This window comes from Quercus robur, chromosome 10, assembly GCF_932294415.1.
Source record: "Quercus robur chromosome 10, dhQueRobu3.1, whole genome shotgun sequence".
Classification (NCBI taxonomy): Eukaryota; Viridiplantae; Streptophyta; class Magnoliopsida; order Fagales; family Fagaceae; genus Quercus; species Quercus robur.
In genome coordinates this window covers 43,452,530-43,585,174 of record NC_065543.1, presented here as the reverse complement: position 1 = coordinate 43,585,174, position 132,645 = coordinate 43,452,530, and the positions used below count along the sequence as shown (strand labels likewise).

The 132,645-nt window shown below is 35.7% G+C and overlaps 8 protein-coding genes across 13 annotated transcripts; 3 read left to right on the top strand and 5 right to left on the bottom strand.

Moving 5' to 3' along the window:
- The first annotated feature begins 11,922 nt into the window (after positions 1 to 11,922).
- On the top strand, positions 11,923 to 30,931 carry LOC126702951 (germin-like protein subfamily T member 2). The gene is made up of 2 exons (XM_050401819.1): positions 11,923 to 12,710; positions 30,796 to 30,931. Exon 1 carries the CDS (start codon positions 12,022 to 12,024, stop codon positions 12,688 to 12,690), a length of 669 nt encoding a protein of 222 aa, XP_050257776.1. The 5' UTR covers positions 11,923 to 12,021; the 3' UTR covers positions 12,691 to 12,710; positions 30,796 to 30,931.
- On the top strand, positions 30,013 to 30,931 carry LOC126702950 (germin-like protein subfamily T member 2). Its single transcript, XM_050401818.1, has one exon. The coding sequence runs from the start codon at positions 30,107 to 30,109 to the stop codon at positions 30,773 to 30,775; it is 669 nt and encodes a 222-aa protein (XP_050257775.1). The 5' UTR covers positions 30,013 to 30,106; the 3' UTR covers positions 30,776 to 30,931.
- Positions 30,932 to 31,663: 732 nt separating this feature from the next.
- Positions 31,664 to 73,208, bottom strand: LOC126702948 (transcription factor bHLH79-like). Of its 2 annotated transcripts, XM_050401816.1 has the most exons (7): positions 72,561 to 73,206; positions 71,720 to 71,923; positions 71,449 to 71,514; positions 70,747 to 70,815; positions 70,583 to 70,660; positions 67,849 to 67,944; positions 67,440 to 67,745 (listed from the first exon to the last, which is right to left on the bottom strand). In XM_050401816.1, the coding sequence occupies exons 1-7, from the start codon at positions 72,870 to 72,872 to the stop codon at positions 67,710 to 67,712; spliced, it is 861 nt and encodes a 286-aa protein (XP_050257773.1). In that variant the 5' UTR covers positions 72,873 to 73,206; the 3' UTR covers positions 67,440 to 67,709. The 2 variants fall into 2 exon arrangements, with proteins under 2 accessions (XP_050257774.1, XP_050257773.1); XM_050401817.1 differs by lacking the exons at positions 67,440 to 67,745; positions 67,849 to 67,944 and adding an exon at positions 31,664 to 31,882 and having other exon boundaries at positions 72,561 to 73,208.
- On the top strand, positions 65,977 to 66,981 carry LOC126702952 (germin-like protein subfamily T member 2). Its single transcript, XM_050401820.1, has one exon. The coding sequence runs from the start codon at positions 66,071 to 66,073 to the stop codon at positions 66,737 to 66,739; it is 669 nt and encodes a 222-aa protein (XP_050257777.1). The 5' UTR covers positions 65,977 to 66,070; the 3' UTR covers positions 66,740 to 66,981.
- A 22,289-nt stretch (positions 73,209 to 95,497) lies between the features above and the next one.
- Positions 95,498 to 105,486, bottom strand: LOC126703105 ((+)-neomenthol dehydrogenase-like). 4 transcript variants are annotated; one of them, XM_050402021.1, is made up of 5 exons: positions 105,380 to 105,486; positions 104,901 to 105,144; positions 97,164 to 97,241; positions 96,821 to 97,003; positions 95,498 to 96,051 (listed from the first exon to the last, which is right to left on the bottom strand). In XM_050402021.1, the coding sequence occupies exons 1-5, from the start codon at positions 105,412 to 105,414 to the stop codon at positions 95,671 to 95,673; spliced, it is 921 nt and encodes a 306-aa protein (XP_050257978.1). In that variant the 5' UTR covers positions 105,415 to 105,486; the 3' UTR covers positions 95,498 to 95,670. The 4 variants fall into 4 exon arrangements, with proteins under 4 accessions (XP_050257978.1, XP_050257977.1, XP_050257976.1 ...); XM_050402020.1 differs by lacking the exons at positions 96,821 to 97,003; positions 97,164 to 97,241 and adding exons at positions 103,929 to 104,111; positions 104,272 to 104,349 and having other exon boundaries at positions 95,503 to 96,051; XM_050402019.1 differs by lacking the exon at positions 97,164 to 97,241 and adding an exon at positions 104,272 to 104,349 and having other exon boundaries at positions 95,507 to 96,051.
- A 4,901-nt stretch (positions 105,487 to 110,387) lies between these two features.
- Positions 110,388 to 111,911, bottom strand: LOC126702712 (uncharacterized). Its single transcript, XM_050401530.1, has 2 exons — positions 111,010 to 111,911; positions 110,388 to 110,868 (listed from the first exon to the last, which is right to left on the bottom strand). The coding sequence occupies exons 1-2, from the start codon at positions 111,796 to 111,798 to the stop codon at positions 110,713 to 110,715; spliced, it is 945 nt and encodes a 314-aa protein (XP_050257487.1). The 5' UTR covers positions 111,799 to 111,911; the 3' UTR covers positions 110,388 to 110,712.
- Positions 111,912 to 113,944: 2,033 nt separating this feature from the next.
- LOC126701892 (uncharacterized) lies at positions 113,945 to 117,517 on the bottom strand. Of its 2 annotated transcripts, XM_050400317.1 has the most exons (4): positions 116,885 to 117,509; positions 116,213 to 116,326; positions 115,743 to 116,027; positions 113,945 to 114,534 (listed from the first exon to the last, which is right to left on the bottom strand). In XM_050400317.1, exons 1-4 carry the CDS (start codon positions 117,356 to 117,358, stop codon positions 114,334 to 114,336), a joined length of 1,074 nt encoding a protein of 357 aa, XP_050256274.1. In that variant the 5' UTR covers positions 117,359 to 117,509; the 3' UTR covers positions 113,945 to 114,333. The 2 variants fall into 2 exon arrangements, with proteins under 2 accessions (XP_050256274.1, XP_050256275.1); XM_050400318.1 differs by lacking the exon at positions 116,213 to 116,326 and having other exon boundaries at positions 116,885 to 117,517.
- Positions 117,518 to 119,942: 2,425 nt separating this feature from the next.
- On the bottom strand, positions 119,943 to 122,174 carry LOC126702334 (transcription factor MYB35-like). Its single transcript, XM_050401008.1, has 3 exons — positions 121,941 to 122,174; positions 121,709 to 121,838; positions 119,943 to 120,828 (listed from the first exon to the last, which is right to left on the bottom strand). Exons 1-3 carry the CDS (start codon positions 122,071 to 122,073, stop codon positions 119,997 to 119,999), a joined length of 1,095 nt encoding a protein of 364 aa, XP_050256965.1. The 5' UTR covers positions 122,074 to 122,174; the 3' UTR covers positions 119,943 to 119,996.
- Positions 122,175 to 132,645: the final 10,471 nt, after the last annotated feature.

Genomic DNA, 132,645 nt, shown 5'->3' with positions numbered 1-132,645 from the left:
TGTTTGAAATTTGTTGTTATTATTTTGATGTTAATGCAAATATTTTTTTCTTTTGGTGTTTTGATTAGTGGGTGATTTTTGTTTGTTTGTTTGGAGAATCAATAGTGGGTGATATTTAGTTTTGTTATTTCGTATAACTTTTTTTCCAGTTGTAATCCAAATGTCTATTCATATTTGCTTGATTTTGGAATTTACTGTGTATATAAAAGTTTCTAATAGTTCTGTCAACATTTTTGCATCCAAAATTTGGGTTAGAATTTTTAAATTCATTCTTAAATTATATACAAACTTTTTCATTCATGTTTCCAATAACAAGATTTATTTTCGTTTTATGCAAGTGTGATCTCCTAAAAAATAGTTACATATTTTTTTACATATTCTAATTGAAACTCATAACTAACATAAACGATAAAATAATAATAATAATAATAATACCATACATTTAAAGGATTTTTTTTACTATAAAAATGTTTCATTTTTCTCATAATTATTATCTCATTATCAAAGAAATTGTGATTTTTTTTCTTCACGTTAAGATTGATAAAAATATTGTAATACTAAAATTTTATATATCGTAATATTATATAAAATAATATACATTATAGTTTAAAAAAAAAGTTTTTAATAACGCAAAAGTACAGTCTCAAATTTTATATAATACCTTTACGAGTGTTATATAAATAATTTAATATATAGAAATATTTTTGTGGACCTTGTATGTAATATTTTTCACTAAAATAATACAAATAAAATCTGGGTTTAGAAGCTATGGTTGTACCAAATGACTTTACTAAATTGAAATAGTTTTTTCTAAGTTGTGGTTGGCTAAGTGGCTTCACCAAATTACAGCGATATTTTGGATAAAAATAATTTTTTAGATAAAGACAATAACTTATTTATTCTTATTTTTCTTTAGATAAAATAATAATAATTGTTTTAACAAAACATGCAACATGCTTCTAAGTTTCAGTTGATAGAAACAATAACTTATTTGTTCTTATCAATTTTCTCAAATAAAGTAATAATAAGTTTTTTAAAAAAATATGCTTAAAGCTCATATTCGTGCTAAAACCCAAGAGCTTGTTTAGACCCCAAATTTTAAATTACAATTAGATTGGTTTTACTCTAACTTAGACTAAGTGCGGAATAAGAGTAAATGTGCGCAATAAACTGATATTACTTTAGTGCATAAACATTAACAACAAACAATAAATGTAAAGTACAAGAATAAGGGAAGAGAGATGTAAACACAAGATAACACCAAGACGTGTTATCGAAGAGGAAATCGAAGAACTTGGCGAAAAACCTCTTCGCGACTCTCCAAGTCGAAATCAATCAACTAAAGAATAAAGTTGGAGTACATGTATAACAAAAGACACTCCAAGCCTAGTCTACCCAATATTCTTGAGCCCTCCAAGCTCCTGCTACCAACAAACTTCTTGGAGTCATGTCTTCTCTAGCTTTTCGGATCCCGCAATACGCCCGATTGCATCCGTCAAGCCTCACCGACTTCTTTTGGCAAATCCCTAAAACTTCTCAAGCTCCAAAACACTCTTTACACTCTGAATATGTGTGGATTGTGTTTGGGTACAAATCTCCTCTCAAGGTATGACAATGGGAGAGGGAAGGAGAAGAGTCTACAATGATTTCTCACTAAAGATGAATAGCTCTCTCTTTAAAAGATGGGTGTGTTGTGTTGTAGAAAACATATCTAGGGTTTTTCTCTCTGAATACCCTCTTTTACTTTTATGGGTAATGAGAGTATATATAGTATGAGTGAAAGGTAAGAAAGTCACACTTAAAATCTTTTAAGTAGTATGTTTCGCGAGAACCTCGCGGGTTGGCCTTTCTCTCGAGATAGTCGCAAAATTGATAGCCTGACACGACTCTTCAGCTTCCAGTCATGTGCTTCTCACGTGCTCTTTTCGTGGGAACCCTTCTCGTGAACTTCTTGCAAGCTAGTCGCGAAATTGCTATGATTCTTCATTTCATGCTTGATTCTTCACAAACTTAATACTAAACTCAATACAATAAAATCCCACAAAATACAAGGAACAACATTGATGCAATTACAACACATTTTGTCATGGAATAAAACCAACATAAAACATAGTTGTAAATCACAACTTTACACATGCAAAATGCATTTTAGATAATATACAATAAGTTAAACAGAGACAACAACTTATTTGTTCTTATCAATTTCTTTAAAGTAATAATAAGTGTTTTAACAAAACATGCAACATGCATTTTAGATAAAATAACAATAAGTTTTATAACAAAACATGCAACATGCATCTAAGTTTCAATTGATAGAGACAACAACTTTTTTGTTCTTATCAATTTCTTTAAATAAAGTAACAATAAGTGTTTTAACAAAACATGCATGCAACATGCATCTAACTCTCAAAATTTTAAATCCTACTCCAACTAAAAATATATTATTAAAATTTCAAAACACACACACACACATATATATATATATATATATATATATGTATTCACCAATGGTCCTTCCATAGAATCTCACTTGCACCCCACCTTTTTTTTTTTCCGAGATGCAATTTACATATATGTATTTGTATTGGAAGAATATACATGTTGTATAGATTCATAGAAGTTGATGAATTTATATGATACTCTCTCTCTCTCTCTCTCTCTCTCTAGAACAATTTTTTTCCTAATAAACAACTACTCTCATTAATTATTAAATTATTTTTTTATTAATTGTTAGGATATATTTTCTCAAATTAAAGGATAAAATTTACAATAGTTTAATTTACGTAAAACTTTATCATTTAAATTTTAACAAATTTAAATTCTATTCAAATTAAAAGTCTATTATAATTTTTGTTAACTTCATTCCCTAGAATAAAATAAAATAAATAAATTTTAAATTGAAATCCGGAATCCCACACAATATCCCATGCTTTTTTCCCCTTAAGTTGCATCTTACGTTTTATTAATTATTTTTTAAAAATTATTTTATTAATTGTTAGGATATATTTCCTCTAATCAAGGGATACAATTTAATTATGATTTAATTTAGCTAAAACTTTTTATCCAATTTTCAGAAATTTAAATCCTACTCCAATTCTATTTCCTTTGCCTTGTCATAATGCTACAACTTCGTAGAAAACTTATTCGTGATAAGCCACACACACTAGTGATGTGCTGTTGTAGGAAATACCACTTGGATTGCTGCTCGGAGGGCTTGGCACTGATCTATTATGATAGCTTTCGGGTGAATTCCAGACATGCTAGGAAGCCACTGCTAGAGCCAATGGCGACTTCGGGAATTTTTTTCAAGGCGTTCCTTAAGAAGTATAAATTACACAATCTAATAATTTGTTATATTGTTGTTTCATTGATTATAAAATTATTAATTGTTGTTTAGCCCAACAAAATTTAATTTGTTTGTCTTTTATAATATATTGGTTAATTAAATTATTAATTATTGTTTATTAGTTGCTTCCCTTAATTAATTATTGGTTAATTAAATTATTGTTTATTAGTTGCACTAGCACATATCCTATGTGCATTTACTTCCCCTAATTCAAATATTCCACCAGCCCTATGTGCCCATCCACCCCCACCCCACTCAACAGACAAGCCTTAGGAGGCACCGAAGGTGATAAGGGATCGACCATGCCTCCAATAAAAAGTTTTCAATTTTAACTAAATAAGTTATTCTAAAATAAATTCTTAATAAACCATCAATAAAGATTGAACAAAAAAATAAATGCACATACAAGGAAAATAAAAAATAAAAAAAATCATTGTTGCACTATATACACAACACAACACTACAATTCACTAGCTTTATTATATCTCAACTCCCAATTAATTTCAAAGTTTCAAACAAACTCAATTTTTACTTTTAAAAAAGACACTAAAAGACAAACATAGCTATTTACCATTAAAAAATCTGCTTTTCATATAAGCAAAAAAGAAAAAAAAAAAGAAAAAAAAAAGAAAAGAAGAAGAAGAAAAAGTTCAACTCATAGAGCACAACACGTGGGAGGAAGGGAGGATATCAATCCACCACTAGACTCTAGACACTTCTACTATTTTCTTTAAGTCATTGTCAGTCTCTTAAAAAGAGAAAGAACTCTCTCACTCTCTGTCTTTTGTATCAGACAGTTAAGAGTTTTTTTTTTTTTTTTTTTTTTTTTTTTTTTTTTTTTTTGTGTGTGTGCTTGTTGCTCACTTGCTCATGAGAGAGAGAGAGAGAGAGAGAGAGAGAGAGAGAGAGAGAGAGAGAGAGATACCAGATCTGGTAAGTTTGGGCTACGGGCGGGGCTGGTGGCTCTGCTGCTACCTCTCCCTTCATTGCTTTACTTCAACCATCAGCCGCTGAGTCTCTTGGTTAGGCTTAGGGTTTTATTTGTTTGTTTGTGTTTTTTTTTTTTTTTTTTTTTTTTAATCTTTGATGAAATAACAGATTAGTTTTGTTTTAAATTTTTGAAAGGCCGGGCTATTTGTTTTTGATAAAATTTGGTTGATTGGGTTAAATTTTCTTTAGCTTTACTATTTTTGTGATTTATGTTGTTGTGCTAAATTGTTTGGGGTTGCTAAATTTTCTTTTATAGATTAGATCCATGAATTCTTTTTATGGCCTTTTAAAGTGCCAATAATATTGTTGGGCTTTTTGTGGGCTTGCTCTGTTACTATTTTTTTTTTTTTAGATTTTAGTTCAAAATTTTTTTAGGCTTTTTCTTTTTTTTCCTTGAAAGTAGAACAAATAAATTTTTTATTTTTTATTTAAGGGTGTTTCTAATTTTTCTTGAGGGTATTCCTAATTTTTTTAAAGCGTATAAACAAATAAAAAAAAATTAATTATTATTATATATATATATATATATATTTTTTTTTATCAGTTCAAGTGTTCCTAGGAACACCCTAAGCTTAACGTGGCGTCGCCATTGGCTAGAACAGCCACACAAAACACATTGTGCCGGTTTGGATCCAACTGAAAGTCAAGTCTGTGTTTTGCGTTGTTTTTTTATTTTATTTTATTATTATTATTATTTTTTTTTTCACCGTTTCTGCTTTAGGGGACAAGAATACTATTTACATACTGTTGAATACTGTTTATATACTATTTGACACGATTTACGGGTTAAAAAATCCCATGATACTATTCACACATTTAAAAATAATTTTACTACAGTGTTTTCATTTTTTAGTTTTCAGTTTCAGTAACAATAAGTTCAATCCAAACAAACTTATTGTATCTTCGCCAGATAACAGCCCACACCCTAGCAAGATCGATTGCGCATGATGATTTACGCCAATAAAAAGGGTGAATGGCATCTAATATCTGTTAGTTAAGTAAGTGGTGCCAAATGTCACCTCGGCATTAAAACTTTTGCACGACGACTTGCTTTTGGCATCTACCTGTAACACATTGCACAATCACCAGTTGTTGTCCACATCCATAACATGAAAGGGAGCGTTTGGTTCGTTGTGATGTTATATTACGCTGTAATATTACGTTATTATAATCTTACATTAATGTAATCTTAGTATAAGAATACAATATTACATTGTTTAGAAAGGTGATGGAATTAAGATAATGTAATATATTTTGTAATTTTAAATTATGATAATGTTAAAAAAATAACATAAACCAAAAATCTTGATGTCACATCATCATAATGTGCATCACATCAAGATCACATTATAGCGAACAAAACGTCCCACATCGTTGTAATATTCATTATATCAAGGTCACATCACAGCGAACTAAACACCCTTAATTAAGGCCTCGGCATCACCATCCGTGTGATTCATGTCGCTCTGCTGCACTTGAATAACATTCCAACAATTTCTGCCGGTGTATGTAACATTATTGTACCCTCCACCGTTAACTATTACTGACTTAATGTTTTGACTAACTAGAACACCAACCTAATCATTCAGCAGTAACTTCCTCCTCGTATTAATGTCCTTGTACTTATGTGCAAGAAAATATTTTGACTTAGTCGAGCTCAAAGCATGATTGTGATCAAGCACAACTTTCCCCAATTTCCATTTTTTAGATTGCACATTTAACGTAGCAGTGATTTGGGCCTTGTAGCCGCATTTCGTTGTCCTGTGCAGGGTAACACCATCATCCTCACATTGGTAAATCCCCCATTGTCTATTCTAGTAATGATGGATACCCTCACGAACTCTTCAACATAACAAACCGTCATATATTACAAGGGAGACAAAACAGACTATAATACGGAGAATGATCCTTGTAATAGTGTTGATGCAATTACAACACTTTTTGTTAAGGAGAATTATCTAATTAAATTAGAGGTATTTTTGACATTTTTTGAAATCATAACTAACTTTCTGAATCCTTTTAATATATAAAGATAACCAAAAATAGTATTTTAATTTTGTGGTGAGTCGGGGAGAGAGAGAAAGGAGAGATGCTTTTAGAATGGTACTGTAGTCAAGATGGTCAATACCATACCGTAACAGCCAGTATTTACCGTTCTAGTACATGCATCGAAATAAAAATGCAGCTATTTCACAATTTTTGTTTCATGACTTTTTGTCACAACTCTGATGTTATCAACTGTAATAATTGTCTATCACTTTCACATAAATGCCCCACTTTTTATCTATCAGTCACAGTCAACTACATTTGTGGCACAAACATTGTCCACAAATTTTCTCATAAATAAATAAATAAAACATTATTCAATGCGATCCATAGTCTGAAAGTACTATGGCATGTGATGAAATTGGACTACACATGATCATGTGAAGAAGCAACTGCCTTCTAGCATGAATTCTGATGCTATGGATGCTGCTACCAAACCTTGAAATATTTGGACCTTTGCGAGTCAAAATAAAAAAGGGATAATTGCACTGATTTGTTCAGATGAGCTACGCAGCTCCGTGGGGTATGGATTAAGACTAATAAATGGAAAACCGTAGTTGTTCAGGGAAAGTTGGTAACTTTCACAGATGACAGACCATGATGTATCTGCATGTACCAGCATAGAACTTCTTAGGAAACGCACAATCATGTAGTCAGGGACAAAACCAAAACTTAGAGTTAAAGGGGCCGGCTTTGCTATTAGTAGTATGCAGTGACTTCGGCCTTCGACTGCTTAGTCACTTAGCTGCTGGTTATTTAAAATTTTTTAAAGTGTTAGATTGTTTTTTTTAGTCAAAATTGGTTGCCTATCCTTAATTTTTTATTTTTTATTTATTTATTTATTTATTTATTTTATTTTTATTTTTAGTTTTACTATTGGTAATTTTTGTTGCTTGTATATTTCTTTTTTGGATTTTAGACTTATAAATTTTTTAATGGTCTTTAAAATGAGGAAAATGTTTGAACTACAAACTTTTTTACAAATTGTTGATAATGTAAGTGACCCAAATGCGAACCAAAAAGAGTTTGCTACCCTAACAGTTTGTAAAAATGTTATAGAAAAATTTATGACTATAACAACACTCTTAAAATAATCAATGATATTTTTATTGGGACAAAAGTGTAATTTATAAAACAAAATTACTAAAATTAGTACCCATATATATAATAATATTAAAAAAAAAATATTTGGGGAGCCATTGCCCCCCAAGTCCAACCATGGCTCTATCCATGCATGTACTTACTACTCATTAAAATAACTAGTCACGGGAAAATTTGATATAATTACTTTTTATTGGAATATTATTAAATTAATATAATATAGAATGTATATTTTTAGAAAGTCAATATTAGTTATTTGAAATTCTGTTTAAATTACAACATATGAAAAAATCCCAAAATATATTGCCCTTTAAATTCATAAATTACATGATTACTTGCATTATATGATAAAATAAGACCAACCCATCCAGCATGGCATTCTAAAGTCATCTAAATATAATCATATAAAACCACCGTTTTGTTGATCTTGTCTCATAAACCAAAAGTACCATCGATACAACTAATAAGATCTTTAAAAGGTAACATATGACAGAGAATTCTAGTAGACTACCCTCAACATTGAGATCAAGATATTTTTTTCCTAGAGAGTGTACATGTTCAACCAAGAGGAATTAATCAAGGAATATTTAATCACTGTCAATGATGTGAGTTTTCTCTTTTATTTTCTTGGTTTCTCACTTTTTAGAATGAAGATGACATTGGCATATACAAACTACAACGATTGTAGAGAAGTTATGCAAAACTATTTAATACATTATTGTTCAAAACTTTGTACAGATAAATTCAACCTCTTGTTCCATGTGTTGTAGATATGGAATCTTAAAGTTTATCCTCCACTTAGGCTTGCATTACAAATACCAATGACTTAATCATAGAAACCAACGCTATTGAGAAGCTTATGTGGTGCATTGCTTTAGTTGGTGCTAAATGTTGTAATAGAAGTTATGCAATTTCAAAACCTTGCAAAAAGACTAAAATGTGAAAACAAAATATTAATTAAAAAATGTTAAATGAAATAAGCATTGCATATATGAAATATTTAAGTAAATAATGGGGTACCACAAAGGATGTCATTATTGGTAGGTTGTCACTTGAAGTCTTGAACCCCCAAAAATTAATCCAAGGGGCTAGATATTATGATAATTGGAATAAGAATAAGTGCCAACCAAAATTCGTAAGTTTCAATAACTGATTAAGCTTGATTGTTTCCAACAACAAAACATTTATAAATTAGTTTGAAAGGAACATTGGTTGCTTCAAATAAGATTTTTTGGTTCTTTTGATGTTGGCAATTGTCCCCTGTGTTTTTTTTGCTTTTTACCTTCAATAAAATCTTGCAATTCATCAACAAAAAAAATTACTGTTATAGTTTGGCCATTTTTTCTTTGGTCATTTTTTTTTTATATATATAATTAGAAACTTTTATAGTTTTTTAGCTTTTCAAGTCATGTCTATAAAATTATACAAAAAGTGTAAAATATAGTTTTACAACTATCAAACGTTGCAAACCCACATACCCACATCGAACATCTTATTTATACTACTAACAAAGCATGTCTTTTTCCCCTTCAATCTTATTCTTGCAGTCACTAGCTATTATGTATTTAAAACAAAAGGAGACTTCCAGTTAAAAAAAATACTGAAAGTAAGCCAAACCTTGCAAAAAGAGAGTGCATATGCAAATGTGACCAATAGAAACAAAAGCAATAGAAACAAAAATATTAAAATCAAAACCATCACCATAAGGAGTTGTAATTCATGCAATATGTTGATGGCATTTATGGACATAAACTTAAGAAATTTCTCCCAACTATTGCATGCCACAAAAACATTTGAAGCTCAAAAGAGAATAGGGTGCCAAATTTAGAAATAGTGTTCAAAAGTATTCTCCCTATTGATTACTTGCTACCACACGTCTAAGAGAAATTTCATCAAGTATATGTAATGCAACAATAACAAAAAAAAAAAAAAAAAAAAAACAAATTATCGACATTCCACATGGGATAAAAAAACGAATGGTTGACAATTAAAACGTTTTTATTGTCAAAAAGGAGAAAAATAATTGAAAAAAAAATTAGGTCTAAAGACTGATCTCTTTTTCAATATGTCTCTTTTGCTTTTGCACTGTCTAGTTCTGTGGTTTTCTCAATAGATTAAATTAGATGGAGAAAGGAAGAACCGAGAGCATGAGACAGAAATTAGGAGAGACAAAATTGGTTACCTGTTTGATTGAAGAAGAGCAAAAAAGACTGTAGCATTACCAAGTCTGATGGTGTTTCGGTAGCTTCTGCAGTAGTGGAGAGGGGGCAATTATAATATATAAAGAAAATAAATCAGTAAGGAGAGAATAGGAGTTGAGATAAAGAATTGAACTAGTGCTAAATTGAAGTTAAAATGGATTTAATAAGGTGGTGGAAAAGTGGGGTGATGTTATCCCTTTGTTTGATGGAAAGAGAGACCAAGGAGGACGGTTACTTGAGAATTGGAATAGTTAGCTAGTTGTGTTTAATGGAGTAAACGGGGAAGATGAGTGGGTTGCACTCAGTCATTATGGAAAGGATTCTACATAATCTATCCCCAAAAAAAAAAAAGGAAAAAAAAAAAAAGAAAGAGGAAGTTGAAAAATAGGAAAACATTCAATGGATAGTTGGGTTTTTTTTTTTTTTTTTTTTTTTTTTTTTTTCAATAAGCTTTGTGTAATATGAGGAGAGCATAATTTAATGCTAAAAAGTCATGAGAATATGTAAAGTCATGATATATTGTAAAGTCATGAGAATATGTAGCAAAGCAAAAGAATTGAAGTAGTGCTGAATTGAGGTGAAAATGGATTTAATAAGATGGTGGAAAAGTGGGGTGATGTTATCCCTTTGTTTGATGGAGAGAGAGACCAATGAGGAAGATTAATTGAGAATTGGAATAATTAGCCGGTTGGGTTTAATGGAGTAAATGGGGAAGATGAGTGGGTCGCACTCAGTCATTATGGAAAGGATTCTACATAATCTATCCCAAAAAAAAAAAATTTTTTTGAGGAAGTTGAAGAACAGGAAAACATTCAATGGATAGTTGGGTTTTTTTTTTGTTTTTTTTTTATTTATTTTTTTATAAAAAGAAGCTTTGAGTAATAGGGGATTTTATTAAAAAATAACTATAAAACCCAAACTATATTATTAGTTAGGCAAGGTTTGAAACATATTTGGTTTCTAACAATTTGAGTTTTCTACACTCGATTTTGCCCAGTGAATTTGCACTTGGAAATCGAGTGTCTGACACTCGATTTCCATACTCATTTGGAAATCAAGTGTCTCACACTTGATTTTCTCAGAGCAAAATCAAGTCCTTTGGACTTGATTTGTTAGAAATGAAATTTGTTTCAAACATTTCTTAACTAATAATATAGTTTAGGTTTTATAGTTATTTTTTAATAAAATCCAGTAATAGGAGGAGAGCATAATTTAATGCAAAAAAGTCATGAGAATATGTAAAGTCATGATATATTGTAAAGTCATGAGAATATGTAGCAAAGCAAAATAATTAAGACTATTTAGAATGTGTAAAGTCATGAGAATATGTAAGTCATCATATATTTTGCATTCTTTTAAAAAAGTAATAAAATTAACAAAAAAGGAAAAATAAAAAAATAAAAAGATAACATGGATGATGACGTGGCTCAATTGGAGCATAGCAATAATAAATGTTACGCTTCAGCTTTTAGTAATATAATATATAGATCAATGATATTTTTAAGGGGACAAATGTGTAATTTTATAAAACAAAATTACTAAAATTAGTACCCATATATATAATAATATTTAAAAAAAAATATATTTGGGGGGCCATTGCCCCCAAGTCCAACCATGGCTCCATCCATGCATGTAGTTACTGCTTATTAAAATAATCAATAATATTTTTAAAAGGACAAAAGTGTAATTTTATAAAACAAAATTACTAAAATTAATACTCATATATATAATAATATCTTTTTAAAAAAAATATTTGGGGCACAAGTTCAACAATGGCTCCGTCCATGCATGTAGTTACTGCGCATTAAAAAGAAGCTCAAGGTTGAAGGAGTCAATGAATTGAAACTGCAAAAGAACCAGGGCCCCATTCACATTCATGTCAAAATAAAACCCTTTCCATTAAGTTATTGAATTGTTCCTATACAGCCATCTACTTCAAGATTAGTTCAGAAGACTATTTTAAATTATTGTTTTATTCATCTGACACTGTCAAAAATAGACATTTATTAAAAAGCTTTAGAAAATAACTAAGACATTCCATTTTGCTATCTCTATCAAAGCTAATTGATCCTTTGACAGTTTCAAAGAGGGACACGATTTGCTAATACAAAATTTAAAAGATAATTTGACCAAAACACGCCATCTTCAGTGGACTGTTGCTGCTTGTGTCACTACCTATGTCTCAGCATCAGCAAAACTAAGAAGTCATTGGGGTTTTCACATAGAAAGAGATTTATATATAGAACCACGATATTCATTCTTCAACCACAAAACCAGCCAAAAACTCATTTTTTTTACAATCTTGTACTCTCTAAAAAACAGGAGTCTCTAGCAGCCATGATGAAATCATCAAACTCACCCCTCTACCTGCTATCTTGCCTTCTAATGTTACTGCTTCTCCCGGTGCCTTCCCTATCAGCTGACCCCGATTCGTTACAGGACTTTTGTGTTGCAGATTTGAATGCATCCATATCAATCAATGGATTTCCTTGCATACCTGCCTCAAAAGTTAGTGCAAGTGATTTTTTCTTTGATCTGAGCAAAGAGGGTATCACTAACACATCAAACTTAAACTTCAGTCTCACTCCTGCAAATGTCCTTTCATTTCCTGCTGTCAACACTCTTGGGATTGCAATGAACCGTCTAGACTATGGCCCTGGAGGACTTAATCCACCACACTCTCACCCTCGTGCAACTGAGATGGGTTTGGTCATTAAAGGGAGGATACTTGTGGGGTTTGTGACAACTTCCAATGTGTATTACTCTAAGGTTTTAACTCCTGGAGAGATCTTTGTCATTCCTAGGGGACTTGTACACTTCCAAAAGAATGTTGGAAAAGGGAAAGGTATTGTCTTCACTTCTTTCAATAGTCACATGCCAGGGGCTGTGATTCTCTCAACAACTCTCTTTGGTTCACAACCCCCAATGCCTAATGAAGTGTTAACTCAGGCCTTCCGAGTAGATGATTCTGTTATCAATACCATAAAATCTAAATTTGGTTCTTAAGCCAAGGCCTTCCTGTTAAGGTCCCCATGATTTGAAGATTGTGTAATAAGATGTTTGAGATTGCCTACCCCCCATTTGTTGGGCTGTGTAATTCAGGTTATCAGTGTATGTTGTATTGATTATTGATTGATTTATTAAACTTTGTTATTTTTATTGATTGATTTTATGATACCTATGTTGTTATCTTTATAGATGAATTTTATGATAAATGTTTTCACCTGTGAGATGAAGTATTAAGTTCTAAATAACACAACTGAATCTCCCTCACTGTAAAAAAAATACCTTGAAGAATATACCTCTGCTCTGAATTCAGATACAATAATCTAAAAGTGTCCTGTATCAAACCCCACAAACAATAACGGCAAATTTCCATTTGGTTTCATTTTAAGTTGAGTAATTATTCAAATTGGCTTTAATGGCTTCTCTCAAAAAAATAAAAAATAAAAATAAATCGTCTCTTATGGCATTTGTCTATTGCTCATTCTGTACTTCAACATTAGTTCTATTTTAATGACTCCAAAATTTTGCATTATTTGAATTTATTTCATTACCATTATTGAAACATGTATTTGTACCAATTAGTAACATATTTAACAATGAAAAAGAAACTTTGGAAAGCAAAATTCTCTCATTACACAGTTTGGCATGAAATTGTATCAATTAGTAACTGTAACAATGAATTAGAATTTGTAACTAAGTTCCAGAAAGCAGAGTCCTTTGCTTACACGGCTTAAGAACTAATTCAACCTAGGAGATTCTATCTATGTACTAATACAATTAACTAAAATGTATCCATTAAGATGATACATAAAAGGATTAATGCATTTTCTACATATGATTTCATATTAAAATTTTAGGACATTAAAAGAGACTAGGAAACACACTTCAGCATCAAACGTGGAGAACCTACAGCACAGCTGCCCTTTGATTATAAATGATTTAAGTACCAATTCTTCTCTAATCTTCTTGCGCACTCAAGATTATGTTGCTCTTTCAAAACTACCACCAACCTGCATATGCAGCCATTTAGGTTGTGCGCTTTGAGCGTATTCCCTCATTGCTTGTGATCCAAACATCATTCCAGAAGCATCAAATGACAGTGCACCAAGCTGAAACAGCAGATCAATTAGTTAGAAAAGTCCTACAGCATATAATTCCAAAATTCTTCTTTTTGGATCTGTGATACAATTAAAAAAGTGATATTCTGTTCACAAGAGGATAACTTAATATTCAAAGCAGATTCCCAAGAGCCTATCCACAGAAAAACTAATGAGCAAGAAAAAACGGACAAGCGTGATTTGGCCCTTGGGAATAAAATACAAGCCGACATGACAAATTGAACCTAAAGATATAGAAGCGTGATTTGTCCATGTACTTAGAGTATTTGATTTAAAGCACTGAAAGGGATTAATGAATTTGGGGTGGAAGAGTGCACCGATGTCCAAGAGTGGCACCAAATGGTGAGAGGAGTTGGCATAATCATGCACACAGAAGCTCACATACATTTTGGAAGCTCTTGAAAGAACAAGTAAAGCAGAAAAAGAAGAATAATGTGAAGGGGAAAAATATATATTAAATAGGCCAAACAAACTATATTGGTCCTGAACCATGTGAGAACATTCAATTTCATCGTTAAACTACTGATTGTGTCAATTTAGTTGCTAAAGTTCTAATGAAGTTCAATGTTCCCACTTCTTGTCAACATTAACTACAGGAAGTTGTACTAATTTTTCCCCCTTCAAACTCTTTGTTCTTTTTATTAACAAGGATCAAAGCAAATTCACTCAATTTGAAAAGAATTTCACAGAAATCAATCAATTGCAAAATGTTGGAACTAAATTGAAACAATTAAAAGTTGATGGATGAAATTGAACTCTTAATATATCTAGGGACAAAAAAAGTAGCTTGCCAAAAAAGAGAAAGGGGGGGGGGGGGGGGGGGGGTTAAATCAGGGATGGCTTTATTGTAGATGTGAACGAATGTGTGTGTGCGGTTCTTTTAATCAACCCAGTTATTTAGAAATAGCCACACTCTAGATCAATATCAACATATCAGAAATTCATATATTCATTTTTCCTGTAACAAAGTATGAAGTAGTTAAGGTGCCACTATATGTTATTCAGAGAGCCAAACTAAGGCCATGACTTACACAGCAACAAAAAAAAAAATTCTGAAGGCATTAACAGTCCAATGGAATATATAAGGAAATAGGATATGAGAGTGGTGGCATAAATCTAAAAATTTAATAACATATTGAAGGGCAGCTTCAAGCTGCGCCATAAAAAACTTTGGTTAGAAATTCAATTTATCACTTTTTATAAAAATTTTGTGAAATAGAAACACCTATTGAAGTTGCAAAGAAACAATGACTGGCATAAGAAAGTAAAACAGACATATGACTATTTAGCAGGCAGATTAAGGTGTGAGGGTAAATTATGATTCAACAAAATTAATAGGTTACTATAGTTTCTCTCATTCTTAAAATCATATCTTTAACTTTTGGCAGAACAATAACTTTATCTTAGAATTATAGAAGCATTAAAAGAGATTTTCTGTTATTGAGTTGAAAATTGACTGGAGCAGAGACAAGTGAGATTCTTTTCACCCAATGCTTTCAAGAATTCACCTGCATAATTCATCACCATTATCGCAACATGCACTTTACCATCTAACAAGAAGCATCAACATTTGCTTTCCACCAATAGCAAGGAGATCTTTCCCACTAGACTTGTCTCGAAATTTGCATGCAAAGTTGGGGTTTAGGGGTCTTGGCTTCGAATCTCTGATAGTCCAAATGAATTTATTGATTCAAACCATCAAGATTGAGAGGCTTACTTGTTAGAATCACTTTATTTCTTAATTTCCAAATCATGTACATGGTCACAGCTACAATAAGAAGAGTTTGATCTTTGGAAAGCCCTCCTTGCAATGACTCACTATCTAGGATTCAAAAGCCTTAATCAGAACAAGACTTTAGTCTACACTAACCTTGTTTGTCTCTCAAAACTGATCTAAACCACACTAATCTTACCACATCACTTTTTTCTTTTTCTTTTTTTGGAGAAGAACATCACAACTTAAAAACAAGTGAACCTCAATTCTGCCTTTCTACCACATAGATACCATGTGCTGATGTGTATTCTTCCCTCCCAATCTTTTCACTAATCTTGCTTTTAGGGGTAAAAAGAAGCATCAACATTTTTAACCATTCATGGAATATGCTTTACCATAAAGATTTCCAAAAGGAGGTATGAGAATTATTGAATCTGTGCTCTTTATCAGCCCAATATTATGCGGACCTGACCAAAAAGAGTGGAGATCTCTCTCCGACCAAATCACGTTGTCTTGTGTAAGGGAAGTAGGAATAGGATTCCTGTAGCCACAGGATCCAAGGATCATCCCAAACGTTTATACAGAGGCCTTGCCCCAGAAGAAAGCATCTACCCCTAATAGAATTTCATGTACTAACCAACGCCACGAAAATGACATATTCAATACTCGAGGTTCTCACTTTTATGAGGCTCAAGAAAGGTGATTGGTAGACAGCCGTATCCTAAATTTTAGAAAAATCAATTCTCGTGCTAGAACCCACAACATATCAATTAGGCTAATAACACTTGCCATTGCACCAAAATCTGGCTCCTTTTATTACTAACTCACTGGAAATAAGAAATTCTATTTAGAAATTAAAATGTAAAAATGAATGAGCAAAGTATATTTTGATAATAATTTTACTTTATAGTGTGAAGGAAAAATGTATTGCATATTTGCATACATTGTAGAGATTATTTTTAACAAAATATTGTTTTCAGCTTTAAAATTGACATGAAGTTCAATTTTCTTCCTTAGACTATCATTAGATTTTCCACCCTAAACTATTAAAAACATTATCATTTATGTCATTAGCACATTCCGTTAATTTTTTTTATCCTATGTATCTAACAAAATGCTTGGGTGAAATTACTTAATTTGACATGCAACGCTATTAAATAAAGAATTTCTCTAGGATCACAAATTTTGTGCCATAATTTTTTTTCACAACTCTCATCAACTGTAAATAATTGTCTATCATTTTCACGTGGACCTCCCACTTTTATCTATCACTAGTTGCATACCCGCGCGTTGTGTGTAATAATTTTTTTAAGATAGTCTCATTAAATATTTTATTAATACTATAATTTTAGTTATTAACCATTAGTTTTTAAGTTAATAAAAACCTTAAATATACCTTTTTTTTTTACCTTTATACACACATATATATATAATGAATCTTTACACATACCTTTAAGAAAACTTTATATATTTCATTTTTTTGGGTGCATAAAATTGTAGACTATTACTCCATAATGATAGTGACTAATTAATTTTATATTTTTTTTTAGTGATCTCATTTGTAGCGCTTCTTACCATTATCATATATTTACTAACTGATGATTTGCATAACAAAGACAATAAATAAGAGGTAGCACTGTTCATTAGATTTTCAAAAGTAATAGTGTATGAAAATTATATATATATATATATATATATATTGTGGGGTCCAATAATCGACGGGCCAGGCCCGTTTGCTGATGAAGGGTCCAAAGGCCCAAGCCTAAAAAGGTCATGGCCAGAGTTCAAGAATAGTGTGGCCCAATTGGCCCGGAGAAGCAGCCGAGGACAGTGCAGTCCTCGGCTGACCCAAGAAAAAGGGCAGAAAGGTAAAGGGGCATGCTCGAAGGGGAAATCTAAAATATCTAGGAGAGGCTTCCTTTGCCACCTTCCCCATGCATATCTCTGCGCTTAACAGAGCCTTATCCATTAACTTTATCAACAACTCTCAACGACTTAGGTCTGAGACTGATGGGACAAGTATCAGTCTTGAAAGGGTCGACCCTACACGTGGACGAAGGAAATTGAACGCATGCGAGTATAAAAGAAAAAATATGTAACCTAAAAAGGGGCTCCTCCAGTCCCACCGAAAGGAAAAAGGGCTTCAGAGGCAAATACACTGGAACCATGCATAAATATCTTAACAAAACCACAGCCGAGGAAACATGACTTAGCCTTTCGATCCCACTCTCTACAAATGATATTGTATGGGCCCATTCACGTCCTGACCCAACTGCAATTTCGGTCGGTTCCGGACTGTGTCCCTACAATTGGCGCCGTCTGTGGGGAGGCTTGCGTGTTAGCTCGAGCGGTGGCGAAGTTGAGCTTCTATCGAACAAGGGACTATGAGGATGCCTGTATCACCGGCGACACATTGTTGCTATTCCAACATAGGCTCCCACTAGGGGCTACGTTCCACGGTGTCAACGACATGGGCAAGCCTAGGGGCTTCAAACATCAGGCCAGCTTCCCCCACCTTATTCGAGGAGCTAAACCTTCGGGAGATAAGCAAATAAGGAAGAATACAAGTTTTGGACAGAACCAAGGCCTTGCATGGTCCTCGGACCCAAGCCTCTGGGGAAACCAACTACTTAAAAAGAGAATACAAGTTTTGGACAGAACCAAGGCCTTGCATGGTCCTCGGACCCAAGCCTCTAGGGAAACCAACTATTTAAAAAGAGAATACAAGTTTTGGACAGAACCAAGGCCTTGCATGGTTCTCGGACCCAAGCCTCTGGGGAAACCAACTACTTAAAAAAGAAGCATACAAGTTTTGGACAGAACCAAGGCCTTGTATGGTCCTCGGACCTAAGCCTCTGGGGAAACCAACTACTTAAAAAGAAGCATACAAGTTTTGGACAGAACCAAGGCCTTGTATGGTCCTCGGACCCAAGCCTCTAGGGAAACCAACTACTTAAAAAGAAGCATACAAGTTTTGGACAGAACCAAGGCCTTGTATGGTCCTCGGACCCAAGCCTCTGGGGAAACGAACTACTTAAAAAAAGAAGCATACAAGTTTTGGACAGAACCAAGGCCTTGTATGGTCCTCGGACCCAAGCCTCTGGGGAAACCAACTACTTAAAAAAGAAGCATACAAGTTTTGGACAGAACCAAGGCCTTGTATGGTCCTCGGACCCAAGCCTCTGGGGAAACCAACTACTTAAAAAGAAGCATACAAGTTTTGGACAGAACCAAGGCCTTGCATAGTCCTCGGACCCAAGCCTCTGGGGAAACCAACTACTTAAAAAGAGAATACAAGTTTTGGACAGAACCAAGGCCTTGCATGGTCCTCGGACCCAAGCCTCTAGGGAAAGCAACTACTTAAAAAGAAGCATACAAGTTTTGGACAGAACCAAGGCCTTGCATGGTCCTCGGACCCAAGCCTCTGGGGAAACCAACTACTTAAAAAGAGAATACAAGTTTTGGACAGAACCAAGGCCTTGCATGGTCCTCGGACCCAAGCCTCTGGGGAAACCAACTACTTAAAAAAGGAAGCATACAAGTTTTGGACAGAACCAAGGCCTTGTATGGTCCTCGGACCCAAGCCTCTGGGGAAACCAACTACTTAAAAAAGAAGCATACAAGTTTTGGACAGAACCAAGGCCTTGTATGGTCCTCGGACCCAAGCCTCTGCGGAAACCAACTACTTAAAAAAGAAGCATACAAGTTTTGGACAGAACTAAGGCCTTGCATGGTCCTCGGACCTAAGCCTCAGGGGAAACCAACTACTTAAAAAGAAGCATACAAGTTTTGGACAGAACCAAGGCCTTGTATGGTCCTCGGACCCAAGCCTCTAGGGAAACCAACTACTTAAAAAAGAAGCATACAAGTTTTGGACAGAACCAAGGCCTTGCATGGTCCTCGGACCCAAGCCTCTGGGGAAACCAACTACTTAAAAAGAAGCATACAAGTTTTGGACAGAACCAAGGCCTTGTATGGTCCTCTGGGGAAACCAACTACTTAAAAAGAAGCATACAGGTTTTGGACAGAACCAAGGCCTTGTATGGTCCTCGGACCCAAGCCTCTAGGGAAACCAACTACTTAAAAAGAAGCATACAAGTTTTGGACAGAACCAAGGCCTTGCATGGTCCTCGGACCCAAGCCTCTGGGGAAACCAACTACTTAAAAAGAGAATACAAGTTTTGGACAGAACCAAGGCCTTGCATGGTCCTCGGACCCAAGCCTCTAGGGAAACCAACTACTTAAAAAGAAGCATACAAGTTTTGGACAGAACCAAGGCCTTGCATGGTCCTCGGACCCAAGCCTCTGGGGAAACCAACTACTTAAAAAGAGAATACAAGTTTTGGACAGAACTAAGGCCTTGCATGGTCCTCGGACCCAAGCCTATGGGGAAACCAACTACTTAAAAAAGGAAGCATACAAGTTTTGGACAGAACCAAGGCCTTGTATGGTCCTCGGACCCAAGCCTCTGGGGAAACCAACTACTTAAAAAAGAAGCATACAAGTTTTGGACAGAACCAAGGCCTTGTATGGTCCTCGGACCCAAGCCTCTGGGGAAACCAACTACTTAAAAAAGAAGCATACAAGTTTTGGACAGAACCAAGGCCTTGCATGGTCCTCGGACCCAAGCCTCTGGGGAAACCAACTACTTAAAAAGAAGCATACAAGTTTTGGACAGAACCAAGGCCTTGTATGGTCCTCGGACCCAAGCCTCTGGGGAAACCAACTACTTAAAAAAGAAGCATACAAGTTTTGGACAGAACCAAGACCTTGTATGGTCCTCGGACCCAAGCCTCTGAGGAAACCAACTACTTAAAAAAGAAGCATACAAGTTTTGGACAGAACCAAGGCCTTGTATGGTCCTCTGGGGAAACCAACTACTTAAAAAGAAGCATACAAGTTTTGGACAGAACCAAGGCCTTGTATGGTCCTCGGACCCAAGCCTCTAGGGAAACCAACTACTTAAAAAGAAGCATACAAGTTTTGGACAGAACCAAGGCCTTGCATGGTCCTCGGACCCAAGCCTCTGGGGAAACCAACTACTTAAAAAGAGAATACAAGTTTTGGACAGAACCAAGGCCTTGCATGGTCCTCGGACCCAAGCCTCTAGGGAAACCAACTACTTAAAAAGAAGCATACAAGTTTTGGACAGAACCAAGGCCTTGCATGGTCCTCGGACCCAAGCCTCTGGGGAAACCAACTACTTAAAAAGAGAATACAAGTTTTGGACAGAACTAAGGCCTTGCATGGTCCTCGGACCCAAGCCTATGGGGAAACCAACTACTTAAAAAAGGAAGCATACAAGTTTTGGACAGAACCAAGGCCTTGTATGGTCCTCGGACCCAAGCCTCTGGGGAAACCAACTACTTAAAAAAGAAGCATACAAGTTTTGGACAGAACCAAGGCCTTGTATGGTCCTCGGACCCAAGCCTCTGGGGAAACCAACTACTTAAAAAAGAAGCATACAAGTTTTGGACAGAACCAAGGCCTTGCATGGTCCTCGGACCCAAGCCTCTGGGGAAACCAACTACTTAAAAAGAAGCATACAAGTTTTGGACAGAACCAAGGCCTTGTATGGTCCTCGGACCCAAGCCTCTGGGGAAACCAACTACTTAAAAAAGAAGCATACAAGTTTTGGACAGAACTAAGGCCTTGTATGGTCCTCGGACCCAAGCCTCTGGGGAAACCAACTACTTAAAAAAGAAGCATACAAGTTTTGGACAGAACCAAGGCCTTGCATGGTCCTCGGACCCAAGCCTCTGGGGAAACCAACTACTTAAAAAGAAGCATACAAGTTTTGGACAGAACCAAGGCCTTGCATGGTCCTCGGACCCAAGTCTCTGGGGAAACCAACTACTTAAAAAGAAGCATACAAGTTTTGGACAGAACCAAGGCCTTGCATGGTCCTCGGACCCAAGCCTCTGGGGAAACCAACTACTTAAAAAGAGAATACAAGTTTTGGACAGAACCAAGGCCTTGCATGGTCCTCGGACCCAAGCCTCTGGAGAAACCAACTACTTAAAAAAGGAAGCATACAAGTTTTGGACAGAACCAAGGCCTTGTATGGTCCTCGGACCCAAGCCTCTGGGGAAACCAACTACTTAAAAAAGAAGCATACAAGTTTTGGACAGAATCAAGGCCTTGTATGGTCCTCAGACCCAAGCCTCTGGGGAAACCAACTACTTAAAAAAGAAGCATACAAGTTTTGGACAGAACCAAGGCCTTGTGTGGTCCTCGGACCCAAGCCTCTGGGGAAACCAACTACTTAAAAAAGAAGCATACAGGTTTTGGACAGAACCAAGGCCTTGCATGGTCCTCGGACCTAAGCCTCTGGGGAAACCAACTACTTAAAAAGAAGCATACAAGTTTTGGACAGAACCAAGGCCTTGCATGGTCCTCGGACCCAAGCCTCTGGGGAAACCAACTACTTAAAAAGGGAATACAAGTTTTGGACAGAACCAAGGCCTTGCATGGTCCTCGGACCCAAGCCTCTGGGGAAACCAACTACTTAAAAAAAGGAAGCATACAAGTTTTAGACAGAACCAAGGCCTTGTATGGTCCTCGGACCCAAGCCTCTGGGGAAACTAACTACTTATAAAGAAAAACAGTATTACGTGGATTTCCTAGTTTGTCCTTGAATCCTCAACGCTAAAGGGACCAGTATGGAATGGAGTAACATGTTTCCAAAAGCATAATCGAAGTCATGCAATGCTCGGTCGTGCCCTTGGATGAATTATTCAAAGTTTGTCGTCCTCAGACAATACTCCCGCGCTTATTACGGAACGTTCAACCGTCATCTCGGTTAGTTTCCTAAGTTTAACTTACTATGAGTTATTACTATGCCTGATAGTGTCGGTAGATTAGAATTAGTTGGGTTGTGTTTCAAAAGTTCTTGCTTTAAATACCTCCGAGGAAGAACACACACATAGAGTACACCCACTCACAGAGTAGTGTTATCAAAGGAACAGCATTCAAAACAAGTAGAGAAATTTCCATTTTTTACTAAAGCAAAGAAATAGTACAGCGTACAATAAAAGCTAGAATCAGTTTGTGCCAAAGATCACTACATAACCAAAAAGAAAGGAATATACAAGAGAATAAAGTAAAGCCGAGGAAGTAGATCAGAGGAGAGGTTGGCTACAGCTCCAAGATTTTGTTCTTCCTCAATGCTTTCACTTGCCCACAACTCAAACAACAAAAGAGACCCAACTTGAACCTGACACCGTTGAAGGAAAGGTGCAGGGAGTGGGAAGTTGAGGGGTTTTCTCTAAACATACGTCTGCCGCAAAGCAGAGGTGCCGATGGTGGAAAATCTTTCTTCTGTCGTACCAAAATTCTGGCGTGGGCAGAACCTGCTTCGGATTTGACTAAAAGAGGGAAAGATTCCCTTCCCCCTCGATCGAAATGAAGTATTCTTCTGAACTTAAGCTTCCTATGCCCATACCGTACTATTCTGAGTCTCATGAAGGCAGGGTGCATCTGCGGCGGAGAAAGTTCTTTCTTCCTAACCCTTGCCTTAAACATGTTATGCTAAGGGAGGAGAGTTCCGGATATGGAAGCTGTGATGTGGGAGAAAATCTGAAGGATTTGTGCATATATAAAGCAAATTTCTCTCCCTCCCATTTATTTGAAAAGACAAGGTGATAGCAGTCAACTCACGCGGCGTCCCAAGGAACGCTACAGACAAAACAGTTCTGGCTCAACTTCCAACATCAAACTGCGACCACAAGATTAAAGAGCCTCGTAAAGGCGCACCTCAGTCACTGTGACATCAGAGAGTACCACGTGGCCAGAAGTTGTAGAAATATCTCTTAATTCATGGGCTAAGTGGATTCGTGGCCCCGGGCCCGCTTTGCGTGAGGGCCCAGGTATTGTGGCCCACGCCGAGCAATGGCCGTGGCCGAGGACAACCCCTGTTCGGCGCCTTGGGAGATGCCTTATGAAAGGGAGAATCTGAACTCAAAGAGTCTTGGATAGAACCTAGGACTTGCATGGTCCTCGGACTCAAGCCTATGGGAAAACCAAGTACAAAAGAGATATCTTATAAGTCTTGGACAGAACCTAGGACTTGCATGGTCCTCGGACTCAAGCCTAGAGGGAAACCAAGAACACAAAAAAGATATCTTATAAGTCTTGGACAGAACCTAGGACTTGCAGAGCCCTCGGACTCAAGCCTATGGGGAAACCGAGCACCTAAAAGAAAAAGTATAAGTCCTAAACAAAACCCTGGCTGTGCGAAGTCCTCGGACTCAGACCTTTTGGGAAATCAACTACTCGGATGGAGAAGTTTCTCGGCTTAAATACTGGAAAAGGTTAGGCCAGTGTGTTAAGAATAGGGCGTAACGAACCGATGATCGTTAGGCTAAGGAAATTGCTCATTGAAAGGATGACATGTCCTCGGATAATTACTTTTTACACCTTATCAAGCACTTAGTCCCCATCGCGACTAATGTTAAGGTAAGTCTCGTTCCTCACTGGTCGGATTGTTATGTCGAATAATAATTTTGTTAAAGTTATCATGGCGTCTTTTTATTAGCAAGTATTTTGGCCTTAGTTATCATGGGTTCAAATGCTATATTACTGTGCCGAGCAGAACTTGCAAATTTATCAAAACGTATAAACAGAACATGCGAAATAGAATAACAGTAACTTTTATTAATATAAAAAATTATTATTACAACGTACAAGGAAGGGCTTACACAAGCCTATACAAAAATGAACTGCCGAAGCAGTAATAACATCCGTAATACAGATAAGTAGACCGCCAGGTGTCTTCTGAAAGCGCCTTCAAAATCTCTCTGAAATCTTTGTCTCAGTACTGCTCATATCGGGATAAGAACCTCTTACAGAAAAGAAGGAGAAGGAAGAAGAATTGGAACACATGGAAGCACTTCAGCAAACTCTTGTCGCTGAAGAAAGCAAGGGAAAAAGAAGATGGAGGACATGAGTAGGAAGGAGGAGAAGAAGAGGGAAGCAATGAAAAGAAAGTAAAAGAAGCAAAAGAGGGAGAAGGGGAGCCATATTAGGTATGCTCATGAGAGAGCGGATGGAGATGACAAGGGAGGTTTTCGACTCAGTCACACCGGAAGTGAGGTGTGACGAGTCCCTGCTTCGGATTTTGGCTAAAAGGATGGGGAGACAAATCTTGAGTCTCCACCATCCTTGCCCTGACCGAGCCATCTCAAGTTTTGTTAGGGCATGGCGTTTCTGGAAAAGGAATGATTCATTCATGGCCGACTACTACGGTGGATGTATTATTGGATAAGGAGTAACCAGACGGAAGAAGTGAACTAGAAGAAGGGCCTAGGGGATTCAGATATGAAAGAATCACCTCTGGTTTTCTCTCTTTATATAAGGGAGTAAGACAAGGGCACGTAACACGTTCTGATCCCCAAGGAAATCTGCGAATAAATGCGCATCCGTTTCGCTCCCCCACGTTATCAGTAACCGTAAGATTTGGGAGGTCTCGTAAAAGGAAGATATTAAAGGCGTGCCACGGATGACCAAACGGTATAAGCTCATCACGAGTAAACCGAGGGAAACATCTTGTGGACCGGCGCATTCCTCGGGGAGGTGAAGAGTCGCCAACGTTGATCAAGGGCCGAATTAAATAAGCAGTAATGAGAGCTCGGAGTTACCAAAACCCCCATTTCCAACCAAGAGGCCGGACAGCAGGATTTTGAGGGGCTATTGTGGGGTCCAATAATCGACGGGCCAGGCCCGTTTGCTGATGAAGGGTCCAAAGGCCCAAGCCTAAAAAGGTCATGGCCAGAGTTCAAGAATAGTGTGGCCCAATCGGCCCGGAGAAGCAGCCGAGGACAGTGCAGTCCTCGGCTGACCCAAGAAAAAGGGCAGAAAGGTAAAGGGGCATGCTCGAAGGGGAAATCTAAAATATCTAAGAGAGGCTTCCTTTGCCACCTTCCCCATGCATATCTCTGCGCCTAACAGAGCCTTATCCATTAACTTTATCAACAACTTTCAACGACTTAGGTCTGAGACTGATGGGACAAGTATTAGTCTTGAAAGGGTCGACCCTACACGTGGACGAAGGAAATTGAATGCATGCGAGTATAAAAGAAAAAATATGTAACCTAAAAAGGGGCTCCTCCAGTCCCACTGAAAGGAAAAAGGGCTTCAGAGGCAAATATACTGGAACCATGCATAAATATCTTAACAAAACCACAGCCGGGGAAACATGACTTAGCCTTTCGATCCCACTCTCTACAAATGATATTGTATGGGCCCATTCACGTCCTAACCCAACTGTAATTTCGGTCGGTTCCGGACTGTGTCCCTACATATATATATATATATATATATATATATATATAATAAATAAGGTTAAATGAAATGTCAAAAAATGGATTTTTAAATTTTCTAACTTTATTTCTTATGTAATTTCTACTACTATTAGTGAACATCTCTTTTTTAGTTATGATTAATATGGTTTCCATAGTTAGAGTTTGATTAGTTTTAAATTTAAATTTAGTACTATGATTGTATTTAATTGTTGATTGTTGATTTAATTTTTTAAGTGAATTTAATGGTTTATGTTACTTCACTGTAAAGTTTTTAATGTTTTCCACACGGTAATCTCTATTTTAGTTTTTATTTCTCCTTACAACCTCTTTGTTTTCCAATCAACGATTACTAATTGACTTTTGGTTTTTTTTCTTTATCTACTCTTTATTACTTTGTATTGGTTTTTTTCTATACCATCTCTCTCTCTCTCTCCATTGGCAACCTATCATTTTCCAAAATTTGATGATGATTCTATAACATTAAATATGAATTATTAGTTTTTTTTTTTAATTTAGTGTTTCTAACTTGATTTTTTTTTTTCCTTCCTTTGATGCATTGGGTGTGAGAATAAGTGTTTCCCTAGCATTACTCCACTTAATGTGGACAATTTTATTTATTTAATTTAGGCAAAATATTATTTTAAATTTTTTTTTAAATGAGTGGAAATATAAATAATTTAATGATATATATGGGGGATGTGGCTGAATTTAAATGTTAAATAAAATTATATGAGAAAAAAATAAAAATAAAATACATAAAAATAAACACTAACTTATCCAAATAATTCTATGTAATATAATAATAGTACATTCTTATATACTATTTTTAATTATTTATAATGCAATATGATAATATTTAATAATCAAAGTCATAAAAAAATAAAATAAAAACTTAAAACACAAAACTAAATCCCATCAACCAAAATAGAGTTCTAAAGAATACAAAACTTTATCAAGCTAAAATAGAGATGCAAGAAAAATAAAAATCCACCAAAAAATTGAGGGAGAAAGAGTGGAAAATAACCACTTTTTTGTGAGAGAAAATTATGTAAAGAATGGAAGAGTGAATGACAAATTTATACTAAGAGAATGATAATAAAAAGAAAAAAATAATAAAGGAAGATAAAAGGAAAGAGAAAGAGTGATATCAAGGTAGAATGTTTGGAGAGATGAAAAGGTAAAAAGAAGGAGAAAGGTTGGAGAAAGTGTAAATGTTAAAAAAAAAATTAGTACAATTTGATGAGCACAATTTTCTTTTATTTGAACTTAAGTAAAATATTACAGTTTCTATTTTTTAAAACAAAAAGAGAGAGAAAATATAAATAATTTAATGATAAAGAGGATGTGGTTGAATTTCAATATTGAGTAAAATAGAAGAGAAGAAACAAATAAGAAAAATTAAAATATATAACAATAAACACTAAATTATCCAAATTATGCTATGTAATGGAATACTATTTTATTTTTATCTGCTATCTTTAATTTTTTATTATGTAATCGGATAAAATTTAACAATCAAAGAGAAAAATAATAATAATAATAATAATAATAACATAAAATACAAAACTAAATCGTATCAACTTAAATTAGAATTCTTAAAAACACAAAAATTTATCAAACTAAAGTGAAGATGCAATAAAAAATAAAAATCCACCAAAACATTGAGAGAGAGAGAGAGAGAGAGAGAGAGAGAGAGAGAGAGAGAGAGAGAGAGAGAGAGAGAGAGAGAGAGAGAGAGAGAGAGAGAGAGAAAACCTTTTTGTGAGAGAAAACTATATAAAGAATGGAAAAGAGTAACAAATCTATAGTAAGAGGGAAGGGATAAGAAGAGACAAATAAAGGAAGATAAAGGGAAAGATGAATAGCAATATTAAAGTAAAGGGTAGTGGGGAGATGAAAAAGTGAGGGAAGAAGAAAAGTTGAAGAAAGTGTAAATATTTAAAAAAAAAAAGTGAATGTAAAAAAAATTATAGGAAAATTGGAAATAAAAAAGAAATATATATATCTTAAAACCAACAAAGATGAATATGTAAAGTTAATAATCTATTTATATTTATTTTTTTGTAAAAAAAAAAAAAAGAATAAATAATAATTATTTGGCAAATGACGTGGCGATAAAGTGGCGCAATAGGAATTTAATAGCAATAAATGCCACCTTTCAGCTTTTAGTAATATATAGATTTACCATCAATCACATCAAAGATATGACAAAAGTAAGCTGTGGCACAAAAATTGTCCACAAATTTTCTAATAAATAAATAAATAAAATATTCATCACTGCGATCTATAGTCTGAAAGTAAATAGGGCGTGTGATGAAATTGGATTACGCATGATTGAATTCATGACTCAGTCTTGTTGCTGATTTTTCTGCCATGAATTTTGCTGGATGCTGATACCGAACCTTGAATAATTTGGACCTTTACAAGTCAAAATAAACAATTGATAATTGCATTGATTTGTTCAAATGAGCTATGCAGCTCCATGGGGTATGGATTAAGATTAATAATTGGAAAACCGTAATTGTTCAAGGAAAGCTGGTAACTTTCACAGATGACAGACCATGATGTATCTGCAGTCATGTATCATCATAGAACTTCTTTGAAAACACAATCATGTAGTGATAGTGTGATACTGCTCATTGAAGAGAGGTCCCGGGACCACCATATGGAAATTTTGTTAACTTTTAAATTATGTAGCTAAACAGCCTCTTTTTTTTTTTTTTTAATTATCTAGTAAAATCCTACTCTTTTGAAACTCAACAATGTTGATGTTTAGTTTTAATTGGAACTTAAGTACTATATATATTTTTAAGTGGAACTATTGAGTTTTGCGCAAAACTTTCAAAGAAAATAATTAAGTAACAAAATATGCAGAAAACACGATATTCGAGTTAAAAAAAAAAAAAGAAAAAAAAAGGAGTTATTTTACTGTATAATTTGAAAAATTGGTTGTCTGACTACATTAATTAAAAATTAAGTATATTTGGTCATTTTTGCCTAAATATAGATATGGACTAGGTCTCTTCCCACATATCCGACCACTATAACGAGTAAAGACTCCTAAAAAAAAAAAAAAAAAAGACTACAGTTCTCCATAAAGAGCAAAAATTTCCAAGGTTGAAGGATTCAATGAATTGAAATTGCAATAAGTACCGGACCCAGTCAAATTCATGTCATAAAATGACAAAACCCTTTCCATTTAGTCATTGAATTATTAATTTACAGCCATTTACTCCAAGATTAGTCAAAAATCGTCTCTCTTTTAAATTATTGAATTGTCCATCTGACAAAGTGTCAAAAAAAAAAAAAAAACTAATGATCTAGAATATAATTAAAGATCCGTTTGGTAGGAGGGGTGAAAGAGTGAGAGAATAAAAAAAAATTATTTTCTCTCATTTTTGTTTGGTTGAGAGTGGAAAAGTGAAAGGATAAAAAAAATGAGTTTGAATAAATTTACTAATATAGGCCTGTTAAAAAATGATGTCAAATTATTAAAAAAAAAAAAGTGACAAATAACCACACAAAAAAGAGCAATAACCCAAAATTTTTTATAAAAATAAAAAACATGTTAAAAAAAAAAAATCACATCCAGTAAAAATATAAACTATCACGCCCAAGACCTAAAAAAAAGAAAAAAGAAAAAAGAAAGAGACAACCGGCAACGTGATTGCCAAAAAATAAATAAATAAATAAAAAATAAAGTGAGGATATTTGTGTAAATTACATCATTCAACATTTTTTCCTCCCAATTTTTCTCTTAAATTAGAAGGATAAAAAAATGTAGGCTCAGATAGATTATTTTCCTCCCTATTTTCTGTCTTTCTTATTTTCTCTCCTAAACCAAACAGTAAAAAAAGTCATTTTTCACCTTATTTTCCTCTACCTATTTTTCATCCATCCTGTTTTCACATAAACCAAACATCCATCCTGTTTTCACATAAACCAAACATACTCTCAGATTTTTCCATCTTGCTATCTTTATCAAAGACAACTGATCCTTCAACATTTTCCAAGCGGAACACCATATGCGAATACAAAATTAAATGATATTTTGAGGACTGCTCACCTTTTTCACTTGACTTTGTTAATTGCTACTTGTGTGACTTCCTATGTCTGCATCAGCAAAACTAGCAAGGAAGACTATTGGGGTTGTTTTCACATAGAAAGAGTGTTATATATAGAACCATTATCATCATTCTTCAACCACAAAACCAACCCAAGACTTTTATCTTTTACAATTTTGTATACTCTCTAATAAACAGGAGCTTGTAGCACTAGCAGCCATGATAAAATCATCAAACTCAGCCCTCTACTTGCTATCTTGCCTTACAGTGTTGCTGCTTCTCCCGGTGCCTTCCCTATCGGCTGACCCTGATCAATTACAGGACTTTTGTGTTGCAGATTTGAAAGCATCCATGTCGATCAATGGCTTCCCATGCAAACCAGCCTCAAAAGTCAGTGCAAGTGATTTTTTCTTTGATCTGAGCAAAGAGGGTGTCACTAACACATCAAATTTAAACTTCAGTATCACTTCTGCAAATGTCCTTACATTCCCTGCTGTCAACACTCTTGGGATCGCAATGAACCGTGTAGACTACGGCCCTGGAGGACTCAATCCACCACACTCTCACCCTCGTGCATCTGAGTCTGGTGTGATCATTAAAGGGAGAGTACTTGTGGGGTTTGTGACAACTCAGAATGAGTATTACTCCAAGGTTTTGAAACCTGGTGAGATTTTTGTCATTCCTAGGGGACTTGTACACTTCCAAAAGAATGTTGGAAAAGGGAAAGCTCTTGCATACACCTCTTTCAACAGTCACTTGCCAGGGGCTGTGACTCTCGCAACAACTCTCTTTGGTTCACAACCATCAATGCCTAATGAAGTGTTAACTCAGGCCTTCCGAGTAGAAGATTCTGTTATCAATACCATGAAATCTAAATTTGGTTCTTAAGCCAAGGCCTTCCTGTTAAGGTCCCTTTGATTTGAAGATTTTGTAATACGATGTTTGAGATTGCCTGCCTCCCATTTGTTGGGCTGTGTAATTCAGGTTATCAGTGTATGTTGTTTTAATTATTGATTGATTCTATAAAATTTGTTGCTTTGATTATGCCTTGTTATGTTTATTGATGAATTTTATGATAAATGTTTTCACCTGTGAGTACAAGTATTGAGTTCTAAATAAAACAACCGAAGCTCCCTCGCTGTTAAATAAGATACCTTGAAGAATGTACCTCTGAATTCTGATACAATAATCCAAGTGTCCTCTGTCAAACCCCCACATACAATGACAGCAAATTGTCACAAAGTACTTACAACTCAAATTAATTTTCATCTGGCTTCATTTTTAAGTAGAAAGTAATGATTTAAATTGTCTTTAATGGCTTCTCTTAAAAATAATAAAAAAAAAAAAATCTTCCATGGCATTTGTCAATTGTTCATTCTGCACTTCAACATTAGTTGCAGTTTAATGACTCCAAAATTTTGCATTTTATTTGAATTTATTTCATTACCATTATTGAAACATGAATTTGTACCAATTAGTAACATATTTAACAATGAAAATGAAACTTTGGAAAGCGCAATTCTCTCATTACACAGTTTGGCATGAATTGTATCAATTAGTAACATACTGTAACAATGAATAAGAATTTGTAACTAGTTCCAGAAAGCAGAGTGTAAGCACTTAAGAACTAAATCAACCTAAGAGATTCTGTCTGCGTACTAATACAATTGACGAAAGTGTATCCAGTAAGATGATCCATAAAAAGATTAATACATTTCTGCATATGATTTCATATTATGATTTTAGGACAATAAAAGAGACTAGGAAACACACTTCAGCATTAGACATGGAGAAACCTACAACACAGCTGCCCTTTGATTAGAAATGATTAAGTACTAATTCTTCTCTAATCTGCTTACATGCACGAGACTATGTCGCTCTTTCAAAACTACCACCAACCTGCATGTGCAGCCATTCAGGTTGTGAGCTTTGAGCATATTCCCCCATTTGTGATCCAAATATCATTCCAGAAGCATCAAATGGCTGTGCACCAAGCTGAAACACCACATTAATTCGTTAGAAAAGTCCTACAGCATCTAATTCCAAAAGTCTTCTTTTTGGATCTGTGATACAATTAAAAAAATGATATTCTCTTCACAAGAGGATAACTTAATATTCAAAGCAAATTCCTAAGAGCCTATCCACCAAAAAACTAGTGAGTAAGAAAAAACTGAAAAGTATGATTTAGCCCTTGGGAATAAAGTACAAGCCAGCATTACAAATTGAACCTAAAGATATAGATATTATAGATGTCCATGTACTAAGGGTATTTGATTTAAAGTACTGAAAGGGATAAATGAATTTAGGTGGAAGAGTGGACCGATGTCCAAGGGTGACACCAAATGGAGAGAGGAGTTGGCATAATCGTGCTCAACAAAAGCCAATGATTGCACACACAAGCTCACATATATGTTGGAATCTATTGAAAGAACAAGTAGAGCAGAAAAAGAAGAATAAAGTGAAGGAAAAAAAAAAAGCCAAACAACTATATTGGTCCTGAACCACGTGAGAACGTTCAATTTCATTGTTAAACTACTGGTTGTGTCAATTTAGTTGCTTAAGTTCTAATGATAGTTCAATGTTTACCTTGTTCCCACTGAATATTAACCACAGGAAGTAGTACAAATTTTGCCTCTTTCAAAATCTTTGTTCCTCGTAATAGTAAGGATCAAAGTAAACTCACTCAATTTGAAAAGAAATTCACAAAAATGAATCAATTTCTAAAAGGGAAGTGGGTGCAAGTGTAACATACAACCATTTCCATAGTATTGGAATTAAATTGACACAATTAAAAGTTAATGGACGAAATTGAACTCTAACATACCAATATAATCTAGGGACAAAAATAGCAGCTTGCCCAAATAAAATAGGTAAATCAGAGGATGGCCTCATCGTAGATGTGAGCTAATATATATAGAGTTCTTGTAGTCAGCCCAATTATTTGGTAATAGCCATACTTGAGATCCACATCAATTATCAACATCATATCAGAAATATTCACATATTCACTCTTTCTCTGACAAAGTTTGAAGCAGTTAAGGTGTTGGCCAATGGTCCATAAATTCATAGCTTAAACACAACAGTTTCCATTGCCACTAAATGTTCTTCAGAGCACCCAATAAGGCCATGACTTACAGAGCAAAAAAAAAATCTGAAGGCATTAACAGACCAATGGAATGTAAAAAGAAATAGGATATGGGAGTGGTGGCATAAATCTAAGAAGGTAGTGACACAGTGAAGGGCAGCTTCAAGCTGAGCCGTACAAAACTTTGGTTAGAAAGTCAATTTTTCACTTTTAATGAAAATTTTGCAAATGTATTAGAAACACCTACTGAATTTGCAATGAAACAATTACAGGCATAACGCATAAGAAAGTAAAACATACATGGCTATTTAGCGGGCAAATTAAGTTGTGTGTAAATTATGATTCATCAAAATATAATAGGTTACTATAGCTTTTCTCATTCTTAAAATCATTACTTCGACTTTTGGCAGACCAAGAACTTCATCTTAGAATTAGAGAAGCATTGCAAGAGATTTCTGTTATTCAGTTGAATGTTGATATATAGTAATGTTCTCTTGACTCCTTGAATTGTTGATACATTGCAATATACACAAAAAACAAAAACAAAAAACAAAAATAAAATAAAATTGTACCAGACTTCAGAGATGATTTCAGCATAAGACCTCAAACAGAAAATAATCAAGATTAAAAGTCAATTACTTGAGATTTTGTCTTATCTTATCCTAGACTTTACAACCGAAGAAAAAAAAAAGAGAAAGAAAGAAGAAGAATGATGAAATGAAATGCCTTTTTTAACTTTAAAACATTGTAAATTCACTCATGCTGGTGTTAAGTCTAGAGACAATAAGTATGTATATCTGGTAATACAACAACAGGCCACTTAAACCATTTCTAAACCCTGATTATCATTGTCTTCTCACTCCCTTGAAGAAAAATCTTGACAAATTACTGATTGGAATATCCGTAGGAGCCAGTTATATATCTGATGAACTAATTGACAAATCTTTCCAAACAAGCCAGGTACTGCATTGAATACTAAAATAGCCGTGTAGCAAAGAAGTTGATAAATTTGTTTGCACAAACACAGAACCCCTACGATCAGTATTAACCATAAATTTACGATGAATAGCCAACGGGGAGGAATGATTGTTGAGACAAGTAGCTCAATAGCAATGATTCCAAAACTAGACAGATGAACCTGAATATGGCACGGTACTCAGAGTCTGGAGGATGTAGTGTTATCAACACATATGCAATGCTGTAGACGATTGTAGCCACAATGAAAACCAAGATGGTAGCAAAATGTGTTTCAAGTGGAGAGATGTGAAAGGGTTGAAAACGTAAAGTAATTAAGCCACCCAGAACTGGGAAGAGGAAGACAAGAACTGTATGAAATGCTTCGAAGAAACCGAGAGCTGCATCACTGGCACATACACAAACAAGAAATCCTTCAGCTTTAATATTACTTTTTCTTGCAAACATAAGAAAATCAAAATGCCACAAAATCCACTTAAATTTAAAAATAAAATAAAATAAAAATTAAAAAAAAAAATTAAAGGAAATCACCTCAGCTTTATTAGGTTTCTCTTTCAAACCTACCAAAATGATTGCAATACAACTTGAAGAGATGAACAAACCACTAACAATAGTATTTCATTCACCCTTACTCGAAGAAATAATATCTGAAAATTTATCTTATCAAGAATTCTAAAAATTCACTCTTTATATGTGCGTGACTGCAATGCTGAGTCTGTAATAATTAAAGTCATTCAATAAGCTACAGGTCTGATATAAGACTTATTGTTCCTCAGTCATGCAGAAGTATTGATCATGCATCCAACTTGAGGAGATACAGGAGGTAGTACTCTCAAGATGGGAGTAATAAGTTTCTCTGGTGCTACAGGAACACGCTTCCTAGAGCTCAGTAGAAGTCATGTCCCTTCTTTTGGAAGGAGTTGTGTGTTTCCTTGGAATAACAAGTTTTTCCAAGGCTAGTGGGTTTTGTTTTTTCCGGGGTTTGGGAAACAGATATCAATTAGAGCTTCGCTTTTTGTTCCTTCAAGAAAAGCAGTGCTTTCCGTTCAAAGTTTTTACAAGACGAAGTTGGGAGTATCTTCGAAGTCAGGTGTTCATGAAGATGGGAGTAGGACTGAATCGGTGAAGGTGAACCACAAAGCTCAGGTAACGGCGCACCTCAACACTGTGAATCCGAAGGACACTATGAGTGAGCAATTAATGGATGAAGCCGTTAATTTGGATGCTCCAGAAGTAATGCATACAGTAGGGAAACGTACAAAGGGTGTAATCAAGGTCTCATTATCAACCCCACAATTTTCGGGTAATCATAATATCGAGAATCAAGGGGCAGTTTTTTCAGCCAAAGAATTTGATGCCAGAATAAATGAGATTGATTCAGAGATGGGAAAATTTGATCACATTAACTGCATGACCCAACCAAGCAATATTTCCCAAGATATCTTAAGTGAGGCACGTGAGAAGCATGTGTTAGCCAAACCACAATCCCTACGGCAAGTGTTTAATATGGTCAATATTCCGGACAAGGAAAAAAGCGCAACAACAACAATGAAGGGTAATGAGCCAGATCAATCCAATCAACCTCCACATCGTGCCATTTGGAAACCACCTCCATGGCCGATCCTGAAGGTGAACTCTGATGATGCAATTTTCTGGGAACAAAATTCTGTGGATGTAGTTTTGGATATAGGAGGTGGATTAGTGTTGCTTTGGAGATCGACTATTGATGTAATTGTGGAGGGTTCGGGCACAAATTATATCAATACAATGTTTCAAGAAGAAGATAGGGCAAGGATTGGAGTGATCATTCAAGAATGCCAAGGAAAAGGCTTGGCACACATGGTCGGAATCATCCCTCTCCCCCTAACTATTATAGAGCTTGAAACTTTGGCTATATTGAAGACTTTACAGTTTGATGCGCTGATCTGAGTTTGGAAGATGTCACCCCAGAGGGAGTTTCAGAGATTGCAATGAACGCTTTGAATGCAAATTCCCAGTCTTTAGAATCCTTTGGTTTACTTAGTCGTGATGTTAAATGTTTTGCAAGTTTATTTCAATGTATTAGGTTTTCACATGTTTGTAGAAAAGGATTGTTGTATTCTCACATTAAGAGAAACGACAATGGGGTTGTTCATAGTCTGGCTAAAAATGCATTATGCATACCAGATTTTCAAGTATGGATGGAAGATGTCCCATCTTATATTGGTTCGATTTTACAATTAGATGTAGTTGTTTTTTATTAATAAAATCCATCAGTTTCTTTCTAAAAAAAAAAAGAAGTATTGATGTTGAAATGTAAACAACTACAACAATCAAGCCTTAGTCCCAGAACTTATGAAGTGGCTTGGGATCCTCAATAGACTAATGAAAGTTGGCCACATATTTTCTTTTCCGCCATTCTGTCATATCCGAAATCATACTCTTTGGTCAATTCTATCTCAAAGTCATCTTGGGAGTTTAATGTAGCCAATGAAGGACTAAGCTCAAGCATAGTATTCATTACAGTTTTGCCTTTGAATACAAAATTGTCCATAACATGTGAATTAAAACCCATATTGAAACCATTTTAACCTAAGGACACATATAACTAAACCTTCAAAAACAAAAATTTTTTTTTATTGAATTTCACACACAAATCCTTAGAAGAATTTTGAAGTGGTAACAAATTAATCTTCAATGGTTGCATCAAACCCTTAAAAAAAAAAAAAAAAAAAAAAAAAATTATGCAGCCATGAATCTTGAGTCCTTCACAAAATATTTTACTAATAATGGTAGCAATTGCTTGATCTTGAATGAATTGTTGAATTGTTTGATTTTATTATTTATATGTATATATATATATAATGTCCAATTTATATGTGCCCCAAAATTACTTGGGCCAGCCTCAGCCCTGATTATACGGTGATGCAAATTAATTAAGGTTAGAAATTTAGACAGTAATCTTACCTCAAAACGACAAACTTTGTTTGTGGGGCTGACATTGGGTAATGGCATTATATAAGTTGATTTATACTCCTTCATTATGAATGTGAATAGAAGTAATTTTTTCTTTGCAAATATTAGATAAATTTTTTATAATCTAAAGAAATACTGTAATTTCAAATTCGCAAAAAGAAAAACTGCAAAAAGGCATACTCAATGGATATTCCAAAATAAACTAGCCAAACACAGTATCAAAGATTAATGGAAAATTATGTAAAAAACTGCAACCAAGAATGCCAAATTTGTGCTTGAAGGATTCCAAAACATTGTGCTTGAAGGTGATGCTTTGGGCTTGATTCAGGCGTTGAAGTTACAAGAACAGAATCTACCTCTGTGGGGTCTGCTGATAGAAGACGTGAAAGTGTATGGAACTAAGTTTAGAAGATTATTATATTCTCACGTCAAGAGAAATGGCAATAGTGTAACACATAATTTGGCGAAACATACTATACGCATACCAGATTTTCAAATATGGATGGAGGATGTTCCATCTCATATTGTTCTGTTTTTACATTTGGATGTAAGTCATTTACGTTAATAAAATTACATGAGTTCATTCTCAAAAAAAAAAAAAAAAAAAAAAAAAAAAAAAAACCAAATTTTTATTCAACAAAAAAGGGGGAAAAAAAAAGAATTTCTACATAGAAACCCTTCAAGAACACCATTCTTGGTTTGATTTCAACAATAACAATAATCATCATAACAAACAGGGTCCTATTATATTACAGGCACTGATTTTCACTAAATTTCATTATATGCCAAACTCCCACCTTTGCAATGATTAAGAGTCTATTTGAAATCCGTTTATTTTGCTGAAATTAAAAACTTTTTACTAAAAGTACTATAAATAAAGGTAAAAGTTAGCTAAAATAATACAGTTGACCCATAAATAGTACCAAAAAATGCAGTGACACCCATAAATAGCAGTAAAAAAAAAAAAAAAAAAAAAAAAAAACTGAAAAGTAAAATAAGTTGACTTTTTAATTTTTTCCAAATACATGCTAAATAGATTATTAATTAGTAAATGTCAATGATGGGGACCCATTTGGAATTCTCTATATACACGATCTCTTTGAAGAAGTTGATGGTTAAAGAGCTCGGGTAAAGACATTACTTTACCCATTGCTTTCTTTATTTAACATTCGTTTCAATCAAGAAAAAAAAAATATAGACTAGGTCTTCCCACTTGTGCACAAAAACACTATATATATATATATATATATATATATATATATTGTGGGGGCCGGCCCAAAAATGATGGGCTATTCCAAACTCAGGCCCGTCCGAGGAGCGTATTATCCGAGGAAGAGCCTCGTATGCAGCATTACCCAATCCCAGCAGCTCCAAGGAAACCCGTCCGAGAAGCAATTCGTCCTCGGACATCATGAAGCCAAACGAGAAACTCTGCTCAGCCATTTCAGCTCACCTTCCCCAACATATAAAACGAATTAAATTCAAAATATCTCACGGAAGGCTACCACCACATTAATTGTGCCCCAACCACCCTCTTGGCCGCATTAATGAGGAAAAGACCCCTGAACAGTACCGCCTTGGCCTCTGCAACTCACAAAGGGTCTGATGAGGGCGTCTGATGGGACAGGTGCTCGAGTGGATGCTTGGATGACTAACAGGTGTAAGGCTGGGATGAAAAGAAGAAAAATATATAATGTAGTGAAGTCCCTCAAAGAAGGGACGGCAGAATTGTAAGAGGAACAAAAGAAATAAAATCAGACTTGAGGAATCCTTCTCTGCGTTCTTATTTCCTTTCTGCAAGCAGTACACTACATGCATTAGACCTGCTAGTTTCATTGAGGCCAAGCTCTTTAACCCATTCTCTACAAGTATTTATTGTGGGTTGTGCTTTGGGCCAAGGCCTGATCAACAGAAGTTGGGCCGGGAAAATCGTGCAACCACAATTGGCGCCGTCTGTGGGGAGAGCTAGGGCATCAGCTAGTGCAACAGTCCAGCATGGAAGAACTAGACCCACACCAGGAGGATCCTCACCAAGCTAACTCCCAACGAACACAACCCGCCGAGTCCCAGAGGCAAAATAACCCAACCAACCAGGGCGGCAGGGGGAATCGTGAGGGGAGTGCGCATACCACCCGGACGAGTCAAAGTTACACAGAGATAGGAAGTCACGTGTCTCAGAGGCGAAATAGTCACCAGGCCATGCAGCGAGAGATAGATGACCTAAAAAGGAAGCTACGACGTGTACAGCGAAGACGATCTCCCTCTGACTCAGGCGAGTCTTCTAAGGCGGAGGACATGAGTTACTGACGAAGGTCAAGGACCCCCCCAAGCGAGACCTTTTCTTACGTAAAGGAACCACGCTCAGTACGGAAGTATGAGATCCCATCCAGCAGAGGTTCGGGGAGCGACGCCATGAAGAAGGCATTGGATCAGGTTTCAAGATCACCCTTCACGAATAGAATCGAAGGGGCTAAGCTGCCAAGACGCTTCAACCAACCGGTGTTCGTCATCTATACCGGCAGAACGGACCCGGTAGAGCACGTGAGTCAATTCAACCAGAAAATGGCGATCTATTCGCAAAACGAAGCCCTAATGTGCAAGATCTTCCCGTCCAGCTTGGGATCGATGGCAATGAGGTGGTTCAACAGCCTGAGGACAAACTCCGTAGGCTCCTACAAGCAGCTCACTCAAGCCTTTTGCTCCCGTTTTATTACAAATACCAGAGTCCCTCGACCGCTCAGTTCGCTACTGTCCTTGTCCATGCACGAAGGAGAAACTCTGAAAGCATACTCGGATAGGTATTGGGAAGTGTATAACGGTTTAGACGACAACCATGATAACGTTGCTATCAGCACGTTCAAAAGCGGCCTCCCTTCCTGGCATGGCTTGAGGAAATCCCTGACCGGAAAGCCAGTTACTGACGTCCAACAGCTAATGGACAGGATCGACAAGTACAAAAGGGTGGAGGAGGATCAGCTGCAAGGGAAGGGGAAGGAGAAGGTTGTCCCCCCTAAAGCAAATGATTTCAGGACAGAACGTCACAATCCTGGTCAGCCGAGGAGAGATTTTCCGCGACAGACTGGGCAGAGCAACCCGCAAACAGTGAATGCCGTATTCAGGGAGCCGGTACAACAAGTACTGGAGAAAGTAAGGGATGAACCCTATTTCAGATGGCCGGGGAAGATGGCTGGAAACCCTGCCAATCGTAATCAGGACTTGTATTGCCAATATCATCAGGACCACGGGCATACTACTGAGGATTGCAGGAATTTGTGGAATCACCTGGATCAATTGGTCCGAGAAGGAAGGCTACGTCACCTGCTGCACCCATCGAGCAGCCATCCCGGCCAAGCGACACAAGAACCTCGAAGGGACGTGTCTTTAAGACCCCCCACCGAGACGATACATGTAGGGGTGTACACGGTTCGGTTCGGTCGGTTTTGGAGAAACTTTTTGCACCACACCTGTGGGGTGCGGTTTCACCAAATGCTTAACCGCACCTCACTTTTGAAAGATAAAAACCGGTCTACACAAAGTGCGGTTAATCTTAGCGGTTCGGTGCGGTTCGTTCGGTTATATGGGCTGGATTTTTAAAGATTCCTATTCCAAGCTTTGGGCTTTCAAGCCTTAAAAAAATAGTATTCTGAGCCCATTATAATTTCTTTTTAACTTTTAACTAAGTCTTTCTTTATCAAGTTTCAACTTTTAACAAGAAAGACTACTCCAAACCTGCCACCAAACTCCTATCATTCCAAATCAAATACACAATGTATCAAGTCTCAACTATAATTTAACTTAAATTCAACCTGTCAAACTAAACATGTAATTATTAAAAACATTAACACATTAATAAAACTAAACCTGTCACAACATTCCAAATCAAACACAATTATAAAATATCAAGACACAAGTACACAACATTCCAACATGGCAACAACATTAACATTAATATTTCTATTATAGTAATCACATCAAATATAAACAGTAGCACAGCCCCAAGGAGGAGTAGTAGTGCAGCACTACAAAATAGTCAAGTAATGCTTGAGAAGCACAATACAAATATACATAATGAATGCTGGACCTGAATATACACTGGTATACTACACAACTACATATTTTTCACAAAAAATGGAGGCAGTCTAGTCTACTAAGACTAATAGTGTTTCATTCAGTGCTTGTGTTGTCATGTGTGCAACTAGTAAACAAAAATAAAGCAGAAAGCAGCAAAGAAGCATCAAGCCAGCAGCCAGCAACCAGCAGCAGCCCAAGCAACCAGCAGCAACCAGCAGCAGCCAGCCAGCCTCCAAGTCATCATATACAAAAAACTCCATTCCTACAATGTCAATCCCCAAAAAATAATGATAAGTAGAAAGTAGACAGCAATACATGACAATTAGCACAATTACAAACAGCAACCAACAAACATAAGCAAATTACATTAAATTTTTAAGTTACCTTAGGTAGTTAAGTCCAAAAAACAACCCCACCTTCCAAATCAGTCTAGAACAAAATCTGTACCCACAATGGGTTTTGGTGCAAGCTCTAAAAGGGGAAAAAAAACAAAACAAATTGTATATAAATAATAACTCACAAATAAATAAATAACATAAATACAAGAGAATTTATAAATAATAAAAGCAGAAAAAGATTAGAAAAGAACATAAACACATTACCCGATTCAAGTTCATGGTTTTCCACTTCATCCATTGCCTCTCGTAGGTTAATTGGTTCAGTTGAATCCTTAGACCTCAACCAATTTTGTGTACAAATCAAAGCTTCAACAGTATTGGGAGACAATGAGCTACGGAAAGGATCCAAGACACGACCCCCTGTACTAAATGCAGATTCTGATGCAACAGTAGAGACGGGAATTGCCAAAACATCACGAGCAACTTGAGAAAGAATCCTATATCTTGAAGAATTCACCCTCCACCAATCAAGAATATCAAAGCCTTCCGTCTCCGGATCTACACTAGCTTCTAACAAGTATCGGTCCAATTCAGATTTGCATTCTACACTATCCTCATCTGCTAAGTGCTGTTTATAAATATTATTGTACCTCTTCATCCTTTCTTCTGCACTACCAAAGCCACTTAACACGGAGGACATGGTAGCAACATCACCACTACCAAACTCATTAGTCCCACTAGCACTAGCACCATATGGGGTCCCCATTGCTCCACTATAGTGCTTAAACAATCTATTTAATGCTTCCCTAACTCTCAATCCTAACTCATCAGCCTTCTCCTTGTCATACCATTGCTTAAACCAAAACCTCACATATTTCAATTTATATCTAGGATCAACCACAACAGCCAGAAACAACATCAGATTTATCCTATCAACACTTCCCCAATACTTATCATACTTCAATTTCATTCTTTGTGCCATACCCTTTAACAAAGGATCACCCCTACCATTACACAATTGATTTAACTGGTCTTGAAGACTAACAAGCTCATGGAAATATACATTAGTAGTCACAAACAAGGAACCAGAAAATCTCAAAGTTGCCTCATAGAACATACCAAGAAACTTTGTAAAAAGTCTTACATTTTCCCAATCTAAAAACCGAGGGGGACCACTAGATGGATCCTCAAAATAACGAAGGAAATGCCCATCATCTTCCTCCATCCTTTCAAATGCAGCCACAAACTTTAGTGCACTTTCTAACATCAAGTAAGTTGAATTCCACCTAGTAGACACATCAAGGCACAACAAACTTTTGTTTTGAATTTTTTCTTTTTCAACACATGCCTTAAACTTCTCAAATCTATTAGGAGAAGATTTCACATACCTCACTACATTTCGAACCTTAACAATTGACTCATTAAGGTCCTTTAGCCCATCTTGCACAATTAAATTTAAAATATGGGCACAACAACGCATATGAAGGAACTCACAACCCAAGAGGCTACCCACCCTATCCTTTGTTTTCCTCCTAAGATATTCTATGGCCACATCATTTGAACTTGCATTATCAACAGTAATTGTAAAAATATGATCAATCCCCCATTGAAGCAAACAAGACTCAACCACCCTACCAATGGTCTCACCTTTATGATCAGGTACTAGGCAGAAATTCAAAATCTTTTTATGATAAACCCAATCAACATCAATATAATGTGCAGTCAAACAAAGGTAATTAAGGTTTTGGATTGAAGTCCAAGTATCAGTTGTCAAACACACCCTTTGACCAGCCATTAAAACTTTTCTCAAACTCTCCTTCTCCCTAATGTAAACTCTAAGACAATCCCTTGCAACAGTAACCCGAGAGGGAACTTCAAACCTAGGCTCTACCTCTGCCATAAAATCAATGAACCCACTATGCTCAACAAACCTAAAAGGTAGTTCATCAACAATTATCATCCTAGCCAAGGCCATCCTTAACCTTTCAACACTAAACTTTCTCAACACCAGCTCATTACCCCCCTCTCCCTCCCCCTTTTTCTTACTTTGGTAACTCAAAGTGGTTTGGCCTTTATCACGCCTATAGGGGTACTTCTTACAACTAAATTTTATATGAGACCACATGGTAGAGGTTCCATTTCTTTTTGGATGACAATTATAACTCTTTTTACAATAGTTGCACTGGGACTTAGGGTTAAGGGGGTCACAACCATCTATTCTAGAGAAATGGTCCCATATCTTAGAAGGCTCTTTACCACCATTAATAGTAGCTTGTTGAGTTTCTGTTTGTGTTTGAGGGGGTACAGCACCTGATGGTGTAATAGGAGATTGTGTATTCGGTTGATTAGCCTCAGCACATGAATTAAGAGTAGGCTCAGCAGAGGGGGTGGAAGAAGAAGCACAAGCAGCCATGATCTAATTACATCAATATAAATAACAATCACATATACATAGTTATTAAGGAATCAACAACAAATAAATCATGCAAGCAACCTTTAACTTAAACACACAGTCATTCTCATACACTAATTTCAATAAAATATTAGTAAACAAAAACTATACAAGCAGCTTACTTAGTGCTAAAATCACAACAAGATAATCAACTAAAATCACAACATATTAACATGATATAATAAACTAAATCACAACAGTATAATTAATCAATAGGATGATCAACAAATAAATTTACAGTTTTTGAACCCTAGAAACAAAATCATACAACAAACAACATGAGTGAACCTTAAAAAGAAATATTATATATGTATATAAATAAAATCAGAACAGTATGATTAATCAATAGGATGATCAAAAAATAAATTTACAGGTCTTTGAACCCTAGAAACAAAACCATACAGCAAACAACATGAGTGAACCTTTAAAAATAAAAAACATTAAAACTAAAAGCAAAATCAAACACAAACATGAAAATTTGACACAACATGGTGAACTAAAATAAAAATAAAAATAAATTCTTAAAAGAAAATCAAACAAAAAAGAAAAAAAATTATGAACTCAAAACAAGATATAAATAGTATGAGAAAATACCCAGGAACTATTTAAGCCTTCGAGATTTATAAGCTGAATCTTTTAAATTAACCCTGAAATTACAAGAAAATAACCACAAACAAAAAAAAAAAAACAAATTAGAAATTTAGAATCATCAAGAAACATTTAGTGACTATAAAATAAAACTAAAACAAAATAGGGGTTAGGGTTACCAAAGACAGAACTACATAGTGGCAGAGCCGCCACGGTGGAGAACGGAGATGAAAGGAGATTGACTGTCTCAGGTACTAGGAATTTCTTGAGAACTTGAAAGGAAAGCCTTTCTTTCTGACAGAGTGAGACTGAGAATCAGAGATAAGTCTTGACAGTGAGAGTGAGAGCTTGTGTTCTTAAATAGGGGAAGGTTAGGTCGGAGCTTAAGACTAAGAATTTGAGAGGGAAAAACTACTATTTGTTCGGCGGGATTAGGGTATGGAAAAAAAATTATGTGCCTGAGTGCAAAAGAGAAGAGAAAAATTATGTGCCTGAAAATCTGAGATTGAGAGGGAAATATTACTAATTTTTCGGCGGGATTAGGGTTTGGAAGAAACATTATGTGGCTGACTGAGAGCAAAAAAAGAAGATAAAAATGGTTAGGTGAGAGTGAGAGCCTGAGATTGAGAGGGAAAAACTATTCTTTGTTCGGCGGGATTAGGGTTTGGAAGAAAAATGGAGGTAGCTGTCTAGCACTCTAGCTGATGAGTGATGACTGAGTTTTGAGTTCTGTCTGAGAAGCAAGAGTGTAGGACTTGAGAAACGCAGAAATCTAAAGAGTAAAGTGGAGAAATGAGAGCAGGAGTAGGAGAGGAGAAGAAAAGACGTGTGTGGCTGAGCTCAAAACAGAAAATAAAAAATATCTTGTATAGTGAGCTTCATCAGTCACTCAAACAGTAACAGGTATTTTTTAATTTATTTTTTAATATATTTTTTTTCAAAAAACTGACGGTAATACAATAACTCACACAGTCACAGCATTTTTTTTTATTTTTTTAATTTTTTTTTTCAAAAAACTGACAGTAACACGTTAACCTATACAGCCACATCATTTTTTTAATTTTTTAATATATTTTTTAAAAAAAACTGACGGTAACACATTAATTCATACTGCCACAACCTTTTTTTTTTTTTTTTTTTTAATATATTTTTTTCAAACAATGCAAGTGGGAGACTGAGTTAGACAAGACCACTCAAAGTCTGATACTGTTCCTCGTTCCTGGCGTTCCTTTTTTTTTTTTTTTTTTAATTCTGACACTAAAACGACGCCGTTTTGAACCTGATAGCAAAATTTTAAAACGGTTCCAAAACGGCGTCGTTTTGAATCAGATTAAAAAAAAAAAAAAAAAAAAAAAAAAAAAAAAAAAAAAAAAAAAGAAAGAAATGAGACGGCGTCGTTCACTCATTCTAACTAACTTCCTTCTTCTTCCTTGGGATGTCTCAGTTTCACACCAAACTGGAAGTCTCTCCGTCTCCCTCTCAATTTCTTTTATTTTAAAACTGATGAATGATTATATATATATTAATATATTATATATATGTATAAGTTAAATATATATATATATATATCGATTCGGTGCGGTTTCTCTTCGGTTTGCAGATCTTGCTGCCGACCACCGCACCGGCCGACTTCGGTAACGGAAAAAGCCTACCGATCATCGCGCCGGGAACCTTCGGTGGAGCTTTCGGCGGTCGGATCGGCGCGGTTTCGGGCGGTTTTGTCGGCGTCGGTGAATTGTTGAACAGGCCTAGATACATGTCATCCTCGCTGCACCAGGAAGAACTGGGCCACCCATCCCCAGGGTATTGGCCGTGGACCACCTCCCCTCCGAGGGCAGACAAAGGGAACCCAAAAGGATAAAAAAGGGAAGCTCTTTGATACTGGGATTCTCGGATGAGGATAAGGAAGGAACAATTCAACCTCACGATGACGCCTTGGTGGTGGAGATAATGTACCCCGACCTGTACAAGGGGCTGAATCTGAAACCAGAAGACTTGACAGCTTATGACTCCCCCCTCCTCAGCTTCGAGGGGAAGCTTGTAACGCCAAAGGGGCAAATCCGACTGCCCATACAGACTGGGGCGGAAGTGGTGGAGGTGAATTTCATCGTGGTCGACGCTTATTCACCCTACACCGCGATAGTCGCAAGGCCATGGATCCACAGCCTAGAGGCCGTGACCTCCACACTTCACCAGAAAGTGAAATACCCATCCAGAGGACGAGTGGAAGAGATCCGAGGAGATCAGGCTGTGTCCAGGAAGTGTGTGGTGGCCGCCATTTTACATCGGCCCTTGGTCGAATCCTCGGCCCCAAAGAGCTTATAGCAACCAACCTCCTCGGCAAAGCAAGACGAGGGGCTGGCCGAGGAGATAAGGTGTGAAGGTTTAGATAAGGTTGCTGTCAGCAATGACCCGGAGAAGTTCTTTCAGGTCGGCTTTGAATTGCCCTTTCAGGAAAAGGAGGAACTGGTCAGATTTCTCCGAGAAAATGTTGACGTATTCGCTTGGGACGCCTACGATGCCCCTGGAGTTGATCCCAGCCTCATCTGCCACCACCTGAACGTCAACCCCTCCTCCACTCCGAGGAAGCAACCACCCCGACGCCCTTCAAAGGAGCACGCTGGTGCCGTAAGAGACGAAGTGGCCAAGTTGAAAAGAGCAGGGGCTATCAAAGAGGTCTTTTATCCTGAATGGTTGGCGAACACAGTGGTGGTGAAGAAAAAGACGGGGAAGTGGAGGGTCTGCGTGGACTTCACGGACCTGAACAAGGCATGCCCCAAGGACCCATTCCCCCTACCTAAAATTGATCGATTGGTAGACGCAACCGTGGGACACCCTCGAATGAGCTTCCTGGACGCCTTCCAGGGCTATCATCAGATACCCCTTGCACTAGAGGACCAAGAAAAAACGGCTTTCATGACGCCCATCGGAAATTACCATTATAAGGTGATGCCATTCGGGCTAAAGAACGCGGGCTCAACCTACCAGAGGATGATGACTCGGATGTTCGAGCCGCAACTGGGCAAGATTATTGAGGTGTATATAGACGATATGGTTGTGAAGAGCAAAAGGGGGTCGGAGCACGTACAAGACCTTGGAACTGTCTTCGCTATCTTAAGGGAGCACCGGTTGCGGCTGAATGCCTCCAAATGTTCATTCGGGGTCGGGTCGGGGAAATTCCTAGGGTACATGGTCACCCATAGAGGGATAGAAGTAAGCCCTGACCAAATCAAAGCCATTAACAGTCTACAGACTCCTCGGAACCCGAAGGAAGTACAGAAGCTCACTGGCATGATTGCGGCATTAAGCCGGTTCATATCACGATCGGCGGATCGATGTCGACCTTTTTATCTCCTGATAAACAAGTGGAAAGAGTTTAAGTGGTCGGAGGATTGCGTTCAGGCTTTCCAGCAGCTTAAGGACTACCTGTCCCGACCACCCATCATGTCCAGTCCGGAGGCAGACGAGGTGCTGTTTGCCTACATCGCCGTAGCTCCCCACGCTATAAGCCTGGTATTAATACGGGATGATAATGGAGTGCAGCAACCGGTGTACTATGTGAGCAAGTCACTACATGAAGCCGAGGTGCGATACCTACCCTTAGAGAAGGCAATTTTGGCGATAGTGCATGCAACCCGAAAGCTTCCTCATTACTTTCAGGCGCACACGGTCATCGTCCTGACTCAGCTTCCACTTCGAGCCGTGCTTCGAAGTGCTGACTACACAGGAAGGATCGCCATGTGGAGTGCTCTTCTAGGGGCTTTCGATATTAAATATATGCCCAGACCCTCCGTCAAAGGACAGGTCCTCGCGGATTTGGTAGCAGAGTTTGCTGAGCCCTCTATAGAAACGCTGACCGAGAAGAAAGACCTGGGCGGAAAACTGGTTGGCGCGATTTCGGCCGGGGGAACCATGCATTGGAAGGTCTACGTGGATGGCGCGGCCAACCAGAGAGGATCAGGAGTTGGGATAGTTTTAATATCGCCAGACGGCGCTGTCATTGAAAAGTCATTAAGACTCGGATTCTCGGCTACGAACAATGAAGCCGAATACAAAGCCTTACTTCAAGGAATGGCAATGGTTCAAAGGTTGGGTGGAAGAGTAATTGAAGCCTTCTCGGACTCCAGATTAGTGGTCGGACAAGTGATGGGAGAGCTGGAAGCTCGAGATACTAGGATGCAAGAGTATCTGGGACAAGTCAAACGGCTACAGGAGAGCTTTGAATCCTTCAATTTAACGCACATTTCCAGGAGCGTAAACACTCATGCAGACTCGCTGGCCACTCTTGCCACGTCCTCGGCACGCAATTTGCCACGAGTAATCCTAGTCGAAGATCTAGTTAAGGCCATTCCCATCAGTGGAAACCCGACCCAAGTCCATCAGATAAGACAGAGCCCCAGTTGGATGGACCCCCTAAGGAATTTCCTCCAAGATGAGATCCTACCAGAAGAAAGACTAGAAGCCGAGAAGATACGTAGAAATGCTCCTCGTTTTTGGCTATCAGAGGACCGCAAACTTTATCGGCGCTCCTACTCTGGACCGTACCTGCTCTGCGTACATCCAGAGGAGTCCGAGTCTCTTCTTGAAGAGTTGCATGAGGGAATTTGTGAAAGTCACACCGGAGGAAGATCGCTGGCGCACAGGGTACTCACCCAAGGATACTGGTGGCCGAACATGCAGAGACAAGCCCAGGAATAAGCTAAGAAGTGCGATCAGTGCCAAAGATTCGCCCCAAATATCCACCAACCCGGAGGGGTTCTCAACCCACTCTCCAGTCCATGGCCATTCGCGCAGTGGGGTCTTGATATTGTCGGACCTTTCCCCAAAGCTGCGGGGAACAAGCGATACATAATAGTCGGAACCGATTACTTCACTAAATGGGTGGAGGCTGAGCCTTTGGCCAACATCAGGGACGTGGACGCCCAGAAATTCATCTGGAAGAACATTATCACCCGCTTCGGAACTCCGAGAACACTCATTTCCGACAATGGTCTTCAGTTTGACAGCAAGAATTTTAGGGAGTATTGCCGTGAGTTTGGGATCATTAATCGATATTCCACCCCCGCATACCCCCAAGGAAATGGGCAAGTCGAGGCCGTAAACAAGGTCATAGTGAACGGATTGAAGAAAAGACTGGATGAGTCAAAGGGGAGATGGGTAGAAGAACTACCGCACGTCTTATGGACCTATCGGACAACGCCGCGGCGTTCCACCGGAGAGACCCCCTTCTCAATGACTTACGGGGCTGAGGCTGTGCTCCCGATCGAGAACAATTTCCCCACGCTGAGGTCTAGCTCGTTTACGTCAAGCGATAACGATGAGTTGCTAGGAAGAAGTCTGGACCTAGCCGAGGAAAGGAGGGAGAAGGCCACGATTCACATGGCCTATTATCACCAGAAGCTAAGACAAGGGTATGATGCTAACGTCAAACTGCGGCCTCTGGGTCCGGGTGATCTCGTGATGAGGAAGATTCTTGGCAGCGCAAGGAACCCCTCTTGGGGCAAGTTGGGGCCCAATTGGGAGGGACCATACCGTGTCACATCCGTGGCCGGGATAGGCGCCTACTACCTAGAAGATTTGGATGAAAAAGCTATACCTCGACCATGGAATGTAAATAACCTCAGGAGGTATTATTATTAATAAGAATGGCTTAGCATACGTTCTCTTTCATGACTATTTGCCGCTTGTCAGTCTACATTGCAATTATTTATAAGTTTTAAACAGAACCCAAGTCCTGCATGGCTCCTCGGACCACAGACTTAGGGGAAATTGTTACTTAAGCCAACTATTTATAAGTTTTAAACAAAACCAAAGTCCTGCATGGCTCCTCGGACCACAGACTTTTGGGGAAGTTATTACTCATGACAGCTCATAGTTTTAAACAGAACCTAAGTCCTGCATGGCTCCTCGGACCACAGACTCTAGGGGAAATTATTACTCATGACAGGTCATAGTTTTAAGCAGAACCTAAGTCCTGCCTGGCTCCTCGGACCACAGACTTTTGGGGAGATTATTACTTGTGATAGATTGGGAGATCATTACTTAAAGGAAATCACTTTTAATACATGCGCACAGTCTAGCACCATCGCGACCCTCAAATGAGCAACTCAAAAACCCATTTTCATTTTGACCGTTTGCCTGTATCTACCTCGTTGCAAATGTTAAAAAAAAAAAAAAAAAAAAAACGCTATTGACATACATTCTTAGTAAGCATAACGAACATTTTTACTAATATTCCGAGTACATTAAAAAGAGAGGTCCTTACAAAAGAATGAAAAAACAAGACAACTCTCATTACCAAAAAAAAAAAAAAAAAAAAACTATTCACAGAGGTTAAAAACCTAGAAGGCTAGGCTTCAGCGGGAGGATCTTCTTTTTGCTCGGGCTGAGGAGGAGGAACCTCAATGGTAGAGTCTGTGGCAGGATCCTTAGCCACATCAGGCACAAGGACGGCATCAGGCACCGCCAAGTCTTGCTCCGAAGCGACTTGGGCTTCATCAGGGCTAACTCGGATCTCCGGAGGATAGAAGATGCTCTCGGGCAATCTTAGTGCCGAATCCGCAGGAACTCCTGCAGCGTCGAGAGCATGAGCCCATGAAATGTCACAGTACTCCCTGCACACCTCAGGGATCTCCTCGGACAGCCTGGCCTCAGTCTCTTCGGCCCCAAGCTGGCGAGCAGCATTCTTCTCAGCCTCTGTGGCCTCTCGGATCAGCTGGGCCTCCTCCCTTGCCAGCCTCAGTTCATCCTCCACCTTTTGCAGGGCAGTCCTGAGATCCTGCACTGCCTGCCTCTCGGTGTTAAGGTTAAGCTGAGCCGTGTGCAGTTGTTTGCGTTGGTCCTCCGCCTGATCCTCGGCTGTCTTTAGGCCAGCCTCTGCACTTTTATGTCGGTTCTCCGAATCCTTGAGCTCAGCCGTGAGTTTAGTGTGATCATGCCTGAGGGACCCCAAGGCTTTCTCCACCTCTGTCCGAGCCTGGGTCTCAGCCTCAGCCAGATTGCGGCTATTACGGCAAAACTCCTCAGCCACAAAGACTTGCTGAGTAATCTGCGGACAAAACAAGAGCGTCCTTAAAAGAAGAGTATATAATCTAACAGAAGCAGGTAAATGGACAAAGCAGCAAAAGGATTACTTACCAGCGCAAGATCCCTTTTAAGGGATAGGAAGAGCTCGGACTGAGTGCACCGCCTGTAGGCCTCCATGTCCCGAGGAAGAAGTAGGGGCTGCTCTAAGGCCTCCGCCACGTACCCTGCCCGGCCGCGATTATACTCTCGGACCGAAGCAGTGTAAGGAATGGCAAGCCCATCCAGCTCCAACTTTGGGTCCCATGGGCGAGGGGCAGTGCGCACTTCAGCAAGGTTCCCCTCATCCCTACTGTCCGAGGAGGTGCCCCTTCTGCTCCTTGGCGCCCGTGTGGTTTTCTGCTGCTTGGCCGGCTGGACAGCCACCTCGCCTTCCTCAGGCGTGTCCACCGGCCTCTTCTTCTTCAGGTCCGGATTAACCTTAAGGCCAGGGTCCGAGACACCCTGGGGGACCACCGGGGGAAGGGTCTTGGCCTGAGATGGAGTTGGCCCCTTCGAAGATTGACCCTTTGGTGACTGACCTTTCCCCCTGAATTGGAAGACTCCCCTAAAGGATTTTGCTGAATTTCCTCCTCGAAGTAAAACTCATCTATTTCTGCCTCAAGAGAAAGACGGGAAGATTCAGTTTCTTCTTCAATCCGAGCAGCCGCGCCAGGCTCATTTACCGGAGGAAGCTGCTCCGCTAAGTAAGGATCCCTGACCCCAGGCAGCACTACTGGTGGTAAATCGTGTGGAGCTAGGAACCCGTTTCGGGACACGTCAATCCTAGCCAACCTCGGACTGCCCGCCCTTATAGCGTGACCGATTGCCTGGAAAGCACTGCTCAGAGGTTGATAGCCCAAAACCAGATGGGCCGCACGCAACTGTCTGTCCCCGGTAACGTAAATCTCCGACCTGAGAAGATAATTCAGCGCTGGCACATTCGTAAGGTCTATCCGAGGAGCGACGTGAATTTTGTCTGCAAACAACTAAGAAAAGTGAGGTCAGATCATGAAATTTTCCAATTACAAAGAAAGCCAGAAAAAATAACCCCTCAACACTAAATCCTTTCCCCAAAAAGGATCAATCCTAAAAGCGCCGCACCTGGGTTTCCCGCCCGAGTTGGACAGTGAATACCGTCGAACCACTCCCCAGAAGCAATGAGGAAGTCATCCTTCACGGTCTTATTGGAAACTGGAAGACAAGAGATCAACCTAACGACCTCGTTCCGGGATTTAAGATAATACCCATCATCCCCGAGGCGGTGGCATTCGTACAAATAAGCCACATCATGCCAAGTGAGGCCTAGATTCATCCGCTCGTTTAAGACATCTACACAGCCTAGTATCTTGAACATATTTGGGGCACACTGATACGGCGTCAACCTATGGTTGAACAGGTACTCCCTTGTGATCCTGCGCATGGGAAGTGTCATCCCTCCCTCTATGAAAGCAATCATGGGGATAACGACTTCTCCCTCAACTCTATCGGTCAATATTCCTTCAAGAGGACAGTGTCGCAGCCCAACCCTCGGGGGAATGTGGTATTTAGCCCTAAAGGCGTCCATAGCGGCAGGAGTTTTTACTAATTTTTCGAATCTACCCATCTGAACTGAACCGAGGAAATGAAAGTAAAGACTGAAAAGAAAAGTAGAGTCCGAGGAAGGAATTGAAACGGAGAGAAAGGCAAAATGTACTGGTACCTTCACAAAACGCTCAAGGGGACGCCTGGGAATCTCTCTTGGACGAAGCGCTTCACAAGAACGGCTACGGCGGCGTAACGGACGCAAGTGTTCGTATATCTCTGGGATTCGATGGAGTTCTCTGGAGCCTTTTGGGGTTTGAGAAATGCAGATAAAAAAAAAAAGAAACTGAACCCCGCTGATGTCTTATATAGCAGGGAGGAGAGAGAAAAGATCATCCCCGCCTAGAAATACGGGAAGGAACGATGGCCGTTCGATCCACGCCAAGCCGTTGGATGAAGGGAACATAACGCCTCCAGAAGTTAATGGCCACGTCTCGTAAATTGTAGCGCGTCAAAAGTAACGGTCCGCACGCGCGCCCCACGATCTTCTTATTTCCCTCCACTCACAAATATCAAAACCCCGCTTTTCTCCTCGGAGTGAGGTTAAAACCGCAGTTTTGAGGGGCTATTGTGGGGGCCGGCCCAAAAATGATGGGCTATTCCAAACTCAGGCCCGTCCGAGGAGCGTATTATCCGAGGAAGAGCCTCGTATGCAGCATTACCCAATCCCAGCAGCTCCAAGGAAACCCGTCCGAGAAGCAATTCGTCCTCGGACATCATGAAGCCAGACGAGAAACTCTGCTCAGCCATTTCAGCTCACCTTCCCCAACATATAAAACGAATTAAATTCAAAATATCTCACGGAAGGCTACCACCACATTAATTGTGCCCCAACCACCCTCTTGGTCGCATTAATGAGGAAAAGACCCCTGAACAGTACCGCCTTGGCCTCTGCAACTCACAAAGGGTCTGATGAGGGCGTCTGATGGGACAGGTGCTCGAGTGGATGCTTGGATGACTAACAGGTGTAAGGCTGGGATGAAAAGAAGAAAAATATATAATGTAGTGAAGTCCCTCAAAGAAGGGACGGCAGAATTGTAAGAGGAACAAAAGAAATAAAATCAGACTTGAGGAATCCTTCTCTGCGTTCTTATTTCCTTTCTGCAAGCAGTACACTACATGCATTAGACCTGCTAGTTTCATTGAGGCCAAGCTCTTTAACCCATTCTCTACAAGTATTTATTGTGGGTTGTGCTTTGGGCCAAGGCCTGATCAACAGAAGTTGGGCCGGGAAAATCGTGCAACCACATATATATATATATATATCTAAAAGCTAAAATGTAGTATTTATTGTTACTACGATTCAGTTAAGCCACATCAGCGTCTACGTCATTATCATTTTTTTTCCCAATTTTCCTATATTTTCTTTTTTTACATTTACTTTTTTTTTTTTAATATTTAAACTTTCTCCAACTTTTCTCTATCCCTTACCTTTTCATCTCCCCACTACCCTCTACCTTAATACCATTTTTCATCTTTCTCTTCATTTTCCTTTTTCTTTTTTCTTTTTGTCCTTTTTTATTCACAACCTCTTACTATAAATTTGTCATTCTCTCTTCCATTTTTTACGTACTTTTTCCTCACAAAAAAAGGTTTTCTCTCTCTCTCTCTCTCTCTCTCTCTCTCTCTCTCTCTCTCTCTCTCTCTCAATTTTTTGGTGGATTATGTTTATTTTTCTTTTATCTTTGCTTTAGGTTGATAAATTTTTGTATTCTTTAGAACTTTATATTGAGCTGATGCAATTTAGTTTTGTGATTTAAGTTTTTTTTTTTCTTTCTTTAATTGTTAATTTTATTACACGTGTTTTTCATTAAATTTTTAGTTTGGGTTGCTTTGAATTCACCTATTTAGTTGTTCTATATATGTTATTTTTGTACAACATGACATTTGTTCTATGAAATTCCTTTTAGACTTGATATGTTATCTTTTCATTTGATTTTTTTTTTCTCTCTCCTCATATGCAGTGATTGACTTCTAACAAAAATGATTCTATTTATTTATTTAGGAATCTATTTCTTCTTAATTCCAATAGTTTAAATTTTGTATGAGCCATAAGGAACAAAGGGGTCCGTAATGCATTTGTGTTCTCCTTATATCGTGATATATCCGAGTAGTTGAATAGTGTGATTTAATTTACCACTATTACATATTTTTTCCTAAAAGCAACATACCATCGATCGTAAGACCAAATGGATATTTCAAAGTTCATTTGCATGATTACTTTGCTATGTGGTGAGTTGAAACATTGTTGGGTAATGATGTACGTTAGATTGTTTGTGTAGCCTCTTGACTTGCAAAGGGTAAGTATTGATTTATGCTAAATTTTTAATTTTTGTTTTTGGTATTCTTTAGAGCTATAATGGTTGATAGGTCTAATGAGGCTCCATTAATTTATGCAAGGCTTCAATGTCACCCAAATGACAAGCAATAAAACAAGACAATTCATGTTCAGCTTTTCGGTTTATTCTTTCAAAAAAAAAAAAATGCTTAGCTTTCTAGTAATCACCAATTCATTTTGTTAACTCAACATCATAAAGCAACTTTAATTTAGTTATATGGATAGGGTTTATCATTTTTCATGTTGCAAAAAAAAAAATATATATATATATATATATATTCAAGCTAAAATCAATAGCACTACAACAATTGACCATTTAAATTCAGTCATATCCTCCATATCATTAAATTTTTAATATTTTCTCTCTTTTATTTTTTAATTTTTAAAAATTAAACATATAATTTTTTAATTAAAAACATGTGGGGCCCGGCCCAAAATAATGGGCTAGTTAAATACAGGCCCGTCCGAAAAGCATCATGTCCGAGGAGAAATCATAGCCAAAACATTATTCAAGCCCAACTGCGGTAAAAGAAACTTGTCCGAGGAGTAACACCTCCTCGGACACCACGAAGTCCAGACCAAAAAGCTCGCCCCAACCACTGCAGCTCATCCTCTAAGCATATAAAAAAGAATAAAACCCAAAATATCTCATGGAAAGCTGCTACCACCACATTAAATGTGTCACAACCACCCTCTTGGCCGCATTAATGAGGAAAAGACCCCTGAACAGTACTACCTTGGCCACTGCAACTCACAAGGGAGTGATAAAGGTGTCTGATAGGACAGGTGCTCAAGTGGGGGCTTAGATGATCAACAAGTGTAAGGTTCAGATAAGAATGAGAGAGCTATATAATGTAATGGAATCCCTCAAAGAAGGGGACAGAAAAAATGTATTCAGCACTCAGGAAATAGAATCTTCTGTAGAGTATCCATTCTGGTGTTTTTATTCCTGTAACAACATTTTCCATACCTCAGGCCGACTAAGCTCACTGAGGCTAAGTTCTTTGACCCACCCTCTACAAGTATTTATTGTGTGTTGCACCTTGGGCCAGGGCCTGATCAATAGGATTTGGGCCAGGAAAATCGTGCAACTACAATTGGCGCCGTCTGTGGGAAGAACTAGAGCATCAGCTAGCACAACGGTCGAGTATGGCAAAACTAGGCCCACACCAGGAGAATCCTCACCAGGCAAACTCCCAACAGACACAACCCGTCGAGTCCTAGAGGCAAAATAACCCCACCAGCCCAAGCGGTAGGGGGAATCGTGAGGGAAGTGTGCATACTATCCGGACGAGCCAGAGTCACACTTAGACAGGTAGTCACGTGTCCCAGAGGCGAAATAGTCATCAGGCCATGCAGCGGGAGATAGATGACCTGAAAAGGGAGTTACGACGTGTGCGGCGAAAACGATCCCCCTCTGACTCAGACGAGTCTTCTAATGCGGAGGATGCGAGTTACCGACGGAGGTCAAGGACCCCCCCAAGTGAAACCTTTTCCTACGAAAGGGAACCACGCCCTGTACGGAAATATGAGAACCCATCCAGCAAGGGTTCAGGGAACAATGTTATGAAGAAGGCGCTGGACCAGGTTTCAAGATCACCCTTCACGTATAGAATTAAAGGGGCTAAGCTGCCTCGACGCTTCAACCAACCGGCATTCGCCATCTATAATGGCCGAGCAAACCCGATAGAGCATGTGAGCCAGTTTAACCAGAAAATGGCAATCTACTCGCAAAATGAAGCTCTAATGTGCAAAATCTTCCCATCCAGCTTGGGATCAATGGCGATGAGGTGGTTTAACAGCTTGAAGACAAATTCCATAGGCTCCTACAAGCAGCTCATTCAGGCTTTCTGCTCCCGTTTTATCACAAACACCAGAGTCCCTCGACCCCTTAGTTCATTATTGTCCTTATCCATGCACGAAGGCGAAACCCTGAAAGCATACTCGAATAGATATTGGGAGGTGTATAACAACTTAGATGACAACCATGATGATGTTGCTATCAGCACGTTCAAAAGCGGCCTCCCCACCGAGCATGGCTTAAGGAAATCCCTCACTGGTAAGCTAGTTGCCGACGTTCATCAGTTGATGGATAGGATTGACAAGTACAAAAGGGTGGAGGAAGATCAGCTGCAAGGAAGGGGAAAGGAGAAGGTCATTCCCTCCAAAGCAAATGACTTTAGGTCGGAACAGTATAACCCTAGCCAGCCGAGGAGAGATTTCTCGCGACAGGCTGGACAAAGCCACCCACAAACAGTGAATGCCGTGTTCAGGGAGCCAGTACAACAAGTGCTGGAGAAAGTAAGGAACGAGCCCTATTTTAGATGGCCAGGAAAGATGGCCGGAGACCCTTCCAAACGTAACCAGGACCTATACTGTCACTACCATCAGGACCATGGGCATACCACTGAGGATTGCAGGAATCTATGGAATCACCTAGACCAGTTGATCCGAGAAGGGAAGTTACGTCACCTTCTGCACCCCTCGAGCGGACATCCCGGTCAAGCAATACCAGAGTCTCGAAAGGATGTATCCTTAAGACCCCCTACTGGAACAATACATGTCATCCTCGCTGCACCAGGAAGAACTGGGCCACCCATCCCCAGGGTACTGGCTGTTGATCGGCTCCACTCCGAGGACAGGCATAGGGAACCCAAAAGGTCGAAAAAGCGAAGCTTTTTTATACTGGGATTCTCGGACGAGGATAAGAGGGGAACTATTCAACCTCACGACGATGCCTTGGTGGTTACGTTAAGAATTTGAGGCTTCGATGTGAGAAGGGTGTTAGTAGACTCAGGAAGTGCGGTAGAGATAATGTACCCTGATCTATACAAGGGGCTGAACCTGAAGCCGGAAGATTTGGCAACTTATGATTCCCCCCTTCTCAGCTTCGAAGGGAGGATTGTTACACCAAAAGGGCAGATCCGGCTACCCGTGCAGACTGGGTCGGAGGTGGTGGAGGTAAATTTTATCGTGGTCGACGCTTACTCCCCCTACACCGCAATAGTCGCCAGGCCATGGATCCACGCCTTAGAAGCCGTATCCTCCACACTCCACCAAAAAGTAAAATACCCATCCAGAGGACAAGTAGAAGAGATTCGAGGAAATCAGGTCGTAGCGAGGAAGTGTATGGTTGCCGCCATCTTACATCGGCCCATTGCCGAGTCCTCGGCCCCACAGAGCTCATAGCAACCAGCCTCCTCGGCCGGGCAAGGGGACGGGCTAGCCGAGGAGATAAGGTGTGAAAGTTTAGATAAGATCGCTGTCAACAACGACCCGGACAAGTTTTTTCAGGTCGGCTCTGAGTTGCCTTCTCAAGAAAAAGAGGAACTAGTCAGATTTCTCAGAGGAAATGTCGACGTGTTTGCATGAGACGCCTACGACGCCCCGGAAGTTGATCCTAGCCTTATTTGTCACCACCTAAACGTCAACCCCTCTTCCACTCCGAAAAAACAGCCACCCCGACGCCCTTCAAAGGAACATGCTAGTGCCGTAAGAGACGAGATGGCAAAACAACACCTCGTAACTAAAAAGGAGATGTTCTCTGATAGTTAGAAAATTTAAAAATCCATTTTTTGACATTTCATTTAACCTTATTTATAATATATATATAATTTTCATACACTCTTACTTTCAAAAATCTAATGAACAATGCTACCTCTCATTTATCGTCTTTTTATGCAAATCATCAGTTAGTAAATATATGATAATGGTAAGAAGCGTTACAAATGAGATCACTAAAATATATAAATATAAATATATATATATATAATTAATTAGCCACTATCATTATGGAGTAGTAGTTTATAATTTTACGTGTCCAAAAAAGTGAAATATATAAAGTTTTCTTAAAGGTATGTGTAAAGATTCACTATATATATATATATATATATATATGTAAGGACTCAATTTGTAACGATCCCGAAGGAGTATTGGGTTCGAACGTTAAAGGCCCAAACAATAAAATTTGTAGAGAGTGGGCTAAAAGGCTAGGCCTTGGTGAACGGACAGCCGTTAGTCATAGTGTTCAAGATGATCGTACAGAAGTGAACTGTGCTTGCCCAAGAAGACTTTCTCCTCGGCACAGCTTGGGTGGCTTTGGTTCTTGGCCCCTTCTCCCAGCCTCCTCTTTTGGATTGCCTCCTTCTCCTTTTATACTAGCCTTTCCCCTCCCTCCAACGTCCACGTGTAAGTTCAGCTTTCTAGGGCTGATATTTGTCCTATCAGCCCATACCCAAAGTGGTTGGGGGTGGTTGTAAAAGCTGAAGAGTATTGCTCTGTCAAGCGCAGAGTACTTAATTGCAATAATGGCAGTCTTTCCCTTGTCCTTTGTCACCACACTGTTCAGGGGTCCTTTCCCCATCAATGCGGAGGTGTTTAGCTTTTCCTTGAACCGCTCCTATACTGTACTCGCCCTTTCTTCTAGGAGTGCTTTGGGATGCCGAGGACAGAATCGTCCCCGGTTATATCTCTAGGCCATTTGAACTTCCATTGCATGTCCTCGGCAACGCCTCTCCTCGATGCGGGCCTTGGGCCCTAATGTAAAGTGGGTCGGGATCACAAATTCTCTGGCCCCACAATAGCCCCTCAAAATCCTGCTGTCCAGCCCCTTAGACGGAGAGGAGGGTTTTGGTGACGTCGGGCCTATGTCACGGCTTGCCAAGTCTTGTCCTTCATCAATGCCGGAGCTTCTTCGTTTGCCTAGGACATGCTCCTAATTATGAGACATTCTTTTAGTTTTACCCACGCCGCGTTCCTGCCGTTTCGGTGCACGAGGCACGTCTTTAATAAGGTCTCTTTACGAGGCGACGCAAATCCAACGGCTGAAGACGGCTTTGGGAATTGAGTAGGACTTATCTCATTTGTAGTTTTTCTTGGAGATTTGTACAGATTAAATGTCGTCAGGCTTGCCCTCCATATAAGAAGCACGGTGGGAGGTCTTTTCCTTTATGTACAGACCCTTTAAGCTTTTCAAATCCCTAACCCCCCAGTTGTGCTCAAAGTCTCCACTACCAGTGTGACTGAGCCCTAGGGAATGATATGGTCAAGGCCAGGATGAGGGTGAAGTGACCACACCCTCTACAGAAGCCTTGGGTTTCTTCGAGACTCAAGATGGCCCGATCAGGGCAAGGGAGACAAAGACTCAAAACACTTCTTCCTCTTAATAAGGCAAGAAAGGAGCCTCTTGTTCCTTCAGCCAAAATCCGAAGCAGGTGGAGGTCGCATTAGATTTTTGGTGTGACAACACTAAGATTTCTCATCGCCAGTACCATCCGTTCTCGCTCGATTGTTGCTAACATGATACTTGCTCGATTGCAGTCAAAGCTGGTACGGGGATTAGGCATCCCCGCTTCTTCCTCTCTTCCATCACTGGTGCCACCTAGGTGCCTCCACTTCTTCTTCTCTTCCATCACTGGTGCCACCCAGGTGCCTCTGCTTCTTCTTCTCTTCCATCACTGGTGCCATCCGGACGTACTTAGTCGCTGCTAGAGCAAAATTGAAGGATTTATCGTTCTCATGTATCTTCTCTTTTTTTTCTTTTTGCTTCTGTAGTTAGCTTCTGGTATAGGCTTGTTTAAGCCCCTTATTGTACGTTGTACTACTTCTTTGTCTAATAAAAGATGACTTTATCCCATTTTGCGTGTTCTTTCTTTTCTGCAATAGTTATTTTGTGGATGGATGTGCTGATGTCCTTTTCTTTTGAACAATACTTAGGGCCGAAACCCTTGTTAACAAAGAGCTATCACTTTGAACTTATTAAAACTGACGGGCACAATAATGCTGACTTGAAGTAGGTTAACCATATGAGACTAACCGGGATAATAGCTGAATGCTCTGTATTGCATATGGGGTGATCACCCGAGGATGGGTAACCTAAAATGAACTATCCGAGAGGGTCGCCGGGCACTAGGGTGCTTTGCCACGTTCCTGACAACATTCATAACCTTAACTTGTTTTTGGCATCCGGTCCGAGGACTGAGGTATGACTGTACCGAGTTTGAACACTCGGTTGTGTTAGTTTCCTTAGAGCCGGGGGTCCGAGAACCGCGCGGGATTTCCATTCTGTCTAGGACTTAAGCCATTTTCTAGAGACTAGTTTCCCCATAGGTTTGAGTCCGAGGACCATGCAAGACCTTGGTTCTGTCCGAAATTTATATTTTCTTAAAGTAGTTGGTTTCCCTATAGGTTTGAGTCCGAAGACCATGCAAGACCTTAGTTCTGTCCAAAACTTATATTTTCTTAAAGTAGTTGGTTTCCCCATAGGTTTGAGTCTGAGGACCATACAAGACCTTGGTTCTATCCAAAATTTATATTTTCTTAAAGTAATTGGTTTTCCCATAGGTTTGAGTTCGAGGACCATGCAAGACCTTGGTTCTGTCCAAAACTTATATTTTCCTAAAGTAGTTGGTTTTCCCATAGGTTTGAGTCCGAGGACCATGCAAGACCTTGGTTCTGTCTAAAACTTATATTTTCTTAAAGTAGTTGGTTTCCCCACAGGTTTGAGTCCGAGGACTATGCAAGACCTTGGTTCTGTCCAAAACTTATATTTTCTTAAAGTAGTTGGTTTCTCCACAAGTTTGAGTCCGAGGATCATGCAAGACCTTGGTTCTGTCCAAAATTTATATTTTCTTAAAGTAGTTGGTTTCCTCATAGGTTTGAGTTCGAGGACCATGCAAGACCTTGGTTCTGTCCAAAATTTATATTTTCTTAAAGTAGTTGGTTTCCCCATAGGTTTAAGTCCGAGGACCATGCAAGTACTTGGTTCTGTCCAAAACTTATATTTTCTGGTCCTTTGGGGATTAGCCCCTTGGCATATGTGTGGGGCATAAACTTTATGTTAGAAGCCCTTAGAACTGCCCATGCCACTGACACTTCGAAGTGTAGCCCCGAGTGGAAGTTGTGTTAGGGCAACAACCGCGTGCTGCTGGAAATGATAGAGGGGCTTTCGCATAGCTTGCACCACTGCCAAAGTTATTTCTCTCAAGGGGCCCTCATTGACAGGGGCTTGATCCTTCCATGACTAACCGCCGTATGCGCCAACGCACAAGTCTTCCCATAAACGGCGCCAATTGTAAGGACTCAATTTGTAATGATCCCCAAGGAGTATTGGGTTCGAACGTTAAAGGCCCAAACAATAAAATTTATAGAGAGTGGGCTAAAAGGTTAGGCCTTGGTGAACGGATAGCCGTTAGTCATAGTGTTCAGGATGATCGTACAGAGGTGAACTGTGCTTGCCCAAGAAGACTTTCTCCTCGGCACGACCTGGGTGGCTCTGGTTCTTGGCCCCTTCTCCCAGCCCCCTCTTCTGGATTGCTTCCTTCTCCTTTTATACTAGCATTCCCCCCCCCCCCCTCCAACGTCCACATGTAGGTTCAGCTTTCTAGGGCTGATACTTGTCCTATCAGCCCTCACCCAAAGTGGTTAGGGGTGGTTGTAAAAGCTGAAAAGTATTGCTCTGTCAAGCGTAGAGTACTTAATTGTAGTAATGGCAGTCTTTCCCTTGTCCTTTGTCACCACACTGTTCAGGGGTCCTTTCCCCATCAATGCGGAAGTGTTTAGCTTTTCCTTGAACCACTCCTATACTGTACTCGCCCTTTCTTCTAGGAGGGCTTTGGGATGCCGAGGACAGAATCGTCCCCGGTTATATCTCTAGGCCATTTGAACTTCCGTTGCATATCCTCGGCAACGCCTCTCTTCGGTACGGGCTTTGGGCCTTAATGTAAAGTAGGCCGAGATCACAAATTCTCTGGCCCCACAATATGTATGTGTGTTTGTGTGTGTATATGAAAATTATTAGATATTCACAGAGTATCATAAATGCGTACTCCCCCCTCTCACATTAATTGTGGATCCCACCATGAATTTAATTAGTGGGACCCACCATTCATGTGAAAAGAGGGAGTACACATTTATGGTACTCTGGGAATACATAATAATTTCTCGTGTGTATAAAGGTAAAAAAAAATGTATATCTAAGGTTTTTATTAACTTAAAAACTAATGAAAAACCAATGGTTAATAACTAAAATTATAGTATTAATAAAATATTTAATGAGACCATTTTAAAAATTTATCACGCGCAACGCGCTGGTATGCGACTAGTTCCATTTAAAAATTAAGTCTATTTGGCCAAATCAATCATTATATATATATATATATATATATATATATAAGCAGAAACCTCATGCAAGAGAGAATGAGGTTTTGCCATGTGGCACACTCTATGAAGAAAATTGAAATACCCTTAAGCCATATTAGAAATAAGAACAAATTTAAAAGTGGAGACCCTTTATTTTCTTTCGTTTAATGTTTCAAGACTATTTTTTGTTACATTTTTTATTCAATGTTTTAAGACTACTATTTATTTCATTTGATTCAATGTTTCAAGACTTTTCATCTCTCATACATACAAAAAACTCTTTGCATTTCCATTCATCCTTTTCACTTTTACTCCTTCATATACACATGTCCATAGCCTTTCATACCATCCCATCTCAAATAAACTTAGACAAAAAATGATGTCATTTACTTTCAATCTTTCAATGACTCCTACATAACTCCAACGTTGCAGTATTATTTTATTGCAACATGTATAAGTAGGCCATGACTAAGGAAGAGGGCTTGCATTTTTTATTTAGTGACGGTAGCTTATGGTTTTGATGTTGAAGTTAGACATTGTAGATTTTGTGAAAGTTATGATTTGCTTGAAGTCTTTGGTTGTTTGAGATTTTAGTTTGGGAAAGTTATATATGTATTTTATTTTAGAACTAAAGAAAAAGAAAAAGAAACATTCTAATTGATCATTTATCTTTCTTTTTTTTTGGTTAGAATTCATAATTTGTAGGTTTCTTTGTAAGTACTTTTACTATTATTTTGTGCGATATAAGCCATAGTGGTAAAAACAAAAATCGATGGTGACTTAGAAGAAATTTTAGCTTTTTTTTTTAAAGGATACGGAAGCCCAACTAGAGACAATTGAATTTTGATAAATGAATGTGTTTTTAGCAATTTCTCTTTGTTTAATCACGTTCTATTTAAGTTGATACTTACAAATGATTTTCCTTAATTTCATTAAGATAATTAGTTGGGTGTTTGTGATCAATGTCTCCATATTTTGTTGTAAGAATAGAGTGATTGAGAAAGTGTTTGGTAGGTTGCTTAAATTTATGTAACTTTAGGATATAAAAGTATTTTATATTTTAAATTCTTATTTGTAGATTTCAAAATCATTTAATCAATTTGAAAAGTAAAATCTACTATTAACGGTAAATATTATAATATATTATTGTAAGAATCAAGTATGAGACTTCTGGGCCTTAAATTGCTTGGGCTCACAATTTATTTGTAGTGGGTTTGAGAATTTCCTACTTTGGGTTGTTCTCGGCAGAGAGACTCAAAGCAACACTCAGTTTATTCTTTCTCACTTTACTGTTTTCTCTCAGTTTTTCTGAACCCCTTCTTCTCCCAAATTTTTTCTATTTATAGCCAAGGTTAGTGGGGAGATTATGATTACAGCCACCATTAGTGCTACTGAAGGTCCAATATTATCTGGTTAAAGTGGATGCTTAGGTGAGATGGTGGTGTAGCATTTATGACCTTAGAACTTGGTTCCAGCTTGATCGATTATGTTCGGCAACTTAGTTTCCCGTGCATATCATGATTTTCCCGGACATGGCTCATTTGCTTGCTCTGGAAAGTTTAACCGATCACCTCTTGGAACTCAAAACCCAAAACTTGTTTTTACATTAAGGCAGTTGCGTAGGGTAACTGGACCTTTCCGCTGGGCCTGCACCAAAGGCCGGTATGGGCCTGGGCCCAGGGCCTGTATGGGCTTGGGCTCAAGGCCGGCATGGGCTTTGGGGTCTCGGTGCCGTACAATTATAATCTTACAATGTTATACAATTTTTTAAAATAAATTATGAATTAAAAAAAATCAAGTTTTAAAGTATTTAACAATATTGTGGGCAAAAATAAATATTATACAATAAAATAAGTATTAAGTATTATATGTAGATTTTAATATACATAAAAATGATTTCAAATGAAATTGTAAAGTAGTTTACGCGCAATGCGCGAGATATCATCTAGTTAAGCCTAAATATAGATATAGACTAGGTCTTCCCACTTATCCAACCACTATAACGAGTAAAGACTAAAGTTCTCTCCTTAAAAAAAGAGACTAAAGTTCTTCATAAAGAGCCACAATGTCCAAGGTTGAAGGAGTCAATGAATTGAAATTGCAAGTACCAGACCCCATTCACATTCATGTCATAAAATGATAAAACCCTTTCCATTAAGTCATTGAATTATTAATTTACAGCCATTTACTCCAAGATCAGTTAAAATCCTCTCTCTTTTAAATTATTTAATTTACAGCCACTTACTCCAAGACAAACGTTCTAGAAAATAACTAAGATTTTTCATCTTGCTATCTTTATCAAATACAACTAATCCTTCAACAGTTTCCAAGCTGGAGTGCTGGACACCAATTGCGAATACAAAATTAAAAGATATTTTGACGACTGCCCTCCTTCAGTTGATTTCGTTGCTACTTGCGTGACTTGTCTGCATCAGCAAAACTAGCAAGGAAAGACTATTGGGGTTGTTTTCACATAGAAAGAGTGTTATATATAGAACCATTATCTTCATTCTTCAACCACAAAACCAGCCCAAAACTTTATCTTTTACAATCTTGTATACTCTCTAATAAACAGGAGCTTGTAGCACTAGCAGCCATGATAAAATCATCAAACTCAGCCCTCTACTTGCTATCTTGCCTTACAGTGTTGCTGCTTCTCCAGGTGCCTTCCCTATCGGCTGACCCCGATCAATTGCAGGACTTTTGTGTTGCAGATTTGAAAGCATCCATGTCGATCAATGGCTTCCCTTGCAAACCAGCCTCAAAAGTTAGTGCAAGCGATTTTTTCTTTGATCTGAGCAAAGAGGGTGTCACTAACACATCAAACTTAAACTTCAGTATCACTTCTGCAAATGTCCTTACATTCCCTGCTGTCAACACTCTTGGGATCGCAATGAACCGTGTAGACTACGGCCCTGGAGGACTCAATCCACCGCACTCTCACCCTCGTGCATCTGAGTCTGGTGTGATCATTAAAGGGAGAGTACTTGTGGGGTTTGTGACAACTCAGAATGTGTATTACTCCAAGGTTTTGAAACCTGGTGAGATTTTTGTTATTCCTAGGGGACTTGTACACTTCCAAAAGAATGTTGGAAAAGGGAAAGCTCTTGCATACACCTCTTTCAACAGTCACTTGCCAGGGGCTGTGATTCTCGCAACAACTCTCTTTGGTTCACAACCATCAATGCCTAATGAAGTGTTAACCCAGGCCTTCCGAGTAGAAGATTCTGTTATCAATACCATGAAATCTAAATTTGGTTCTTAAGACAAGGCCTTCCTGTTAAAGTCCCTTTGATTTGAAGATTTTGTAATACAATGTTTGAGATTGCCTGCCTCCCATTTGTTGGGCTGTGTAATTCAGGTTATCAGTGTATGTTGTTTTAATAATTGATTGATTCTATAAAATTTGTTGCTTTGATTATGCCTATGTTGTTATGTTTATTGATGAATTTTATGATATGTTGTTTTAATTATTGATTGATTCTATAAAATTTGTTGCTTTGATTATGCCTATGTTGTTATGTTTATTGATGAATTTTATGATAAATGTTTTCACCTGTGAGTTCAAGTATTGAGTTCTAAATAAAACAACCGAATCTCCCTCGCTGTTAAATAAGATACCTTGAAGAACATACCTCTGAATTCTGATACAATAATCCAAGCGTCCCCTGTCAAACCCCCACATACAATGACAGCAAATTGTCACGAAGTACTTATAACTCAAATTAATTTTCATCTGGCTTGATTTTTAAGCAGAAAGCAATGATTTAAATTGTCCTTAATGGCTTCTCTCAAAAATAATAAAAATAAAAAATCTTCCATGGCACTTGTCAATTGTTCACTCTGCACTTCAACATTAGTTGCAGTTTAATGACTCCAAAATTTTGCATTTTATTTGAATTTATTTCATTACCATTATTGAAACATGAATTTGTACCAATTAGTAACATATTTAACAATGAAAATGAAACTTTGGAAAGCGCAATTCTCTCATTACACAGTTTGGCATGAAATTGTATCAATTAGTAACATACTGTAACAATGAATAAGAATTTGTAACTAGTTCCAGAAAGCAAAGTCCTTTGCTTACACGGCTTAAGAACTAAATCAACCTAGGAGATTTTGTCTGCGTACTAATACAATTGACTAAAGTTTATCTAGTAAGATGATACATAAAAAGATTAATGCATTTCTACATATGATTTCATATTACGATTTTAGGACATTAAAAGAGACTAGGAAACACACTTCAGCATTAGACGTGGAGAAACCTACAACACAGCTGCCCTTTGATTAGAAATGATTAAGTACTAATTCTTCTCTAATCTGCTTACATGCACGAGACTATGTCGCTCTTTCAAAACTACCACCAACCTGCATGTGCAGCCATTCAGGTTGTGAGCTTTGAGCATATTCCCTCATTTGTGATCCAAATATCATTCCAGAAGCATCAAATGACTGTGCACCAAGCTGAAACACCACATTAATTCGTTAGAAAAGTCCTACAGCATCTAATTCCAAAAGTCTTCTTTTTGGATCTGTGATACAATTAAAAAAATGATATTCTCTTCACAAGAGGATAACTTAATATTCAAAGCAAATTCCTAAGAGCCTATCCACCAAAAAGCTAGTGAGTAAGAAAAAACTGAAAAGTATGATTTGGCCCTTGGGAATAAAGTACAAGCCAGCATTACAAATTGAACCTAAAGATATAGATATTATAGATGTCCATGTACTAAGGTTATTTGATTTAAAGTACTGAAAGGGATAAATGAATTTAGGTGGAGGAGTGGACCAATGTCCAAGGGTGACACCAAATGGAGACAGGAGTTGGCATAATCGTGCACAACAAAAGCCAATGATTGCACACAGAAGCTCACATATATGTTGGAAGCTATTGAAAGAACAAGTAGATCAGAAAAAGAAGAATAAAGTGAAGGAAAAAAAGGAAAAAAAAAAAAAAAAGCCAAACAACTATATTGGTCCTGAACCACGTGAGAACGTTCAATTTCATCTATAAACTACTGGTTGTGTCAATTTAGTTGCTTAAGTTCTAATGATAGTTCAATGTTTACCTTGTTCCCACTGAATATTAACCAGAGGAAGTAGTACAAATTTTGCCTCTTTCAAAATCTTTGATCCTCGTAATAGTAAGGATCAAAGTAAACTCACTCAATTTGAAAAGAATTTCACAGAAACGAATCAATTTCTAAAAGGGAAGTGGGAGCAAGTGTAACATGCAACCATTTCCATAATATTGGAACTAAATTGACACAATTAAAAGTTAATGGACGAAATTGAACTCTAACATACCAATATAATCTAGGGACAAAAATAGTAGCTTGCCCAAATAAAATAGGTAAATTAGAGGATGGCTTCCTTGTAGATGTGAACTAATATATATAGAGTTCTTGTAGTCAGCCCAATTATTTGGTAATAGCCATACTTGAGATCCACATCAAGTATCAACATATCAGAAATATTCACATATTCGCTCTTTATCTGACAAAGTTTGAAGCAGTTAAGGTGTTGTCCAATGGTCCATGAATTCATAGCTTAAACACAACAGTTTCCATTGCCACTAAATGTTCTTCAGAGCACCCAATAAGGCCATGACTTACAGAGCAAAAAAAAAATCTGAAGGCATTAACAGACCAATGGAATGTATAAAGAAATAGGATATGGGAGTGGTGGCATAAATCTAAGAAGGTAATGACACAGTGAAGGGCAGCTTCAAGCTGAGCCGTACAAAACTTTGGTTAGAAAGTCAATTTGTCACTTTTAATGAAAATTTCGCGAATGTATTAGAAACACCTATTGAATTTGCAATGAAACAATTACAGGCATAACGCTTAAGAAAGTAAAACATACATGGCTATTTAGCAGGCAAATTAAGTTGTGTAAATTATGATTCAACAAAATATAATAGTTTACTATAGCTTTTCTCATTCTTAAAATCATTACTTCGACTTTTGGCAGACCGAGAACTTCATCTTAGAATTAGAGAAGCATTACAAGAGATTTTCTGTTATTCAGTTGAATGTTGATATATAGTAATGTTCTTTTGACTCCTTGAATTGTCGATACATTGAAATATACACTAAATAAATAAATAATAAAAATAAAAAATTGTACCAGAATCCAGAGATGATTTCAGCATAAGACCTCAAACAGAAAATAATCAAGATTAAAAGTCAATAACATGAGATTTTGTCTTATCTCATCCTTATACTTTACAACCGAAGAAAAAAAAAAAGAGAAAGAAAGAAGAAGAATGATGAAATGAAATGCCTTTTTTAACTTTAAAACATTGTAAATTCACTCATGCTGGTGTTGAGAGTATAGAGACAATATGTATATATCAATTTCACGCAACTGTGAAAAACTAAACCACTTTAACATGAAGCATCTGGTCGTAATTATCCATTTTCCTTTGAAGTTCCTTCAATTTAATACAGGGTGATCAGATGATCATCTACGTGTACTTTTAATCGAATGAAACATTTGGTCCTAATTTTCCATTATAGAAAAAGGACAGAGTTTTCCTCCAAACACATTTAGAGAAAGGTTCCTCCAATCCAATACATGGCAATGAGAGGATCATCAACATTTGTTTGACTCATATTATTAAGCATGTGTGCAAAAGGTCATCTGATTACCATGTAATGGGTTGGAAAAGGTTCCTCAAAACCTATTTGGAGAAAAACATTGTGCCAAAAACACATATGGCACAACTTTTTTTTATGCCTAGAAACAGAACTGTGCTCACTAATGGAACAGATTAGAGCTTAAAGTTGTCCATAATTTTTTTTTTTTAAACTGCACTCTGGATTTGACTTCAGGTGCTACCCAAGTTTGATAAGAATCTAGTATTCAGGTGACTGAAAACTCTGTTTCAGCAAGACTGATGATGACCATGTCAAAATTATTGTTGCTCAATAAGCAGCGCACTGTAAATTAACAGATCATAAATGTATTCCTAAGATGATTTTTTTTTTTTTTTTTTAAGTGTATTCCTAAGATGATGTATCAGGAAAAATAATTATTTGGGACAGTCCCTTTGTGATGACAGATATGTCAGGCAATCAATCAATGTATTTAAGCTTACATCTTTTGGAGGAAAGCCATCCATGACAGGGTTCATGCCCATCCTTGAATTAACTGCTTCAAGCTTCATTGACAGGAACTGTGAAGTTGAGTAAATATTGCAAAAGTTCAGGTTCAGCAGTCTAAAGGAAATTAAAGTCATACAGTGGCAAAGGAGATATGTACCTCAACCTGGCGTTGCAGTGACTGGATGTAATTAATTATCTCATCAAGGACAAGTGCTTTTCCAATGACCTGTTCCAAGGGAAGTACACTAAGTCAAAGCTGACTTTGGACTCAAACCTTCGGATTTTCACAGAGATCAAAATAGGATTAAGCTACTCATGAGGTAAGAAACCATGAAACATTAAATTAAAAAGACACAAAATCAGCGGGAACCCCGCCTTCTTCCAACAAATGCTTGCCACTCAGCTGGGCAACTTCTTTATTTCAACCAGGTGGCAAATCCTTATTCCTACTTTCAACAGGCTCCATCATTAATTTTTTATATGCTAAATTATATAGCACTTAGCCAGCACAATCTATAGTAATAGACTAATAGTACCATAGGAACCACAGACACTTCAAAACCCCTGGCGTGTCCATGTCCTAGTCAGACTCGCCAAGGGACACCTCTGCATGTGTCCTCATAATGTTGGGAGAAAAAAATTTTAATTTTAGATATGTTTTTAAAGATTTTGATAGTTGTTATTTATTTTAAAAACTTATAAATAAACCTAAAATATGCCTATAAATAAATAAAATTAGTATCTCACTATCTCTACTGTGTTGTGTCCTAATTTTTCAAGAATTTTCATGTCTCGTGTCATGTCCGTGTCCATGCTTCATAGACCCATATTAAGCAACCAACTAGAGAACAAAATATACCTTGTTACATCCAGGGACCAAATCTTGGAGAATCTTCATCCTCTCACTGATCTTCTCTCTCCTTGCCTGCCAGTATGGGCATGGTAAGTAACACATTTCCAGAGTAATATATTACCATACATATCTAATCCAACAGCAACAAGTGTACTGTACTAAAGATTGAAAAAATTCCATATCAGAAACTAGAGCTTCCATGAAATTTTAGTTCATTATTTTCAGAAATTATCCAATGATTGGAAATGGCAAGTTCACAGAGACTGAAGGGAATTACTCTCTCTGCTAGACTATGGCTATCAGTAGCTTGGCCCCTTCTTGCTCTCACATGGATATAGTCTTGCTTAGGTGGCTCAGAAGGTTGAGTGCTTTCTTCGGCTGGTTTGTTATCAGCTGCTGAACTAGCTTCCACTTCTGCCTTTGAACCATCATTGTCATCACAAGATCCAGCTACTTTCATCCGTTTACCATTTGACTCACTCTGCTCCAAATGAATAAAAACTGTCACACTAAAGCCTTAAAAATCAGCATAAAAATTAAGCACATTCACAAACTAAATTAGTTTCCCAAATCATATCCCATTTCATCCTAATCACATAGTTCTTAAATCCACACAATTCAAAATTCCAATCCATCCCCTAGTTGGATATTCACATCTAAATTTTCAGCCTAAAGGAGAATAATACAACAAGAAATCATAGATATAAAGTTTCCAAAAGCAAAAAGTCCTAACCACTTACAAATTACACAGACCAAAAAACAGTTAAGTGCCAAGAAAATGTTGTAAAAGAAACCACTCAAGTCCAAACATTTCCATTCTGCTTCATCCTTAGTTTAACACTAAAACCATTCATCATAACTTTATTTTCTCTCCAGTTCCTTCAATTCCCAGATACCAAACACAGAAAAACATGAACCAAAAACTTCAAAAACTTGTTTCATTACTTTAGACCCAGTACTCAATTAAGCTTAAACCTACCCAAAAAGACTCAAAAATCTTTCCTTTTTTCTCATATCATTGCTTTCACTTTCCTCCCTTTTCTCAGCAACCAAACAAAGATAACATAACACAACATAACAAAACAAAAAATCAAGAAAAACGAATGCGAGAGACGAACCAACAAGTCATTGGCGCTACTAGTGGAAACCATTTTCGAAGACTCATCCTCGGAGCTCACTTCTTTTCTCTTCTTCCTACCACCGCCACCACCGCCACTCTGCTCCGTCACCGTCGATTCCTCGGCCGACCCATCACGGTTCCCGGAGCTCTCAGCAAACCCATTTGGGTTCGGACCCAAGTTACCCATCCCGAGCCCCAGTGACCCGGTTCCAGGCTCCGAACCACCACAAAATGGCCATAGCTCAGCCAAGCTGTAAGCTGCAGGGTTGGCTGCTGAAAATGAGGACTCGCTTACAAGTGGAGGATCCATTTCCAGTGACCCGAACTCATTCAGCGTAGTGTGACCCAAAAGAGTTCAGAGTTTGAGCTGAGCTTGAACTTTCAGCTCCCAATAATTAAAAAAAAAAAAAGACTCAAACTTTGAATATATATGTATAAGACAAAAGCTTCAAACTTTTTGTGAGTTTTGAACAATATTGTAACTGAGAGAGAAACAGAAGGCTTTTATAGAATGGGTTTTGTGTTATTAATATACAACAAGAAGTGGTTTAGCAATGATAGAGAGAGAAAGTGTACCTGTGTTTTTATTAGTATGAGTGAGAGTGAGAGTGAGAGAGAGAGAGAGGCAAAGCAAGATGTGATCCTTTTGCGAGCGAGAGAGAGCTTTCTTTATTTTTTAGGGGTGGGTGCGTAATGCGCACACTGTGCTTTTTAGGTTCTGAACTGTGTGAACAGTGAGACTCTGTGTGAGAGAGAGAAACAGAGATCTGCTAAAGGCAATAGTACGAGATTACTGTTTGGTGTCCAATGTGTGGGGCTTAAATCAAAGGAAAGGTTTCTGTCTATCTTTCAAATTATTTGGAATTTTTTTTTTTTTGAGGTAATTTTTGAAAATTTTGTTGCCAATGTAATTTTTTATTCTATTAAAAAAATTTGTTTTTTATGAAAAATTTTAGATCATAAAAATATGATTAATGACATAACATGCAACAATTGCATGTTTAATATGTTCATTACCTGTCAAATTTAGTTCAAATTGAGTATTGTTTACTATTTGATCAAAAAACTTATTTTTTATGTAAAATCTTAGATTATAAAAATTTGAAATTTAAAAATTGAATTGATGACATAGCAATTTATTTTTTATGTTCTTGAAATTTTGCAAATATAAAGATAAATAAAAAGATTTAATCAAACGATTAGATTTTTAAAATTTACACCTAGATTAACCATCCATTTTGAAAAAGTTTTAATGGAGAATTGAAAAAACTATTAAAACAATTAATCACTTTTTCTTTTTTTAATAAAAAATTTTCTAAAATAGTTTACTAATATACATCCTAAGACCTAAAAATATATAACATGGAAACCCTAATAAAATAGGGTTCAATTAATGTGTGCCCTTAAATTATTCATTTTTAAAAATATTTTCTCAAAATTTGAAAAAGTTAACCATACTTTTTCAATTTTCAAAAAAAAAATTCAAAAAGAAAAATTAGTGTATGGTCCACGTTAACAAAATCCAATAAAATATACGAATTTCTCTCCAGAGTAACTTTTTCTAGATCGAAAGTAGTAAGTGCATAATATATGGTAAATACTATACTGTGGTCTGTGGAGCTGTTCTGTTATAGTAAATATTTGAGGGTATCATGCTACTGTGTTTGGCCTCTGGGTCTAGGGGGTTCTTATCAACACTACTGTTACTTTGATTTCTGGAATTTCGTGCTGAAGTTGACAATTCGCCTTTGCTCTGTTATAACTCCAAGATATTTATTAGTTACTACTTTACTCTCAAGTCTTGGCTGATAGTAAATACTATTTTAGTTTTTTCCTATCAAAACAGAAATTTGTCTTGGCTGAAACAAATATAGATTGTGAGACAGTGAGAGAGACTTAAGAGTTTTTGGGTTCAGGTAATTAATTTTTTTTGTAAAAAGTGAGATAAAGAAATTTATTTATTTTTAAAAAAATTAGTTTATTTGGTTAAAAGTAACATAAAAGTGGATTTAAGTAAAATGTTGGATGCAATTTTTGTTTAAAATTTATTTATTTATTAAAAGTTAGTTAAAATATAATTATGTTTCGAAAATAAGGTTTTAAAAAATTATATATAAATAAATAAATAAATAAAATTATTAACAAAAATTATTAGTTATTTCTTCTTGTACTTTATAAATAAGGAGCGGTTTGGATTGCTTTTCGTGCATTTGCGTTTTCAATTTTTTTTTAGCCGATTTTGTTGACTTTTCAGCATGAATAGTACACAAGTGTACTGTTTATAGAACCCACAAACATTATTTTTCAACAATTTTTTCATTAAAAATGGGTCCTATTGTATTATTTAAACATTTAAAAATTATTTTATTACAATATTTTCAATTTTCAATTGTATCCAAACAGACCTAAGTTACTCTTTTTTAAAAGATCACATAATTTAAATTAAGAGCTATTGGAGCCTGGGAGTGTCCTATTTCTTTTTGAATTCAGATCAGTGGATACAAGAGCTATTGGAGCTTAGTGTATCTTTTACTATGGTTTTTTCTGATGCTACAACAAAATGATTTTGATTATAGTATCAAGTGAATGTTATATATTTAATACTTTTACTCTTTCTAAGTAGTTTTATATCTAAAACAAACAAAGATAAATACACCAACAAAAAATGAAATATAAGGACCCAAAAAGAAAAGCTCAAGCCTATCTAGAACAATGGTTCCCAATCCTTCAATCTAGGCCCAATACAATGAATTTTTAGAGAAAGTGAGCTTCTGAGTCAATTGCAATGTAAAGAAAGTTACAAGCCTAAGACTAATAGAATAAAAATAGCTAAAAAGCATGAAGAGAGTGACAATTTAATGTAAATTCTTCCTCGGGCGGCTCCGAGGATAGATCTCTTATTAATAACAAGGTTGATCTCTTTCTTACAAGCAAGGGCGGAGCCAAGGGGGGAGAGGGGGCAAATGCCCCCTATCTTTCCCCCAAACTCCTTTAATATAACAGTGTAACGCTTATTCCCCTCCCCCCTCCCCCCCCCCCTGGCTAGATTCTTTAGATTAGTTTACTCTTTTTAACAAAGAGTCAAGAGATAAGTATTACAATTTATTTTGCTAAAAAAAAGATAAGTTTTACATATTATGGACTCATGATAGTTTTTTTTTTTTTTTTTCTAATAATTATTAGAAGTCTTATGGCACTTTTGGTGTTTTACAATAATTGAAAATCAATATTTTTTAGGGAATCTCAATTAACTAATCCATGGGTTTTATGGGTCAACAAGTTGTTATTGCTACAAAGTTTCAAAATTTGGGAAATACAATGGATTTGGTTCTTTAGTTCTCCTCGGGTAGGTGTAATCCTCAATGTCTGATTGCGTTTATTTGCTTGGGTGGGGTACCCTGGTCCTTGGCCCTCTCACATATACTCATGTATATTTTGTTTTTGTTTTTGGTCTTCCCATTAAGTATTGTTTAATCAAATCCTAAGCCTCCTTGAATAGTTAATATAACGTATAGAGATACACTTAATATATCTAAATTCAATGAGTATGAGCTCAGCTATGTTATATTAACCACTCATTATTCTTCTCATTATTCAATGTAGAACTTCACGCACACGTGTATACTCAATAGGTGGTGGTATAAAGAGGAAAATGGTAGTGATATAAGAATTTTAGTTCTAGTACCATTTATATTATGATATATTCTCTCTGGGGAACTTGATTTACGGTTTGGATGCTTAAAAATTATAAGATAAAAAATGCCACAAAAAATTTTTAACAAATTTTTTGTTAACCAAACAGGAGAAATAAAAAATAGAAATTCCAAAATTATAACCTTAAATAAAATTCTATTATAAAAACCTTCATCTAACAAACATTTGAATGGTGGCAACAGATGAGTATGGTGCTGATGTAGCACCTCAGCCAATCACTACAAGGAACCCACTCGACCAATCTAAGCATGCCTCAACAAGAAAGCAACATGGCTACCTAATCTCTAAATAAAGGAATGCATTTAACCTCAGTTGATTACCAAAATTCTTGAGATACAATTTCAACCTCGAACTAAAATCACAAAGGAAATCTCTCCCATAAATGGAATAAATGAAAGACACTTGACAAAGAAAGTGTATGAAAAACACAAACCTCAACGTATGAATATATGTTTTCAATAAGAATTATGTGATAAATCATTGCTAACTTAGGCATCCAAGAGTCCTTTAGGGCTCACCTAATGTTTTTCTTCCTTTTTTAGGTTTTCATTGACCAAGGTCACCCTTGTGATCCAATCAACCAAAAAAAAAAAAAAAGGTCACCCTTGTGATGAACTGCATCATCAGCAACTAGTCTACTTTTCTTCACATGGCTACACAATTTAAATTACGATGTTCAATTTTAAGGATGATTACACTTAGCCCTACCCTGGATAAGAATGAGTTGTTTCTCTTGCCTTGCGATTAAGATTCTTCGTAATAGCTTATATAGTCAAGTCCAAAATAACTAGTCAAATAACAATTAGAACTCTTTGTAATTGCTTATATATACAAGATTTATTTTGTAAACACTTGATGTAAGACTCAACTTACACTCACATAACACATTTATACAATTTAATCCAACCAAATCCACATACTATGGGGTATCACAATTTTCTCCACTAAAAACCCTTACATCTTTGTCAGGGAACATTTATGTCTAATTAAATCAAGACTTATACTTAATAGTTTGTTCACAAATACTATGAGTCTATTTGGATACCGCTTATTTTGCTGAAAACTAAAAACTTATTGCTGAAAACATGTTAGCAAAATAATTTTTAAAAGTATAAATAGTACTATGGGACCTAGAAATGCATGGTTATGTGTGTTTTTGCCTTTTTGGCTGAGTCGTGAACAGTGCCATAGGACCCAGCTAAAACGCAAAATAATTTGCATGCAAATGCACGCCATGTTTTATTTTTCTCACTTTGTAGAATTTTTTGTTTGGTTGCCAATAAAGTTAAGGGTATATGTTGGAAAAAGAAAATATTTGGACATCACAAATGAGTTTTGAACATCATTATAATATGAGAATATGATTTTTTTTTTTTTTTTTTTTTTTTTTTTGTTGGAATGAGGAGGACAATACAAGAGCAAGAGTTCCAAAATCACCAGGGGCAAGGATAAGAACCATAATGTGAAGAATTATTGTTAAAGACAAGGAGCAATGTAGGGTTCTTTGAGCAAGGAGAGGTTGGAATATAAAGTTAAAATGGAAAAAAGGTATCGTTCCATCCTTATTTCAATTGGGGTGCTTTTTATTTTTATTCTTAATGAAATATTAATATAATGATTATATTTCAGCGTATAATTAACTATCAAATTATCAAGTGACACCTTTTAATGTTTTTAATAGAGGATAAAATTCGTCGTCTCCATTATAAGTGTAACTATTGAACTATCGAAGAAAAGAGAAAACTATCACATGTTGTTATGCTATTATACATAAGTTTGAAATTAAGATGATGTAAGTGATTATATATATGTCGAATGCTTTTACTTCATCTAACTAGTTTTATATGATTTTTTTTTTTTTTAAAAGTTTTATATGAGTGTAGATAAAGAAAATTACTAATTTCAAAATAAAAAAGGAAAACAAGGAGGCTCATAAATGAACTCATTGGAAGTGGCTTTGGTACATTCAAGCCAACACTATGTTTGGCAAAAAAAGTGACAAGGGGAGAAGAAAAAAAAAGAGAGAAGTAAAGAGGAAAGGGAAGAAATTTTCTTTTTAGTTGTTTGGTTTACAAAGAGAAAAGAGAAAGAAAATAACGTACTAGTAGTAGTGGGTCTCACCTTTAAATTTTTACCTCTGGCTTTTTCTCCCAACTTGGTAGAAAAGAAAATGGTCAATTAAGATAGGAAAATAAATTTCTCTTTTTCTCATTTCCTTTACATAAATTTCTCTCAACCAAACGAGGAAAATCCCTTCTTTTCCTTCGCTTTTCACTAATCTTTTTTCCTTTTTCTTTTCTCTTGTCCCAAACCAAACACAGTGTTAGTTTATAATTTGACAAAGAGAAAGGGAAAGAAAGTGACCAATCGAAAAGGGGACCATACGTATTCTTGAATGTGTAGGCTATGCCCTAGCCTTTAGTCTTTAATTTACTTGCAAGTTCCCCAGTGGATAGAGACATGAGCTGGCGCAAAGTGAGACTCAGAGGGCTTTCACTTCCCAAAAAAAAAAAAAAAAAAAGAGATTGAAAGGGCTTCTTCCATGCACTTATTTAATGGGAAAAGTTAATAAATACCCTAAATGCATTAATTTAGAAAATATTTTTTAAAATTTGTTATGAGAAAATGAAAAAAATAACTAATTTTTTTTTAGTTTTTTATATTTTCAATAAAATTGGTATCAAAACTTCCTTAAAATAGTTTATTAACAAACACTTTAATTTTCTCCAAAAAAAAAAAAAAAAAAAAAAAAAAACCACTTTAAAGGAACTCATTAATCGAACACTATTTAATTTAAATCATGAACATATTTGCGGGCATATTACATGTACCTTAATAATCTTGATTTTGCTCTTCTTTTCTTTTCTTTTTTTTGTTTCTTTTTGTTTGTAAGCTCACATAAAATAACATCCAATTCGGACTAAATTGGCAAAGTTTGAAATCATCATTTCCAATCTATTATTATATGACAAATTATAAAATTATTTAGGTGAATTATCTAAACAATTTACATGAGTTATTAAAAACATTTTCCTTCATCAAATTACATTCAATTCAGACCGAAATCATCACATGGCATAGGGGAGAGTATATATAATTATATATGTTTTACCACACTCTTGTATGTTCTAAAAAGAGTTTTGCTATGGGATCATGCGCCTCGCAAATGTTCATTGTACAAAGAACCAAAATATGGGGTCAATGACTCAAACATGTACCAATATTCTCTGCACCAGCCAGAAGTTTTAAATAAATAAATAAATAAATAAAACCTGCAAAGACTGATTTTTGAGGTAAAAAAAAATCCATAGATACATGCACTCTGGGATCAGGGTTTATTTTTTATTTATTTATTTTATATAAATTAAGGAATATAGTACATAGCAAACCTCGTACAATTTATAATTAGCTTTGAGAAAAAAAGTTATCCTTTTAAATTGGATGTTAATGGCATTTATCTATTGTTCACATTCCTTTTATCATTTTTTTATCTATTTGAAAATTTAAATGATATGATAGCACATGAAAACACTCTTGCATAGCAGCAATTAAAAATTTATCTATTTAAATGATTTTATAATTATATAAAGAATATTTTTATTTGAGAGAGAATATTAAATGATAGGTGATGTGATTAGGATTTTTGTTATTTGATGTTGTTAACATATTCTAGTAATTAAAATAAGGGTTCAGTTAAAGAGTGTCATAACTCAAAATGACACAATTAAGAAATAATAAATATTCAATTATAAGTTGATGGTGTGTTTTTCTTGATGGCTTTTGTTGACAGGTGCTGCTTGGCACTAAGATGCGTTTTTTACATGACTCTTTAACGGTGCTGGCTGAATGATAGAGTAAAAAATACGGTCGTTTAAGGCCCCAAGTAAAAAAAATTACCTTAAATTTTAACCAATAGAGTTATTTATAATCAATAAATAAAATAATATTTTTTTATCAGATAAAAAACAAATAAAAGAGAGAGAAAAATGCAATGTCCACAATATTTTTCACAACACTTTTACAACTAATATTAAGTAGTAAGTTGTTATTGATGACAAAAAAAAATAATTATAGTGATATTTTCAAATAGAAAACAAAAAGCAACTTAAAACCTAGGATTTGTTGTAAAAAATATTGCGAATGTTGCACTTCTAAAAAAAAAAAAAAAGAATAATAATAAGAGTTGAGTTTGCAAACTTTTACTAGTTTTCATCTAAGTCTATCACTAACACTGCTTTTTTACTTACCACTATCAATCTGCCACAACAAGTATGAAAAATTTTGTCAAACTTTTTCTATCTATAAAATTTCTAAAAAGAAAAAAAAAATTTACGTAGTTCATATTAATTAGTAGAAATTTTGCATTTAAAATAAGATAATCAATTTTTACCTTAGGCCCTCAAATGCATCAAACCGTCCCTGCTTTTTAAGAGAGCACAGAGAAATTTTATGGGGATTAAGCGAAACATACGTGAAACAAAGTATAGTTTTTTTGCTAATCAAGTAATCGTAGAACAAAACTGATACATTAAATGGAGTTCTTCCTAAATGGGTGTTGCACGACACTCAATAATCGGACACTTGCTTGATATTTGTATACAAATTGCAATTTGTATACAAATAAAGTCAATTGACTTTATTTTTTAAAAATGTTTTTTACCATTTAATAGAATATTAAATACGTTTTAACATGTCTCATAGGAATGATAGTGGTTTTTAAAAATTTTAAATTGTATATAGTATTTCAAACAATCAAAAACATTAACTTTTTTTTATATATAAATATGATAAGATTTAAATTTATGTGGTCCACATTATTATTATTTTTTATCCGATTAAAATATTAATTAGTTTTTTTTGAAAAATTTTTTTACGTAAAGATGACATACAAAAGGAAAGCCTTTGTTCAATGGTAAGACATTCTATCACTTGAGCAACCGAAGGGTCAAAAAATTATTCAATAATAATTTATCCCTAGGACCCTAGCTGATCATAACATCTATTTGAGGCTCAATAAATAGAAATCTAGTAGTAGTTTGTATAGGTATGCCACGGAAGATAGCAATATGGCAAACTGGTTTAACTACAAGATTCCTAGTTGTAGCAGAATCCAAACCCCACACATTTGCCCTACTTTCTACTGATGTGAAAGACAGTTTCCCATCTTATTCTTGAGAGAGAGAGAGTAATAAAGCACAACCTAAAGATGCGTCAAAGAACAGCCATTGTGTGGACACAGGACAAAGGGTTGGTGCAAGTGATAAATACACAACTTGCCTGCTCTTTTTGTCAAAGAATTCAAAGTTGAGAGAAGCTTATAGCTTTCAGAAACACTATTATCTCTCTCTCTCTCTCTCTCTGCCTAACCACTTCTCCTTCTTAATCACAAAATAAAAATAAACCCACAGACACCAAGTCACTCGCTTTGCCTAACTTGTTTAGCAAAAAACTGATACTCAGCTAACCAAATATAATTAAACCACAAAAAGTCTCTTTGTGCTATGCCTTAGATAGATGGTTTCCAATTCATGTGGCTCTAGTTTTTCCATTGCAAATTAACTTAGCTACTTTGTCACACTCACAGATAGGTACGTGAGAAGGACTAACTCCCTCTTTTTTAAGTGTTCTAGATTTGGGTTCTTTGAAAGCGTGCTCCAAAACTTGGACTTGGAATAATGCTGTAACTTGTAAGATTGCTAAGAATTTCATTGTCATGGTCATGTGTCATGTCCTTCTCATCCAATTGCACATGCTAAAACATCAAAATGGGATGTGTTCCATCGCAATTTTCACCATTACATCAAATGTTGGTATCATAGTACAGCTTGACAGGTAGTGAGAAAGAACATACAGAAAAGAAAAGAAGGTAGAAGATGACGAAATAAAGTTTTCCATTCTTAAACATCCAATGGTGATACTGATTACGTTGTAAAGCTAAAATATGAAGTTGAGACGTGTCAAGAATTTGTTGGTTTAGATTGAATATGTGAAGCTGAACTCTTCCTTTATAGGAATATTCCAAATGCCAACGTGAAATATTGCTAATCATTTAGCAATAATAACAGATTATCGACTTGTAAAGGACAGATGTGACAGATACAAATTGTCCATCTACTTTCAGAATTCATTGACAAATGACAGTTAAGGTCAATTTTATGATAATAAAGTTAGTGTTTAAGATAAAAATGGTCCCCCCAAAAAAAAAAAGAGTTAGTTTTCAAGATTATCTTAGCTTTCTTCATTGTAAAAATTTGAATAATTCCACTAAGCAAACACTTCTAAAAGTTTACTGGTTTCTTACTTATTAAGATTGAGATTTAAATTAAGAGTTTTATATATAGTTTAACTGACATCTTTTGATATTTTCAAAAAAGAAATTTAGAATTCAAATCTCCCCTAACCCTTTATAACTATCAAATTAACAAAAAAGATTAAGCAAGGTTTAAAGTTTAAAACTTAACATATATATGTGTGCGCACGAGAGAGTTAAACTTAATAATAAGTAATTAAATCGTTAATTCATTACTTAGCATAAAATATAATATTAAACATGATTGTAATGATTAGTCTCTTAAGTTGAATATATGCCTTTTTTTTTCTTTTAAGTTAATGTCAATCTACAAATGACAGAAGGGGGAGGATAAGGCTCATAAGCAAATTGCAAAATTCACTCTAAACGAGAAATTTAACCTACAAAAGTGTTTAAGCAATAGAATGGTCCCCAAAAAAAGAGAGTTTGTTTTCAAGATTATCTTTGCTTTCTTCGTTGTAAAAATTTGAATAATTTCACTAAGAAAACACTTTTTAGTGTTTTCTCTTATGTATTAAGATTGGGATTTAAGTTAAGATTTTTGTAGTTTAATTTGCATCACCGGGTATTTTCAACAAAAAAGTTCTTAGTTCACATCTTCCCTATCCCATTATAAATTTATAATTATCAAATTATTTATATATATGTGTGTGTGAGAGAGAGAGAGAATCTAAAAATGAGAAAAGGGGGAGGATAAGGCTCATAAGCAAACTTTAAAATTCACTCAAATTTCAAAATTCACTCTAAAAGAGAAATTTAACTAACAAAAGTGTTTAAGCGGCATATCATTAGGTCAAAAGGCCACTAGCAAACATATGTAGTGGGAGTGATTGGAATTACTTCTAGTACTTAGTCCATAGTTAATGATTGATCAACAAAAAGTAGAAGACAATAGATGTGCCCCCTACATAAAGGGCCCCGACCCATAATTTAAAGTGTCTTTTAAGTTCTAAGAGGACCAAGTTCCTTTAAGATAAACTTACCAAAACAAGGAGGAGATAGTGTAATGCCTAGTAAAAGTTGTCTCACATAAACTAATAATAAGGTTGCCTACCCATTTTGTGTAGAAAGTTTTGTTGAGTTGTAAAATTGCAATGGTTAGTTCTTTGATGAATTATTTAGACATGTGTTGCTGTCATGCCTTGAGAAAAGTATTAGCCACATATGTAATATATCCAAGAATGGCTAATCAAATTATAATTAAGGTTCATTATAACCATTTAGTATTTTTATATTCTTGATTATTCTAAACACATTTAATATATGAATAAGTATATGTACACACAATGCATTCACAACCCAAATCTTCAAACAAAGCCAAATTTGAGGTATAACAGAATTATTACGATGTAGGCCTTTAGGAATTTTATGATAAGAACTTTTGTTAAATGTTGTAACAAATGCTCCATCGGAATCTTTATCCACATTTGATTTGCTTCATCTACCATTCTCCAATTCTACATCAAGCCTGAAACAAGAAGCACATCAATAAATGTTAAGGACATCACATGGTGTCAATTTTTGATATTTTTAAACATTAAGTAATATTTCCTTATTTTATATGGTTTTTATGGTCACATTCAAGTCCAATTAGAATATTATGCGCAGATTCTCAAAAAAAATATATATATATATATATATTGTAGGGACACGATTATTCACGACTCAAGAATGACATTGGGCTCGTATGTAAAGGGTCCGAACAATATAATTTGTAGAGTGTGGACTTGAAAGGCAGACCTTGGTCACTGGACAGCGGTCTAGTCGTGGTTTTTATGGAAGCTTATATGAGGGTGGACTTGGCTTGACTAGCTAAGCCTTCCGTCGGTGCGGCTTGTAGGGTTTAAGTTCTCGGACCACGTCCGAGGAGCGTAGTATCCTTCCCCTTCTCCCTTTTGTAGGATTTCTCCTTTTTTTGGGGGTCCCCTTCCCCCTTGGCTATCTTTCCCTTTTATACTAGTGTTTACTTCCAGTTCAGTGTCCATGTGTAAGTTTCACTTTTTGGGGTATAGACCCATCCTATCAATCCATACATAGAGTGGTTAGAGGTGGTTGGAAAAGTTAAATAGCATGGTCTGGAGTATGGGCCTGTCAGATACAGGGTTCCATACTACAGTGTTGGCAGCTTTCTCCCTTGTACTGCCCCTGTATTGAGTTTATCCTTTTCTTCAGGCGTTTTGTGAGGTGCCGAGTATAAGATCGTCCTCGGCCATATATTTGGGCCTTTTTTGGATCTTTATTTCGCGTCCTTGGAAATCATTCTCCTTGGCTTGGATCTTGGGCCCTATTATGAAGTGGGCCGGGACCACAAATTCTTGAGCCCCACATATATATTATGCGCAATTTAGGAATGTTATACATGCTGGTTGAGTCTTCTATGCCACATAAATATGCAATAAAGTAGGGACTCAGTAAAATTTGACAATAATTTCACATTCATTCAAATATTAACATATCACCTCAAACATGGGTCTACTATAATATAGTCTACTATAATATGCAATTTGGAATTTCTTTTAAATTTTAATAATCCACATGTGCAATGGTAGACTAATTTGAGAATGTTGGAATTTTTGTTTTATCCTAGAAGAGCTCATAAATATTCCTAAATGTAAAATGAAAATATATAATCCTTCTATTGATAAAAGTTTATTTTTTAGGCTTTGAAAAACTTTTATGAAGTTAGGGGTTTAGCCTAAGTTATAATAAGATGTAGTTTGAATCAAGGTGATAGATACCGTACCAATATCGACCGTACGGGTATTGAAACGTCAATGTTTCGTACCGGTTTAAATACCGACCATACCGGCTGATTTCAAGCAATACCAGCCAGTACCAGGTGTACCAACTGATACAGAAAAAAGAAAAGAAAAAAAAAGCTTTTTTTTTTTCAGTTTTGTAATTTTTGAATTTTGTAAGAGCAGAATGGCAACTTATTTGCATTAACTTATTAGTATTATTTGTTTTCTTACTATGCAATGAACAATTAAGTTTTCTATTTTTTATATTGTGTTTTTTTTCTTTTAATTGATACTAAAGTCTAAAATCATGAATAATTTGTTTTGAATTGAGGTAATGTTTTATGATAAACTTTTATATTTATTATAACACACACACACACACACACACAAACACACACACACACACACACACACACACATATATATATATATATATATATATTTATAAATATAAATAAAAAATAACGATAAACCTGAAACAATACACCGGTATTGACCGGTACCGAAATATATCGTTCCACAAGTCAAACCAGTATAGCCACCGGTACAAGATTGACTCCCTTGATTTGAATAATCTTATTAAAAAATGACTAGTTATAATAAAATCTATTTTTTAGACATTTTTCTTCTTGCATCAAATAGAAACACATAGTTATGTCACAATTTGAATTCTTCCCCTCATGTAAAATATCTCATGTTAATAAATTGAAACTTTTTTTTTTTTTTGGGTTAATTACTGATACAGAACCTGGTTGTAAAACTATTGTCATCAAGAAGTGAATGTTAGAATTCTAAGGATTTTTGATTCATGTGTTCCATTGTTTGGAACGCAGAAAACCTTCAATAGTAAATTAATAGCCAAAAATATACTATCTACTATATAATCGGATATTGTTCTTATTTCATTCAACTCCAAAAATCCATTCCTGATTTTGAAAAAATAAAATGAAATAAACAAAATTGCGTCTTTGCAGGAAAAGATGAGAACAAATAATGTCATATGTGGTGTGGAACACAAGAATTTTGATTCTATTGTGATTATATTTAGGTAAGCAAAGTTTGATCCTCCATCTTTCATTCACAAATGCTCTATCCAACCTTTCTTTTATATTTGCTGATCCCTCTCTTCCATTGGACCAGGTATAAGGATTGCCCGAAAATTTGATATCAATGAACCCATTCTTATCAATCACATCATTCGGGCCTCCACTAGATGAGCTAGCCACTGGTTTGCCCCCTTTTTTATCAGCCTAGGAGAAAACATGATTGAAATCTCCAATACATAACCAACCTCCACCAAAAACCTCACCAACCTTTTTCTACTGCTTCCTAAAAGGGACCTCTATTATTGCGGTTTGGAGGACCATACACAAAAGTAATAAGCCATGGCTCATTCAAAGGGTCTAAGAAAATCAAACCATTGATCATATTGCTGCATTTGTAAGTAATTTCTATATCAACTCCATTCTTCCAACCCACCACTGGCCCACCTTTCTTTCCTCTAGGATCAACAGAATCTAAATTATAGAAACCTAGAGACATCAAAAACCTGCTACACTTCCTAATGGGAATTTTTGTTTCAGATAGGAAAATCACATCTGGTCCAATATCCCTTATTAAGGCTCAGAGAGTTCTTTTTGCCGTGGCCCAAGCCAAGCCACAGCAATTCCAGGAAAGAGTAATCATGGTTGCTGTGGGGGCATGTATTGGCCCGCCTCCTCAGCCATTTTGGATTTAAGGGATTCATCATCAATCAAAGTAACAGGGTCAAAAGAAATTACCTCTTGAGAAGGATTACAGGGCACAAGAGCTGCATGTTCTCTGGCAAGTTCCTTATTCTTCTTCTTTCTGTTTACCTTGGACCTTCCCATGGTTTTGTTTTGACTTGGATGACTATAAGAATTGGACTGTGACTCTAACTTAAGAAGACCAAAGCCCACTTTGGTTAGTTCAAGGGCTCTTAAATTAGCTGGGCTCTCCACTTCCTCAAATTTCCTTTTACCATGATTAAAAACCTCAGTTTGATTTATGGGCAGTTTACTTTGGGCCTTAGATGAAACTTGTGCTGGTTGCTCACCTCCATTATAATATGCTATCCATGATAGCACATTATTTTGGGCCTTGGAAAGCCCAATAAGAAGAGATGGATCACTAAGACTTGAGTTAGACAAGGTTGATATTCATTGGATTGAGGGGGGGGGGGGGTTCTTGTTGTAGTCTAGAACCTTCAATAGTTGTACTTGACTTTGATTGGGTTGATAGGAATGGTTTAGTTGCAACTAGACAATCTGTTTCCATGGGGGTAAGAGAGGTTAGAGTTGTGGGTTCAGAGACTTCTGGTTGGATAACTGGTTGGGATTGGGTGGGAAGGTTTGAGAATTTGCTTAGAGAGATGTGTTTTGAAGTGACATAATCAGCTGGATTTTCAAGCCTTGTCAGATTATTCCTCGATCCAACTGCTTGGGTTTCCCTAGTTCCTGCATCTTGCAGCGCATGTATTCTATGCTCTTCTTACTCCTGGGCTACTGCCTCCTTCCTTCCCTCATCTTCCTCATCACTAGATTGATTACTATCAGCAATGAATTCCACCCACTGTGAAGTTTTTTTACTAGATGCTTCTGCCTTTAACCATGGCCCAAATCCAAACGGTTCCTTGTAGTTTGATTGCACTTATGCATCTGCCCAAAGGCATCTTGCTTTTAAATGACCCAACCTACCACATTTGAAACAAAACTCTGCAATTCTCTCATATTTAAACCGAATCCAAAGATTTGGTTGTGTGTTTCTGTCCAGAAAAAATCCACTCATCAGTGGGTCTTCAACCTTTAGTTCAACCTTTACTCTTAAGAATTTGCTCATACAAACTCCCCCACTACCAGTAAAGTCCACCTCTAACACTTCTCCCACTAGAGCACCAATCTCCTCTGCATTTTCCTTTGACATATATTCAATGGGGAGTCTGTGTATTTGAACCCATAAAGGGATACTTGAAAAATCCATATCCTCAACTGACATATTCTAGTGCCATTGTTTAAGGATAAGAGGAAACCCTTCAATATTCCACGGCCCCAACTCTAGGATCCTCTTTTTATCTCCTTCACAAGCAAACTTGAACAGAAAAATATTTTCCTTTAGATCTACAATCTGCACACCTTTGGAGGTCCTCCATACTTTTAGAATAATAGCCCTTACTACATTTTTGTTAATGTTTTTGTCTAATAGAAGCTTTCCTACCAGACCTGTATTGATCAGTTCTTCAACAACCTTTTCACTAGCTTTTAACTTTACTGCCTTACTTGTGCATCTGAGTTTCTTTGTTTCATTAGTTAAAGCTTCCACCAGCATTGATTGGTTTTCCATAGGAATAATAAAGTGGTTAAGGGGTGGAGCCCCTTGCCCATTAGCACAATTGGCTCTAATCAAGAAAAAGGGTTATAAATTTAGGATGGGGTATGGGTTTGGCCGAGCAGGTAAAAGAAATAAAGATGGTCAAAAGATATTTAGGAAGGTATATCCAACAAGGGAAATTTCGATAGTCAAAGTAGTAGGTGGAAATGGAAAAAAGGGGATTTTTGGGGTTAGGTTGTAATAAAGATGGAAAGATAATACTATGAGAAGGTGAAGGGAGATGGCAACAGATGAAGAACAAAGAGCAGAAAGACCTCGAGCCTAAACTCAAGTCAAGAAGCCTTGACCCTACTCAAGGAAAAAGCAGTTGCCTTAGCAACTAGTCTATTTGTCTCTCCATGACAATGCCTAAGGACCTTGATTTGGAGGAAAAAAAAAATATATGGAGAAAGTTTATGATCGGTTGGAGTGGTGCTTCCTTGAGAAAGTCCTATATGGTTTTGGTTTTCCAAATATTTGGATTCAGTGGGTGATGCAATGTGTGACTACAACCTCATTTTCAAACTTAATTAATGGCAGCCCTTATAGCTTCTTCAAGCCCAAGAGAGGCTTGAGACAAGGTGATCCTCTCTCTCCCTTTCTATTTATCCTTATGGCTGAAGTTCTTGCTAGACTCATAGAGAGAGAAGCAGCAAATAACAAAATTATTGGATATAAACTAGCCCCTGACTTGATGCCAATCACCTACCTTCAATTTGCAGATGACTTGTTCATCTTTGCTCAAGCAGATAGGGAGAGCATGGGGAGTATCAAAGCATGTTTAGACACTTACTCTAATTGGTCTGGTCAAAAGGTAAACTTCTTGAAATCAGTGATACTTTTCAGCAAAAATGTGAACCAAGGAGTAAGATCTTAGTTGGCAAACTATATTGGAATTCAGAGGTCCAATAGAAAAGAAAAATACTTGTGCATTCCTATGGCTTCAAGTAGAGACAAGAAAGCTGCTTCTGAGGAGATCATTGAAAAAGTAAGGCAAAGGTTGCAAGGTTGGAAGATGAAGACTCTTTCTCAGGTAGGTAGAACTACTCTAATTTCTTCTATGGCTTCCTCTATTCCATCCTATCAAGCTTCATCTCTGCTCCTTCCAAAAAAAGTTTGTAATAAATTGGATGCCATGATCAAAAATTTTTGGTGGGGTTCTAAAGAGGAAAACAAAATGGGTAGTTGCCTTAAGAGCTGGGATTCAATATGTACCCCTAAAAGTGTTGGTGGGATAGGCATCAAGAAAACAGAAGATATGAACAAAGCCTTGGTGGCTAAAATGACTTGGAAGGTTGCAAGTAATGTTGATAAGATGTGGGTTAGAGTGTTCAAAAAGAAATATGTGAGAAGCAAAAAGTTTATGAGAATGTTTGTGCCAAAAGCAGCATCATGGTCTTCTCAAAGTATTTTTGGTGGTAGAGAAGTGATAAAAAAAGGATTATGCCACAAGATAGGCAATGGATTGAACACTTGGATATGTGAAGACCCATGGATTCCAAATGAGCCTAATCTAATCCCTCAAGTTAAAAGTGAAGCTACCTGTGAAGCTTATTTAGTGGATGACTTGATTGATCAGGACTCAAGACAATGGGATAAAGGTTTACCTTCAGATCTTTTTAAGCTAACTACAGTCAATAAAATCCTCAACATTCACCTCTCTCAACAATCAGTCAATGATCAAGTTTTTTGGTGCTTGAATCCCTCAGGTGAATTTTCTGTGAAATCGGCTTATAATGCTATTAAAAGTCCCATCTCAACCTCTCATCCTATGATGCAAAGCAAGGATTGGAAGCAATTGTGGAAAATGAAAATTCATGCTAGGCTCAAAAACTTGTTGTGGAAATTGGCTTGGGAAATCCTCCCTATAGCTTCTATTCTAAATAGAAGGTTTACCCTCCCATCAAATGAGTGCCACTTATGTGGCAAGGCTCCAAAAACTTTGGAGCATTTATTTTTGCAATGTGACTGGGCTGCTCAAGTTTGGCTTCTAGGCCTATGGCCGTTGAGGTTGAATACTTTGGATTCTATATCCATAGTAGATTGGGTGAAGATGATTATCAACCCAAAATCATTTTTGGCACTAGACAATGAAGCTACAAAAGAGTTCCAATTATTTGCAACTATTATGTGTGACCAAGTATGGATGAGTAGAAACAAAGCTTATGTGGATGGTATCAAAATAGCCCTGGTTGATCTTACAAGGCAAGTGTATAAATCCTTTGAGGAACACAGGCAAACTTGGAAGATTCATAGTAAAAATTCCTCTATGGACAAAACATGGGTCCCACCTCCACCAAGTTGGATAAAACTGAATTTTGATGCTGCAATTAGAGAAGGAAAAACATTTGTGGCAGTAATAGGAAGAGACCAGGAAGGTAACCTTGTTGCTGCATGGGCAGAGCAGTTGTGTCCAGGTAGCCCATTATCTAGTGAGGCAAATGCAGCCTTGTTGGCCATTCAAAGAGTCGTAGATGCAGGTTTTAAGAATGTTGTGATTGAAGAAGATGCATGGAATGTTATTGAGCCCCTGAAAAATCAAAGGTCTGCCCCTCATTGGAGTATTAAGTATGTGGTGGAGGATACTCTGTATTTTGCTAAAGGTTTTGATAATGTAAATTTTTCTTTTATTTTTAGGGAAGGTAATGAAGCAGCTCATCTTTTAGTTAGATGGGCTGCCTTTTTGAACTGGAATGGGCCAATACTCATCTCTATTCTGTCCCCTTTGATTATTCAGACTTTGGATAAAGATAGTCACAGGTTTATTCTGGATTGTATATCTTTGTTTTTTAGTAAATAAAGTATTTATTCAAAAAAAAAAAAAAAAAAACCCTTTTTTTAAATATCTTCGGGCCAACTTAATTCACACACTGAAATTGGTGTCTATAAGTCTATAACAGGCCCCAAGAAAAAGTCAAAAACAGCCATAAATGGCCTAGCTAGACAAAATAGACTAACGGGCTTATCTATGTAGTTTGGGCTTCTATTGTGTCAATGTCTTCAGGCCTACACTGACTAAATTTTGGGTATGGTTTTCACTTTCCAGTCCTAGGTCTAGCTACAACTACAGGGCCATTAATGAGAGATGGATTTCTCTATCAACAGTGGCCCTAGTCCTAACTCCTAGGGTCCTTTGACCATCAATTATTGGTTTCCTGCAATTCTCACGTACAAATGTTGCGTTAGGTATTAATTTAAAAAGTAAAATTTTTTATTATTTAATTTATTTTTGTTATTATTTGTGGATTTTATTATATTTGTTGATATTATTTATAGGTTTTACTGTACTATTTCAGTTATTTTTTAATTTTATTTACAATATTTTCAGTAAAAAATTTTTAATTTTAGTTAAATAAATTGTTCCCAAACGGACTTAAAGAATAAAAATTTAGGTATATAGTTCTTAAATTCAACAATGTAATTGTATTGATAGGACGAATCACATAGTAAAATTTAATTGTTCTTAAAAATGATAGCATTGTAGTGATCAATACAACCTTGCTTGAATTTAAGTTTGGCCCCAAAAACAAAATGACAAATTTGTGGAAAGCTTTTTTTTTTTTTTTTTTTTTTTTTTTTTTTTTTTTTTTGAGAAGAAGCATTTGTTGCAAGCTGTAAGTATATGATCTGGGTTTTTTTTTACAGGTTACTTTTCCTTTTCATTGAGCCAATTCTTATTTCTTTGGAATGCCTTGTTAAACTGACAGAGCAAATTTCATGCTTGTAGATCCATTTAATGCTTCTCCAGTTAGACTGGAGGCTATGCTTAAAAGTTAAAACTATTTTCCTCCTCATACTAGGAAATGTGTGAAAGCATTAACAAACCCTAGCCTTAGCTTATCTATTTTTTTTTTTTTTTACTAAAATTACTGTAAAGAAAATGTAAAATTATATATTCAACTATTTCACAACTTTTAAAATTTTTAATCAATATATATATATATATATATATAATCGAAACCTCTGAAGCTCCCATAATTTTCCACGTCATCACTATTTTCTTTTTCTTTTTATTTCAGATTATTTTTCCACGTCAGCATTATTTTAAAAATAAAAAAACAAAAATTCTGATTTTATATGATAGATATTAGAAGATCATATATAGATACGTATAGTAAGATTAATGCCACTTAGCCGGTTGCCATGAATTAAGAGTTCCATTAGGAATTTGATTTTATTGGAGTGGCGTGGAAGTCTCTAAACCATGTTTGTATGCAATGCAAACTCCTTCACAGTAAAGGAGGTGCCAACTTACTCTCCTATATATGTATAAACATAAATTCTGATTTTATATGATAGATATTAGAAGATCATATATAGATATGTATAGTAAAATTAATGCCACTTAGCCGGTTGCCATGAATTAAAAGTCCCATTAGGAATTGGATTTTATTAGAGTGGTGTGGAAGTCTCTAAATCATATTTGTATGCAATGCAAACTCCTTCATAGTGAAGGAGGTGTCGACTTACTCTCCTATATATGTATAAATCTATGTGTGTTGCCGCAAACTATTCTTTTGTTACAAACACTTCTTTCTCAAGGTATGAAAATTTCTCTTCATAGCTTTCTTTCTTTAGTTTTTGTATTCTTTCTTTAATAGTAGTTTGTGTATGGTCTGTGTTTGTGTTTGATTTTCCTTTAATAGTATGTGTGAATATATTTCTTGGTAGTCATGCAAAATCTTTAAAGATACCTTCATATTCTATGTTTCCTTTTCGTTTGCTATTTCTTGGCTTATATTATAGATTGTAATGTATATATTCATCAAACAATTTAGTTAATTGGTTTTTACATCCTTAAACATCGCCCGTTCATGAATGGAGATTCCGTGCAATATACCACTAGGTTATTGTAGAGTGAAATTCTCTCACAACAATTTTGACATTTTGACTTCTTTTTTTCCAACTTTTTTTTATTCAAGGGTTTTAGATTCAAAGTTACAGAAGCAACTTTCAATCCAAACCTTTCAAAAAAATTTCATAAAGTCATTTTTTTTTATTCTTAAGTAGAAAGGATAAGATTAAAAAAAATGCAAAACTATTTTACAAGCATGCTAATTACATGGAAACCTAATTCAATTAGGAGAGAAGTTCAATGAGAATTAGGAGAAGAAGCTACAGGTCAAATGGAAACCTAATTCAATTAGAATTAGGAGACATAAGTTACCACATAGAATAGAAACCTAAATTCAATTAAAATTAGTAGAGATAGAAGTTACCAAATAGAATAGAAATCTAATTCAATTGGAATTAGCAGAGATAGCTAAGAACCTTGAATAATATAAAATCTATAATAGTGTTCCGTATTATATTTTAATATATTTATATTTGGTTTTGAAATTTGCTATTATTTTTTTAAAATGTTCCAGATTCAAAAGATACGCTTTAACCCTCTATTCCAAATGTTAGTTTTATTACTTTTATAGTTTTACTTAAACTAAGTGACATTTGAACATCGGTGGAATTTTCATAGTAAGGTTGTGTTTGAAATTGTAACTTTTAAATCAGTATGCTAGATTATGATACTTTTTCGATTACTAATATTGTTTGGTTACTTAGCATAATAGTTAGAACTTAGAAGCTATATGGGCGTGGTCATAAGAATATGTTTTTTCTATTCTCTGCCCTGTACAACACTTCAATATATAACATTGGTTACACATTTTTGGATTGAATATTCACTTTAGGATTTTGATTATAATGAGAAGAATTTTGTGTAACAAGTCGCCTTCTTTGAACTCTTCCATTGGGCCCAAATATTGGAAAAAATATTTTTTATAGGACCTTTAATCCTTCCTTAACAATTGTAGTTGCTCTTGCTTGTGCTGAATTTTCCGACTTTTTAAATCAAATTGTTTTCTTCTAAAAGCCTGTGTTATTACCCTATCCATTAAATATCATTATCTTTGTTTTCATACTAAAAGTTTGTGTTCTGGTAAATTTATATCTTTGTGATGGGAAGTTTAATGAAAAGTTTTTAAAATCTCATATTCAATAGCTTTTCCATGCATCGCATGGGTTAGCGACTAGTTTCAATTATTTCACAACTTCATAATTGCTATCTAAATCTTTTTTCTTTTCTTTTCTTTTTTTTATTAATGTAATGTCGCTTTCATTTGCACTACCACTAAAGACCATTTTTATTAAGTGCTAATTACAATATATTATATTATGACCTCAATAACTATGTTTTTTTATTTTTTATTTTTTTTTATCATTAGAGATATTGAATTCCGCTTTAGGTACAAATTGTAGTAACTATATTGTATGACTCCAATAATTTCACCCTATTTTTCCTGGCAAGACTAACTCCACGAAAATTGTCCTTGTGCACGATTCATCAGAATTTTATTTTATTAAAATTAAGTACAAAAGAAACACAATTGCAAGAGAAAGTAGTTCATACATGTAACTCAACTGGTAAAAAAATCAGTTAGCTACCACCGCACACCATTGGTGCGATGGTCACTCCATAAGTATAAGTGCTTGTGGGTGTGGGGGATAAGGGCCAGGATTCAAGTCTCCAAGAAGGAGCTTCACACATATATACTTAGATTAAGCTAAAGTAAAATTTCTATCTTCTATAAAAATAAAATAAAATAAAACCAGTTAGCTCAACTAATAAGATCTCTAATAATTGAATAAAAGATCTGACATTCAATCCCCGCCTACACCAAAAACCATTGGTGTCTTGGTCTGATGATAAAAGAGCTACTATAAAAAACAGACGTCATAGTTTACCTTCCACACACACATTAGTACACATACCTAACATGTCTATAACTATTGCATAATATTTTGAAGTCGAAACGTTGAAACTTCTGTATTATCAAAGAAAAGTCCAGAAGGCTTAGAATCAGGCATCAAAGCCAACATCAAATAAAATAAAACAACAACAACAACAATCTTTAGCCTTATTATGTCTCTGCCTTCCACGCACACATTAGTACATGCAGTCAAAACGATGAAACTTCTGTATTATCAAAGAAAAGTCCAAAAGGCTTGGAATCAGGCATCAAAGCCAACATCGCAGGGCCTTTTGCAGCTTCTTCAGTAGTCAAGACCCCAGCGTTGTAATTCAAATCCGTTTTGGTAAATCCAGGACTAACTGCGTTAATGGCAACTGTGGGATACTTCTTTGCTAGAACCCTTGTGTACGCATTCAAAACTGTCTTGGAGACAGAATACGCTGAAAAATTATTACTAGGCCAACCTTTATCTTCTATCAAATTCTCCTTCACATCTTCTAAGAACTCTTCAACCACCTCATCCACTTTCTCTTCTGTGAGACCATCCACATCTCCTAGCTTCTTCTTTGCATTCTCATTTGAAATAAACTGAAATACAAACACAAATTTTCAATTTAAATATTTTTTCTTTTTTTCATCTTGGTCCAGAAAATTCTAGCACCATTCGTTTAATGCATGTCAAATACAGTTTCAAAGCACAAATAAAAACATGTTTATATCATCTAATTATCAAGAACAACCATAAAGTTTTCAAGTTATTGGGGAATTTACACACTAATTAGTGTATACTCTGTACACATTATATCTAGAATTTCGTGCATAATTTTCACAATTTTTTTCCAAATATTTATAATAAAATGTGAACGATGACAGTGTGTACGGATCATATACTCTAGTGAATGTTTGATGATCATGACTTAAAATACTAAATCTACAACCAGTTTTTTTCCAAAATATTCATAATCTAATATTATAATAAATGTGAATAGTAAAACATCAACAATATCATAAATAAATAAAAATTATTATCCTTTTATCTTGTATTTAAAAAGTGACATTTCAGTTTGCTTGCAAGATTTAAATAATAAAATTGTGATATTCCTAACTAGTATTACTCTTTAAATTGTCACGTAATAATTTTATTAACCATGTGATTACAAAGGAATTGTGCCTCTTTTAAAAGTATCCTACGTATATGGTGTATACATCCAACCTCTTACAGCCTATAGGACTACAAACTGTGACAGATGTAATGTATATACCCGATACAAAAGATACATTCTCTTTCTTCAGTGGTAGCATGTCTACTATGACATAACTAGAGGTAACTAGCTTCTTTGGATTAATAATATTTTACCTCAAGCTGTCCCAAGGTGGAGGAGATGTTTACTATTCTTGCTGATTTTGATAACTGAAGAAGTGGAATAAGTTCTTTGCTCAAATGCTTGATCCCATAATAATTTGTTTTGAAAGAGTTCACCGCAGATTCATAAGTTTGCTGTACAAATTTCTTAAAGGCTCCGGCATTTGGACCTGCAACCTGTTATCGCATACAGTGGTAAACGATCTTTCATACATGTCTAAGTTAAATTATTTGATTACTACTTTTAATTATTCATCTTGCCATGTTACTAAATTTTGGATTATGTCCTCAAATTTTGAAATACTGAAAAGATTATATATTACACTGAGAGACTCACATCATTAGGACCAAATTTTAAGTCTTTTGGATCCACTGAACCAACTGTGGTTAATCCATTAACTGCTGCGTTATTTACCTGCATAATAAGAACAAAATTTCATCTAGTTAAATTGGGTTTCAATTTCGCCAAGCTAGCAAAAAATAGATGGGAAAAAGAGAAAAATAATACATGGTTTATCTTTATTTAAAACTCTATATAGAAAAATAATTTAACTATAGTTTTCTTTTTCAAATCTCATAAATTATTATTTGTCTCAAAAGTTTAAATTGTTAAAAAATTATTGATTTAATCATTTAATCTAAGCTGCCGTATGTGTGATAATTTTTTTTTAATTTTATTTAAATAATAGAAGATGTGGAGACAAAAATAGCTTAACTAGAAATTCCTACTATGATGACAGTGATAAATTTTGAAACAATTAGCAATGTATTAGAATCAAAACACCATAATATAATGTATTATCTTTGTTAAAATCAAAATTTTGCTAATCCCAAATTCTAGGAAAATGGTTGCAACAAGTTAAAGAAGCAATTAAACAAAATCTACACGATCACATGCAAGTAGTAGTGAAGATTTTCTTAATGGATTGTAAAGCACAATCTCAGTGTTAGAGAGTAATCTTGACTAAGATTAATATCTGTTTGTGTGAAGAGAAAATATTCAGAGAAAGACGTAACAGAAAAAGAGAGAGAGAGAGAGAGAGAGAGAGAGAGAGAGAGAGATTTTCTTCCTTGATTAATAATCTGAGAGTACAATCATATATATAATGTAATCTGCCTAAGGTATTGAGTAACAGAATTGATCCTGATCATACAGATCAATCTCCGTGAATTTAGGAAAGCTAACTAACTCCAAACTGACAGAGGTTTCGCGCCATTATATTTGAAAGGCTGTTGCATCCCTTAAACGACACCGTTCTAGCTTCTGAAGCTTAAATAACAAACACATACAAAACGGTGCGTTGTGCTTATATTACATTAGTGAAACGGTGCGTTGCAGCTGGATGTAAACCAATGGTCATCCCCAAATTCAGTCATCTTCAACCTTGTGCCTATGATGCAATCAATCCAGAACTGAACACAGATCAGCTATTTGTAATTTCCTTTAGCTTCTCTGAAGTGGAATTACCACGATCACTAACAAGTAGTATATATAGAGTCAAGTTCAGAAGATGGGTAGAGAGTTGGATTAGCTAGGTACCAATATGTCAAGCTTCCCAAATTCGGTTTTGATGAAATTCACGAAAGCAAAAATGCTAACTGGGTCTGAGACATCAAGTTAATGAAAACTCAAATCGGAGTATCCAATAGCCTTGAGTATTTCAACAGCTTCAGTGCCCCTCTTCACATCTCTGGCAGTTAATATCACCTTGACTCCATTTGAAGCTAGCTAGCTGTTTGGATATTTCAAATCCTATCCCTTTGTTGGCTCCTGTTACGACTGCAACTCTGGGAAAGAGTTTGAAATAAATGCAAAAAAGAAGAAGGAAAGAATAATGAGGATCAAGGATGTCACTAGAATCTCTGGCTTATATTCAATTAAGAGATTTGAGATTTAATCTTCGCCTACATCAGAAATTGATTGATGTTTTAATCCGATAATAATAACTATTATCAAACGCGGATATCATAAACTGAAACTCTCTAAAAAACTAAAAATATTATAATTAAAGATCAAATTACCTTTTCGTTTCAGGATTCTTGGTTGTTTCAGCCATTTGTTATGAGCTTAGAGTATGTACCACCAATTAATGCAGAAGATGCCTTAATTAAATTTGTGGTTTGAAGTTGGTTTAAAAAAATGTTAAAGCTAATTGGTACTTATAATTTTGGCTCATTGAATTGTCTCTTTCTCAGTCTTGCTAAACGTTTGCATACGTAAGCCATGACATTTTTTTCCATCTAATCCATTCTATTTCTACACGAACGCCATGATGACATCTCTGATCTATATAATACTTAACTTTTCTTGACAATGAATTAATATTGACTAATACATCTTTTTGCTCCTCCCGATTGGAACAACATTAAACTTTAGTCTCAAATATATTATATATAGTTTCTCAAAAAATATATTTTTTATATATTGAACTCAGTCAAAGGAACATTTCTACATCATTTTTTTTTTTTTTTTTGGGAAATAAAGATTGCAAAAAGGCTAACAGACAAGAACGGAAGAAAACTATAAAGAACAAAGATAGTGCTTAACAATAAAAGTTTCTTAAATATATATGTAAATAACCAAGAACTTGGTAGTTCAATTGGATGACACTTTTTGGTGTTTTAAAGAAGAAATTCAGGATTTAAATCTTAAATCCCCCAATTATCAAATTAGCAAAAACAAACTATAAGGTTAGTATATCACTATATTGTATTACAAATTTTATGAATACTTCAAATTTTATTATATAAAACTTACAAATTGATGTGTAGTCAATTACAAAAATAAATAATTCAAACATTCATTATAACTATTTATACATTCTTGATTATTCTATAGACAATTAATATGATTCAGTACATGTTCACACAATGCATTCACAACCCAAATCTTCACACAAAACCAAATTTAAGGTATTACAGAATTATTACGGTGTAGGCATTTAGGGATTTTATGATAAAGAACTTTTGCTAAATGTTGTAACAAATGCACCATCGGAAGCTTTATCCACACTTGATTTGCTTCATCTACCATTCTCCAATTCTACATCAAGCTTGAAACAACAAGCACATCAATAAATGTTAAGGACATCACAATGGTGTCAATTTTTGATATTTTTAAACATTAAGTAATATTTCCTTATTTTATATGGTTTTTACGGTCACATTCAAGTCCAATTAGAATATTATGCGCAATTTAGGAATGTTATACATGCTGGTTGAGTCTTTAATGCCATATAAATATGCAATAAAATAGGGACACAGTAAAATTTGACAATAATTTCACATTCAAAAATTAACATATCACCTCAAACATGAGTCTCATCTAATATGCAATTTGGAATTTCTTTTAATAGCCCACATGTGCAGTGATAGGCTAATTTGAAAATGTTGTGAATTTTTGTTTTATCCTAGAACTCATAAATATGCCTAAATGTAAAATTAAAATATATAATTCTTCTATTGATAAAATTTTATTTTTTTTAGGCTTCAAAAAACTTTTATGAAGTTAGGGGTTCAGCCAAGTTATAATAAGATGTAGTTTGAATAACCTCATTAAAAAAAAGGCCTAATTAGAATAAAATCTAATTTTTTGACATTTTTCTTTTTTGTGTCAAATAGAAACACATTGTTATGTCCTCAGTACCACATTGGTGCAATTTGAGTTCTTCCCCTCATGTGCAATATCTCATGTTAAGGAATTTAAACCGTTTTTTATTTATTTGTTAATTACTACTAATAGTTGTTATTGATCAAAATTCTTGTCCCCCCACCCCCACTCCTCCCTGTTTTTCTTAGGCTAAATGGAAACAAAACCTGGTTGTAAAACTATTGTCATCAAGAAGTGAATGTTTGAATTCTTAGGATTCATGCTTTCCGTTGTTTGAAAGGCAGAAAACCTTCAACAATAAATTAATAGCCAAAAATCCATTCCTGATTTTGAAGAAATAAAATAAAATAAACTAAGTAACTTCTTTGCAAGAAAAGATGAGAACAAATAATGTCATATGTGGTGTGGAACACAAGGATTTTGATTCCCTTGTGATTATAATTAGGTAAGCAAAATTTGATCCTAATACCTTTTTTCACTTTTGGGCCGATTTAATTCTCTCTTTCACACACACACACACACACAAATTGGTGTCGATAAGTCTATAACAGGCCCTAAAAAAAAGTCTAAAACATGCATAATGGCCTAGCTAGACAAATTAGGCTGACGGGTTTATCTTTGTAGTTTGGGTATAGTTTCCAGTCATAGGCCGAGCTACAACAACTACAAGGCCAATAATGAGAGATGGACTTCTCTATCAGCGGTGGCCCTAGTCCCAACTCCTAGGGTCCTTTGAGCCTTTGACCATCCATCAATGATATTGGATTCCATGCGTGTCTCACGGACAAAAGAATTAAAATTTAGGCATATAGTTGTTAATTTTCTCGATTAAATTCAACAATGTAACAATGTGATTGCATTGATCAATTAATCACATAGTTAAATTCTCTATTGTTTCTCAAAAAAAAAAAAAAATTCTCTGTTGATAATCAGATAGCAGCCTTGCCTTGCTTGAATTTAAGTTTAATTGGCCCCAAAAAACAAAATGTCACATTTGTTGAAAGCTGTAAGCATATGATCTGGGTTTTTTGTTTTTTTTTTTTTTTTTTTACGTGTTACTTTTCCTATTCATTGAGCCAATTCTTATTTCTTTGGAATGCCTTGTTAAACTGACTAAAGCACAAAATTTATGCTAGAGCAAATTTCATGCTTGTAGATCCATTTAATACTTCTCCAGTTAGACTGGAGGCTATGCTTATAAGTTAAAACTGTTTTCCTGCCTCATACTAGGAAATGTGTGAAAGCATTAACAAACCCTAGCCTTAGCTTATCTTCTTCTTCTTCTTCTTCTTCTTCTTTTTAATGAAATTACTGTAAAGAAAATGTAAAATTATATATTCAACTATTTCACAACTTTTAAAATTTTTAATTTCAATTATTTCACAACTTCATAATTGCTATCTAAATCTTTTTTCTTTTCTTTTCTTTTTTTATTAATGTAATGTTGCTTTCATTTGCACAACCACTAAAGACCATTTTTATTAAGTGCTAATTACAATATATTATATTATGACCTCAAATAATTACAATATATTATATTATGACCTCAATAACTACGATTTTTTTTTTTATATCATTAGAGATATTGAATTCCGCTTTAGGTACAAATTGTAGTAACTATATTGTATGACTCCAATAATTTCACCCTATTTTTCCTGGCAAGACTAACTCCATGAAAATTGTCCTTGTGCACGATTCATCATAAATTTATTTTATTAAAATTAAGTACAAAAGAAACACAATTGCAAGAGAAAGTAGTTCATACATTTAACTTAACTGATAAAAAAACCAGTTAGCTACCACCACACACCCGTGATGCGATGGTCACTCCACAAGTATAAGTGCTTGTGGGGTGTAGGGGGTAAGAGTCGGGATTCAAGTTTCCAGGAGAGAGCTTTACACACATATACACTTAGATTAAGCTAGAATAGAATTTCTATCTTGCATAAAAAATTTTTTTAAAAAATTAAAAAAAAAAAAAAAAAACCAATTAGCTCAACTGATAAGATCTCTAATAATTGAATAAGATATATGGGGTTCGATCACCGCCTACCCCAAAAACCGATTGGTGTCTTAATCTAATAATAAAAGAGCTACTATAAAAAACAGACGCCATAGTTTACCTTCCACGCACACATGAGTACACATACCTAACATGTCTATAACTATTGCATAATATTTTACAGTCAAAACGTTGAAACTTCTATATTATCAAAGAAAAGTCCAGAAGGCTTAGAATCAGGCATCAAAGCCAACATCAAATAAAATAAAACAACAACAACAACAATCTTTAGCCTTATTCTGTCTCTGCCTTCCACGCACACATTAGTACATGCAGTCAAAACGTTGAAACTTCTGTATTATCAAAGAAAAGTCCAGAAGGCTTAGAATCAAGCATCAAAGCCAACATCATAGGGCCTTTTGCAGCTTCTTCAGTAGTCAAGACCCCAGCGTTGTAATTCAAATCCGTTTTGGTAAATCCAGGACTAACTGCGTTAATGGCAACTGTGGGATACTTCTTTGCTAGAACCCTTGTGTACGCATTCAGAACTGTCTTGGAGACAGAATACGCTGAAAAATTATTACTAGGCCAACCTTTATCTTCTATCAAATTCTCCTTCACATCTTCTAAGAACTCTTCAACCACCTCATCCACTTTCTCTTCTGTGAGACCATCCACATCTCCTAGCTTCTTCTTTGCATTCTCATTTGAAATAAACTGAAATACAAACACAAATTTTCAATTTAAATATTTTTCTTTTTTTCATCTTGGTCCAGAAAATTCTAGCACCATTCGTTTAATGCATGTCAAATACAGTTTCAAAGCACAAATAAAAACATGTTCATATCATCTAATTATCAGGAACAACCATAAAGTTTTCAAGTTATTGGGGAATTTACACACTAATTAGTGTATACTCCGTACACATCATATCTAGAATTTCGTGCATAATTTTCACAATTTTTTTCCTAGATATTTATAATAAAATGTGAACGATAACAGTGTGTACAGATCATGTACTCTAGTAAATGTTTGATGATCATGACTCAAAATACTAAATCTACAACTAGTTTTACTCCAAAATATTCATATATAATCTAATATTATAATAAATGTGAATAGTAAAACATCAACAATATCATAAATAAAATTTTTTTATTATCCTTTTATCTTGTATTTAAAAAGTGACATTTCTATTTGCTTGCAATATTTAAATAATAAAATTGTGATATTCCTAACTAGTATTACTCTTTAAATTGTCACATAATAATTTTATTAACCATGTGATTATGAAGGAATTGTGCCTCTTTTAAAAGTATCCTACGTATATGGTGTATACATCCAACCTCTTACAGCCTATAGGGCCACAAACAGTGACGGATGTAATGTATATACCCGATACATAAGATACATTCTCTTTCTTCGGTGGTAGCATGTCTACTATGACATAACTAGAGGTAACTAGCTTCTTTGGATTAATAATATTTTACCTCAAGCTGTCCCGAGGTGGAGGAGATGTTTACTATTCTTGCTGATTTTGATAACTGAAGAAGTGGAATAAGTTCTTTGCTCAAATGCTTGATCCCATAATAATTTGTTTTGAAAGAGTTCACCGCAGATTCATAAGTTTGCTGTACAAATTTCGTAAAGGCTCCGGCATTTGGACCTACAAACTGTTATCGTAGACAGTGGTAAGCCATCTTTCATACATGTCTAAGTTAAATTATTTGATTACTCCTTTTAATTATTCATCTTGCCATGTTACTAAATTTTGGATTATGTCCTCAAATTTTGAAATACTGAAAAGATTATATATTACACTGAGAGACTCACATCATCAGGACCAAATTTTAAGTCTTTTGGATCCACTGTACCAACTGTGGTTAATCCATTAACCGCTGCGTTATTTACCTGCATAATAAGAACAAAATTTCATCTAGTTAAATTGGGTTTCAATTTCGCCAAGCTAGCAAAAAATAGATGGAAAAAAGAGAAAAATAATACATGGTTTATCTTTATTTAAAACTCTATATAGAAAAATAATTTAACCATAGTTGTCTTTTTCAAATCTCATAAATTATTATTTGTCTCAAAAGTTTAAATTGTTAAAAAATTATTGATTTAATCGGTTAATCTAAGCTGCCATATGTGAGAATTTGTTTTTTTTTTTTTAATTTTATTTAAATAAGAGGAGATGTGGAGACAAAAATAGCTTAACTAGAAATTCCTACTATGATGACAGTGATAAATTTTGAAACAATTAGCAATGTATTAGAATCAAAACACCATAATATAATGTATTATCTTTGTTAAAATCAAAATTTTGCTCATCCCAAATTCTAGGAAAATGGTTGCAACAAGTTAATGAAGCAATTAAACACAATCTACACGATCACATGCAAGTAGTAGTATATATAGAGTCAAGTTCAGAAGATGGCTAGAGAGTTGGATTAGCTAGGTACCAATATGTCAAGCTTCCCAAATTCGGTTTTGATGAAATTCACGAAAGCAAAAATGCTAACTGGGTCCGAGACATCAAGTTGATGAAAACTCAAATCGGAGTATCCAGCAGCCTTGAGTATTTCAACAGCTTCAGTGCCCCTCTTCACATCTCTAGCAGTTAATATCACCTTGACTCCATTTGAAGCTAGCTGTTTGGATATTTCAAATCCTATCCCTTTGTTGGCTCCTGTTACGACTGCAACTCTGGGAAAGAGTTTGAAATAAATGCAAAAAAGGAGGAAAGAATAATGAGGATCAAGGATGTCACTAGAATCTCTGGCTTATGTTCAATTAAGATATTTGAGATTTAATTTCCGCCTACATTAGAAACTGATTGATGTCTGGGTCTGATAATAATGACTATCATCAGAAGCAGACATCATAAGTTGAAACTCACTTAAAAAAAAACTAAAAACATTATAATTAAAGATCAAATTACCTCTTCGTTTCAGGATTGTTGGTTGTTTCAGCCATTTGTTATGAGCTTAAAGTATGTACCACCAATTAATGCAGAAGATACCTTAATTAAATTTGTGGTTTGAAGTTGGTTTAAAAAAATGTTAAAGCTGATTGGTATTTATAATTTTGGCTCATTGAATTGTCTCTTTCTCAGTCTTGCTAAACGTTTGCATACGTAAGCCATGACATTTTTTTCCATCTAATCCATTCTATTTCTACACGAACGCCATGATGACATCTATGATCTATATAATATTCAACAGTTGAATATTATTTATGAATATTATTTATTAGAATAATATGAATAAATAATCTTCAACTGTTCTTGACAATGAATTAATATTGACTAATACATCTTTTTGCTCCTCCCGATTGGAACAACATTAAACTTTAGTCTCAAATATATTATATATAGTTTCTCAAAAAATATATTTTTTATATATTGAACTCAGTCAAAGGAACATTTCTACATCATTATGTTTTGTTTTTGTTTGTTTTTTTTTTTTTTTTTTTTTTCGGAAATAAAGATTGCAAAAAGGCAAACAGACAAGAACGGAAGAAAACTATAAAGAACAAAGATAGTGCTTAACAATAAAAGTTTCTTAAATATATGTAAATAACCAAGAACTTGGTAGTTCAATTGGATGACACTTTTTGGTGTTTTAAAAAAGACATTCAGGATTTAAATCCTAAATCCCCCAATTATCAAATTAGCAAAAACAAACTATAAGGTTTGTATATCACTATATTGTATTACAAATTTTATGAATACTTCGAATTTTATTATATAAAACTTACAAATTGATGTGTAGTCAATTACAAAAATAAATAATTCAAACATTCATTATAACTATTTATACATTCTTGATTATTCTAAAGACAATAAAAATGATTCAGTACATGTCCACACAACGCATTCACAACCCAAATCTTCACACAAAACCAAATTTAAGGTATTACAGAATTATTACGGTGTAGGCATTTAGGGATTTTATGATAAAGAACTTTTGCTAAATGTTGTAACAAATGCACCATCGGAAGCTTTATCCACACTTGATTTGCTTCATCTACCATTCTCCAATTCTACATCAAGCTTGAAACAACGAGCACATCAATAAATGTTAAGAAGGACATCACAATGGTGTCAATTTTTGATATTTTTAAACATTAAGTAATATTTCCTTATTTTATATGGTTTTTACGGTCACATTCAAGTCCAATTAGAATACTATGCGCAATTTAGGAATGTTATACATGCTGGTTGAGTCTTTAATGCCATATAAATATGCAATAAAATAGGGACACAGTAAAATTTGACAATAATTTCACATTCAAAAATTAACATATCACCTCAAACATGAGTCTCATCTAATATGCAATTTGGAATTTCTTTTAATAGCCCACATGTGCAGTGATAGGCTAATTTGAAAATGTTGTGAATTTTTGTTTTATCCTAGAACTCATAAATATGCCTAAATGTAAAATTAAAATATATAATTCTTCTATTGATAAATTTTTTTATTTTTTAGGCTTCAAAAAACTTTTATGAAGTTAGGGGTTCAGTCTAAGTTATAATAAGATGTAGTTTGAATAACCTCATAAAAAAAAGGCCTAATTAGAATAAAATCTAATTTTTTGACATTTTTCTTTTTGTGTCAAATAGAAACACATAGTTATGTCCTCAGTACCACATTGGTGCAATTTGAGTTCTTCCCCTTATTTACTGATCAAAATTCTTGCCCCCCCTCTCCTCCCTATTTTTCTTAAGCTAAATGGAAACAGAACCTGGTTGTAAAACTATTGTCATGAAGAAGTGAATGTTTGAATTCTTAGGATTCATGCTTTCCGTTGTTTGAAAGGCAGAAAACCTTCAACTATAAATTAATAGCCAAAAATTCATTCCTGATTTTGAAGAAATAAAATAAAATAAACTAAGTAACTTCTTTGCAGGAAAAGATGAGAACAAATAATGTCATATGTGGTGTGGAACACAAGGATTTTGATTCCCTTGTGATTATACTTAGGTAAGCAAAATTTGATCCTAATACCTTTTTTCGCTTTTGGGCCAATTCAATTCTCACACACACACAGAAATTGGTGTCTATAAGTCTATAACAGGCCCTAAAAAAAAAGTCTAAAACAGGCATAAATGGCCTAGCTAAACAAATAGACTAACGGGTTTATCTATGTAGTTTAGGTGTCGATGGTGTCAATAACTTGAGGCCTACACTGACTAAATTTTGGGTATGGTTTCCAGTCCTAGGCCGAGCTACCACAACTACTATTCCATTAATGACTGATGGACTTCTCTATCAACAGTAGCACTAGTCCCAACTCTTAGGGTCCTTTGAGCCTTTGACTATCCATCAATTATATTGGATTCCATGCATGTCTCACAGACAAAAGAATAAAAATTTAGGCATATAGTTGTTAATTTTCTCAATTAAATTCAACAATGTAACAATGTGATTACATTGATCAATGAATCACATAGTTAAATTCTATTGATCTTAAAAATGATAACAACATGACACATTTGTTGAAAGCTTTTGTTTTTAGAAGAAACATTTGTTGAAAGCTGCAAGCATATGATCTGGGTTTTTTTTAAGACTTTTCCTAATCATTGAGCCAATTCTTATTTCTTTGGAGTGCCTTGTTAAACTGACAAAAGCACAAAATTTATGCTAGAGCAAATTTCATGCCTATAGATCCATTTAATGCTTCTCCAGTTAGACTAGAGACTGCTTAAAACTGTTTTCCTGCCTCATACTAGGAAGTGTGTGAAGCATTAAACAAACCCCTAGCCTTAGCTTATCAGTTCTTTATCAAAATTACTGTAGATAAAAGGTAAAAATTAAATAAAATAAGTAAAAAATTCACATAAGACCCAAAAAAAACAAGAAAAATAAAAAATAAATTTTTTTAGAAGAAATATAAGCAATAAATTTGCTTATAATCAAGATCCAATAGAATTAGTATCAAGTCAAAGGAGGTCAAAAGAAAGAATGTGCATCCAAATATGTTTTATTGCTGTGGTCCTAGCACCACAATTTTCACCTCCTTAAAATAAATGCTTCTGCAGATAGGACATGATCGGCCTCAGATATGATCAGGACACTTGAAACTGTCAATTGTCAATGAATGAGTGAGTGAGTGAGAAGGGTATCGTTTTTGTGCTTTTTATTTGTTAATTTTAAAAATAAAGTCTTAGTTTACCCAAAAATTTTACACATTTTTCAAGCATGATTTCTTGTGATTTAGCGAGAGATTCAACTTAAAATGATTTTAATTCTCAAAAAAAAAAAAGTTAAAATGATTTTGTTTTAATTACAACAAATTATAGCAACAATAGTGAAAGAAAAATATTGTATCCTTTTTTTTTTGGGCTGCCTTTGGTCAGTAAAAAACACAGCATGGCACATTCACAGTACGCTTCGATGGTGAAACCAAAGTAACACATTTATTTACAACAAGAAGAATCTTTAATTAAACAGGCCCTCAAAGATACCATTCCCTCTTGATGTAAAATTCCTGCTATGTGCTGAAATGCAGGTGATGCTACAACCACTTACGTGAGGTGAAATTATTGGGTACAACCAGACTTCTAAAGCATTAAATGCAACTAATAGTAGAGGATAATGAAATTATTGGATACAGTAATCAACTTTCACTTGATTACTGTTTTCAATTTTATTCACATTGAATTTAACATAAGAAGAAATTTAACAATTTTTGAGTGCTTTACAAGGTTAAATCATCACTGCATAGGAGTGGTTAGGAGAGAAGTTAGAACTTAGAAGACCATTTGATGGAAAGATTATTTTAAATTTGACAAATATTAATAAAAACTGTAGGATGTTATTTACAATTTTGAATAAGATAATGAGATTGATTGCTCAACTTTTAACTTTAAAACATCTTGAGTCTTTTGGGTTAATATTGCAAAATCTGAACTTAATTTGCGTTATAGGTACTGTTTGAACTGGGTTAATATTGCAAAATCTGAACTTAATTTGCGTTATAGGTACTGTTTGAACTTAATTGGGGAATTGAGGAAAGAGAAAGAATTTCGGCAATAGTGTTGCCGAAATTCAACAAAAGTAGGAGAGAGAAAGAGAAAAAGTTGGAGAGAGAAAGAAGAGGAATTTCGGCAATGCTGTTACCGAAATTCCTACCCGGTCCTGTGTAAAAAAGCAATTGCGGTAATGTCATTGTCGAAATAGGGAAAAAAAAAAAAAGAAATTTTTTTTTTTGGTAATTGTGGCAATGGCATTGCCGAAAATGGGGAAAAAATTGAATGGAATTATGGCAATGTCATTGCCGAAAATGAGAGGAAAAAAAAAATGTTGTTGTCGAAATCTGGGAAGAAATTTTAAAAAAAGTGTTACGTTCACAATATTTTTATAATACTTTCACAACAAATCACAGGTGATTAGTTATTATTAGTTCAAATTTGATTTTAACACTGAGATTACTTTTTTAATCTAATAATAACAACCTGCTACTTAAAATTTGTTGTAAAAAATATTGTAAAAATTGTGTGTACCTATCATTTCTTAAAAAAATAAATAAATAAATAATAGAATTGTGGCAATGGGATTGCCGAAATAGGTGTAGAAAATTTTCACCTATTTCAGCAATCCCATTGCCGAAAATGTGAGGAAAAAAAAAAAAAAAAAGAGAAGAATTGTGGCAATGGGATTGCCGAAATTCCCATTGCCGCAATTGCTTTTTTACACAGGACCGGGCAGGAATTTGGGCAGAGGAATTTCGGTAACAGCGTTGCCGAAATTCCTCTTCTTTCTCTCTCCAACTTTTTCTCTTTCTCTCTCCTACTTTTGTTGAATTTCGACAACACTGTTGCCGAAATTCTTTCTCTTTCCTCAATTCCCCAATTAAGTTCAAACAGTACCTATAACGCAAATTAAATTTAGATTTTGCAATATTAACCCAAAAGACTCGATATTTTATGGTGTTAAAGCAAATCAGGAAGAAGAAAAATACCAATTATGAAATATATGAAGCAGAACATAATAACAACAAAGCATGTACTACAGTAAAAAGGGGCTATCTATTTTTGAACCCCAACATTTACATGAAAGTAAAAGTCCTAGACCACTTAAAAAATGCCCTTTGAACAAAAAAGAAAGAAAAGAAAATCTTCCATCATATCTGTCCATCATATTTTCATCTTTTCCTGAACAAAACCCATGTACAAGCAGCTAAGGAGATATCTACTTTTAGTTTTATAGCCTTCCAAAACTTCCTATTCTAAAAATATATTCTTACTTCCAACTGTCCCTAATCATCGCCTCAATCTGCTCTTTGTACAGTGGTCTTGAATAAGAGGATGTACAGCTTTTGATCCATTGAGAAATACATGAACCCACCTACTGAATGAGTAACAAAAGACCCAAAACTTGTCCCCACAATACAGTGCCATGCTGGCCCATACACCCCATCAAATTCCTGCAAAATCACAACCACCCCACAAAAATCTTTTACCACATCAATCGACTCACATAACATCAACAAAAAAATCTCAAGTAGATAATAGATTCATGATCAAAATATGAACTAATTACATTGCAATTAACAACAATTGATTACCTTTTTGAGAGTCAAAGCAAGGGTCTTGGAAGTGAACTTTTCCATACTATCATAAGCCTTTCTAGCACAATCCACAACATGGATCTGCATAAATGGTGGCATATCAGCTGAAACCACTTTCACACCATTGCTTGCAAGGATATCTGCTAAGTCAACCTGTGAGTCAGAGAAAGACCTCCTTCTGCCTCCTCTCACAGCTAATGAAACTGAAACTCTCTTACTTTCACGACAATCTTGAAGATCCTTCATTTCTACATCCTTCAATTTCTCTGACAATCTCTTAACATCAAGCTCTTCACGGGTTTCTTTCTTTTTTTCATTCACTTTCACCTCATGAAACTTTTTCTTATCCAACTCTTTCTTGAGTTTCTCTTTAGAGACCTCCTTTCTTGCTTTGGTGCTGTCTTTTTCAAGCTTTGGAGCAATAGTTGTTCTGGTGAGGTGGTTTGATTTGGTTAAGGAAAACATGGAGGAATCAACAGAAACAGTCAAGGCTTTGGCTTGTAAATGGGTGTCCATAACACATGGGGTTGGATGTGGATTGGTGGGGTTTTGGGGTTTATGTGCTTTTCTGTGATATGGGTTTAATCTAGAGAAGTTGTGGGACATGAAAGAGGAGGGTTTAGAGTGTAAAGGGGGATCTGGGTTTGGTCTTATGTGGTGGTGAGAAGTGGTGGTGGTGGTGGGTTTGGGGTGCTTTTTGATGAGAGTGGGATCCATGGATGGTTTGAGTTTGGGTTCTTCTTCTGGTTTTGCTAAGATGCGCCTTTGGGTGGTGTGGTGAGCCATGTTGGTGGGGAATGGGAAAAATTAGGAATTGGTTCAAGGGAAAATGGAGGGGAATATAAGGTGGTTGGGTATTGGGACTTGGGGGAGGAGAGAGTATATGAGTTTGGGGTACATGGAAAATGGTCAGTGGTGGGGTTCCATTGAGATAGGGACTTGTGTGGTGACGAGTGTGAGATCTATCGCTGTTTTGTTCTAACATGCGCCGGGGGCGGAGGACATGGGAGGTTTGTGCTTGGGTTTGACTGTTGACTTGATTAGTTTTAGGTATTAATTATAAAAATATCCATGTGTTTGTTAAAGATGCATTAACGTCAGCATAATACATACCATCGCATTCAAGAAAGAAAATTAATCTTGATTTTACTTGACTTGAAAGTGAGAGGATCCTATAATTGAAAACTTTCTTTACAAACCTTCTATGGATTATTTAATCACTTCCCTCTGAATGGCCCATAGATTTCATCTCACATGTGTGATTTTTATATGAAAGAATTCAAAAAAGATAATAATTCTTAAACAAGAGTACTTCTTAGATATTATCCAAAAATGATAAATGATGCTTCTTACTCTCATATTCATGATAGAATTTACTTATTGAATTCATTGTGAAGTTCACCGTAAAAGAAGAGAACATCATTTTGTTATATTATGAAAATACCTAAAAAATTTCTCTTAGAACAAAATTGTTACCGGAACTCAAATTACTTCTTGGACTGTGGGAAGTGTAATACTTTAATTGCCTCAAAAAGGTAATTTAATTTATCTGATTACAATTTCTTTGCTCGCTGAGCAGAAGTTACTACAAGTTTGGTGATACAGTTGCGGCGGTTATGTATTATCGAACTTTTTAAATTGTAATGTAGATCATGCATCGAATCATGAAAAATAAGAATTAGGAGAGAGAAATACCATAATGGCATCTACTTTTTGGTAGAAGCTGACTAGGATTACCCAAAATTTGTAATAGATTTCGTCGTGATGGGCAATAAAAATAGGGCAAATGACCATAACCAACGACAGTGTCTTCTACAGAAGCATTGAAGCACATGGCTCTCATTATTTCCTTTCTTATATCTTATTGCTACGTGTCCTTTAATTTCACGCCGATTTTTGCAGGCCATTCCTGCTAATTGATTATTTTTGGAAACATGTATTAAGAGGTACACACAAATGTTAACAAAAAGACATACATCACGAGAAACAAAAACAGTTTTGAATTTTCTAAACAAGAACATGTGGTGTAACCTCCCTGACCTCTACATCCATACAAGTGGACTGGAGAAGATTTCATCAAACTGGTTTAGAGTTGATCTTTTTTTTTTTTTTGAGAAACATGCCAGTAAGGCTTTATTGATGAATATTAATAAAGAAACATGTCGAAGAATAACAGCTAAAACATCAGGTGGAACATCTTCTAACCAGACTTGCCAATCAACTAAGGCTTAGCTGGCTAATACATGTGCAATAACGACATTACTGCTGTGTTTTACATGGTTTAGAGTTCATCTTTCTCATTTGGGATGTTAACCCAAAATTACATCCAAATACACCACATTTAGTGAATAAAAGAAGACTACAAAAGAAAAAAGAAAACAATTCAGCGGAAAAGATATTTCAAGAAATTTTATTTGCTCTTTTTGGGCATAAATTCCAGTAAAATCTATACATTGGTCAGAAGTATAACTCTGAATTCTTGTGCATTTGGGCTAAAGTTTGGCTTTTAGGTAAGAAAATGAAAATCATCATGCATGGGTCCCAAGAGTGCAATAAGTTCCGAAAAAGTATGTCTCCTCCCCCACCCCCACTGACTTTTCAGACTCAAGTCCAACAAAAGCAGGTTTTTATCATTCTTTTAAATAATTTTTTTGAGAAACAGCGAAGTCTATTCCACGCATTTGAATTTGATAAACATGATGTTTGGTTAGAATGCTCAAATGGTTGTCAAAAGATTCTTCCATTGAAGAGTCTCTAGACTATGTAAGGAATTCAATTCGATCTCATGCAACGATGTCTCAACAGCACCATCACAAAGCACATCTATATCTTTCTCTACACAGATTGAACATTAAAGATAGATATATAGATCTCACTTGTAAGTCGTAACTTAGATAACTAGAGTACTATTTTCCAAAGGTAGACAACAGTATAAAATGTGAAGACCATTATAAAAAGAAAACAATACATCAGTCTAATTTTTCAATTCTTGAACATTTTTCTTTTGTACAGCTCAAGCCTGCAAGAAATTTTTTTTAGTTTACAACATCAATACACACAGCGCTGATTCAGAAGAATGATACAACACAAGTTTCTGATTCTCGTTGACCACAAATGCTGAAAGGGTAATAAAACCTGGATTTATATTTTCCTGAACAGAAACTATAATGGCTCTGAGAAATTGAAACAAAGAGGTGCTCGACATTTCAGAACTCAGCATGGTAGCATTGCCCAATCAGAAGATGACGTACCTTGACAGGGACCCCAAAAAAAAAAAAATTTGAGACTGATGTTATGTGAAGGATGTTGACGTCTGACCTTCTAATTCCATGGACTTGGTAGCCGAGCATCTCTAAAAGCAGATGTACCACCAGATGCTGCAGGGGAAGGAGAGGATGGAATGTAATTTGTTCCTGATACAGATAATGTGGGCAGGTTTCCAGAATTCCCCGGATGCCCAGTGGGAGCAAAGCGTGATGGACTGCCGATTGCCACTAAACTCGTACGTGAGGGGTGTGAAACCTTCACATAAACATTACATACTTGCATTAACATGTTGTGCTTCATAATAATAAACCAAAGGGCTCCTAGTAAACTCCTTCTAGTCATCCAATGTGTCAACCATCATATTGAAATGAGTAATGGCTACTTTTTCTTTAGTCAGGAAAGAGTCTAAAATTTTTAAATGAATGAACAAAATGATTATCCACATGGAAGGAGAAAAAAAAGGGAAGAGGGTATGCACTTGGCACAACCATAGTGTGCAAGACACAACTTTTATTATATAGAATATAATATGACTTTTATCTAAGCTGCCTTGGTTAATAATTTAGCCTGTTTTTAAATCTCTTACAAACACACATGTACATGTACTACACCACATGGACTCGTTTAACAGTAGACTGTAGTATAGTGGTACTGGTAGAGTACATGCAACAAAACCTTCACGCCTAGTTTCAAACAATCCTCTCAATAAATATGTTACTATTTAGAGTCAATAACTTCTTTTCATTATATACTATGAATCTTTCAATTAGAGGCTATTATATATATTATGTTTGAATAGTGAGTGCTATACTTCAATCAGGCAAGTGCTTGTGCTTTCTGCCTAAGCTCTAAGAGGCATGTGTGCTTAAGTGTGCTTGACAGCTTTACTAATACTGCTTCACCCTCCTCTCTGTTCTTACTATCGGAAGAATTGCCGCTTGAGCTATGGCTCATTTTCTCTTTTCAATAAATATACTGCTTCACCCTCCTCTTTGTTCTTACAATTGGAAGAAGTGTTGCTTGAGCCATGGTTCATTTTCTCCTTGCAACAAATGACTTCCTATACTGTTATTGTTTCCATTGTTTAAGTCAGACCAGCCAGAACTTGGTCCACAGCTTGTACCTTACAATGGGCTATAACCCGGGTCTTTCGTATGGCAGTAAAAAATTTAAAAGGCTGTGGTGTGCATAAAAAAGAGTGGTTAATTTCAGAGATGAGCTTATTTAACATGAGACCAACTCAGGCTGCCCCATTTGACAGTCCTACTCCTACCTTAAATATTTAAATAAAAAATGTTCATACTCAAGTTGTAAGTTCTCAACAAAAACTCAATGACAAAACAATCACAACAATCAGAGGTAAATAAAATGTGAAAGAAATCAGAGGAAATTAAAGCTGGAGTAAACAGCATGCTTAGATACTTCGCTACATGATACAAGTAATAGTAATTTGTAAACATTACCATGTGTTGATTATAGACAGGCCTTCGAAGAGGAGACTCTGAAGATGGTGACATACTGCTAGTCCGAAGCACATGGCGAGGATTAATGCTATGATTTAAAGGATCGTCAGCTTCTGTCCCTTCCATATCTCCACCAAGATTTGCCTCTGAGCCCATCCTTGGAGCAATATGCCTAGTCAATGACCCCATGTCATTTGCACCATCCCCTTGAAGTGGAACAGATGGACGAATCCCCATTCCTTGCATACTATTTCGCCTCTTCAGTTCTTCCTCTGCATTCAAGATCTGCCAACCACCGCCAATTGATTATATCTACCTATCAAAATCATTGTCAGAGCAAAAAAGGGGAAAAAGAAAAAGAAGAGCAGTAGAACATAGTTCCAACACAACACAAAGCGATGAGTTATGCACTTATGCATGTAACATCTAAACAGATACCCAAACAAGAGGAGTATAAAACCAAAGCTTACCTGCTTTAGCACTAGTACTAGATTATGTTTCTTAGCATTCAAACTTTCTAACTTATCTTCAACCTCCCTTTTCCTTTTCTGTTTTTTGTTTAACACATCCACTTTGTCGCTTACCTACCAAAAAACACAGTTAAATACAGTAAACAAACATTGTAAAGAACAGAGGCCGATAACTTAAAAACTCATACTTTCAGAATCATAACCCATGTTTAGCTAGTACTTTTTTTTGGCTAGGTAAATTCGGGGAGCAGGGCTGGTGGGGTTCAAACCCTAGTGCTGAAACCACTCGGGCTTCCCTCGAACCCCAATGTTTCGCTAGTGATTCACTATTTCTATAACATGTCTAAGATTCTTAATGGTGAATACAAATTACAAACATTCTTGACTCTCAAATAAACTAAGCTTCTTAAGCAAGCAATATCGTATGGAAAATTTGTCATTTTCTCTTCATCTTTCTGTACCAATTCATACATACAAAATAATGTCAATCACTCAATTGTTAAGTGTCGAAATCTAAATAAATGGTTATTCTTTTATTGCAATTTGTAAATGAATTAGTGACTAGGAAGATATAGCTATATCTATCATCTGCAAAAACGCAATCTTCACAGACAATTCAAGATCAATCATAAAAGCCCTTGGTAAAAAAAAAAAAAAAAAAAAAGTGATTACCTCAGAATTAGGGTTCGCGATTGCCAAATCAACCGGTTTTGTTTCGGCAGGCAAAGCTTGTCCGTCAACATCGGCACCAACCGCACCGGAATCGATTTTCTCAGGCTTCAAATCCGGCGCATCAACAACAACCGGTTTCACCGAGCAATCACCACCGTCGGTTCTTCTCTGATCGTTTTCCTCATTCTTCGGCGGGGCTTCTTCGCAATCACTGGCCTTTTCTTCTTCCAACTTAGGCTCAACCAAAACCGGGTTCTCTTTCGGAGCTTCGGCTTGCTGGTTCAGGTCGGGGTTCTGGCTCGAGTTCGGGTCCGGGTCAGGGGTGGTGGAGCGGAGGCGAGAGAGGGCTTTGGAGCGACGGTGAAGGAGAGACTTGAAGTCTTTGAGGGAGAGTTTAGGGGTTGGCATGAGCCATCGGCGAGGCACGTCGGGAACTCTGTGCAGGTTCCCTCTGTATAGCGATATCGCCACCATTTTTTTCCTGATTCTTCTTTCTCTCTCTCTCTTTCTGATCCGAATCTGATTGACCCGTGGATTCTCTGTATCTATTTCTGGTTTGCTCTGTGTTTTATTATCTGAACATTGCAATAGTGTAATGAATGGTTTGCTACAGGTCGTTTATTGGGAATAAGATCAATAACTACATACCCGTTTGGACAAAAGCTTCTTTGCGTCTGCGTCTGTGTTTTTATTTTTTTGTAAGAAGCGCGTTTTTGTGGATCTATGCACGGTTTACGAGACCCATAAACTTTTATTTTCAACAAAATTTTCATTAAAAATAAGTTTTAAGGTACTATTTACATATTTAAAATTTATTTTGTTATGATATTTTCAATTTTCAGTTTTCAACAAAATAAATGATATCCAAACATACCCACGTCATTTAAAAAAAAAAAAACAATAATTCTTATTAGAACAAACATACAAGAAAGTAATATATAGAGTTTTTTAAACAGATTTATAATACATTACATAATAAGAGTTCGTCTAACATTTGTAGTAGTAACTTAGGGTTAACTACATCATATCTTTGAGTGGGTTAGATTGGTATTTTTCTTTATCTTTCTTTGGCCATATTGACCAAAATAGAAACATTAAAACGTATTAGTTATGTGACTCTTAGAAACTCGAGTTCTATGAAGAAAAACCTGAGATTATAATTTTTTTTAAGCTTCTAGTGAGTTCCATAAAGAAAAATCTGAGATAATATTCTTTTAAAAGTTTCCGATGGAAATCAAGTTTCAGAAACTCAAGTTCTTCACATTAGAACTCGAAAAACTTGAGTTCCAAATAAGGCCATATAATTAATTAATTAATATGTTTTGAGTTCCTAAAAAAAAAAAAAAAAAACTAATAGGTTTTGTTTTCGGTTGCATAATGAATATCTTTTTTTTGACCTAGATTAGATTTCCTACGGCCTACGAGTTGTTTAATAAAGAGAAAAAAATAATAATAAATTAGGCTGAGCTTATAAATAGGGCAAAATTTGCAAAATAATAGTAATTATTTGAATTAAATTAGCACAGTTTGAAACCATATGGGATTTTACATGTTCAACGCTTAAAACTCATCCAAATCAGTTGAAGTCAAAATACAATTTTTAAAAAAAAAAAGAAAAAGAAAAAAGAGACCAGATTCTAAAATAACTTCAAAATATTACCAATTTAAGTAATTGTTATTAAAAAAATATTATTTTTACAAATATTTCCTCTCAAACATAAGAATAAAATACTAATACCAAATTCAACCAAAACTTTTTTTAAAATACTCACTTTGCTCCCTCAATACAAACGACACTTAAAACCATTTGAAAGTTCCTTATTCATTGCTTCTCTTTAATAGCTGATCTTGATTGTTACAATGACTGCATTATGGCAAATATTTGCACTAGGGAGTGTCTATGGCAAATATTTGCACTAGGGAGTGTCTAAGTGACAGATAAATAGCAACTCGGGATGGAGAAGGAAGACGCGGAGCAGCGGAATTTTAAAACGATTTTAAGTAACATTTATGCCAAATGGGGCTGAAGAGGATAAAATGAACGTGGACGGTCTCATTCTACTGGATCAAACATGAGCAACAGTACCTTTTTGGTTGAAATTAGTATGGAAAAGGACGGATTCTTTCTGAAGGACGTGCAAGAAGACGGATGGGTACAATCTAGACGGTGACAGAGTCACGTAACATTCACATGATGTAAGACTGTCCTCAAGCTGATGGATGCAATGTGGACAGTGATAGGGTCACGTGACCTCCATGCAGTTTAAGTAATCCTTAAGAAACTTAAAAATGAAATATCTTGCACTTCACGGCTAACCCTAATCAACAAAATCGCTATATGGAAAGGATCTCGTAAAATACGTACTTTTATGAGGATCTTCCCCATAAGGAAATACCCTCTTTGCCAAGAAACGAATGTCAACTCTACACTACTATAAAAACTCCAAAACCCTCACAAATTAAGATACGCATAATTTATCCCAACTTTGACACTCTAGAGTTGTGAAGAGTTCTCTAACTTAACTATTGGAGGGTCTTTGACTGGTACCACACCGGTACTCTCCTAAAGTCTTCTTGTTTTGTGTTGTGCAGGTATTGTCTTGAGCACATGAGGACCGTGTAACTGATTGGTGATTTTCGGCATCATCAAGGATATTTTTGAAAAGTTTTGGTAGTACCTAACATTAGCCCGAACGTAAGGGGTAGGTTTTGTATTTTACCAACAAGTATAAGAGCATTAGCCCTAGAGATATGATAGTACATTTTCTGCAGAAACTTCAAATTAATAAACAGGAAATCTCTAGTCCAATGTAAACTTTCTTATGGAGGGCGAACTTTGAAACAATACAATTTTAATATTATGTCATTAGAGGATGGTCTGCTGGAAAAAAAATAGTGATGCATCTAAGTACATGATAAATAGTCTAAGAACAAACTATTAGAAGTAGAAAACCATAATTTTAACACAATGATAAACTGTTAGCCCTCAACCCATAAATGCTGAAAAGGTTAGAAAACTAATTTAAAAAAAAAGGAAACCAATAAATCCTTATTCGGTAATTCTTAACCTACTGAACACCAAAATGCCATAAAACTTGGGGAAGACTCAGACTCAGTAGTAGAATGGTTCCAGGTTAGGGAAGTCTAACAACATTTCATATTCTTGATATAGCATGGCTTCCACAAAAGCAAAGTCAGAGGACGATGAAGCTTCAAAGTCATTGCTTATGACTGCACATTCTATTGCTTTAGCTCTGGTATTACTTTCTTGAATGGCAGCTTCATTGTCAGTGTCGCTAATTTGCAGTATCCCTTTTTGTTTTTGGCTTGCAAATTCTTTTGATGAATACTCGGCAGTGGTTCCTTGTTCTTGAGGATCAGCTGGTTGAAATGCATCATCAAGAAGAAAGTCGTGCCAGCTGAAGTCTAGGGATGACTTTTCTTGCGCCGCTGTAGTAGAACATGTAGGAGAATATGACACTGAAGATGATGACAACGAGGCCTCAGCAAAGGCTGGTGGTGGGATGGTCTCATTGTTAGAGCAATTTGAGGCCTCTGTGACAAGTTTTATAGCTTGGAGCTCAGCGAGAAGATCCGATGGGTAGTTGTCAGTATGATTGTTATTGAAAAGGGTATCTTGGATTGGTTCTTTTTTTGCAGTCATCAATTGGCTATTGAAGTTTTGGAATCCCTGTGGTGCAGCTGGATATGGTTCTGATTTTAACATAATTGCACTCTTCAAATCTTTATTAAGAGGTCCAACTCTGATGCCAGGTTTTCGGAAGCCACCAATGTTTCCATAATCAGCAAGTATTTGAGAGAAGGGCTTGTGAGTAACAGGATCGATTCCCATTTCAGAAAGCTTCTTTCTCAACTTGGTGTTCCAGTAGTTCTTAACATCATTGTCTGTCCTCCCAGGAAGTTGTTGTGCTATTATGGACCACCTGGACCACAGAAACCATGAGACTATGAGAGAGAGAGAGACATTAGTCACATTACTCTAGCATTAGTAACAAAAAACAGTCTATAGTTGGTAGTTATGTTTGTTATCATCTTCTGAGAAATGACACAACTTTCTCCATAAAAAATACAGAACAGTAATACATAGCCAGATTTTGGATATTCTTTCCGATTTTTGTGGGGGCGGGGGGGTGCTGAAGATTTTGGAGTTGCTTTGAAAATTTTGATTGTTTTCTTCAGAGAGGAGAGAAACCAGAACTGCAAAGCAACCTGAGTCATTCTATTTTGTAAGAAGCTGTTTCTCTAAAATCCAGAAGTGCGCAAAAGTACCAAGATTTTGGTAAGTTAGATATACCCGGAACAAGGATGAGAAAAACTCAAAAAAGGTATTTAGAGAGACTGGTGGAGACAGCATAAATGCAAGAGTGGGAAAGTGGTTTTAGAATATGAAAATTATTTTTGGAAAATTGTAAACTCTGATGCTAATATGAAAAATAAGCTTATATACATGGTAAGTGTTGGAAAACAAATATGAAGTGTAGGAAGCGCAAGGGAATGCATGTGATAAACTCTGCTTTGAGACAGAATATTGTTTCCAGAGTAATTAGAATTAAATGATTTCTGGGAGGAAAATCAACTTAAAATTGAGAGAAAATAGCAAATATGACTTGTATGCATTGCAACTTTCTACATGAGAAAGAGAATGTTGGAAGAGCAACATGGAATATGAAAGGAAAGAAACAGGAAGCTTAAAAAACAAGATCCAAAAAGAGTTTTATTCCCTTTTAATAAGTAATTTAGAATTAAACCAAGTGAAGAGAGAGAGAGAGAGGAACTACTATAGTAAGTTCATAAGAAGCCCACCTGCTACCTATAGCTGCATGAAGCCTAACAATCATCTCCTCTTCTTGAGGTGTGAAGCCGTCATGCTTAAGATCAGGCCTCAGGTAGTTAGTCCACCTTAGCCTGCAGCTCTTCCCACATCTCTTAAGTCCTGCACAACAGCCTCACATACAGTATCAAAATTATCAGTTAAACTAAAATCTGGTTATAATTAGTCCATATTATAAGTCTGATCCAACCCATATAAACTAACCTGCTTTCTTGGGGACAGCTGTCCAGTTGCCTGTGCCATGCTTGGAGACATATGCAAGTATCTTTGCATCTTCCTCTTCAGTCCATAGACCCCTTTTAAGGTTCAGCCTGTCGCAGCAAGGCGGTCTTACCATCTTATCTGTTAATCCAAAAATCACAAAAATGAAAAAAGAAAGTAGGAAACAAAAGGAAAAAGAAAAGAGAGTTGATGATGAGAGAGCTAGATAATGGTGATGCAACTTCAAATAACTTGTTTTGCAAATGCTCTTTGAGAGGAAAGAGAGGATGGAGTAGAGGGGTTTAAAGGTATGACTAGTGTGAAGGCAAGAAAAGCATGTTGGCTTGCTCCCATTTAACTAAATTTGCATGATGTATGCCATCTTCATTCCAACGGTTTGAGATGAAAATAAAGATTACTCTCTCTCTCTAACTCCACCATACTCACATGCTTGGCTTCAAGAGCATTTGAGTCAGGTTCAAAACGGGTGAATTATTTGGTTAAACTTAGATTAAATCTAACTAAATTAGTTAGTTCATTGTGTAAAGGAAATGACTAGATCTGTTTCAGTTTCTAATAATCACAAGTTTGACGAGAGAAACTATTTTAAACAAACGATTCAACTAATTGAAGAAATGATATTGAACAACCTATGAGTGTCTAGCAACTTGGAACTACCATGCATGCCTCATATATATGTGGCATTAGAAAGTGTTCGGAACCTATGATAATGCTTCATTATTTTCACTACTGATGCATCAATAATCTACAATGTGAAAATAATGGGGTAAAAAAAGCACAGAAATTAGGAAAAAGAATATTAGAAAATTACGTTCAGTTAAAAAGTGAATCTTCAAGTTGGTAACTAGGTCTGAGGACAAGGATTTTTTTATAAAAGGTAATCAACATGTCCAGGTGGAATAGAATACCACTTATGCTTGGAGAAATGGGGGCTTTCACACAGCATGAGTGTTTAATTATGGATGTCCAGGTAGAAAAATGTTACCTTTTTAACCTTGCAGCAATGGGATTTCATCTTTGAGCTATGATTCTGAAAATTTGTTAAAGATCAATGGGGCCATGTGGTCATCTCTAAGGGTATGAAGTATGAAGGGTGAAAATGGCTAAACGCCCTTTATTTTTAAAGTACGTAGCAAAACATCCATCTTTCCAAAGTCGAGTTCTATGCATATTTTGCCACTTGAATTTTTTTAAAAATTTAAGTGAAACTCAACATTGCAAATGTCAAGTTTTACTTAAAAATACACATAAAACTCAATTTTGAGGATATCTAGTTTTACGCGAAACTCGATTTTAACATTTTGTTAAAATCGAGTTTCAAAACAGGACATTTTGCTAAATACTTTGAAAAGACTGTACAAATAAAGGGCATTTAGCCATTTCCTCCATGAAGCCACATCCAATCATATAATAAGACAAATATAATCAAGTAGTATAGAACCTTGGCATTACATAAGAGAAAAGGAAGTAAGCTACAAACAACTAAGTTTAGCTGAGAGTAATTAAGGAGAGGACTAAGTAATATCAGTCCCAATTGTTGGACATAAACAAAATTTCAAACATGATTTCCTGGTGATGTGCATGTTTAGAATGACTTGGGATGAAAGGAGGAAAGTATATATTACATGCATATGGCTTTTGCCAAGCTCAGTAGCAATTCTAGATTACAATTCTTTACTTTTGGATAGTCCCAAATATGAATTGAATGGCGGCCATGTGATCACTAACATCAATGCTGCTGGTTATGTTTTTTTAGTACAATCTAGTACTTCAGGTATCATGCAATGTTTCTAGACTAAGTACCATGTTTTTTTATACATGAGAGAAATTGGCAGTACTATTGAATGTAAGGGTTTTAGCTAAACAATTTATAATACAATATCAATATTACGTAAATCTCAAAATTTTACATCAAAACAATATATATATACCCACACACACATCATTCTTAAGATATTATATATTGACAAAAGTCTCTTCAAATTCATTCTTGAAGGTGATGCATTGAGCCTGAGTTGAGTCTTCATTGGATTATTAAAGCCTTATCTCAGAGGACATGTTGAAACTTGTAAACACTAACGGAGAATTTTTCCTTATCTTTTGTGCTGAATATAGAGGGTAATGTTCCAGCCCATATCTCAGCCCAATGGACACCTCTTTTGCATTGGGCCGGGCCAGTGTCCATCTCTTCTCTACCTTCTCTTGTAGTCCAAGCTTTGGAAAGAAATGGACCCATGCAGTGCTCTTTCCCTCTCCATGTTCTCTTTTGGGAGTTTAGTTCAATAAAGTAGTTGCCAAGAGTTATAAAGTTCAACTAACATTATTTTGTGTTTTTAATTGAGACATTCAAGGTTCATAGCTCTCTTCTCTATTACAACTATTGAATTTTAAAAATAAATTTTTTTTAAAAAAATATATCAATAGAGTAGTTATTCAAGGGGGAAAAAAGCATCCTCTAAAGTCTAAACCCCAATAGAATTTCTCTAAAAAAATTTCTTTGTATGGCCAACTTTCCTAACTTGTTATTAAAAATTTTGTCTAAGCAATCTTTTTCATCCAAACAATTTTAAATTTTGCCTTTACAATTACTTAAAGTAACAAAATATCACACAATTTTTTTCAAGATTTATTAAGGCTGGAAAGGTATTACTTTTACATAACTCCATCCCTAATACCATTTTGTATTTTAGTATTGTGGAACAAAAGTTATAGGCCCAGAAGAACTGTATTCTATGTATTACTTTATCACAAATTTTGATAACAAGACATTTCATGTTATGAAAGTTATTTTTTTGCTAAACACATGTTATGAAAGTTATGACAATATTATATTTCACCTTTTCAACTATTTGAAGAAAAACTAGATTATTTTGTGCTCCAAGGAAGATAATTTTTATTTAATTTCCTACAATTTAACATTCATATATCTGTAAAAGTTATATGAATTTTTTTTTAAATGTCAAATGGACATTGAGCATTAAGCATTCCTACATTATTTTTAAGATTGTTGGGGGTGCAATATGACCTTTCTGAACTCCCAAAAACAACTTTGAAATTAATTGTTCAGGATCACCATTGCACTTTTTTTTTAGTATCATCTACTCTAGGGGACACCCTCAAAAAAAAAAAACCCTACTCTAGAGGAAAGCTAGAGAGTTCTAGAGCCATATTTGACACCTTGATAGTTCTCAAAATTAATTTTGTAATCAGAACTCCAAAATGCAGTTAATTTTTGAGAAAAAAAATTATCTTAATTATATGTCCCCACCATTGTAATACTTTAAATTATGTGAATTAAATTGGAAGAATGTATCATTCTCCAAAAAAAAAAAAAAAAAAAAAAAAAAAAAAAAAAAAAAAGGAAGAATGTATAATTATTACACCGTCGTGTGTTGATCTGAATTATGTAACAACTAACAACTACAATGAATTCTAATGGAAACTTTATTACAGCATAATAATTGGTCCATTTTATGTGGACCACTGAATCATAACAGTCATAGCTTTTTCCATTCTAGTTGCAACGTGAGGGAGGTTTCTATTTGTTTCGAAATTAATATTTTTTGAAAAATAATTTTTTAAAAGTATTTAAAAAAAAAAAATTATTTGGTAACAACTTTAAAATAAGTTGAGTTAAAAGATAGTTTTCTTTTAACTCAATTTTTTTAAAGTATTTTTAAAAAAAATTATTCGGTAGCAACCTTAAAATAAGTTGAGTTAAAAGATAATTTTCTTTTAACTCTTTTTTTTTTTTTTTTTTATTATTATCAAATATAAGAAAGTGCATAATTTATCTTTGCATAAAGTTTTTCATAAAAACAAGTGTAGACTGAGCTACATATAAAATATATAATGGTCAATCCATGAATCCTCTTTACCAGCTAATCCACATTTTCCTACATGTACCTAAATGTATTAGCAAATCACATTTTTGAGTTCCACTTTGACCAATTCGGAAAAACAAATAAGATTTTTTATCGAAACAAATATAGACTAAGCCACATATAAATATATAATGGTCGATCCGTGAATCCTCTTTACTTGCTAATCGACATCATGTATCTTAAATGTATTACCTAATCACATTTTTGAGTTCCACTTTGATCAATTCGGAAAAATAAATAATGAATTCCCCCAATTTATTTCCAAGGTTGTATGTATTCAAATGATTTCTGGAGTCAAGTTAATTTATTGGTTTAAAGTCGTCAAAGTTGAATTTGACTGCCTCATTATATCCTTGATTGACATCATAGTCAAGTGTCTAGTCAAATTTCCTAACCGAAGAGTCTAGTGAGTGATCCAGGAATTGGTCAGCATAAAAAATTTCAAATTGGTGCATATTGGAACTAGTAGTTCCTTTCTTCCTGGGTCCAAAATTCAGAGGAATTTCAAAGCCTCTATGGAAATAGATGCCTGAGGTGTAAAACCATTGAGCTAGGGATGGTACACTGTCATAAGTGTCATAGTCATATATTGCACACACCAAAGCTATATGATTCTTAGCAATTAAGAAAACATAAGCTTTATGATTCTGATTTTGTTAAGTGTCCCTTTACCAGTATTGCATAAACTAAACAACACAAAAGTATGTAAAATCATGCTTGGCTCTGACGAAGTCTCTACTGAAAAAATATCTAATATTTCGGATGTATATAACATCACACTCATAGCATGAGGATCCCACAACTAATAGGTGAAGCTCACGAATTGAGTGTAATATTGTTTGCATCTGAAATTTTAGTTGAGACTTAGTGACACATGGAATACGTCTAAGTCCTCTCTTCGTTATCAAATTACTCGCGACTTTGATTGTCCTATCTTAATACTTCAATAGACATACCAACCACCAAATGGGTTTTTTTTTTTTTTTGGTGAAAGGGATGTAAACCTGTAAAGTGCTAGACAAGCGAGAAGGCATGATGGCCTGAGAGAGATTATTCCTTTACTAGGGAAAAACTATATCATGATTGAGAGCAAGAAAGACACAGACATCTTTAAAACTATACCATTCAGTGAACTACATAGAAGCATAGAACTCCAACGCACACTAACTTTTCACAAGACAGGTCAATTATAAGAAGCTTATGCCAAAAATGCCAACGAAGTGTTAAAATTCAATTTGGAGCATATTATATATCCCTAACTAAGGATCACATTAACATATACAATTATTTATTCTCCTGCTTGTTCTTTTTCTAAAAAAAACAGATAAGACTTATGGGCAAACTGCTTAGCTAAACAAGCTTTTAGCCTCAAATTATAAAATTTAACTTTCCAGAGTAGGAGACAGGTATATCCAGCCAAAAGATAATTCCTTTATTCAGCTATGGATTCCGGTTTTTATTTTTTTTATAAAAAATTAGAATAGGATACTTCATGGTTCTTTCTTTACAAATCATATGTTATTGTTAATAAACAATTAAACATAAAACCGTTAACTGAATAAAAGATCTATTGTTTTGATATAGTAGGACCACTCTATATCTCTATTTTATTAGATGTGGTTTGATGGTAAGAGTTTTTGTATTGCTTTATTTTGTGAGTAGTTTGAATGATAGTACAAGTGGTATTATTTATTATCGTATTGTGATAAACGTTGATGAGTCTACGCCGAAAATCCCTCCGCAAAAAAATGACCACTCTATTATGTGTCATATAAAAAAGACTTTTAGGAGGTGTTTAGTTGTATTGTTTAAATAACAATTTTTATTGTTTAAACAACACAACACCTATTTCTACAACATTTTTCATCCACGCACATTTTCACAACACTTAAATAATGTTATTAAAACAACATTACTAAACAGACCCTTAATTTCGTTTTTTTATAGGACCACTTTGATTTTCTGCATTGTTTGGAACTAGCAGAAAGGCACACATTCGAGTTCTTTTACTGCAATAAAGGGCTGTTGTTTTTTTTTTTTGTTTCTTTTTTCCCTTTAACTTTTGGATGGATCAAAGGCATTAGAATATTACATAAAGAATAAAAGAAAGTAGTTGCATTCCAACGTCAGGGTGGTCAAACTCAAAGGAGTCACAGTGCATTATACATGACTCAATAATCAATGAGAACGAAGGAGTTCTGAACGATTCAACGTGCCATGACGTGTATCACACATACCAGTTGAAACTACACGCGGCTCACAAAATCTCACTCGTATTCGTTCTTATTCTTGTTAGGAAAATGTTAAGGCTATGTTTGGTTTGAGGGAAAGTGAGAGAAGGGAAGATAAAAGACTTAATTTGTTTGGTTAAAAGAGAATAGAGGGAGAAAAAATTTCTATGGTTTCACCAATTTTTATTTTTAATTTTCCATCTAAATTTATAAAATTATTCTAATACCCTTAAAAAGTTTTAAATGTTTGTGTGAAATTATATTTGTATCCTTATTTCTTTATAAATTAAAGGGATAAAAGTGTAAAATACATTCAATTTCTTTCATTTTTCTTCTTCTTTACATCCAAAAACATTTTTTTTTCTTTATTTTTCCTTTCTCTTCTCTTATACTTTTCTCTTCACTCTAACCAAAACATAGCCTAAAGCTAGCTTAATTTAGTATAAAATAAAAAATACTAAACATTTCAGAATTTTACTACCATACAACATTTAAAAAATTGGATTTTAAAAAATATAAAAATTAATATTTGATTTTTTTTTTTTGTGATTGTTAACACATTAATGTATAACAAATATATTTTTTAACTACTTTTTAATTTTATCTTAAAGTTGATATATCAATTTATAAAGTCAATAACAATAATAATAAAAATCTAACTACTTTTTTTATTTTATCTTTCATCTTAAAGTTGACATATCAATTTATATTAACATATCTTTTACATCACCTTCATATTATTATTTTATTCCTTATGTCAATCCAATTAGTATTTTCTAAATTATCAGAAAAATAAACCATGGGAACAATAAGAAAATTCAAATGTCTACTTTCTCTCATTGCCATGTTCTTTATATAAAAATTTATACAATTCCTTCTAAAATCATCTCGTATTCAACAGAAACACTATCCCTATTATAAACAAAAGATAGCCGCTCTTTTGGAAACCCCAATACGAAAAGGCAATAACAAAAGAATTTTAGATGGTTGAATACTTCAATTGCGCCAATTAATTTGCGCGCAATGAGCGTAAAGTTATTGAGAAAGAAAATATAATAATTTACTAATAACAATGTGGTATACAAATTAAAATAAACTAGTCGCTATACCGTGCGATGCACGGGATAGTTAAACAAAATTTATACACATTTACTTTTATTGATACAATCATTTGAAAATAATTCTAACTAATATACTTAAAAGGGTTAGTAATTTATAGTAAAAAAAAAGCAAGACCATTAATAATAGGAAGATCGGTTACACCATAGGTTCCTTTCGACTTCCCTAAGCTACTTGAATGCTACTAACTAACGTTAATATTTTTCTTTTAAAAAAAAATAAAACTAACGTTAATCATTTGATAGTTCTTGGTTTTAATCACAAAAGAAATTTACTGGTTTCAGCAAAAAAAAAAGAAATTTACTGGTAAAAATAAGTATAAGAATGAGATTAATAGGTGCTTTTATGACATTTATTAATAAATTATTTTAAAAAAAATTTAAAATAATTTCAGAAAAAAATAAAAAATTTTGAAAAATAAATCAATTATTATTTTTATTTTAATAAAACAATCAGTTTCACATCCACAAATTATTTTATAACTTTTTACATCTTTTATGTAGCAAAATGCGAGTGATTATCCATCCTTTAGAGCATTTATAATGATGATAATAAAAAGCTAAAAAACTATTTGTAATTACTAAGTAATTACTTTCCGCTGTCAATGAAATCATCTTTTGCATTGCTTTTCTAAACTGCAGCACTTATCTCTCTAAGGCCTTCAATTAACAAAAACACAAACTTCTCTTGGAATACCGGAGTATTATGACCATCTATACACACATACACAAAAAACAAAATCAGCATAACTTACTATAACTCTATAGAAGCCTAAAAAATATAAAGAGAAATTAAAAGGGTTGAATTTGATATTTACGTTTGGAGAGAGAGAGTTTGCAGAAACTATGGCTTTATATTTCTTAACTTGAGAGAAGGGTAAGGTTGTTAGGGTTTTATTTCTTAACTTGAGAGAGGGGTAAGGTTGCTAGGGTTTTGAGGTGTTATAATGTTTTTATTTTTATTTTTATTTTTTATTTTTTAAATATTGTGCTGACGTGGAAAATTGTGGTGCCAGCAGAAGTTTCGGTTTTATATATATATATATATATATATACAGATTATGTCATTCGCATTTACAAAGTGGTGCAAAATAAGGATCGTCTTTAAGTTAAATGAAATTTTTAATATTTTCAACAGAGATGTCTCGGTTTTGAATCTTTCTCGTTGACATATAGAAAATGACAAAATTTAACTACAAAATTAATTGTAATCTTAGGTTACAAATTTACTCAATATCTTTTTATTAGAGATGAATTTTGACAAATCCACAATTGGATTACATCTTATTCTTATATCCTCCATGCTTGCAAATTTTCTAAAAAATTAAAAATCAATAGTTATGTCACCAATAAATTTTTTAAATTACAAATTTTTGTAGTTTAAAATTATGCATAATATATAAACTTATAAATTATATAGTAAATAATATCCGATTGGCACAAAATTTGGCATGTGTATTAAAAGAAAAGCGTAAATCTTATGCAATTCAATGGTTAGATTTTTAAATTATGTAGTTGTGGGGCCCGGCCCAAAATAATGGGCTAGTCAAACTACGGGCCCGTCTGAGAAGCATCCTGTCCAAGGAGAAGTCACAGCCAAAACCTTATTCAAGCCCAATTGCGGTAAAAGAAACCTATCCGAGGAGTAACTCCTCCTTGGACATTACGAAGTTCGGACGAAGAGCTCGCCCCAACCATTGCAGTTCATCCTCCAAGCATATAAAAAAAGAATAAAACCCAAAATATCTCATGGAAAACTGCCACCACCACATTAAATGTGTCACAACCACCCTCTTGGCCGCATTAATGAGGAAAAGACCCCTGAACAGTACTACCTTGGCCATTGCAACTCACAAGGGAGTGATAAGGGTGTCTGATAGGACAGGTGCTCAAGTGGGGGCTTAGATGATCAACAAGTGTAAGGTTCAGATAAGAATGAGAGAGCTATATAATGTAGTGGAGTCCCTCAAAGAGGGGGACGAAGAAATGTATTGGGCACTCAGGAAATAGAATCTTCCGTGAGATATCCATTCTTGTGTTTTTATTCCTGCAATAATATTGTCCATGCATCAGACCAACTAAGCTCACTGAGGCTAAGTTCTTTGACCCATCCTCTACAAATATTTATTGTGTGTTGCGCCTCGGGCCAAGGCCTGATCAATAGGGTTTGGACCAGGAAAAGCGTGCAACTACAATTGGCGCCGTCTGTGGGGAGAACTATGGCATCAGCTAGCACAACGGTCAAGCATGGCAGAACTAGGTCCACACCAGGAGAATCCTCACCAAGCTAACTCCCAACAGACACAACCCGCCAAGTCCCAGAGGCAAAATAACCCCGCCAACCCAGGCGGCAGGGGGAATCATGAGGGGAGTGTGCATACTATTCGGACGAGCCAGAGTCACACTCAAATAGGTAGTCACGTGTCCCAGAGGTGAAATAGTCATCAGGCCATGCAACGAGAGATAGATGACCTGAAAAGGAAGTTACGATGTGTGCAGCGAAAATGATCTCCCTCTGACTCAGACAAGTCTTCTAATGCGGAGGATGCGAGTTACCGACGGAGGTCAAGGACCCCCCCAAGTGAAACCTTTTCCTACGAAAGGGAACCACGCCCTGTACGGAAGTATGAGAGCCCATCCAACAAGGGTTCGGGGAACAATGCTATGAAGAAGGCGCTGGACCAGGTTTCAAGGTCACCCTTCACGTATAAAATTGAAGGGGCAAAGCTGCCTCGACGCTTCAACCAACCGACGTTCGCCATCTATAACGGCCGAGCAGACCCAGTAGAGCATGTGAGTCAGTTTAACCAGAAAATGGCAATCTACTCACAAAATGAAGCCCTAATGTGCAAAATCTTCCCATCCAGCTTGGGATCAATGGCGATGAGGTGATTCAACAGCCTAAAGACAAACTCCATAGGCTCCTACAAGCAACTCACTCAGGCTTTTTGCTCCCATTTTATCACAAACACCAGAGTCCCTCGACCCCTCAGTTCGCTATTGTCCTTATCCATGCACGAAGGAGAAACCCTAAAAGCATACTCGGATAGATATTGGGAAGTGTATAACAACTTAGATGACAACCATGATGATGTTGCTATCAGCACATTCAAAAGCGGTCTCCCCACCGAGCATGGCTTAAGGAAATCCCTCACTGGTAAACCAGTTACCGACGTTCATCAGATGATGGATAGGATCAACAAGTACAAAAGGGTGGAGGAAGATCAGCTGCAAGGAAGGGGAAAGGAGAAGGTCATCCCCCCCAAAGCAAGTGATTTTAGGTCAGAACGGTATAACCTTAGCCAGCCGAGGAGAGATTTTTCGCGGCAGGCTGGATAGAGCAACCCGCAGACAGTGAACGCCGTATTCAGGGAGCCAATACAACAAGTGCTGGAGAAAGTAAGGAACGAGCCCTATTTCAGATGGCCAGGAAAGATGGCTGGAAACCCTTCCA

What these genes read in the sequence shown, in the direction of transcription:
- LOC126703105 (XM_050402021.1), bottom strand. Translation starts at nt 105,414, where the DNA reads ATGGCTGAAACAACCAACAATCCTGAAACGAAGAG. An exon ending in AACAATCCTGAAACGAAGAG is followed by an intron (nt 105,145 to 105,379) that starts GTAATTTGATCT and finishes ACTCTTTCCCAG; the next exon opens with AGTTGCAGTCGTAACAGGAG. An exon ending in TAAAATTTGGTCCTAATGAT is followed by an intron (nt 97,004 to 97,163) that starts GTGAGTCTCTCA and finishes ATGCGATAACAG; the next exon opens with GTTGCAGGTCCAAATGCCGG.
- LOC126701892 (XM_050400317.1), bottom strand. Translation starts at nt 117,358, where the DNA reads ATGGTGGCGATATCGCTATACAGAGGGAACCTGCACAGAGTTCCCGAC. An exon ending in TCGCGAACCCTAATTCTGAG is followed by an intron (nt 116,327 to 116,884) that starts GTAATCACTTTT and finishes GTTTTTTGGTAG; the next exon opens with GTAAGCGACAAAGTGGATGT. An exon ending in CTGTCTATAATCAACACATG is followed by an intron (nt 114,535 to 115,742) that starts GTAATGTTTACA and finishes GTTTATGTGAAG; the next exon opens with GTTTCACACCCCTCACGTAC.
- LOC126702334 (XM_050401008.1), bottom strand. Translation starts at nt 122,073, where the DNA reads ATGGTAAGACCGCCTTGCTGCGACAGGCTGAACCTTAAAAGGGGTCTA. An exon ending in AGCTGTCCCCAAGAAAGCAG is followed by an intron (nt 121,839 to 121,940) that starts GTTAGTTTATAT and finishes GCTGTTGTGCAG; the next exon opens with GACTTAAGAGATGTGGGAAG. An exon ending in CATGCAGCTATAGGTAGCAG is followed by an intron (nt 120,829 to 121,708) that starts GTGGGCTTCTTA and finishes TCTGTGGTCCAG; the next exon opens with GTGGTCCATAATAGCACAAC.
- LOC126702952 (XM_050401820.1), top strand. Translation starts at nt 66,071, where the DNA reads ATGATAAAATCATCAAACTCAGCCCTCTACTTGCTATCTTGCCTTACA.
- LOC126702951 (XM_050401819.1), top strand. Translation starts at nt 12,022, where the DNA reads ATGATGAAATCATCAAACTCACCCCTCTACCTGCTATCTTGCCTTCTA.
- LOC126702950 (XM_050401818.1), top strand. Translation starts at nt 30,107, where the DNA reads ATGATAAAATCATCAAACTCAGCCCTCTACTTGCTATCTTGCCTTACA.
- LOC126702712 (XM_050401530.1), bottom strand. Translation starts at nt 111,798, where the DNA reads ATGGCTCACCACACCACCCAAAGGCGCATCTTAGCAAAACCAGAAGAA. An exon ending in TTGCTTTGACTCTCAAAAAG is followed by an intron (nt 110,869 to 111,009) that starts GTAATCAATTGT and finishes GTGATTTTGCAG; the next exon opens with GAATTTGATGGGGTGTATGG.
- LOC126702948 (XM_050401816.1), bottom strand. Translation starts at nt 72,872, where the DNA reads ATGGATCCTCCACTTGTAAGCGAGTCCTCATTTTCAGCAGCCAACCCT. An exon ending in CACTGCAACGCCAGGTTGAG is followed by an intron (nt 70,661 to 70,746) that starts GTACATATCTCC and finishes TCAACTTCACAG; the next exon opens with TTCCTGTCAATGAAGCTTGA. An exon ending in CTGAATGGCTGCACATGCAG is followed by an intron (nt 67,746 to 67,848) that starts GTTGGTGGTAGT and finishes GCTGTGTTGTAG; the next exon opens with GTTTCTCCACGTCTAATGCT.